Genomic DNA, 112,907 nt, shown 5'->3' on the forward strand with positions numbered 1-112,907 from the left:
AGGCAGGCACTGTGAGTTCGAGGCCAGCCTGGTCTACAGAACATTTCAGGACAGCCACAACTACACACAAGCCTTGTCTTAGACAAACTTAGTTCTCCTGCAAAGCAGCGCGGCTTTAACATCTCCAGCCACTGCTTCCACACTTTACTAGATTCAATTTCTTGGCATAGTTCCCCTGAAAAGCTGGCATAGAGATTTGACCATCATTTAGAGCATCTTAGAACCCTCACCTTCCATATTAAGTAGCTAAGGGTTTAAAAGGATTACCATAAACCACAAGTGAGGGGGGTGAGGCTCACTTGTAATCCTAGTATTTGGAAGGTGTTCAAGGCCAACCTCAGCTACAGATTTAGGTCAGCCTGGGCTACTTCAGAAAATCCCTTCCTTTTTCCCCAGTTCACCTAGTTGTAGAGCTAAGAACCAGAATTCACATCCCACATTTTTTGTTTGCTTTTCTTCTCTGGGTAGCTTTGGAGCCTATCCTGGCACTGGCTCTGTAGACCAGGCTGGCCTTGAACTCAGAGACCCTCCAGCTTCTGCCTCCTGATTAATGAGACTAAAAGCATGAGCCACCAACACCTGGCTACCTTTGTTTCTAGATAGCTCCCTAAGCACTGGGATTACACACATGTACCTAACCTGGAACCAGACTAAACTGACATGATGTCTTCCTATAAGTTTCTCAGTTGTTACCTTTTTTATCTTTTCCTTTTTTTTTTTTTTTTTTTTTGGTTTCTGAAAACAGGATTTCTCTGAGGCTTTGGAGCCTGTTCTGGAACTAGCTCTGTAGGCTGGGCTAGAATTCAGAGATCCAGCTGCCTCTGCCTCCCAAGTGCTGGGACTAAAGGTGTGCACCACCAGCACCTGGCTTTGGTTTGCTTTTTCAAGACAGGGTTTCTCTGTGTAATTTTGTAGACCAGGCTGGCTTCTGAGATCTGCCTTTGCTTCTGGACCGCTGGGATTAAAGATGTCACCACTATAGGGAGGCTTTTTAATTTTGAAATAATTAGACTTTATTTTCATTGTTATAGTCTCAGATCCCCTGGAACTGTAGTTACCATGGAGCTGCCATGTGTGCTAGGAATTGGACCTGGGTCCTCTGGAAGAGCACTTGGTGCTGTAACTGCTGAGCCATTTCTCCAGCCCTGAACATGACTTCTTCACTGGGCATATTAGGACAGTAAAGTTGTTTATACTACAGGTGACTTACATTTACCCACCCACCCTAACACAAATGCCCTGTGCATCAAGACATCACCTCATTCAGGTACTTTAGCTGACCACTCCAACCTTGAATGGCAGACTCATTTGGGCTGAAACAGGCTGGAGTTGCTTAGGGATTGGGGTGGGAACTTTGGTCTCAGTCAGGGAAGCCCTCTACTATGGGACATTTCCAGCCCTTTCACTTTGTTAATTTGCCCAGGATGATCTCAAACATACACTTTTGCCTCTTCCAGATTACAGGTACAAAACATAGCTGAGGACTTATTCCTGTTCATTGTAGCAAAATAAACATGAAAAGTTTATTTGCCAGGTGTGTCCTATAATCTCAGCGCCAGTGAGGTAGCAGAGTTGGACAGCTCAGCATTTAAGATTACTTGCTCTTCAGAAGACCTGGCTTCAATTCCCACACTGTAACTTACAGTTCTAGAGGATCTGACCACCTTCAGGATTTAAGGCAAGAAGATTCTAATGACACACCTCAGAAAAATTAAGGTTGGGCATGGTATTTAATCCCAGGAAAAGCAGATTGGCAAGACTTTGCTTCAAATTAATACTTTGAAAAGCCTTGAACTTTTCTCAGCACTCACATTGCACATCCCGTAGGATGTTAGTGTGAGAGCACCTATGTACTATCACTTTCACCCGGTATTTCAAAGGCTGCTCATTGAAGTCCACCTACACAGGATCATTTGTTATTAGGCAGAAGGCACAACTCAATTTATTCTACATGTACAAGTGTTCCTCTTTGCATGTTTTATCCATACACCAAGAGTGTGACTGCTGCCAGAAGACACCTGAATGGGGGTAATGTTTATTCCTCCTAACTGGAGTTACAGTAAACTTGTAGGTGCTGAGACTTGAACCTGTGTCCTCTGGAAGAACAACCCGTGGACATCTCCCACCCCTAAAGATAATCCTTACTGAACCTGGAAAGTAAAGTTTTACAAGGTCACAAAGTTGACATTTAGCAGTTTCCTTTTACAAAGCTGATATTGGTAAAGGTGTGTCATAAAAACAAGCTCTTGGAGCAAAAACTTTTTTAATGAATATATTTTACAAATATGCTGGAGAATCATGCAATGCTGCCTGCATTGGATGCAATCCTGGGCCACAAGTCTGCACATTCCTTTGCAACTGGACCTGTGATAGCAGAACCTGCACAGAAAAGACAGACAGGTTAGAGAGAAGGCTCCTTGTCCATGCTCCTACAGAGCCTTAGTTACCCAGCCAGAGACATACAAGATGGTTGGAACTTACTCTTACCTTTCATTTCGCCTTTATTGTTTACTATGACCCCTGCATTGTCTTCAAAATAAAGAAACACCCCATCTTTTCTTCGATACGACTTTCGTTGACGAATTACCACTGCTGGATGGACTAAGGAGGAAGAACAGGGCAGCAGTTACTACCTAAAGAAGCCCCAGCACCAGTGTAAAAAAACAAAAAACAAAACAGAAACAGGCAGCTATCCTTCTCCACAGAGGGATGTATCACTCAGCAGTAGGTTCCATCACCTATCGACAAAGAATCAATACAATCACCACCCCTAAATAGCCATCACCTTTGTGCAGAAGCCAAGTAATTCCAAAATATAAACTTAAGTACTGTTTGCTACACCTTTCCCTCTTATCTAGCAAGTTAGAACCACGGGCGGGTCCAGAAGTCATAGCTCAGTTGATGCCCAGTTGATTTGCTGGGCATCAAGGGCGATGTAATAGCATGTGTACTCTAACAGTACACCATACCAACAGATGTGTTGGGGGGTATATGCCTATAACTTAGCACTCCACGAATGAGGCCTTCACAATAGCCTGCTGAGAGCTTGTCCTATAAAGTACACATTTTGACCTACAACTATTAACTACATGCATAAAAACGTATTAAGAATCAGATTCTACATAGTACCCTGTTTACCAGGCAGCAAACCAAAGAGAAGCCATGACTAGTGTTTGTCTGACGTCTATTATCCCTGAACTTCCCAATTAATGCCCAGTATCTTGAGAGCACACACTGCTTTGAAATACTTTATTTTGGTTTTTCCAAGACAGGGTTTCTCTATGGTTTTGGAGCCTGTCCTGGGCCCTTGTAGACCAGGGTGGTCTCAAACTCACAAAGATCCACCTGCCTCTGCTCCCAAGTGCTGGAATTAAAGACTTTATGTTCTACTGGGGCAAGATTCCTCATCATCATACTATGATGGACAGAAATGACATGCCAGCCATTCTGTTATTTTACCACTGATGAGGTAGTTCCACTAAGTGTAAGCTTTGATTTTTGTCTAGGTTGTCCATTAACCACTCAGAGAAAAATGCCATTTTCATCTTAAAAAGTAGGCATTAAGGAGCTTTCCCAGTGTGTTTAATGGATTAAAACCCAGAACACAGCCCACAGAGCAGGTACTTTAGGAAACTGCACAACCACTTAAAATGTAGTCACCATGTGGTAATGTTCCATTAACACAGGGAAAATCAAGAATGGATCACTTTGGGTCCTTACTGAAGTCACACAGGATACAACAACAGGAACCAACACCATCTCTTCAAAGTCTAAATAAAAGTGGGGACAACCTCTCTTTCTGTGTAAGGGAATAGATTAATAAGGCTTTGCACACCAGGCCAAATGACCTAGTGTTTTGAGCTGTCCATGTAAGTCTTAAACTTAGACGCCTTTTGCCCTGCAGAACAGCTAGATTGAAATCTTCTGCCATCTAGTCTGGCTTCCACCTAAAGCTACCCAATTAAAACCAAGGACACTACAGGACTGAATTCCCAGAGATTCTGACTTCCTTTAAAACCAAAGATGGAGGTGGGGGGAAGAGAAGCAACCAATGTTGCCCGAGCCCCCAATTCTCATTAAAACTAAGGATGTCTCTCTCCACCAGTGGCAAAGACAACAGCACATCCAGCTGTTACCCTACCCACAAAGGGGCACTCACATGCTTTGCTCTTCTCTGACAGCTTCCTGAGCCACCAACAAGACCCTGAAGTGTTCTAAGAAGAGGACAAGCCTTTGCAGATACATCCCTGTCTAAAACTTAAGGAAGAGTCCTAAACACTAAGAGTATACTGGGTTTTGTGGAAACTGACAGCAAAGTGTTCGTGTAATACATAGCATCTCCACTCCACACTTGTACTATACCAAGGGACACTAGAACTTCCCTGGAGAAAAGAGCATGTTCCTTGGTGGCACATGCTATTAAACCCAGCACCTTGGAAACTGAGATGGGTGAACCTGAGTTGAAGGCCAGTCAGGTCTAGAGTGAAACTCTGCAGAGCTCTAAAGACAGACCACTTAAGGGAGAGGTTCTGAGGCTTGTTCTTTTAATCCATATACCTAAGGGGAACATGTTGGGGGTTGTTCTCCAGTACTCCTCTTTATTGCTATCACAAGAACATGCCTGTGGTGACAGAAGCCTTTAAGGCTGTGCTTGCTTCCACAACAAGACACAGATCAAATACACCCACTCAGTATTACCATAAGCATTTATAGCTAGGAACACGAGGGAGAGAGCTTTCTCACAAAACCAAGGTCTATTACTGGCTGATAAACATTGCCAGGTGAATGCTATTAGCAGAGCACACAGAAGAACCTGCTTAGGAAAACAAGATCTTACACAAAACAAACCCAGGCCCCTGGCTCTGCCTGTAGGCCCAATACTGAGGCTCAGCTCATGTTGGCAAAGTCAAAGCTTGCCTCAACAGCAAGAACAGAGGCAATGATCAACAGCTTCTCAATAGTCATGTAGATGTTTTGGCAGTCACAAAATTAATCTTTTCCAAAATATAAAGAACTTCAGCTATGCACCATGACATAAGATTTGCAGGAGACTGACCCTTTTTCCTTAGTTCTGGTTTGCCTTTCTTAACTGTGGCCATCACCATGTCACCCACACCAGCAGCAGGAAGTCTGTTCAGTCGTCCCTTGATGCCCTTCACAGAGATGATATACAAATTTTTGGCGCCTACAGAAAATAAAGCAGACACAAGCAATAATCAATCTTGTATGTAGAGATGGGGGTATTGCCAGTTTAGGGTCAGCCTGGTACACACAGCAAGCTAACTCTGCCCCCAAAAGGCAAAAACGAAAGCAACTTCATTTCTTAAATATTCCCCAGGAGCCTTCACACTCACCGAACACGCACGCAAGCAAGCTTTCACAAGTACCTTGTCACAGCACCGATTGAAGTAAACAACACTCGTTGCCACTTCACCCAAAAGTGGTGTTTTCACTCTGCCCCTTCTTGACGGCTCAGTGGGTCACTAGCAAAAGGCCCACTGAGTGCTTTTAAAAGGGGGATGGTGCCGGGCCCTGCCAAGGACCTCACCTGTATTGTCTGCACAGTTGATCACAGCTCCTACCGGAAGACCCAGGGAAATCCGGAATTTCGCTCCGGAGGACCCACCACGTCCTGCGGGGAGGGAAAAGTTTCAGATAAAGTGGCCACTGTGTAGAGGATTCCCAGGTGCCCTCACCGTGCCAAACTATAATACATTGTACAGGCTTTGTAGTAATAGCCTCTCCCCAGCTACCCCCATGTTACCATCCTCCCGTCGAGGCTAAGGGGACTGGAATCTCTATCCTCGCCTCGACTTTTACAAAAAATGATCGACCCCGGAAAGGCGGAGGGCCGCATTAAGTCACCCAAACGGGGAAGGAGGCCAACCTCACGGGCTCCGTGCGGTTCCACGCTCCGCTCCTGCCAGCTCAACGCCCCAACTCCGCCGCCCTCCTCTTTCGGGACTCTCGCAAAGCCCCCGCGGCGCCCATCCTCTCCCTCTCCGGCACGAGCACTGCAAAGCACCGCCGCCGCCCAGGGCCGAAGCCACAGGACGGGCCGGCCGTCCTGCGCGGCGGATGCCAGCGGATCCCCAAGCCTAAATCCTCACCTCGCTTCGACATCTTGGACGCCCGGAAAGAGCCAGAAAGGAAGTAAGCACAAGGGACACTGGGATATGAACCGGAGGCCCCGCCCAATGAGCAGTCACGTGACCGGACCTCTTCAACCCGCCCCTTTCCCCTACCCGGCGCAGCTGTATGACGTACAAATCCTGGGCCTCTTCGCGGCGCCAGGGAGTTGAAAGCTGTGGTTTAATTATGTAGCCACGAATGAGGTTGGGTCTCTTCCCAGCGGCCTCGGAAGTAATTGGAGACATAGACATATTGCTTTTTGTCTTTATTAATTTGCTCGACAGCTTCTTTTGAGCTTCGTTGCCAAGCACTTCTATAGATACAAGTAATTCAAAAATAATTCGTGCACTGGTCGTGGTAGATTCTCCAGTAATCCCAACATTCGGGAAGCTGAGGCAGGAGGATTTCCGCGGTTTCGACGTCGCCTTGAGCTACCCAATGAAATCCGTTCTCAGAACAAATAAGCACATAAGAAAACAATAAATGTTCTGTAGGGGTTCCCAAAGAACAGAGAGAGATGAGGGAAGAGCGAACTCAGAATGGTTTCATTAGGTTGTGGAGCAATGGCTGTGGAGCGCTTCAGATTACTCTTTGTGTTTAGTACCATTACATTCCATTGTTTTAATTTATTTATCTATTTATTGTTTTTCGAGACAAGATTTCTCTGTGCTATAGCTCTGTCTATCCTGGAACTCACTCTATAGACCAGGTAGGCCTTGAACTCACAGAGATCCGCCTGCTTCTGCCTCCTGAGTGCTGGGTTTAAAGCTGTGCGCCACCACTGCTCCGCACAATACTTTTTCTTAATGACAGTTCACACAGCTGAAGTCAGATAACCACTCAGTATCTCGTCTTCATTACTCTCAAAATTCCCCTACACAGCTATCAGTAAATGATTGGTTCTGTTGCTTCTTAAAGGTGTGCAGTTTCTAAATAAAGTTCAGATACAGTATAATTTATGTATATCTGTAGTATAATCAAAACATGCATGTTTTCAGGAGGTAGAGACAGGCAGGTCTCTGTGAGTTCGAGGCCAACCTGGTCTACAGTGGGAGTTCTAGGACAACCTCCAAAACAATACAGAGAAGCCCTATCTCGAAAAACAAACAAACAAACAAAGCATGTTTTAATTTTTAAAAATATTAATCGCCCCCTTTCCACTTCACTGCCTCAACCTCGCCCCGTTTTCCTGGCCTCATTCCTTCTGCTAATACATTCATTCAAATGTGTTGAATACTTACTTTAGGGCAGATTTTGTCTAGGTTTTACATCAGATTACATGAGGGAACAAAATAGAGCATTGTTCTTGCCTATATGGATTTTACTGTTTGCCAGGGTAGAGGTTGGCTGCAGGTATTAGATACTAGATAATAGAAATGACTTTGAAAATTGCAGCAGTTTATTAAGTGGGACAAAGTATTATGAAGAAAGAACAGTGAGGGGTCTGGAAGGTGGAAAGGAAGATTGTAATGGAAACGTTAATGCCTGATGGTGCAGGCTTGTAATTCCACACATTCAGAAACTATACAGGAGGATAAATTCAAGGCCACCTTGGGGAGTGTAGAAAAAAAAAACCTATCTAAAAATATAAAGTAGGAAAAAGGGCTGGAGGTGTATCCAAGTGGAGGAACACATGCCTAATAGGAGTGTCCAGTCCCTATCTAATCCTGGGGGAAAAAGGCTGGGGAAATGGGGAAATTTCTTTTTACTATGCATGTGAGTAAAATCATGGCCAGAAAGATAGCTCCATGAAAAAAGGTGCTTGCTGCATAAGTCAGACCGAGCTTGAGCACTAGAAGCCATGTAAAGGTAGAAGGAGAGAACTAATTCCATAAAGTTTTCCTCTGACCCCCACACACAGCATGGCAATGAGCTCACACACACAGTATTTATTCATAAACATCAATAATAAAGTTTAAAACATCAAATAGTCAGAGGTCATTTACAAGCCCTAAGGCAGGAATGTGCCTGATATATGTGACTGGCAAGGAAGCTGGGTGTGACTGAGTCAATGAAGTATGAGCAGCTGGAGCAAGAAGTAAATAAACAAATCATAGAGATGAATTATTTTTAAAGTGTAATTAAGTCCAGAATGGTGGAATGTCTGAAGTTCCAGAACTTGGGAGGCAATGGAAGGAGGAATGCAGGAGTTTGAGATCAGCTTGTGCTACCCTTCAATTCCCTGTCTCAAAAAATATAAAAAGAGAGCCTCTCGATGGTGATGCACGCCTTTAATCCCAGCACTTGGGAGGCAGAGGGAACCCTCTGTGAGTTCGAGGCCAGCCTGGTCTACAGAGTGAGTGCCAGGACAGCCAGGGCCACACAGAGAAACCCTGTAAAGAAGAAGAAGGGAGGAGGAGGAGCAAGGAAGGAAGGGGGAGAGCTAAAGATGTGACTCAATGGTTAAAGAGCATTTGCACCATTTGCAGAGGATCTGGCTCTGTTCCCAACACACACAACAGCTCACGACCATCTATGATTGTGGTTCCAATGGCTCTAACACTACACTCTCTTTTGGTTCTTTGGGCATCAGGCAAGTATGTAGTGCACATTCCCATATGCAGGCAAACACTCATATACACAGCAATCAAATTTAAAAGATGGAAAATGTGAAAAGAGTAATGGAAATTGATCATACAAATTTACTGAGAGAAACGGGAAACTGGGCCCTGATTCCAAGCCAAAATGAGGGCATGATCTACTAACGCCTGATCAGGGGAGCTTTGCTAAGGAACCGCCGTTGACGAGTGACAGCAGAACTGGTGAGGTTCTAGATTCATTTTGGAGATGAAACCAAAATATGTGGAATGTGAGAGAAAAGAGTCCAGATGCATCGGAGACCCCGCCATTGGGGAGATGGCAGTGCCATCAACCAACCTAGAGAAGACTATGAGAGAACTCTGTGTCACTGTCTCACTGCTGTTAGGAACAGTCCTTTTGGTGAGGGCTGCCGCCAGTGACAACTAGAAAAAAGTGATACATTATATTCTCTCTTTCCAGGCACCCAGATTTAATCACCGAGGTTTGTTGACTTGACTCTTCCTGAACTGTTTACCAGGCTTCCCAAAGTCTGCCTTTGATTCGGTGCTACTGCAGCAGCTTCTACGTGGTCTAACTTCAGCCCCCGTTGCTTGAATCTCCATGCTAGCCCCTCTAGTTCTCACAGAATAAAGTCTAAGGTTCTGTCTTAGTTACTGTGGATTGCTGTGAAGAGACACCATGACCCGGGCAACTTATAAAGGAAAGTGTTTAATTGGGGGCTTGCTTCCCTATCAGAGAGTGAACCCATGGCTGTCATGGCAGGGTACAAGATAGCAGGCAGGCATGAGGACCTCAAGTAGCTGAGAGCTGGCAACTGACAAGTGGGAGGTAGAGAACAAGAGACTAACTAGGTCTGGCATGAGCTTTTGAAACCTCCAAGCCCATCCTAGTGACACACCTCCTCTAACAAGGCCATACCTCCTAATCCTTCCCAAAACAGCTCCACCAACCAAACATTCAAATATAAAAGGCTATGGAGGACCATTCTCGAACCACCACAGTTCCTTACCATAGCCCTGCAATCTCTTTAGCATAATTGCTTGTCCCTAACTGACCTCCTCTTCTTCCATCTCTGTCTCTTACCTTCACATTCCAGCAACACCAAATGACCCAGGGTTCCTGCTTATACACCTTGTATTCATGTACTTTATTCCCACTATCCATCAAAGACAGGTCTTGAAGCTTAGTGTGGTGGTGCTTGCCTTTAATCCCTATACTTGGGAGGGAGAGGCAGGTGCATGTCTGTGAGTTCAAGGCCAGCCTGGTCCACAGAGAGATTTCAGAACATCCACAGCTAAGTAGAGAAATTCTGTCTCAAAAACAAAAACAAACAAAAGACCAGGTCTTGCATAATTTGCACCATAAATTGCCCATATAGCCTTGAAGTCACTATGTGACCAAGGCAGGATTTGAACTTATGACCTTCCTGCTTCAGATTTTACTTTTTTTTTTTTTTTTTTTTTTTTTTTTTTTTTTGGAGACAGGGTCTCACTATATAGGGATGGCCTTGGACAAGACATTGCCCAAGGTATTTTCTCCACAATAAGTTGAGGACCATCATGTTGGGAAAAGAGATCTTAGGAACTGAGCACAAGAGTGGCAGATGGAAAACGACTGCACCTTGCTCCCTCAGACTGGAGAAAACTTAAAAAGAAAAAGGAAAATCTAAAAAGGAGGCAGGAGTCCACCAGTATTCTTTTGGATAAGCCATTTTCTCTTTCTCCCATTCTCCTTCTGGCTCCCCTTCATCACCCTCTTTTTCTCCTTTATTCTCATCCCTTTCCTCCAATCCTTTTCCATCATTATCTTCTTCCTCTTCTCCTCCTTCCCTATCTGTACCAAAAACATTGCAAGGAATTTGCCTAAATATCACTTTTTTTTTTTTTTTTTTGGAAGCAGGGTCTTTCTGTGAAACTCTGACCGTGCAAACTATGATGGTGATGGCTGGCCTCGAACTCACAGTGATCTACTTGCCTCTACCCCAATGAGTACCTGGCTTAAATGTGTTAGCTACTGTTTTAGAGTTACCATTGCTGTAATGTAACAACATGACCAAAAGCAAATTGAGGAGGAAAGAGTTTATTTGGCTTACACTTCCAAGTCACTGTCCATCATTGGAGAAAATCAGAATAGCAACTGAAGCAGGGCAGGAACTGGAGATAGGAGCTGATGCAGAGGCCAGGAGGGGTAGTGCTCACTGGCTTGCTCAGCTTGCTTTCTCATAAAACGCAGACCTACCAGCCCAGGGATGGCACCACCCACAGTGGGCTGGGCCATCCCCAGTCACTAATTAAGAAAAAGCCTTACAGACTTGCCTATGGCTTGATGTTGTAAAGACATTTTCCTGGCACTTAATCTGTTGATCGGGCTGGCGCTCAAACTTTCAGAGATCTGCCCGATGAAAGCATTTTCATAATTGATGTTCCCTTTTTCTGATGATTTAGCTTGTGTCAAGTTGGCATAAAAGTATCAACTTGTTCACTGTCAAATGCCACCTTTGATGACCTCTCCTAACTCATCTGCACCTGCATATAATGCCCAGTGAACCAAGAAGTCCTCTGATGCATCATGCCACCTCTTCCTGCTGGCTTTATTCTGTGTTTGACCTGAATGTGTTGTCAAATCCTTTCCAGACTTTATTTCAGTGCACTTTGAAGATGGATCACCACTCTCATCTGGATGAAGTTCTTTGGAGAGAACCTTCTTTTCTTTTTTTAAATTTTCTTTTCTGGTTTTTCAAGGCCAGCCTGGTCTACAGAGTGAGTTACAGGACAGACAGAACTGGTACAGAAAGAAACCCTGTGTTTAAAAAAAAAAAAAAACCCAAAAACTATACTGAAGGAATGATGGGATAAAAAGTCTATACAAGCTGAAAGGTCAGACACACAGGTTGCTTTCAAACAGAATGGATACATCCATATAAAGCTATGAAAGAAAAACAAAAGGTACCCAACAGCCAAAATTGTTACACAGAGAGACCCTGTCTCCAAGAAGAAGAAGGAGGAGGAGGAGAAGAAGAAGTAGAAGAAGAAGAAAAAGACAGTTTATTCAGGAGCCAAACACAAGTGCCCATGGCCTGGGAACTCAGATTCAGTTTATGCTACATGCCATGTTTTCAATGGGTTCAGTAAGATAATAAGTCTATGAAGTTTTTATAGACATAGAACAAAGAAAAACCATTAATCAAGGTTGTTTTTTGTATGTTTATTTTGTTTTCCTGGGATTACAGGCATGTGCATTCATGCCTGGTCCTAACATACCTTTTAAAGGAATTGGTGAAAACACCAGATAGGCAAATGACATCAAAGTAGGAAACTTCTTGGATTGTCCTGGAATGTTTTCTGAGGACATTCTTGGCCTTTGATTGGTGGGGGTCTTTTCCTACATTCCATAAGGATTTACCTAATAGTCACAAGGATGTTAGGTCATTCACAGACATCCTCAATGAGAGGATAATCCTCTACTTAGAGGATAAGATAGCACAAGATAATTTGGCTCTGAGCCTGCGACATTCCAACTGTCCACAATCATTAATGCCTCCCCACCATGTCCTCCCCTCTGGTGAGAGGGTTTCTCTGTGTAGCTTTGTATGTCCTGGAACTCAATCTGTAGAATAGGCTGGTCTTGAACTCAGAGAGATTCACCTGCCTCTGCCTCCCAAGTGCTGGGATTAAAAGTGTGTAAAGGTGTGTACCACCATCACCCCATTGCTTATTTATTTCAGGACCTAGCTAGCCTGAAACTCTGTGTAGCCCACCCAGACTGGCCTCACAGAGATCTGCCAGCTCTGCCCCGAGATTGCTGGGATTAAAGTGCCAAGCCTTTTTTTTTTTTTTTTCCCAGATAGAGTCTCACGTATTCCAGATTGGCTTTGAACTCACTCTTGATCCTTCTGTCTCTGTCTTCCAAGTGCTGAGATTACAGATGTGAACCAGAATGCCCAACTCCTCAGCAATGTTATATTTGTCTGTTTGTTTAGTTTTAAGACTGTAACTTAATTACATTTCTCACTTCCATTCTTTCCCTGCAAACCCTCCCCTATAGCCCTATCTGCTCTCTTTCAAATCCGCTGTTTCTTTTTCCATTGTTATTGCATGTATAGGTATACTTGTATATATATTTCTAAATATTACCTGTCTCATCCATATAATATTATGGTATGCATGTTTTCATGCTTACCATTTGGAGCTGGACAACCAATTGATGTGCTTGTCCTTGAGGAGAGCCACCTCTCTTGCTTCTGGCTTTACTCAGCAGCCTGTCATTCTTTGTGTAGGGTTGAGACCTTGTGAGTTTTTTTCTGTCCAGTTTGGTAGATTCACTGATGTTGTCCTTGTCCAGCACACATTTGGGCGGGCATGCTGATAAGAGACAAAATCCTAAAGAAAATTCCCTGAGCCTCTGGCCTTACAGTCTTCAGTCCCCTCTTCTGCAATGTTCCCCGAGCCTTAGGTACAGAGGTTGCTTTGCAGATGTATCCATTAGGACTGGGCTCCACAATTCTGCATTTTGATTGGTGGTGTTTTCTGCAATGGTCTCCTTGATTGGGTGAAGACTACAGTTATCTGGGTAAAAGTCTGCTAGAGCACTGGCCTAGCATGTCCCAAAGCTCTGAGTTCAACCCGCAGCACAAGGTCTTGGGTTTCATCATCGAAGACCTGTTTTAGAAGTTCTCTCTGCATTTTGATTTTGGAGTACTTCTTACTTGGAGCACACATATCTTGCTCAATATTTTAAAGTGCATTTAAAGTGTGTGTGTAAGTCTGAGGACAACTTGTGAGAATTGATTTTTTCCTTTTATTTTGTGGATCTCAAGGATTGAAGTCATCAGGTTTGGTGGTAATGCCTTCCCCTGCTGCTGAGCCATCTCAGCCACCCCTAGTCCAGGTGAACCGTGTCTTTCTTGAGCGCAGGGATCACTTTGTATTCTTTGTGTTCTCCAATGTCCTTGCTTGGTGCGCTGGTTCACTGTGAGCCTTAGGATGATGCACTTCCTTGCCAACTTACAAGCTAAGTAGCTTCAGTTATAGGATTGCTCCATAATTGCACCCAGTGACTGAATGTTGTTGAAAAAAAGCACGTTTGTGTCACTCCACCCACCTCTAAAAGGTTTTGCCTAGCATTCCTACACCTCTGCCCAAGTATATTCACTTTTTCCCTTTCCAAAATGACCATCCCGTGGTTTCCCGCCTTGAACCTCCCATACTCTTTCAGTGTAGACCTGACTGTCCTTAAACTCACAGAGATCTGCCTGCCTCTGCCTCCCAAGTGCTGGGATTAAAGGCGGGAGCCACCTTGGCTCAGCAAACCCCTCCCACTCCTGCCTCTTCCTTCTCTCACCTGAAGAGCTTGCCGTTCCTTTCTGCAGAAAACAGTTGCAATGGTGTGATGGTAAACAGCAACAATAAGGGGATTTAATGGCACGTTTGCCAAACCCTGTGTTAGAAATACACACAGTGGGGGCCGAAGAGATGGCTCAGCAGTTAAGAGCACTCGCTGCTTTTCAAGAGTTCAATTCCCAGGACCCACAAGGCAGATCACAGCTACCTGCAACTCCTGGTCTAAGGGATCTGACATCTTCATGCAGGCAAAACACCAATACATGTGAAATAAAAGAAACAAATACAAATCGTTTTTAAAGAGAGAGACAGAGAATACACGTGGGTGCAGTGGTGGCCCACGCCTTCAACATCTGCCTTACATGTCCATCCAATGTCTCTGTTCTTATATAGTTAAGTGATAGAAAACTCACATGGCATGCTAACTCCTCAGCTTAACCCCCAGTGCCATCAAAAGTAAAAAAAAAAACATCGGGGACTGGAGAGATGGCTCAGCGGTTAAGTGCACTGGCTAATCTTCTAGAGGAATGGGTTCAATTCCCAGCACCCACATGGCAGTTCACAACTGTCTGTAACTCCAGTTCCAGAGGATCTGATACCCTCACACCAATACATGTAAAATAAAGTTGAACAAGTTATTAAAAAAATAAATGAAAATGTAAAAACAGCCTGGTGGTGGCGACATAAGCCTTTAGCTCCAGCACTCGGGAGGCAGAGGCAGAGGCAGAGGCAGGCGGATCTCTGTGAGTTCAAGACCAGCCTGGTCTATAAGAGCTAGTTCCAGGACAGCCTCCAAAGCTACAGAAGAACCCTGTCTCACTTCCCCTCCCACCACCAAAAAAAAAAAAAAAAACTGGAAAAAAAAAATCATTGAAACACACACACACACACACACACACACACACACACACACACACAGAGTTTCTCTGTGTGGCCTTGGCTGTACATTGAGCCTCTCTGTGACACCAGAATATGAAAGAGAGAGAGAGAGAAAGAGAGAGAGGGTTTCTCTGTGTAGTATTTGCTATATATTGAGCCTGTCTTGACCATGGCACCAGAATATGACTTTGGTAAGGATAGATTTGCTTTCTCTTCAATGAGACTTTCATTATTGCTGTTGTTGAGACAGTCTTGTCATATAGCCCAGACGGGACCTGGAATTGGAACTGGCCATCTTTTTCCTCAGCCTTAAAAGTACAGGGGTGACCCACCACATCTGGCTGAGATTTGCAAAACGATGGGTTTTTAAATTAATGTTTTTTACATTTATTGTGTGTGAGTGAGTGTTTAGGGGGTGTGGAGGTCAGAGAATAATTTGCAAGAGTTGATTTTCTTCTTCTATTACATGGGCTCTAGGGAATGAATTCAAATTATCAGGCTGAATAACAAGTAACTTTACTTAAACTATCTTGTTGCCCACAAAGACCATGGTGAGTGTGTGTGTGTGTGTGTGTGTGTGTGTGTGTGTGTGTGTGTTAGGCTCTAACCCACAGCCCACAGCCCAGAACCTTCAATATTCTAGGTTACTCTATCACTGAGTACATCCTTAGCACCAAAGAGAAATGCTTGACTTTTTATTTCCGTAAACATTTTATCCTTTCTGTCTTTGTGTCATGTAGCCCAGGTTGACCTTGAATTTGATATGTACTTGAGGCTGGCCTTTCTGATGCTCATGGTGCTGGAAATTACAGTATGTACTATCATACCTAGAGACCTTGAGTCTGATCCTGGTTTTTTCTTGTTACTGATCCAGCACAGGGCCTGGGGTCTGTCAGGCAAGCCCCCACCACCACTGAGCCACACCTCAGGGCTCATGTCGCAAAGTTGAATAGCCATTGTCTAGAATTCACTCACCTCTATATAACTGATGGCAGCTCCCTGTGTCCTTCTGTCCTAGGCCCTACTAACCACCCATTTCCCCTCCTACTTTTGTGGTTCTCTACATACTTTGTAACTGGAATCATGCAGTGTCCAAATTTCACTTAATTAATTAATTTATTGAGACAGGGTCTCTCTGTCCATAATCTGCATAATGTTCTTAAAATCCACCGTGTTAGCTGGGCAGTAGTGGCGCATGCCTTTAATCCCAGTACTTGGGAGGCAGAAGCAGGTGGATCTCACTGAGTGCAAGGCCAGCCTGGTCTATAGCTGGAGTTCCAGGCCAGTCAGGACTACACAAAGAAACCCTGTCTTGAAAAACAAAAGCAACCAAACAAAATTCACCACGTTGCATGTTATAGACCATCTTTCCTGAAGCTAAGTAATACTACATAGGATGTTTTTTCCAGGTCCCTTTGACTTCCCATAAATCTCCTCTGTATTAATCTCAATGATGATTTAAACTCCCTTCATTTAAACAGTACCATACATTTTCATTCATTTTATATGTAGACCAGGCTGGCTTGGAATTCAGAGATCCTTCTGTCTCTGCCCCGCAAAGTGCTGAGATTAAAGGCATGTGACTCCTGATACTTTAGTTCTTGAATTGTTCTTCCTGGCCTCCTAACCTCCCCCATCTTTAAGGACTGCCCAGAGGTCACTTCCTCTGCCTAGAATATCCATCCCACACAGATCACCAAAGGGTTCCCTTTTAAATGTCATTCCAGTCTTAACTGCTAGATCACTTGCCTGCCTTCCCACACAGCTGGGAAGGTATTACTTTAATGGCGAAGTGTGTACTGCCTCATGTACCCTGGATTTGAGTCTCATCACTCTATGTAAAGGACAGAAGAATAAAGTTCTTCAATGCCTATCCAACTTGAAGTAACCCTCTGGTATTTTCCTAAATATGTTGTTTTTAGTGCTTTTAGTATTATTTATTTATCGGCAGAGTTTATTAAGTGCTAAATCCATCCCAGGCACCACCACTAGCTGACACTGGTTTTTGTTTGTTTGTTTTGGTTGACTTCTAACTCACAGAGATCGGCCTGCCTCTGCCTCCTGAGTGCTGGGATTAAAGGCGTGTGCCACCAACTCCGGGCCTCTGTTGTTTTGTTTTTTGTTTTTAAGTGTTTTCCCTTATCATTTAGTTTTTCTTGAGAGGGGTTTCAAGAGAGACAAGATTTCTCTGTGTAGTTCTGGCTATATAGACCAGGCTGGCCTTGAACTCTAAGATATCTGCCTGCCTCTGCCTCCTGGGATTAAAGATGTGCCAGTGCCGCCACCGCCTTGGCAAGTATTTATGTTAATTCACCTGTGCACTTATTTCTAGTCTTGTCTCTAATACATTGTGAATTCAGAGAGAGCTAGGGCCATTTTTTCTTTCTTTTTTTTTTTTTTAAGTTGAAAGTTTGCTCTGTTTCTTGAGAGGGTGACATAGTGAATGCTCTAAGAATCAAAAGAGGGCATCATGACACTACTTTACAAACTACAAATGCCTCTCAGTGGGCATTCTGTTTGAGGTAGTATTTGTATTCTGGAGAGAGCTGGGGGAAAGTCTTCCAATACAGTATGCAAGAGAAAGATAAATGATTGGAGATGTGATAAAGTATTTATCCTAACAAAAGGAATTTGCATTCCAGGCCAGCTGAACATTGTACAATGTAACATTCTGGTTACATTGTAAAACACAGCTTTTTTAAAACATATAAAGTTTGCTGGGTGTTGGTGGTGCAAACCTTACCAGCACTTGGGAGGCAGAAGCAGGCAGATCTCTGTGAGTTTGAGGCCAGTCTGGTCTACAGAGATAGTTCCAGGACAGGCTCCAAAGCAATATAGAGAAACTCTGTCTGGAAACTCCCCCCAAACAAAAAAAAAGTTTGCAAGCTAAATTCATATTTTCAAATTGTCGGCATGATTTAGTTATTTTGTTGTTTAGTTTGAGATGTATGCCTTCTTAATGGTTAAATTCAATATTATTTAGCAAAAAGATGCTATTTTTAAAAGTATAAACAATTAAACAAGTCTCAAAATGAAAAGTACACAACTCATGTAAAAAGAATTTTCTAACCTTATACCAGCAGAGGGGGTATAGCTCAGTGGTAGAGCATTTGACTGCAGATCAAGAGGTCCCCGGTTCAAATCCGGGTGCCCCCTTACTGTGTGTATTTTTCATTGACAGATACATAATTGTTATTCCAAGTCAAAAATCCCCTCTACCCTCCGAATTTTCCCCACCAGAATGTTCCTGGTACCTCAGAGTCAGTTAGTAAGTAGTAGGATCCCCACTCTCCTGAGCACAACTCGTCTTTGTTCCACAGAGTACTAAGGTGTGAAGGCAATAATATTTTTACATAGTGTATATCCTGACCCAAAAGACTAAAGATGAATCCAGATACAGAATGTTTATACACTTGTTGGTTTTAAGACATGTTACAGCCAGGTGTGGTAGTACATGTCTGTTAAGCCCAGCACTTGACAGTTCGAGACACGAGGATCAGAGTTCAAGGGAGTTTAAGATTAGCCTTGGCCTATATATCAAATTCAGGCCAGCCTGGGCTACATGACGTTCTATGGGGGTGGGGGAAGATGCGGTCTAAAGATATAGATGAGAACTTTCTCACTGAGAAGTTGAGGCCTGATAACATGCAATTTCAAGGCCTGGTGCCTGGGGAGGGAGAAGGGCTGCCAGGTATTTCTGCGCTTTGCCCCGCAGCTCTCTACAGCCCAGCCCAGCATAGAACAGTAATGGGAACTGGGAGGCAAAAAATGCACGAGAGTATTCCCCTGGGGTCCTGGGATGACACAACCAGATTCCGTGTTTAAAATATCACAGCCGCACCCTGGCCCAGGCAGCACGCCTCACCCTGTCTCTTCTTTTTCCTTTTTTTGGGCAAAACCTAACCGAGGGGGCCGCCCTGGCTTCCCTCTTCACACTAGGATTTCTTCCAGCCCAGATACGGGAAGCCACGCACTCAGCAGATAGATACCTGTTCCCATTTGAGGATTTAAAACCTGATGGCTTTGTAGTAACACTCAGGCGTCCCTCCGTGCCTCACCTGGATGACATCCCCCCCCCCCCCCAAGAGCTAACTGGCAAGGCCTCTGTCCAGGTCTACACAATGGGAAACTGCAGATGTTTTAATAAGCCCTCCAGGTCATTCTGGAGCACGCACAAGTTTGAAAACCACGATATTAATTTATATTCTTTGGCTTTTAGATCTTACTCTGTACTGTAGAGAGCTGATAGGTGCATCTGCTGGTTTCATGTTATCGAAGAGTTTTGACTCGGTCCGCATCATCAAGCAATAGGGAAGCTTGAGAAGATAGAATGATAAAGAACGTAGAATGAAATAAAAAGGGAAATGAAAGCTTAGGTTTGAGAAAGGCTATGTCTGTGAGTTTCCCTTGCTCTGACATACCCTGACCCTCATAGGACACACACAGTAGTAGTGACCTTGGCTCTCGAACCCAAAGTGTGGAACCATCCAATCAAAACCCGCAAGGCTGCCGTGGGCAGAAATCAGCACTCTGGCGCCAGTCAAATTGAGGTGGCACAAACTTGTTTCTCATAGTTGACCATAACCACGTCGCATTCTTCCACTAGGAACAAGGCAAAATCGAAGGTTTTCTGCTCAGATTATAAAATGAGGGGGAAAAACCTTTACCTTTGGACCTATTTTAGTCAGGAATTGAATCAAGATCACATTTGAAACATGTACTTCTATTTTGTCATTAAGTTGAGGAAAATACTCCGAGGGGGCACCCGGATTTGAACCAGGGACCTCTTGATCTGCAGTCAAATGCTCTACCACTGAGCTATACCCCCACACCACCAAAGCGGTTGGAACCGATTCTTTTCAGTAGTAAGATATTGTCGCAGCTGCTACACCGGTAGAATAAGGGTAAGGGAAAAGAACGAAAGAGCAAGGGCTGGGGGTGGGCGCAAACTAAAAGCAGAGGATGCTTAAATCCCAGGAATGCTGCAGCTCAGAGGCGCAGGAAGGGTGAACACCCGGACGCGCTGAGTCCAAAGGGAAAGGGGGCAGGTACCAACGTAGGAGAGGACGTGGGCGGGAAGGGAACTAGCTGGGGCACTGGGCGGGGCAGGTGGGGTTCCCCTCCGGTTAACGCTGGGTACCCACTGGTATAAAGAAAGTCCCCGAGTCTGGAGAACCCGTCCCATCCCCACCCAGGTCGGGTGCTCGGGATCGGCTCTCTCGGGATATCGAGCTTTGCCGCAGTCGCCTACGTGTTGGAGACAGGGGCGGGGGAAGGGCCGTGGCCAGGGGCTACCGTCAGTCGGGGAGCCCAGTGCCTGGGGTACCCCGGGAGCTTAGGGGTCCAGCACCCACGTCCTGCAGCCCTCCCCGGAACCCGCCCCCACGCAGCCCCACGTCGCTCCGGTAGCGCGCCTGGTCGCGCGCGCCCCTTTCCGCGCCCGAGGCGCGTCCCCGCCCCAGCCTGTGCAGCCCCTCCTCCCCACTGTGTTTATTAGGGGAAGGAGGGCGGAGGCGGAGGCCAGTTCCCCAGTTCCAGTCGCCGTCGCCTGCACGTTTGCAGCCGCCGCCGCCTCCCAGCCAGCCGCTCACCCAAGGAAAAGGGAACGCGCGCGAGCTCGGGCGTCACCGCCCCAGTCTTTCCCCGGCACCATGAACCCTAACTGCGCCCGGTGCGGCAAGATCGTGTATCCCACGGAGAAGGTGAACTGTCTGGATAAGGTGAGCTCCGGCACCAGGCGCCGCGGGCTAGGCAGTCCCAGTGCAGCTCCCAATCGGGGGAGGAAAGAGGGACTGGGTCTTTGCGGGCTCTTCCCTGTGATCCCCTGAATAGGAAAGGAAGGCGGGAGGTGACTTGGGGTGCGGGGACAGACCCGAGTCTGGAACCCGGGAAATCCAAGGCGAGGCGGTGGGCAGATACCTCTGGAGAAGGATGGGCTCTGCCTCGGAACTGAGAAGGCTGGGAGGGCGGGAGGACACTGGGGAACCAGGATCGCCGGGTGTGTGCTGGAGGTTAGAGGTGCAGTCCCGCCCCCCCAGGGCCGGGAGTGAGAGAGAGGAGACGGCCGCTCCCTTTCCCCGCGGCGCCCAGCGCCAAGTAGGCGGAAGCGCGGGGCGCTGGGGGAGGGGGCGGCGGGGGCGGGGCGGAGGCAGGGGCCAAGCGCTACCCTCCAGGTTTAGGTTTAGGCAGCTGGTAGCCCAGCTTCCTGGCCTGGAAGCTATCGGGTCCGTCTTTGCCAATTGTGAAAGAGACTTAGGGCAGCACTGGAATCTCATTTTGAGACCCCCCCTTTGAAGGACCTGCTGGACTGCCCCCCCCCTCCTTGCTGGTTCCGTGGTTAGGGAACCCGCAGACCTCCGTAGCTTTCCTAATCCTTAATTCAAATCGCAAGCCACTCTGGGTGCTGGGCAGCCCAGCAGGAGCTGGGCGGGGTGGGGTGTTGGGGTGAAGAGGGTTGGAGGAGACGCTTCCCGGAGATCTGAAATTGTGCTCAGCCTGGAGACCAGCTTGGAGAACAAAGAGCTAACTTTTCAGAGCTGGTTTCATCAATGAGGGAGGGATTGGCCGACTTCTGGGGAAGCCAAGGAAAGGGAGAATTTTTTCTAGAGGAGGGAGTGTAGCCTTCTGGAAATTAGCTGTCCCCTAGGGGCTCTTCCACATCCCCGGCCCAGGCAGGACTCATTCATCTGGTTGTCGTTACACTTTTGTAAGGGGTACTGACGAGTGAATCTGGGTGTTTCCCGTACAGTTCGAGATGGGACCCTCTTGTGTTTCTGTGAACCTTTAGTAGCCTATGGCAACCTGTCCCTTCTCTGTTCCGCTCTGCAGGAAGCCTCTGTTTTGGCTCCTCATAGGTACATTGTATCTAGCTCCCCAAGCTGGATCCGAGTTTACCTATTTCCACCTTTATGTCTGAACAGGCGCCTGAAAGAGGGAATTTAGTTTTGTTGGAAATGGATACTTTGTTGGATACTTTGCCTCTCCTCTCTCGGCTAAGATTAGTTCATTCTTAGGTACCTTTGACCCCCGAGTCCAGGTCAGGAGGTGGGGACTTGAGGTTCTGAAACATTTGAACTTTTTTTTTTCTGGAGGAAAGGGACATGGGGAGGCTTGACTAGACAGGAGGCTAGGAGGAGTTTATGGAAGGTGCTGACTGCTCACTGTCCTAGCCCCTGGAGGGTCGGGCTTGAGCTTGATGCTCCCGGGTGGAGACCCCCTCCCGCCCAAAAAAGCCTCGAGAGGTTAACTGTCCTTCCATGAAGGTCTTTGCTGTTCCTGGCCAGGTGTTTTGACCCCTGCTTTTGCAGTTCCCTAGGCCATCAAGTGGCCTCCTCTTACGGTCTTGGGTAATGAATGGGGAGAGACAGTGAATGATGGAAGGATTGCTAACCTGGGAAATGACTTGGTTTTAGTTCCACATCTATGCCCATCAGCTTTATGAATGGTTTTGGGCTTCAGTATTCACCAGATGTGTATTGATGATGTCATTGCCTCAGAGGTGGACAGTGCAGGGAGAGTGGTCAAGGATGTTCTCTCTTTTCTGCCCAGCACTCCAACCGATCTCCTTGTAAAGACCTTCAGCGCTCTGTCACAGAGAAGGGGGCAGGGGTCCTATGTGATAATTCCTTCCCTAGCTAGAAGGTGTACAAGTTGGGATTGCCCTGGGAAGTGAGTGGGTGATTCCTTCCTGGTTTTACAACTCCCCCTAGTGGAAGTGGTCCTGGAGAAACACCTGCCTTTCCCTACCCCCCCACCCCCACTCAGGGACTGGAAAATCCTGCTATCCTGTCTCCTCTCCCTTCCATGCCCTACAGGCAGTAAGAACAGACAGTTAGAATTGGAGCCCTGGAGAATGCTGAGCAGAGACCTGGGTGTGGGGAAATTTCATTCCCATAGGCATGGTTGCTACCCAACTTCCCAATTCTGGTTGACAGCCAGGGAGAATCAAGGCAGACTGGCCTGGTTTACTACTGCAATCCCCTATGGCATGCAGCCTGCAGCAGGGCTAGGGCATAAGCTGTGTCCTTGATGTGCAGTCTTCTCTCCTCCCTGGGCCTTATCTCTCAAAGGCATCAGTGGGCAAACCTTGTCACCAATGAAGGCCACTTTGTCCCCAGCCCATAGTGCATGCTGGATAAACATGAAATGCTGCTGCTGATTGAAGGAAGGAGGTTGTGGTTTGTTTCCCTAGAGGGTTTCTGGGGTTGGAGCAGGAAGGAGAGCCCGGGTGACCTCATTCATTTCACAAATATTTATTGAGCACCTACCTTGTAGCTAGTGACCTGTACTGTGGAGACTCTGCCACATCTTTCTCACTTTCTTTCTCCCTCAGCTTCTAAAAACAGGCGGGGGCAGTCAGGAAGGCTAGGGGATTGGCTCTCCTGACAGTTGCTTTGGAATGTCCCATTAGAGAGGAGGGCCTCCTGTCCTAAATGGCTGTCTGAGTGTATCCCTCTTCCCTCAAAAGAACAAAGTCCACATGGCCATGAAAAACATTTCTGTTGTTGTTTGTTTTATTTTATGTGTATGGATGTTTGTCTGCACATATGTCTGTGCACCATGTGTATGCCTGGTGTCCAAAGAAGCCAGAGGAAGTGTTGGATTGGCTGGTACTAGAATTAGCAAAATATTGAGACCCAAGATAGCTCCTATAAGCTATGAGTCCTCTCAGCAAGTGTGTCCAACCTTTTGACATTGGGACATGACGTTGTCATCTCAAAGTTCTCTAAAGAGAAATCCAACCAAGTTGCTCAAATTGCAAAAACAAAACATTTCTTCTAATATTTTAAGTAAGCTTACCATTTTGTGTTGGGCCACATTCCCTGTGACCTTATCCACCCAGAGGATGCTAATAGACAGGGCAGCCTGTCTCCCTCCTTTTAGCTGAAGTTCTTATTTATTTATTTTTTTCCTCAAAGTCCTCCTACCTCAGCTTCCTAATGCTGGGATTACAGTCGTGTGTCACTATGAGTTGCAAAGGTTTTTGTTTGTTTGTTTGTTTGTTTGTTTTTTAAGACAGGGTCTCAAGTGACCCAGGCTATCCTTGAACTCCCAGTCCTCCTGTTGCGTCCACCCCCCAAGTGTTGGAATGATGTTCTGCCACCACACCCAACTCTTACAGTGAGTTTTGAACACAGAATTTTGTCTTTGTGCCTGCTAAGCAAGCCCTTTACCAACTGAGCTACCTTGCCAGTTCTGGCTGTTCAGGAAATCTGCTGGTGTATTTTCAAAGTCATATTTTTATTTACACTGACGCTTTTCCAAAAGTGGGCCCCACTCAGGCAGCATGTTGATGCACACCTTTAATCCCAGCATTTGGGAGGCAGAGGCAGGAGGATCTCTGAATTTGAGGCTTCCCAGGTCAGCCAGGGCTACCTAGTGAAACCCTGGATGGGGTGGGGAATGGGTCCCACCCTTCCTCATCCTGTCTGGACCTAGGATCCTGAGGGCTGTGGCTCTGGGAGCTTCAGGTTACTAGAAAGAAATTGTAAAAGAGCATCGGGTTTATAAACCAGAGGCCCTCAGTTAGGCTGATAGTCTGAGCCTGGATGGTGCTGGGTGCCAGTTTTGGCTCTAAAAGAGGGACAAAGCCTAGCTCTAGGCTACAGGAAGGGAGGAGTCTCATAGTCCAGCCCTGAGTCACTGTCACCCTAGGGAGCAGGTGACAGGCTACAGCTACATGGACCTGAATGAAACTCCTCTCCCCTCCCCTAGAGCCATGGAACCACAGGGTGTGGCTTCAGTGAGTGGGATCCTTGCTGGGTCATCCATCCCCACCTGCCTGTTTGTCTTTCTGTTGTCATTTTCTCACGTAGCATTTCAGACAGGGCGGGAAGGGTGGGTGTCCTCCGGTGCCTGGGGTCTGACTGAGCTGCCTCACGTGGCCAGTTTGGGCTGTGACTGGCGGCACCTTCTGACCTGCATGGCTCCAGGTGTGGTTTGGTTCCTTAGTCACAAATCCCAGGAGTCCATGCCTAAAGTCTGCCCTGGGCCTGGCAAACAGGGCCACTCTTACTGGGAACTAAGGCTCCTAGGAGCAGGTGAAGAAGGTAGGTCCTCTTGGAATAGTGTGCTGTTTTCTTCTTATAGCAGGCATTCTTTTCCCCATACCTGACAAGACACAGGATGAAGTCTCTCCGTCTGAAATTGGTTCACAAGCACTACTGAATGAGTTACCATTTCCTGTCTCCCTCAAGGAGGGGCCTTCTGGTTTTCCTACAGTCCCCAGGGGAGATAACAGTTGTAGCCCTACTTGACTCCCCTTGGTGAGTCACTCAGCAGATCCTGAACCCATTCTGGTTTCCATTACTCTACTCCTTAGCAGCCACCCCAAAAGGGCAGATGACCATTCTCCCTTGTCCCAGACTGATGTATCAAGTTGAGAACCCTGGGTCCCTTTGGATGATCTCTAGGGGTAAACTGGAAATGGGACCTAACTCTTGGGGACAGCCTATCCTGTGGGAACTCTAGGCCAGGTGCTAGTCTGTATTTTCGGTGCACTCTTCCTTCACTGGGCTTGGCTCGAGGGTGGGGAACTGGCCATCTGGTAGAGATCTTTTTCCTGATTCAGAATCTGTTAGGAGGCGACCTTGGAGGTCCCTAGCCCTAGGACAGTGTATCCCTGCTTACGTGTGTGAGAAAGTGGGTCATGGTCTGGATTCTGCAGAATGTTTTTCCTGGCAGGCCCCTGCGGGGGTGGGGGAGGCAGGGGCCCAGGCAGGGGCATACAGGCAGAGGCCGCAGACTGGCTGGTGACAGTGTTGGGGCAATCTGCCAATGCCTCCCAGTTAGGGGAATCTATAGGGAAAGGACCACCCTGTTTTGATGTTCCTGGTGGTTTTTTTTTTTTTTTTTTTTTTTTTTTATGTTGGGCTTATGTGACTCAACAGTAAGGTTTCTGAAAGTTACTGTGGGTGGGGGTGAAGGCAGTGACCTTAGGATGGACCCAGGTGGGGCCGGGGCCCAGCTCAGACCCACCCACCCTTTGCTTCTAGACTTACTGCTGGCTTTCTTCCCAAAAATTTTCCTGAGTCGCCTTGTTAACATTCCCTGTTAGATTCCCCCCTCCCTTTGGGTCTTCTTGATAGAAAAAATGTTCCATTAGAGGGCCATTGCCCCCAGAAATAGCCCTGGTGTCTGGTTGAAGTGTGCTGAGGTGTAGGGGTGGAGTCCCAGCAACTGAACTTCCTTTCTTCCGGCCCCTCCCCCAAGTGTGTCTGAAGTTTTTAGTTTGGGAAACACATTTTAAAAAGCACCTCTTTAGGGGAGTTCTTTGACAAATGGCTGGTGGGGAGTCAGTCCTACTGCTCAGGCACTTTCTGAGGTTTATCACTCTGGCCTCTGACAAATTCCTTTGGGTGTCAAAGTATCTCCATTGACAGCTGAGACAGGCAGCTACAAACAGCCAGATGCCCAGTCAGCCTAGATTCTGGGATGGAGTTGCTTCACTTGGTTTCTCCTTCCCTCCATCAACCACCCTGGGGTAGTCTTGATGGCCTCGTTTTAGAACCCTGGGTTTCCAGGGTTTGCTCCTCTGTCCCATGTACCCATGTTGGAACTCAGGTAAGGCTGTGTGAATGCCTCCAGTGTCCAGCAGCTGCACAGAAGCAGTAGGTAGGTGCCAGGTGCTTTCCTGGGCACAGGTGGTTTCTCATGAATCTCTAACAATCCTGGGAGGACAGGCGATATTGTATGCAGTGCGTACACAGGAAGTAGAATCAGATTCCCAGGTGCAGTATGGACAGGGTGAGGCCAAGGTCATCCAGCTCTCTGGGTGGGGTTGTGATGGGGACACACCTGGAGTCTAGCTGCAGGTCTTTGAAGCAAAGCTTTTTTCTGCCTCTGTGGGGTGTCTCCAACCCTCATCCAGGTGGGGGAGAGGTGGAAAGAATGTGGGTGTGGCTGGGGCACTTAGGGCTCCTCTAATGGGGTTCTTCAGGAGCTCAAGGGGGTCAGCTGATTAGAGGGAGGATAGGCATGCCTTAGGCTGGGCCTTTGTGCCACTGGCTGGGCTCTCTTCTACTGGCTTGGTGGCAGAGGACCTGCTCCTTCCCAGTGTGCTGCTTAGCAACGGAGTGCCGCTTTGCATAATCATGAGTCTCATCCAATTCTGGACTGAAGTGGTCTAGGGAAGTGGAGATGGCCCTTCTCGGGGCTGCTGTCTCCTTCATGACTGGGTTTCCCCCCTTTTACTCTCTAAGCTGATCTACTCACTGTCCTGTCAGCTGAATATTGCCTGGTGGGGACATGAGGAGGGGAGGGGGTGTCATTGGCTGCCAGAGCCTGTGACCTGGAATGCTCCTGTTCACCAGGTGGTGGTTTGGTTTTTGTTTTTGTTTTCCAAGACAGGGTTTCTCTGTGTTGCTTTGGAGCCTGTCCTGGAACTCACTCTGTAGACCAGGCTGGCTTTGAACTCACAGAGATCCTCCTTCCTGTCTCTACCTCCTGAGTGCTGGGATTAAAGGCGTGTGCTGACACCACTACCCAGCTTCCCTAGGTGTTCTTGTAGCCTTGGGTATGAGACCTGGGTGGAGAACTTGCATGCCTATGCTTAGGGAAGTCCTGCTTTCTAATCGTGTCCTCCCTCTGTCCCCATCCAGTACTGGCATAAAGCATGCTTCCACTGCGAGACCTGCAAGATGACGCTGAACATGAAGAACTACAAGGGCTATGAGAAGAAGCCCTACTGCAATGCGTGAGTCTCAGTGGGGACACGGGGTTTCGGGGCACCTGGCTTCCCTCCCAAGTTCTTTCCCCTCTGGTAGCCCAAGGTGACATTGTAAACACTTGCACACCCTACTTGGTAGATTGTGATCACATTGTCCCTTCATAGCAGAGTGCTCTTACTGTCCCCATTTTACAGATGAGAACACAGGCTTGGGGAGGGAGGGGGCTTCCTCAGGATCATGAGGCTGGTTCATAGAGCCTCTGGGTAGTAAAGCCAGTGGGTGACTTCCCCTGTGCCTGCTGCATGATATCCAGGCTTGGGAGTGTGATTCTTCCCTTGGCTTTCTCTCACTCGGTGGTTCTTTTCTCCATTGTCCCTTCTAGAATGTTCTAGAGATCTCATTTATTTCTCTCTTTTTTGAGAATACAAAAAAAAAAGACTTGTTCATTTATTTTATTTTATGTGTATGGATATTTTATCTACATGTATGTATGAGTACCACTTGTGTGCCTGGTATCCATGGAGACCAGACAAGGGCATCAGATCCCCTGGAACTGGAGTTATAGGTGGTTGTGAGCCTATATGTAGGTGCTGCAAACTGAACCCAGGTCCTCTGCAAAATCAGCTAGTGCTCTTAACCGCTAATCTGTCTCTTCAGCCACCTTTTCATATATTGAGAAGGAGGAGGGTGTGGCCTGGCATAGGCAGCTCCTTTTCTGCCTTGCAGGGAGACCAGAGACACTGTTTGCCCATTATTCTGAGAGTTTCTAGCTTGATTTCTGTTCCTTGTATAGAATCCTGTGTTGTGGCAAGCTCAATGCAGGGCTTGCGGGGAGAGAGACCATTGTCTCCCACCCTAGAGGGACACCATCCAGGTGAGTCACCTGCAGTTTCAGAGGGGACTCATGAATAGTGAGTGGAACCTCAGCATTAGGTCCAGAGCCGGTGCAGCCACTGACCTCAGGCCATTTGCAAGGTGGCAAGATCAGTAATCATTTATGTTTATGATCTGACTTGAGTCTAGGTATCTTTGCTTGTTTGTCTCATCTATCCCAGGCTAGTATAGCTTAAACTTCTGATCTTCTTGCCTTTGCCTCCAGATGTGTGGGTTTATAAACATGCTTCACTATGACCAGCTGGTCTCCTAATTTAATTCTTCTTAGCCCAAGTTTACTGGAAGGGAAATTGGAGACTTGTCTCTTTGAGGGCAGGCAATCATGCCCCCAACTCTTTGACCCAAGACCTTGGGGATTTGAACATTTTCCAAACGCTTGTTGCCAGCCCTCTGCTATGTGCCAACCTATCTCAGGTGCTGGGAACCTGATTTCTGATAAAGTCTCAAGCCCAAGAGGCGTCACGACCATTGTTCCTTCTAAAGGGCCAGCCCATGGTGGCTTTGAGTAGAGGAAGGCCCACAGCTTTTTTGGCCCCTTCTTTCTGATCTCTATGGCTCTTTGGCCTACCCAGCCCCCCCAGCCCTCCCAGCCCCAAGGGAAATGGGACATTCTTTGAATTCTTAAGGGCTCACACAAACCCTGACTCTCTGCCACTTCCTCCCTCCTTTGGGGAGTGGAGTGGGGTTCAGAAAAACTAGGGCACTTAACCCTTTGGGTGTGAGACTGCTTCAGGATGGTCTGCTAGCCTCCTTTGGGACATCTTCTGGGTGGGCCTCCACTTCCTGGCTGAAAGCCAGGATGACAGCTTTTTTCTTTCTTCTCCAGCCAGCTTACCTGCTACCCAGTGAGCTCTGGAATTTGAAGAGAATGTTTTCTATCAGAATTCCCTTAACCCTTGTGCCAGAGTTCTAGCTTAGTCTTTTTGGGGGAAGACAGGTAGCAAATAGGAGAGGGGAGAGCCTGAAGTCTTTGGGGTTCTGGGAGAAGCAGTCTTTCTTGCTTGGGGACTCACCAATTGTAGCCCCTTCCTGACATTTGGCTAGGGGAGCAGGTTGATGTCTCCCCTAACTTTAGCTCTATATGGGTGACCTTTGACTTCTGGCCCAGTGGGTGTTTGCTATGAAGGACCAGGACCTGCACTGGGTTGAGTGTATTGGCGTGAGTGTGTGTGTGTGTGTGTGTGTGTGTTTGTGTGTCTCAGCTGTGCTATATTTCATCCCAGCTGCATCAGCTTCTTGGCTGCTGCTCCCTGCTGGCTTTGTGTCTGTAGCCCTGTCTGCTGAGCTCCTTGTCCTCAGCCAATCTCATCTAGGTGGCCTCTGCACCTGCTTGGGTTTCCCCTGCCCTAGAACAGAATTCCTGCTGTGCGCTAGGCCCTGTGTCAAATGGTCACTTCATCCTCTCATTTCCAGCTGCCTCTGAGCCCATTTTTCAGTGACACTTAGGTCCTCAGCGCTTCTGGGGAGTAGTTCCCTCCCTCCTGCACTCCAGACTCCCTCTAGTCCTGGCTGTACTTATGGACCACAGGCTAGACCTCCTTTTTCAGAGTGCTGCTCCCCTCCACTGGACTAAGCCTGACTAGGGTGTCACACATAGTGCCAGGTAACATCTCCTGGAACTTTGCCAGGGCTCTAGGCCACCCAGGGAGTGTGGGGTGAGTCTGGTGTGCAGGGAATTTCTGTGTGCTCCCTGTTGCTGGCTAGTGTCTGAGCCTGGGAGCGGCTTAGGCTCTTGTAGACGACGAAATGAGAGAAGAAAGCCGAGTGTCCCTTCTGTCTTTCCAAAGTTCTAGAAAGCGACTGAACACTGAAAAGGGCTTCTGTTTCTCTCTCTTCGCAATGCACAAACACAGGCTAGCACGAAGCCAGCCTGCCTAGTATGGTGAGCTGCAGGCATGCAATTACACACTGTCCAGGAGTGGCCTCATACCCTCCCCTGGGAATCCGCTGGGCTCCCACTAAGATTCCTACAGATTCATTATGGTCAGCTCTTCACCAGGGGGTTGGGGATGGGGGGCAAGCCTACCTGGACAGCAGCCCAAGCATGCCTGCTCACCTATGCTTTCATGAAGATTCCAGGTGGGTGGAGTTGGCCTGCTTTGTTAGCTAGAGAAATATTTATGCCCTGGACTATTTGTTTTGCAAATTGGATTGCCATCATCGGAATCCTGCAAACCTGTTTCACTGGGTCCATGCAAACAGTCATAGATTAGAGGTCAGGGCTGGGGTTGGGGTGGTGATGGGGGCTAATTGCCTTGGGGACCTGCAGACAGGAGGCTTGCTGTAGGCTAGAGGAACCATCTGGGGAAGGAAGAGAGACCTCAGTAGAACTTTCCCATCAGAGTGACAGCAGATATATCTGGGTTCCTGATTCAGTTTTCCTGGACTGTGGGGTGAGGGGCTGAGTTGAGAAGACTGGAGATGTCCTTCCTGTTGGGGACTGTGACTCTACCCATTTCCAGGGTCTATACTGGGAGTAGGGTCCAGTCAGTCTATTCCAGCATCCTGATCCCAATCCCAGTGTTTGTGAAACAGTCTCAGGTAGCCAAGGCTGGCCTTAAGCTCACTATGAAGCCAAGGATGACCTTGAATTTTAAAAAGTTTGCATATGTGTGAAGGGAAGAGACAGGTATGTGTGTGCGGGCTGGGGTCACATGCCAACGCATTCATGTAGAGGTCAGTGGATGGCTTTCACGAGTGGGTTCTCTTTCCACTGTGGTTCCCGGAAGTTTGAGCTCATGTTGTCAGGCGCATAGTGTGCTGAGCTATCAGACTTCTGGTCCTCCTGCCTCCGCCTCCAAGTGCTGACAAAGTCTGGTTTATTCATGGCCAGAACTTGAAACTATGGTGCTATGTATGTATGTTAGCTGGCCCAGGCACTCTACACCTGAGCTACCTCTAGCCACAGGTTGGTTTCTTTTGAGATAGGTCTTGCTTTGTATGCAGATCTGGTTGGCCTTGCCACAGTCCTGTGGTGGGGGGCATTTGAGGCATCTCAGGCCATTCTCTGCTTCTTACTGGGAAAATTGAATCAAATGTGTTAGGAGCTGGGAGCAACATGGTGGTGAAGTATGTGTGTGTGTGTGTGTGTGTGTGTGTGTGTGGTGTGTGTGTGTGGTGCGTGTGTGTGTTGTGTGTGTTATATTTGGAGTGAAGGAGGCCAGCAAAAACCCCGAGCCAGAGTGTCAGATACAGCCATCAAGTACCTCACCTGCCTCCTTCACCCCATAACCCTGCATGTGGACATGTCAGAGCCTCAAGGATCTTAGGGGTCACTTTCTCTCTCAAAGCTCCATTTTTGTTGATAAGGAATTTGAGGCCCAATATTTCCATGCCTTATTTAGCTGGGCAAATTTTTCTCCTTAAATATTAACAATAGGGAAAAAGTGTGGACATTGTTTATAAAGTTGTTAGTGAATGAAAGCAAACAAACAAACAAAAAAGAATTAAAAGGATGCAACTTTTCATTTTGTCTGCAAAGCCTAAAGACTGGTAAGTTCTTTCTCCAGTCTACCCTTAATCTTTTGGATTGCTCATTTTTGTCCCTCTGGTCAAACAATGCCTCCTTGTTTTCTTCCTATCCCTAACACTTTAGTCCTGGAGGCCTGGAAGGGGGCTGGTAAGAATCAGGACTAATGGAGCCTGCCTCCCTCCTTTCCTCCCTCCCTCCTTTCCTCCCTCCCTCCTTTCCTCCCTCCCTCCTTCCGTGTGTGTGTGTGTGTGTGTGTGTGTGTGTGTGTGTGTGTGTGTGTGTGTGTGTTCGTTCCCAGCAGGGCCTTTGGGGAATCCAGAACTCTAACCAGAGGCCAGATGTTAGGGCTTTTTTCTTCTCCCCTTCCTTTTGCTAAAACCCAAAGGTTCCTTGTATTTTGCTGATGTATTTTTACTCTGCTTTGAACACAAAGCTGTGTTTTTGTTTTTGTTTTTTTGTTTTTTGTCTTTTTTTTAAAGAGGTCCCAGCCTGGAAGGAATGATGTTCCCTGAAGAAATGGGGAGCTAGGCGCTCAGAATCTGTGGCCTGTCCTTGTTGACCCTCTGGATACAAGTCCTGCTCACACTGTCCCCCACACTCCCTGTCATCTAGGATCAGCTTCACAGTGGGCTCCCACCACGGAACAGTATGTTAGGTCCTCAGGTGTGTAGCTCATTGCCTGAGATGGAGACCATGTCTCCTCATCCCTTAGGTCTTTGTCCTCTCAAGGGTTTTAGAGGTCAGACTGGGGAATGGGCTTGAAGGATGAAGCACTTCGTTTGGCTGTCACCCTGCCAGTTGAGCTTTTCACAGACCTCTGGGAGCTGCAGCGGGACTAGGGCCATCTGCCCTAACAGGTCTTCGTGCCCTTCAGCTGGCCAGGCAGATGTGGGACAGAGGACTGTATGCCACTCAAAGTCTCTATTCTTGACTCCAAGCCTCAGTTTCTCTGTATGCAAAATCGGGATCCAGGTGATGCCTGCCTCTTCCAGCCTTGTCGGGTATTTGGGGAGAGGCTGTACACCTGACAGATTGTGAAGGAGTTGGGAACTCTGAGCCTGTGGTGTCATAGTGTGTCACCCCCCTCCCAGCAGCAGCTGCCTAGCTCCCTGCCTACCTTCTGGCTACCACAGGCTTTTCCTGTTGTCGCCTGCCTTCCTGGACTGCAGGTAGCCTGTCCCTCCCCATCCAGCTTCCTGTCCTATTGGCCTATCTATGCCCCCACCCTCACCCCCTGCTTCCTGTTGGAGCTATCATAGGCAAAGACAGGTCTGTAGCGAGACCTCTGTGGAAGGCACCGCACTCTCTGGGAATGATTAATAAGGGGCTGGCCCAGGAAGGGACAAAGAGCAGCTGAGCTGTGGCCTGAGCTCATATCATCTCTCATTTTGTTTCTGTGGCCTGAAGGTCTGCCTGGCATGTGTGGTTTTGTGGTCTTAGCTGTTTCTGAGTCCACACTGGTGTGTTCCTTCCCCTCCCCCGCCCCACCCCCTAAATCTGAAGGTGAAAGGTGGCATCAACCTGGGGTCTAAGAGGGAGGAGAAAAGCAGAATTCGTAGCAATGTTCCTGGCGATCACTCGGAGTCCTCTTCAGAGACCACCGTGTTGGGGGAGGGGTGCGGCACCGGGACTCTGGTGTCCTGCCTTCTAGAAACAAACCTGAGCACAGCTGTCTACAAGAAACCAGCCCAGGCCCCTTGGGCTTCTTCTTGGTTAAGGATACTCTTGTAGTCTGCTTCCCCTGCCCCCATACCCCATAGACCTCCCTCCTTCCTCTCTCCCTTTCTCTGCTCTCCTGCCTGGAGCTGAGGATGAGGTTGCCATGGGAACCTGAAGCACATCAGCTAGCAGGAGAAGGGAAAGGCAGGGTTGTCTCACTCAGGGTTGGGGGCTGTGGGGAGGGGACCGGGCTGACCCATCAGGAGGGATGCAGTGGAGCCCTTCCTCTGCCTGGGGTTGGGTGTAGCAGGGCTCCACAGTGTCTGGAGCTCCTTAATCTACAAAAACTGATATAGGATTAAATTCCTCCCTCATCCCTAGCCCTCTGGAGTCCATATCTAGGCTCCCTCCCCCTGTTCTAGGGGGTGGAGAAGACCATGATGGTCACAAAGAGATGATGAAGTACCCCCAATCCCATCTGAAGTGAAGCATTTGGTGCATGTTGGAGGGGCGCCTGGGATCTTCTGATGGGGTATAGGGTGTAGCAGAGGGACAGGGTGAGTGGAGGAGGTTTGTGAATGGGGGGGGCATAGCTGTCAGCTCCGTGTTCAGGAAATGCTTGCCAATTTGGAGGACACACCTATATGTTACTCACACGCAGGCAGATGCTGTGTGTGTACTACAGGAGCTGCAGAACTAGAGAGAGGGTGTGGCTGTCTGCACGTGTCTGGTTATCCCTGGGCCAATGGAGATGCCTTTGTGCTTTTAAGTCTGTACATAAGGCCAGGGTTTGTGGATCAGCTTCTGTGGATGTGTGCTTGTTGAGTTCCTGCCTTCTGGAGAGTTCCGCTCTCCAGGCTGCCTCCACCCTGTCTAACACAATGCTGGCTGCTTATCAGACTTGACCCTTCACACCTGGCCAGAGCTGCCTGGATCCTGGATCCCCTACTTCTAGTGTGTACATCTTCACTGACCGATGCCTGGCTCACTCTGGTTTGTCTCCCACTTCCCTTCAGAGTGGGTCCGGTTTGTGTGGAGGATCCCTTCTGAAGTCTTACCTCCCAGGGTCTCAGTACCAACCAGTTCTCATAGACATCTTCTATTCCTTCTGTTCATTTCTTGTCTCTGGGAACAGAGTCCCGCTTGATCCTCCCTGGCCCCGAACAGGAGCAGGAATTTTTGGATGGGCTCCTGAGCTGTGGGTGGCCTGGCTGCAGGGCACTGGGCCAGACCTGGGGGTGGGACCTTGTCTTTGCCTGCCTTCATCCAAGGCCATTCCTGCTGCCAGCTGCAGGCACCTGTGTTTGCTTTTCCCATCTAGCTCCCCCCTTTTCCTGGGGGAGCTCTTTATGTGGCTAACTGTGATGACCAGAATCCAAATAGGCATCGCCTAGGCTTAGGACAGTGACATGAGCAAGGGGATGAAGATGGTCACCTAGAAACAGAGCCCATCACTGGGTCCCTTCTAGCCACACCTTCTTTGGTTGTCCTCGCTGCCCAAGGTAGCCCGGAGGGAGGGATATCACATGTTGGTACAGGTGGCTGGAGAATATGCTGGGTTTGGCTAAATCATACAAGCATGTGGTGGTAGTTCGTGACCTGCTGTGGACATGTCAACCATCCTGGGTGGGTCATACCTAGAAAAAAGCCATAAGGGGCCATCTGTCTCTTCTTACATGGTGCCTGGCTCCCTGTGAGTCAGGGGGTCTGTAATAGTCACAGCTGTGATAGATGCAGTCACCCAGAGCTAAACACAGCCAAGTCAAGACTTTTCAATACAATTCTTGCTTGGAGAAGCCCCTCACTGTCCCTGAGATTTCCAGCACTTAGACACAGACCGGGGCTGGTTTTCCTGAGGACCGGCCTGGCCTCGTGGTGACACAGGTGGTGGAAGAGTCCTCTTGTCCGAGCCGAGCCCCGACTTCAACACCTGCTGTGATGTTTGTTTACTCAAGTATTTGCTGTGCTTCAACCGCTGTTCTGGAAGCTTGTATAAATCAATAAACAAGCGATCAAAAACAACTGTTTTCTCCCCTCATGGTGAAGAGAGTGGCGATGTGAGGAATATATGAGCTCAGTGACTGCTGAGTGACAAAAGCTAGTACCAGCACAGTTTACCTCTCTGTCAATAAGGGCATTATCTTTCAGGTCCTCGCAGGCAGGGTTCTGGGCCACCTGCAGCAGCGTTTTCTAGGGGTCAGAATTTTGACTCTTTCTGAGTGTTTAGATTGTACTGTTCAGCCTCTCTAGCCTCTGCTGTGTCTATCAAAGGAAAACAGTGACGACACTACAAAAGTTTGGTAAACTAAGTCACAGGACAACACTAACTGCTGTTACCTGTCACTGGAAGGTGACTAGCCACCTGCCCTGTATTTGGACCTTGTTAGCCCCTTAACACCTTGTTGGACCCATACTTCTCCCTCTTTGGTTTTCAAGACAAAATTTCTCTGGGTATCCCCGGCTGACCTGTAACTAACTTCCTCTGTAGACCAGACTGGCCTCGAACTCGAGACCCACCTGCCTTTGCCTCCTGAGTGCTGGGATTAAAGGCGTGTGCCGCCACCGCCTGACTCACATATTCTCTTAGTTGACTACTTTTGACAGGGAACCTTCTGGTATCTGCTATTTATTTTTCTTTCAGCCTTGGGTCTTCTCTGCCCCTGTGTGCTTGGTTTTCATTGCTAGTTTCAGTTCTGATTCTGTGCCGTCTGCACAGCCGACTAGGTCCTCCCAGGTAGCCTGGCCCTGGGATCCTCTGGGAGACTCTGGGATTATCTGAAACAAGGGTAATCGGAAACCTTCAGAAGCCTCCCCGTGGCCCTGGACAGTTCTGCCAGGCAGCCCTCAGGCCTGCTGTGTCTTGCCTCCTCAGCTAGCCCAGGCTGTGCCTGGAGGTTCCTGACTCCCTTCAGCCCTGACAAGTGGGTTGGGGCTGTCTTAACAACAGAGAAGCCCAGGGTTCTCCTCCCTTCCCCAGAGTGATGCCCCATCTTCTTTCTGTCCGGCAGACACTACCCCAAGCAGTCCTTCACCATGGTGGCTGACACTCCGGAAAACCTCCGCCTCAAGCAACAGAGTGAGCTGCAGAGTCAGGTGAGGGGCGGGCGCTCTGGCTGGTGGAAGTGGATTGGGCAAGGGCACCTGTGGTCTCTGAGGGCTGAGATGCTGAAATCCCAGGCTGGTCTGTCTCCCCACGCCCACCTTTCCTCAGTTACCTCACACTTCCTGACTTGATGGGGAGGGGGAGAGATACTACTGCCTACCTATCTGAAGTTGGTTGGAGAGGGGTGGGCATCTGTTTGACCCTGCTGGAGCTCCTGGAACCTGCCTTCTCCAGGAAGCTGTCCTCTGCCTGCCACTGCATTCATACCTGGCACAGAAGGAAGCGCTTGGAGGCAGCCAGCAGCTTGCCAGTCTGGGTCTCGCAGCCTATCCTCTGTAACTAGGTCCTGAGACCTTTTGCTCCCCTTGGAGAGAGGGCAGTGTGAGGGGGGGGTCAGTCCTCCCGTCTCTTTAGCCTGACTTCCTGAGTGTCACAGGCAATGGCAGTAGAGGAGACACCCTCTGCCCTGCCTCGGAGAACACTGTCCTTCAGGGATACTGAGCCACGCCGAGCTAGGTGGTCTGAAGCCCTGAGCCCTTATTAACGCACTCTGCCTTGAACCAGCCTGGCCTGGCAAGGATTAAAAGATTAAATGAGAATACAAGTAGGGGAATTTACTGGGTTGGCGAGGTGCCCAGGGTAGTGCCAGCTGGGCCACAAGGACTCACTCGTCATCCATGAGAAGTGAGGCGTCCCTTGCAGGGCTGTTTCGAGTAGATTTGTGTTGTTGTTTGTGTGTTCTGGTTGTTGTTGTTTTGAGATGATAATGTCACATAGCCCTTTAAAAAATTGCCCTGGGGCTGGAAAGACAGCTCAGAACCCAAAGCATCACCACCTTTGTAACTCTGGCTCTCTGGAATCTGAAGCCTCTGGCCTCCACGGGCATCTTCGGTCACATGCTTAAAGCCACATGGAGACACATACACCTACATACAATCGAACATTAAAAAAAAAATCTTAGCTGGACATTGGTGGCACACTCTTAGTTGCAGAGGCAGGCGGATCTCCATGAGTTCGAGGCCAGCTTTGTCTACAAAGTGAGTTCCAGGACAGCCAGGGCTACACAGAGAAACACTGTCTTGGAAAAAAAAAAAAAAGCAAAAACAAACAAAAATATCTTAGGAGGGGGCTGGAGAGATGGCTCAGTGGTTACGAGCTCTGACTGCTCTTCCAGATGGACCTGGGGTTCAATTCTCAACACTCACATGGCCACTCACAATTGTTTGTAACTCCAGTTCCAGGGAACCCGACGCCCATGGCAAAACACTAATGCACATGAAATAAAAGTAAATAAATTAAAAAAAAAAATCTTAGAAGAGAAAAGAATGACATTGAACTTATCCTTCTATCTCTATCTCCCAAGTACCTGGATTGTAGGTTGCACCACACCTGGTGGCTTTACAGTTTTTATCTACTACCTGAAGGGAAGTAGTCTTTTCCCTCTTAAAAAAAAAAAAAAAAAAAAAAAAAAAAAAAAAAACACAAAATACCCTGGTGGTGGTGGTAGCAGCGAACGCCTTTAGTCCCAGCACTTGGGAGGCAGAAACAAACTGAGTTCAAAGCCAGCCTGGTCTCCAAAACTACAGAGAAACCCTGTCTCAAAAACAAAACAAAACAAAAACCCTACACAAATTAGTCCCTGCTGCTGCTGAGAACTGGTGAAACCTAATAAGCGATGTAGTAACTTCTCCTTTCTTGTCCTTGATGCAACGCCAGGGGTAGGGGGTAGGTGGAAGAGAGCTCCTTCCTGTCCTTGCATGGAAAGTGTGTCTCAGAGTTCCAGGCCACATTGAGCCAGGTTATAGGGTCTGAGCCCTGGTCTTTTCCCTCACGCACACAAGTGTGGTGCCTTGAGTATATGTAGCCTTCCAGTGTCTTGCACAGTACAGACAGCTGCTTGTCCCTTAGCCTCTCTAGGGGAAATGGCAGAGCTTAGACTCCCACTGCCTCTAGCAAGCAAGGACAGCTGTCAGAGAATCAGGTGCCTGATTTAGGCAACAGAACTTATTTTTCTTTCTATATCCTCTAAGGAGAAATTCAATACCCTTGCCCTTTCCAGCCCATGAGAATTCACCCTCAGTACCTTTGCTTCTGGAATCTGACCCCTATAGGGGTGGGGCCAATATCAGGAGCCTGCCAGCTCTGCCCTTCCTGACCTCTGCCTTTGTATGTGCACTAGGACTGGGGTTGCTGTTGGGAGGGCTGTTCTGCTCCCCACGCACAGATTTGGAGGTTCCTAGGTTGTCAGGGGCCTGATGGACTCCAGTAGGTGGGGTATGTAGGAACAGCTATCATTCTTTTTTTAGTTTTTCAAGACAGGGTTTCTCTGTAGCTTTGGAGCCTGTCCTAGAACTAGCTCTGTAGACCAGGTTGGACTCAAACTCACAAAGATCCACCTGCCTCTGCCTCCCGAGTGCTGGGACTAAAGGTGTGCACCACCAACACTCGGCCGGCCAGCCATCATTCTTTTATGTTTTTTGTAAAGGACAGGTCCTGCACACACATATATATGTCTGTATTCATCAGTCTTCACAACCATATTGTCAGAAAGGTAGGGAAGAGCCCCCGCTGGGGGAGGGGCTCCCTCTTTCGTTATGGGTTTTTTTTTTTTTTTTCCCCTCTTTTTTTGGAGCCAGGGTCTTAGTCTATGCTTAGCTACTCTGGAGTTCCCTATATAGTCCAGGCTGGAATTCTCCTGCCTCAGCCTCCTGGGTGCTGAGATTTTTAGGTGTGAGCTGCTGCTCCTAGCCTAAGAAGTGATCATTCCTTAGCCAGCCATTGGTGGCATACACCTTTAATCCCAGCACTCAGGAGGCAGAGGCAGAGGCAGGTGGATGGATTGATTATGTAGGAGGGGGTCTCTGAGGTTTGGGGAGGCCACGCTGATACATCTTTATTATCTAGCCACAGCCTCTTCTCCCTCTCTGATTGCCTACTGGGGAAATCTAACTCCTAGTCTCTCAATACCACTTGCCCAGGACTCCAAGGCAGGCAGACTTTGAGCTTAGCTGGTCAGGCTATAGGGCTATAAGGCTGACTGCCCATCGCACCAGTTTACAGGCAGCTAACCCGGGCTGGCCTCAGACTGAGCCTCCTAAAGTTTGGGATTACTGGTTATGTGCTTTGGAGGCTTGCTGGGCTGGGCTGCTGAATAGATGAGAGCCAGGTAGAGCTTTGAGGTGGTATCACACTGGAGGGTCTGTGTCAGTCAACAGGATGGGAGGTGAGGAGTTGACCTTCTGCACTGGGGACACAGCTCCACTCCTGGATCTGGGGACCTGGGGGATGATGCCGAAAGAGCCTGCCCCCCTTTGCAGTCTCTCCCACGTCCTACTTACCATCTGTGCTGTCTGAGGTTCCCCCCTTCATAGTTTTATTTTTTTTCCTCCCCTCCTCTGTGAGGAGTGAAATGGGTTTTCCTAGAAGCTGGGGGCAGGGCCTGGTATGAGGCTGGGAGGGACTGCACGGCTGGCCTGGTGATAGGCCTGTGGCTGCTGTGGGGGCAGGGCTACTTAGAGCTTTGTGCGGCTGGCTGGAAGGAAAGTGGGAGCCTTCTCCCCCTTCCCTGTCCCACCCCAGCAGGGAGGCGTGGGCTCCTTCCAGGGCTGGCTTCTTCCTGGCCGGGGCCATTTCAACTTTGTTTCCCCACTCCTGTATTGGTTCCCAAAGTGGCACTTCAGGTGTTTGGGACATCTGTGACCTCCCTACCTCAGAACTACCCAGAAATGACATTGTGAGTGGTTGCCCCCAGGTCCCCTTCTCCTTGCACCCCACCAAATGGGGGCAGCAGCTTTGGGATGGGGCTGGGGGGGCGAGTGTGCCTGGAGTACAGGCCTCCCCAGGCAGCAGAGCTGGAGCGCCTGGTTTTTCTTCCTTCATAGAGTGTTTCAGGAAATGCCCTTGAGGGGAGGGAAGTGTCCAGTGCCTTTCCACCACTCATCTTGGGGCAGGTTCTTATTTCGTCTTGGATCCCATGACCAGCACAACAGCTGCATGCACGGAAGAGTGTCACTCTTACTGCGCGTGGCAGCACTTACCTTGTAACCCTGAACACAAAGAACTAGGGAGAAGTTCTTACCCCCTCAGGTGGGAAAAAAAAGTCAGAGTAGTTCCTGTTTGTAATCCCTCAGTAGGGAGGCACAGACCAGAAGATTCCTGGAGCTCTGCCCTGATTGGTGAGCCCCAGGCCTATGAGAAACCCTGTCTCAAAGGAGGAGGGTGTATCCCTAAGGAAGCATCTCTGAGGTTATGCTGGGCACAGACACACACACACACACACACACACACACACACACACACACACACACACACGCACGCACGCACGCACGCACGCACACACGCATACATGTACATGTTATGCCTTTAATCCCAGCACTCGGGAGGCAGAGGCAGGTGGATCTCTGACTTCAAAACCAGCTTGGTCTACAAGAGCTAGTTCCAGGACAGCCTCCAAAGCCACAGAGAAAACCAAAGAAGAAAAAGAAAAAAGCTCTGTTAATAGTGGTGTGGAGGTGCACACTCAGGACTGGCAAGCCTAGGCAGTACACTGAGACCTTACCTCGTTTTTATCAGAGTCAGCAGCCTAAGGTTGAATCTTAGATTACTACCACTAGCTACAGCTTGGGGCTAGTTACTTAACCGCCTCCATGTGTAAAGTGGGGTCATCTCCCCCGGGTTGGCTGTGGGGATGTTAGTATGTATTAGGTGTTTGCCATTCTTGGCATGGTGCCAGGGCTGGATAAATGTTTCCTTTTGCTGTTCTCTATGAAGGGAGAGGAAATGGATGCAATGACTGTGACCCCCCCACCCCACCCCTAGCCCCAATCTTTCAGTAGCTAATCTCATCTGTGGGTCTGATGGAAATAAAATCCAGTTGATTTTTTTGTTAGAAGGGAATGGGTTACACAGTGTGGGCCCAACACCAAAATGAGGTCATTGCATTACAGAAAGTAATGTTTGTTTCTGTTTATTGAGACAGTCTCACTATATACCCCTGGCTGGCCTAGGACTTGCCCTAGAGCCCCTGAAACTCAGAGAGAACTGCTTGCCTCTGCCTGAGACAGCTCTTTTCTTTTTCTTTTCTTTTCTTTTTTTTTTTTTTTTTTTTTTTTTTTTTTTTTTTTTTTTTGAGAGACGATGTCTTGCTATGTAACTAGGATTACAGTGTGCTACTAGGCCTGGCTTCATATGCTAGACCATGACAGATGATGTATCTGTATTCAATTCATTTCTTACTTATCCAGCACATGCTGCTACATACCAGCTTTTAGCTGGTATAAATGAGAGGGTAATCAAACCTACCTAAGAAAGGTAGATCTTCATGGATACCGGCTGCCTGGCTGTCAATCCCTATGCTGCTGTGGGAATTTTCAGAGAGGGAGGCCCTGGCAGCACCCAGCAGGGATGGAGACATCTGGCCAAAGTTCAGGCTCCATTGTAGCCAAACTGACAGCTGGGTTGAGTGACCTGGCAGGCTCTGTCCCCACTGCTACCCTGCCATAGCTGGTGAGTCATCCAGACAAATGCAGGCATTCTTGCATGGGTGAAGGGAAAGTCTCAGCGAGGGTCTACTGACCACCCCCCGTTAGCAATAAAAAGCTCTCAGAACTTTCCTCACCTCTATTCTGTTAAAGACAAAAGATGCTTAGATAGGGTCATAGGCTCCAGATGAGCGGATCTTTAGAGACTAGCTAGCCAGCTTTCCTTCCTGCACCCCAGCCTCACCAGGGGACTTGGTGGGCTGGGGAGATGGCTCAGTAGTTAAGAACACTGGCTGCTTATCCAGAGGACCTGGGTTCAGTTCTCAGCACCCACATGGCAGCTCACAACTGTCTGTAACTCCAGTACCTGGAGACATGATACCATGGCAAAACACCAATACACATAAAGCAAAAGTAAATAACCTGTAGTTACCCTGTGTGGTACCCAGGCTTCCCTGCCGCCTCCTATCCTGCCTTCTCTGCCTCCCACACTAGGGTGAAATGGATGATCCTTCCAGTGAGGAGGAAAGGCAGTTCCTAAGCCTGGGAACCAGTTGATGTCATTGGGGTGTTGCCATGGTGATGGTTCCCTGGATTAGGGGCCTGACCCTTGCCGAGCAAGGAAACAGGCAGGAGGGGGCTTGGCATTGGCTCAGCACGTTGACAAAGCGCTTGCACAGTTGCCCTCACGTGGTGTGCGACTCAGCCCTTCTCCTTCAGTGCTGGCGCCACCGTTGATTTCCCATTTTACAGATGTGGAACCCGAGGCTTCAACAGTTAAGTCACTGGTCCAAGATTACAAAGCTGGTTGGAGATTGGGCCTATGAGTCCAAACTCCTGGTTCTGGGCCCATATTTAGTGATGTGAAGTCTCCTATCTTTTGACATGAAGGAGAGAGAATGTGATCTCACTGTATAAACTGGACTGGCCTCAAACTCATCATCTTCCTGCCTCTGCTTCTAGTCATAATATTACGTGCGTGCATCACCATGCCCAGCTTGTGCTCATGTGTGCATGCACGAACTCGAGCACACACACACTTGCTTGTATAAGCATATTTTGAAGTAGGGTCTCATATAGCCCAGAGTGGCTTCAAACTTGCTAACTTGCTTTGTTATATCTTTATTGTTATATCTACACACGCGCGCGCGCGCGCGCACACACACACACACACACACCCCAGATTGCCCTTGAAATCTTACTTCATCTACCTTGTGAGCTTAGTGATTATAGACATGTGTTACCTTCTCCGGCTTTTCTCATGTTCTAACTAATGTCTGTGATGGCTCCTTTTACAGGAATCAGCGGCATGGTAGGATCCTTGTGGGTTTCTGCTGTCTCAATTTTTCTTCTCTTTCTTGATGTCTCCTTTCTGGAGGACCTTCTCATAGTCATGTGCTGTTTCAGGCCTTCCCAGGAGGGTGGATGTTGGTATCCATCTAATGTCCCTCTGGGTGGCTGGGCCTAAACCTTTCTCCTGTAGCTTCAGGCATTTTTCACAAGCCTGTGTCAGCCCAGGTCCACATCCTTGTTTGAACCACCTGCATTCAAACTGCCAGATCTATTTGGTCTTGCTATGTAGCCAGAGCCTAATCTAGCCCGTTGAATGCTGGATTACAGGCCTGAGCTACCAAACCGGTTTAGGCCTTTCTTTTTATCTGCATCAAGGGATCACCTAAATGGTGATCCTGACAGTGCTCACAAGCTGTGAGTCCTCAGTGTGGTAGCTCAACATGTGACCACTGACTCCAGGCCTGGGAGCTGCCTGGCCTTCCTGGAAACTCCCAACATCCTGGCCCCTATGTCCTGGGCTGACCCTTTTCGAGATAGTGCAGCTACTGTAGAGGAAATCCAGGCAGCTGTTGAGGCATGGAACAGAAACTGAGGTAGAAAGTAGACATCCAAAGCCAAGGAGTAGTTCTCTACCCTGCAAATATTTCCCAGCCTCTGTTCTAGTTTCTAAAATCCCCGGGGAAGGACAAGCTGTTCCTCAGATTGCAGTTCATTTTGTGCCGGGGAAGTCCTTTCTCTAGTGCATCCCGAGTGCCTCTCGTTTTCCATAGAGTTCTTGAGAGGGGGCAGCAGTGGTGTGGTGGGTCTTTCCCCAAGGCTCCAACCACTGTCCCGAGGTTCTGCCTGTCCAGCCCTCCCCCATCCTATAATTATTGTTTCCAGCTTGGCAGGCTTCAGGAAGCCGTTCTGGCTTGTCAAAGACTCAGTGATGGGTTACTGCTCTCCTGGGCAGCGCCTTTGTCCTTTGGCACAGACCCTGTTCAGCTGGTTGCTTAAAAACTCCCCCGCGCTCTAGGTGGGTCCTGCCATGTTCTGGCTGGGATGCTGGCTACTGACTCCTCAGATTTGGCAAGGACTTCTTATAGCCGTAGGCAGGAGGAGTGTAGGAGTCTGGCATCCTGGCGCCTCAGGACATTTGCTGCTAAACCATGTGACCTCAGGCAGGAGAAGTGATCTTTTTTATTAAAAAAAGGAAGGGAGGGAGGAAGAGAGAGAGAAAAAAGGAAGAAATGTATTGGTGGACAGTGGTGGGGCACACCTTTAATCCCAGCTCTCCAGAGGCAGAGGCAGGCAGATCTATGTGAGTTTGAGGCCAGCCTGGTCTACATAGTGACTTCCAGGACAGCCAGGGCTACACAGAAACAAACAAACAAAAGGGTATTATTTTATGTGTATGGGTGTTTTGCCTGATATTGTGTAGCATGTGTGTGCCCCATACTCTCAGGGAGTAGAAGAGGGCCTTGGACACCCTGGAGCTGGAGTTACAGATGGTTGTGAGTTGCCACATGGGTGTTAGGAACTGGACTTGGGTCACATGTCACAGAGAGGCAGTCTGCTGCGGTATGGTTTATTGTTACTTTAGGGAAAGTAAATAACTCACAGCAGATGAATCTAACAACCTAGCTCTAAGTTGATGCCATGGATGCCTGGGTATCTACTCACAGACAGTGGGTAGAGTTGGCATCAGCAGGTTGCAAGTCCGGTGCACAGCAGGCTCCCCTGTCCATTGCTGGGGAAGGAAAGGACGGTGGGTGGGTGGAGGCTAGCTGCTCATGGCCTTAGTTATACTTAGGTTAACCAGGATGCCTGCCACTCAGTGGTCACCAAAGTCATAGCCAGGCAAAGGCATGGGATCCTGGTGGGAAACCCATTCATTAGAAAGGGTCATGACTGCTGTGCATTGCGGTACGTTGGAGAACACAGTCCGCTGAGCTGTCTGGAGCTCATCTCAGTAGACTTGGGCCACTGCTTCTGGGTGCTGCAGTCCTCTGATTCCCAGGGCTTTACTGGTTACACCCAGGTGCTAGCTTCAGGCTGGCCTTGAACTCACAGAGGTCTGCCTGCCTCTGCCTCCCAAGTTCTGGGATTAGAGGCATGCAGCACCATGCCCAGCTGATGCTATCTTCTGGTGTCAGCATGTTCTGATGTTAGGACTCTGAGCAGAAGTGTCTCCATCTTCATCTTTATTTTATTTATTTTGGGGTTTAAGTGTTCACTGCAGTTCTCTGGAAGAGCAGCTCGTACTCATAACTACTGAGGCATCGCTCTAGTCCCAAGGTGTTGCCTCTTCAATGGGCATTCAATGTGTGGCCTCCCCTCCGAACCTTCTATGTGATTATTAATGGGGTTAAGATTGCTCTGACACATTTCAGCTCAGGCTTCTGCTTAAATGGGGGTTTCTGGCCAGGGGCCTCAGGCCAGGCATGCCTATCCTCACCTTCCACCTGACCCCAGACTCTACTCTTCCCTCTTGGCCTCCAGGTGCGCTACAAGGAGGAGTTTGAGAAGAACAAGGGTAAAGGCTTCAGCGTGGTGGCAGACACACCTGAGCTGCAGAGAATCAAGAAGACCCAGGACCAGATCAGCAATGTGAGCTCCTGCCCCGTTATCCAAGCTACGCATGCACTCCTCTCTCATCCGATCCCTAGCAGCCCTGCCTGGGCTCCTCAGGAGAGCCTGCAGTGTGATAGTGGCTTGAATAGAGGGAAGGGAAAAGCTGAGGCTCCCAAGTGCCTTTTCTTTGTTCCCCCTCTTTGCTAGGCATTCTGCCCAAGTGGCATTTCCTTCTTAAAGAGACTGCCCTTTTAGAGTGTGTGTGTGTGTGTGTGTGTGTGTGTGTGTGTGTGTTGTGTTCCTGGGGATATTAAGTTACCTCCCACTCTCTAGAGCAGGCCGTCCTTATCCCCCTGGCATGGTGGAGGGGGACAGAGTGCAGATTAGATGCTTGTTTTATCGCCAGGGTCAAAGCTGGGGTTGGGGGGTTGAGCCTCCTGTCTGCCTCTGGGTGCTAACGCGTCAGTCATTTCCGCCCTCCCTCGCCAGCCTCCCACCTCAGCTTGCTCTTCCTTCCTGTGTGAAAACCCAGCTGGCGGGGCCTGCCGGCCCTGCACCCCCTCCAGGCCTTTTCAGGCCAGAGCTGGGGCTGGCCATCATTTCTGTTGGGTGTTAGGTATCTAGCTGTTAGGTGAGTGGGAAATGAAGTGACAGCCTCTGTGTGGTCCTTTAGAGCCGTTGGGGCTAGAGAACAAACCTCAGTTTCCTTCTTTGCACAGCCATAGACTAGCAGCTTGTGTGGCTCTGGGCTTGCAGGGGCCTGATTTGGAATATCTGGGAGTAGGGTGCTTCTGTGAGTGACATCACAGAACATGGGCACACGCCTGAGCATAGAGCATTAGAACATGCCCCGTTAGCTGCAACAAGACTCCTGTAAATGAAGGTTGAGGCAGGCACTGTCCTTGTGTCCGTAACAGTTGCCTGTGTCACTGTGGGCTGAGGGACTGGGGATGGAGTGGATAGGATAGGGTCTAGATTCAGATGACCCACCTAAGTCCCCACCCTCCAGGTTCCACATCCCTCACCACCCTGCCTGTCTCATAAGCTAGCTGGACTGTGCCACTGTGAGTTATAGTGGATGGTTATGTAGATTCCATAAACATAGGGCGGAGATGGAACCACCCTGCCTAGAGGAATAGCTTTCAAATTTTCTGCCCTCTGTCTAGAAGAAACATTTCTTTAGTGGTACATTTCTGCTCTTGGGAGGCTGAGGCAGGAGAGTCGTGGATTGAAAGCCACTCTGAAGGTTGAGGCAAAGATCAAGAGGTTGAAGCCATTCCTGGCTCTATAATGAGGGCCCGTGTGAAAAAAAGAAAACCTCTTAAAGGAGGACTAACGATGTAGTTTCTCAGTAGAGCATTCATCCAGCATGCACCGGGCTTAGAGAGCCCTCCTCAGCACCAAAAAGAGGAAAGAAGGGAGCCACTGTCATATGTACTTTGGACTTGGAGAGCTCAGATATTCTCTGTTCTTATTTCATAAAAAGCGCCAGGGACAGTCTGTCTAACCAAGCGGTTTTTGCAACCCAATCATTGAGCTGAAGTTTAAAATGAACAGTCTGAGGAAATGCACTGCTTCTCCTGGAATGGAGGGTGATCTTCAGAAGCTTCAAACCCCATCGGGCCCCCAGGAAACCTTATAGTTGCCCTCTTCCAGCCTGGGCCTGACTCACACACCCTACAGTTTCCTTTTTGGCTCAGACCACACAAAGGGTAAAAGGGTGTGTCAAAGAGTTCCCTAGATGGAGAGAAGGGAAGTGGTGTGGCCTTGGGTGGTTGGGAAACCATGGAATGGCTCACAGAGCTCCAATCATGTGCCTTTGTGTCTTGCGACACCACCAGTGTGCCACCCTCTGGGACGTCCATTCATTGATTTACCCTGTGAGTTTGGAGACTCACAGGAGACCAGTGTCACTTTCTGGAAGGTTTCCAGAATGTTCTAACACCCAGTCTGTTTCACCTGCCTTCCTGCAACCTGTCATTGAACATTGGATGCATTAATGCCTGAGGAGTTCTGGTAACAAAATCTGGCTGTGGCTAAGAAATCCACACTAGAGATAGCATCTTATCAGCCACCTTGGAGGCTGCAATTAGCTGATTGTCCTGGTTCTGAGCTGGGGGAAGTGCCTTGAACCTGACTTGGGCTTCCAGAGCAACCAGACAGAGCCTGAGCTGGGAGCTGTGAAGTGTGACTGAAAGTCTTTCCCCTGGTTTTCATGAATGTGATTAGTCTGTCTCTGTCAGAGTCCCCCCCCCCCCCCCCAGTCAGCTGGGCTATAGCTTGGTGGTAGAGTGCTTAGCATGCTCAAGGACCTGTGGGTTCAGTTTTCCCCCCACACACAAAGGGTCACTTGCGATCGTAGGGCATTTAGTGAACGTGGAGGCCCTCTGTTTCCCCAGCATTCCAGTTTAGCACCCCTGGACTGGAGCCTGAGATTCAGCATTGTAAACGCATCCCCTGGCTTACTGTGGTCCATACTGAGTGAAAGTTATCGCTTAAACTCAAAAGGTTTGGCCAGCCCCTCAGTCAGAGGTCTACAAACCTGGCTGTGTCCCAGAACTCTGAGGGAACTTTAAACCACAGGCAGAGCTATAGCTAAGCGGTGCCAGCCTCCAGCATAGCTCTAAGAAGGCTGCTGTTCAGAGCCACACTGTATTTTGGTTCCAAAATAGCATCCCTGTGTGTGGCCTGTCCTTCCCTAGATTAGCGCCTAATGACAGGTGGCCATTTCTGAAGGCCAGACTGTCCTATAGAAATGGAGCCTGGTTTCACCAGCCAGAGCAGTTGAAAACCAAGTGTCTGTTCTACTGGGATGGTGATGTTCGCTTGGAGATGTGTGGTTTGTCCTCGGCCCTGTGTAAGGCAAGATGGTGAGGGAGACACAGGCATGCTGGCTGGAATGGGGGCTCCTGTCTTTCCGTCTTTCCAGCTAGCTGCTGGGCGGCTGTGAGCCTCAGTTTACTCCTGTGAAGTAAGAGTAGTCATGTGACTGCAGTGGGGAAAAGCAGGTATGTGGTCAGTGATGAGCATTGTCAGTGGTGTCCGGAGGCAGAGCTAGGCTCTCTACACTGTGAGAACAGACATCAGTCTCATAACTCTGGTCTCCCTGGAGGTGTGCCTTGGCACTGTGCTGTGTGCTGTGTGTGCTCCAAATCGCTGAGGACTTTTTATTTATTTTTTAAAAACAATTTATTCTTATTCTTATTTTGTGTGCATTGGTGTTTTGCCTGTGTGAGGGTGTCAGATCTTAGAGTTACAGGTGTGAGTTGCCATGTGGGTGTTGGGAATTGAGTCCTCTGGAAGAGCAACCAGTGCACTGAACTGTTGAGCCATCTCTCCAGCCTTTGCTTTTATTTATTTTGTTGTTCTTGTTTTGTGTTTTTTGTTTTTTTTTTTTTTTTTGTTGTTTTGTTTTGTTTTGTTTTTGAAACTGTTTCTCTGTAGCTTTGGAGGCTGTCCTAGAACTCACTGAGTAAACCAGGCTGGCCTTGAACTCACAGAGATCCACCTGCCTCTGCCTCCTGAGTGCTGGGATTAAAGGTGTGCGCCACCACTGCCCGGCTCAGCACTTGTTTTTAATGAATGAGAAATGGCTTTTGCTGAGGCCTTTTGAGAGAGCATTGGTCTCTTGTTCACATGTCTATACCTCCAGCCCCAATTTTGTGTCCATTTTTCCCCTTGCAAACCGAACCATACTGTAACAGGTACAGTAAACAGCTCTGTTCTTACTGTGCAAATCAAGGACTAGAGGTGTCCAGCTGTAGTAGAACACTTGTCTTTCATGCATGCCATCTTGGGTCCCATCTTCAGTGCCACTTAAGAAGAAAGCCAGGCGGTGGTGGCACACGCCTTTAATTCCAGTACCTGGGAGGCAGACACGGGTGGGTCTCCGAGTTTCAGGCCAGCCTGCTCTACAGAGCCAGTTCCAGGGTAGCCAGGGCTACCCAGAGAAACCCTGTCTAAGGCAGGGTGGGACATGAATCTCTGATAGGAAGCCATATTACATGGTGTTTGAGAACTAAGGCTCTTAGGTTAGATTCTGTGGTAGCCTATTTAACCTACCTGTCTCTTCAGCCTTGGCTTCCCCATCTGTGAAATGGGGACAATAATGAAATGTTATTCTTGGGCTGGGTGAGAAGAGGAAAAGAATAATATGTTAGGGCATAAAGTAGGACTTCAGCCCCTGACCCTTCCCTTCCCCAAAAAGGGCAAGCTTACAAGAGCAAGCTGGTTATTCCATTTAAAGTTAGATGTTACTGGCTAAGCCATGACACAGCATCATGTGGGGACAGACGTGTGGCCAGTCACTTTTTTTCCACCGCAGTCAGGAAGCAGGTGCTTCAGAAAGCAGAACATCAGCCAGCCAGCCTTGAAGGGGACCCTACCTAGTCACACTAAAAGGCCTGCCCAATAAGGGTCCTTCAGTCCCAGTCACTGATCCCACATGCACAGAGACCTCATGGTACAGAGGCCTGGCTTCCTTCTACGGAGCCCTGGACCCTGCCTGTCCTCATTTGGACTCTTTGTCTGTGTTTGAGGTCAGCCTGGTTAATAGAGTGGGTTCCAGTACAGCCAGGGTTAAAAACAAAAGATCAGAACTTTGGGGAGTGCTTACTGCTCTTGCAGAGAACCTAATTTGGTTCTCAGCACCCACATGCTGACTCATAACCACCTGTAACTCCAGGTCCAGGGGATCCAATGCCTTCTTCTCACCTCTGAAGGCACCAAGTATGTGGTGCACAGATATACATGCAAGTAAAACACATGAAATAACAATAAGATCTGAGTCACGTGTGAGTCACAATCGGTTATTGCTTTGCCTGTTTGCTTAAGTGACTACTAGGTGGGCCAGGAGTAATCACACAGCTTCCCTATTTGGCAGGGGAGGAAGTGGAGGGCAGTAGCCAGCCTGTACAGGGCCTCACTTTCAGCCATTATGCCCCATGTTTCCCCTTCCTGTTTGCATGTCTAGGTCCTCCCCAGGAGAGGGTGATCCGATGGTTACCTCCCATTTTGAGGGGACAGAAGAAGGTAGAATGGCAACAAGGCAATTAATCACTGTCCTCACTTGTTCTCAGGCGAAGGCCTGTCTGTCTGTCTACCTGGGACTTTGTCCTCTGTCCCAGTGAAAGTTTGAGCATAGAAGTCTCCAAGCCTTTCTTCCCATCCTGAGTTACTAGTATGTGTTGTGGAGGTCAGAGGACAACTTGAAAGCCAACTCCCCTGCTTGTAGTTTAGGGTGACTGTTGTCAGTGGTAGGGACTTAACATGTGGGTCGCTTTTACGGCCTTGGTGTGAAGAGCTGTGCATATGTTAAGGCTATCAATATTTTTTTGTTTGTTTTGCTTTTTCAAGACAGGCTTTCCCTGTGTAGCTCCAGCTGTCCTAGCTATGTAGATCAGGCTGGCCTAAACTCAGATCTACATGTCACTACCTCCCAAGGGCTGCTATTAAAGGCATATACCATGCCTGATGCAGAGTATGGGGCTTTGTTTATACTATACTAGACCAAGCATTATGTCACCTCAACCATAGATACATAGCCAGGCTGGCATGGATTTCATGGCTGTTATCTCATTGCATTGTTGTAATTCATAGCATACACACCCACATTCAATGGTCCATTTTACGGAGGGTTAACTAATCCAGGAAGCAGGTGAACATCTAATGAGTTCAAGGGCAGCCTGGTCTGTGTGGTAAGACCTTGTCTCCAAAAGAAAGAAAGAAAGAAAGAAAGGAAGGAAGGAAGGAAGGAAGGAAGAGAAAGAAAGAAAGGAAAGTTACTTAGGCAGCTGGTACTCTTTCTGTAGTTCTCCAGGAGTCTCACGGGTGTGTGTGTGTGTGTGTGTGTGTGTATAGGGGCTCACAGTGTTGCTCAGGCTGGCCTTGAGTTCCCAGCTCCTCCCTGCTGCCTCAGTGGCTAGGATGATAGGCACTTGACTGGTTGGCTTGTAATGGAGCCATTCACCTGCCCTTTCCTTCTGCACTGAAGATCAAATACCACGAGGAGTTTGAGAAGAGCCGCATGGGGCCTAGTGGAGGTGAAGGTGTGGAACCAGAGCGCCGAGAACCCCAGGACAGCGGCAGCTACCGGAGGCCACCGGAGCAGCAACAGCCACAGCCTCACCACATCCCAGCTAGTGCCCCAGGTAAGTGCTAGCCTGGGAGCTGGGGTGGGCAAGAGGGGCCCCTGAGGTCAGGAGCATGGGACAATGAGAAGGGGCTGCGCACACAGGCATCCATACATGTAGGACTGTTCCCCAGGATCGCATTCCCATCCCTGCTAAGGGTGTGGGTGGACCCATCAGGAAAAGGGAAAAGTAGATCCCAGTATGAGGAGCATGAAGGTCCAAGACACACCTAGCTGTAAGCCTTTGTGGGGGGTTGCTGAGCAAGGCTGGAGTGGGGTTGAAAATTCATGTCTTTGGCTTAGGTGCAATGGGGCAATGGACTTGGCAAGGCACTTTCTGAGTCCTGTCTCTTCCATCTTCCAGTTTACCAGCAGCCTCAACAACAGCAGCTGACTCAGTCCTATGGTGGCTACAAGGAGCCCGCAGCCCCTGTCTCCATACAGCAGCGTAGTGCCCCAGGTGGCGGCGGGGTGAGTATCTGTCCAGAATGGAGACTGGATGAGAGAGGTCACAGCTATATGCTCCTGTGTATGGGCACACACGGGCACACACACGGGATAAAGGCTAAGGATATATATAGCTCAGTGGTAGAGCACTTGCCTAATATGCATGGGACTTTGGGGTTCTGTTCCCTGTACTGTGTCCCTTTCCCTTAGAAAGCTTAGAAAGCAATTATGTGGTACTAGCTTTTGTGTGGGCAGGAGGTAGTCTTATGCTGCCTGCCATCTTGAGCCAGGCCTATGGTAGGATTCATGCATTTTATTTTTTTGTGGGCAAGAAAATGAGCAACAATAAGAAGCTTGACAGTTCTTGGTGTTGAACATGCTGGCCTTGATGTTCTAGGATACATCCCACTAGGGTGCGCTAGGCTGATCTCCATGCTGGGTGCTGGGATTAAAGGTATGCACCCTGGATGGCATATCACATTTTAAAACCCCTATCTTGGTGTTGAACCTATGGGACTTTAAGGCTGACCTGTACAAGATACTCTATGGCAGAGTCCATAGAGTGTCTTCTGGTTCATTGTCACTTAGCGGAACACTTACTTGCCTGGCACAGGTGATGGTCTGGGTATGGGAGAGCCTATATCCAATACCCAGACTGACTATTGACTGTGCTTCCCAGAAACGGTACCGCGCAGTGTATGACTACAGTGCTGCCGACGAGGACGAGGTCTCCTTCCAGGACGGGGACACCATCGTCAATGTGCAGCAGATCGATGATGGCTGGATGTATGGGACCGTGGAGCGCACTGGCGACACAGGGATGCTGCCAGCCAACTACGTGGAGGCCATCTGAGCCCCGTGCTGTCCCACCCTCTTCTTCAGTGCATTCCATGGCATCACATCTGTCCTGGGGCCTGACCCGTCCACCCTTCAGTGTCTCTCTGTCTTCTAAGATCCGCCACTGCTTCATCCCTGCCCCTCCTCCAGCTTCTTTTGCCACCCCACGCCTTGTTCTGCCACTGCCCCGGCTCCTTCCTCTGGCAGGTTTTCCCTTGGACCAACCGACTGATTTTTCTCTCTGGATGGAACAGGCTGGGCACTCTGGGGAGGGCAGGGCTGTTCTGGGGAGGCTGGGCTCACAGGGCTGGGCTGAAATAGGAGACCCATTAAAGAGATTGGATAGGCAGGGCATAGTGGCACATACCTTTAAACCCAGCACGTGGGAGCCAGAGACAAACAGATCTCTGAATTCAAGGCTGGCCTGGTCTACATCTTGAGTTCCAGGACAGCCAGATGAGACCCTGTCTTAGGGAAGGGAGGGTTGGTTAGCCCCCCAACTTCACTTCCTGCCTTAGCCCCTCAGAACACCTGGCCTAGCTCCCCTGATACTCTGTATCCTAGGGTGAGCCCCATACTCCTTATGCCTCCAGGTGGTGTTCCACCCATTCCCAGAGGGTAGGTATTGAAGCCTCAGTTATGTCGGGACCAATGTGATGAGTCTACCTTTCTGCTAGTCCTCCCTCCTGACCCAGTACGCGTTCCTTCACACGCTGAGCGTGCCGTCCTGCCCACGCAAACCTAGGATGGCCAGAGAGCTCCTCAGGAGGCACAGCTTGGGTCAAGTTCTTGCCTTAGTTTTAGGGGCAGCAGCGGGAAGGAGGGAACAGGGTGTTCTCCCCAGGCCTATTTCTCCCATCCCCCAGCTCCAGGGACTCTCTTTATCTCCCTGGCTGGGACCTGCTGTGAAGGCTAAAGCAAGGGATGCCTTTGCAACTTGAGTTAACTGGGTTGTTCCTTCCTGCTCCCCTGGGAAGAGGTCTTTATGTCTCCTATGGCCTTCCTTCCACAAGGCTGGATGGGGCTTGGGGCTTACAAAGCCAGAGAATGAAAACAGTCTCCTGGACGCACAGGAGGGAGGCTCCATCCTTTTGCTCACTCACTGGGGAGGTGGGAGAAGGCTTTCCTCTCCTTGTGTCTGAGTCTACAGAGTAGGGTAAGACCAAGTCACCCACACCGTACCAACTCCCTTGGGGCTTTCCTGTCCCTTGGAGCGGGAGAGTTCCAAAGCTGGCGGCACCATCTCTGGACTGGTGCTAAACTCAGGTTCCTCCTTTGTACCTGGGGCCTGGGACAGTCCTCACTCAGCTTCATTCATCTCTGAGTTCTCTTGTCGCCTCTCCTGGGTCCCCCGACTCTCATCTTCACTCAGAGTCTCTTATCAGGTCTCTTAGCACACAGACCCTGTTGCAGGTGCGATTTGAACCTGAAGGCATTGGTCAGGTCACTGATGCAAGGGTCAAGACAACCTGTGAGGGCTTGCTAGATTAGTAAGGAGCTACCCTCCTGCCTGGCCAATCCCCTTTCCTGTGTGCAGCTTGGGGAGGCTGTGGGTGTATACCAGGAGCCCCTGGGAAGGTGCCAGTCTACTCCATTTCCCTTTGATCTCAAAGCACAAGGAGGTTCTGGGGACCAGAGGTCAGGGACTCTCGCTCTTGGAGGGCCTGTGCTTGGGAGGTGCCACAGCCTGATTCCAGTCAGCTGAATTTCCCTTCCCAACATTGCTCTTCTACCCCCCTAGAAATGGGGGAGACGCTCACACCCACAGAGGGAAGAGGATCTGTCTATTGGTGCTGAGGGCCCCAGCTGGAGTCCATATTCTTTTCCAGAAGCATCCACCCCTAGAAGAGCACAGGATCCCCAAGCCCACGGTCTCTTCCTTCGTAAAGGTCTTTCAGCCAATCAAAACCCAGGGGGGAAAAAGGCACCTTGGCTAGACTGTGAACTTAACTTTTGTGGGTCAATCCTGCAATGCCAGAAGTCCCACGGTGAGGGATGTGAATTCTCCCCACACTGCTTCCTGTTTTCCCGCCCTCATGTCCCTCCAGGGAGCGTTTTATTTGTTAATAGCTGGACACAAGACAAAAGTACCACCCCACAAAGCCTGTATTTAAAAGGAAACAGAAGTGACCCGTGAAATTCGCCTCTGTCCGACATTCCATCTGTGTGTGTGTGTGTCTGTGTGTCTGTGTGTGTGAACTGCCCACTCATCTTTTATATGGAGTTGTCATCTTTCTTTGGTCTGTTTGGTCCCCTCCCTCCCGGCCTTGCACTCGGGATCAGTTCTTTCTGGCCTGTTATGATTCTGAACATTGACTTGAACCACAAAGTGAATCTTTATCCTGGTGACGCAAATAAAAGTCTAATTTTTACCTGAGGGCTGAGCTTCCTCTTTAGCTTTGAAGTAACTTCTATGTGTGTCCTGTCTGCCAGAGGATGTTGATCTATTACCCATGGAGAGCCCAGTTACCCCTCAAAGAGAGGATTGACCTAGAAACCAAAGCATAACTGCCTGTTCATCATGCTCCAACACCGGCTTCCTCGAGGACATACCCCGGCCTTCCAATGGCTTCCACTGGGGACAATTCTGCCAGCACACAAGGCTGGCGTTCCGAGTTCTGAGGCCCCTCACACTGAACCCCCTCTTCCACTGAACACCTTCCTCCTTCCTAGTCAGGGTGCTCAGGGACAGCCAGGCATCTCATTCAAGTTCCTGGTCTCTGGCTACTCAAGTGTTCAAGTCAGCCAGTGAATTCAGCCCAGGCATTTGAATTGTAAAATGGTAGCAACTAGGACAGTCTACAGTGCTACAGATAAACCCTCCATAGGGTGGCCTGGTTTTTCGATTTTTGTTGTCGTTTTTTAAATATTTTAAGGCAACCTTCCCACTTTTCTCTCCCATCTTCTCCCATCCAGCTTGATTGCAGGCACTACGGTCAGACTTTTTGTTTGGTGGGTCTGGGAAGGGACCTGTGGTAGGTGAGATAGCACTCCTGGACCCTGGCTCCCCTCGCTGGCCTGGCAGTATCGTGCTGGCCTAGCGTTTCGCTGTGGTAGCAACTAGCCCTAACCACCCACTGAATGCCACCTGGCCTAGCTCTGAAGAGCTAGCACATAGCCTTATCCATCCTTTGACTGACCAGATACATTTTGTCTCGCTATGTGAACTTTGTTTGGAACTTTCCCAGGAAGAAAAAAGACCTATGCAAAACTTGGTTCTGAAAACTGTGGTACCTATAAATTGAAACTTTGTACATGGCATAGTTTTTTTTTGGAAGCCTCATTCAAGTTATTCTCAGCATATGGCTAAAGTGTAAATACAGAGAAAAATAAAAATGCCCTGGGCATAGGGAAGGTACTTCAGTTCCCTGAAGCTGGGGTCCCCTGCAGCTGCAAAGGCTATAAAGTTCTTAAAATACCTCTGAGCTTTTTTGCAATTGACCGACCCTCTTGAACCCACACTCTCCACCTCCCGACATCCTCCACACTCATGGTCTTCAGCTACCTGACCAGAGGCTTTGTGGAAAGGGGCATTTCCCACTGGGGATACATGTGAAAGTATTCTCTGGCCCCAGGGGAGCAGCTGCTGAGAGGCAAAGAGCCAAAAGTAATCCAGAGAATGGCAAGGCTGAATGCCGCAGACAGGAGAAAGGGAGTGCTCTGGGCGGGGCTCTTCCCACACTGTCCCCACAGCAGCTGACAGTGTATAGTTCCCAACAGCAGCAGAAGAGCCTGCCCACCTGGTGACACGCCTGTCTTCCTTGCTGTAGGTCCCTTCCCGGAAGGTCACTTGTCACCTGCTGGGCTGCCTGCTCAAGGAAGGCTCCTCTTCTGGGAGTGGCCTAAGTTCCTGGACTGTTTGGGGTGAGGCTAAGGACATTAGACCTCAGAGGTGGCCTATAGGATTTTTCTTTTAATAAGGAACAGTTGGTGCGTGCACACACACAGCAGAAATCAAAGTATATCACTGAGGGGTCGTGGGGTTTTTTTTTAACACTTTTTCATTTATTGTATGTGCAAGTGTGTATATGTGTTTACACGTCAGGGCATGTGTGACATCACAGGACAATTTACAGGAGTCATTTCTGTCTTGCCACCATGTGGGGCCCAGGGATTGAACTCAGGTCGTCAGATTTTGTGCAAGGCACCTGTACTGTCTGAGCCTATTGTTGGTTCTGATATCACTGACTTTTAATAAGACATCCAGCTTTTCTCCCTCAGAAGAAACAACTTGACAGCTGACTATAATCTCAACACTCAGGAGGTCAAGAGGTAGAGGCAGGAGAATCTATGCAAGGCCAGCCTGGGCTACATGAAATTTTCTCAAAACAAAACAATAAAAAAAATAAATAAATTTGCATTTCTAGACACTTGCTATCCAGGAGTGGGTGTATGAGTTTCTCAGTGTCTTTTCTAAGGATGACCCTAAGCTAAACTCTCTGAAGAGACAAAGTGAGTATGAGTAACAACAGAACAGAAAAGGTGGAGGGGAGACCTCATGTAACACAAATGAGTCAGGCTCTGGGATCTCTCAGACCAACAAGGCAAGCCAGGGTGAGGTGGACTCAAAAAGTGTGGATTTGGTGGGGGAGAGTATCCCAGCACTCTGGTGGATCTACAAAGCCAGTTCCAGGACAGCCAAGGACTTTTACACAGAGAAACCCTGTCTCAAAAAACCGAGAGGGGGGCGGGAAGGGAGGGAGGGAAGGAATGTGGATTTAGAAGAAAGGGAGCCTTGCTTTGAGTTCCACCCCCTGTTGACAAGCTGTAAGGAAAGTAAGCTCATGACCACCTCTGAGCCCAGGTATAACAGACTTCAGACAGGTTGAAATTACCCCACGTGTGCAATGCTTGGCACAGTGTAAAGCTTGTGTCCACACCAGAGATGCCCTCTGAGACCACATGAGACCTTCGACTGTGCTCTCCTTTCAACTAGCCAATGGCCCACACAACTGGTAACGATTAGTCTGAGATAAATTGCCAGAGAGGAAAAAGAAAGCAGGCAGAAGAATCCGTCCCTAAGGGGTCTGTAGAGATTCTCCACTCACACATGCTCATACTGGAGCAGCCCACTCAGTGCAGAAACTGTATCTAAATACAGATAGTGGTTCCACACACAGGGGCGGGACTGGCTTCCTGGGAAGAAATTGAACCTCTCTGGTTTTGCTTGGTCTAGCTGTTCCCTGTTTACCCAACGTGGGCTTTGTGATTGGCTGACTGTGATGATGGAGGTGGAGAGTAGGCTGCTGATGGAGTTACAGCATCCCTTAGCCTCAGGTCCCTGAGAGGGCGAGGGAACAGGAAGGGGGAGGGAATAGGAGCCATTTCTCTGCGCTGACCGACCTCCACGCTTGCAGCTCTCATTTCCCCGGAATCCAGGCGACTCCCCTGCTTAGTATTTCACCATGCTGGATATTTTCATCCTCATGTTCTTTGCCATCATAGGCCTGGTGGTTCTGTCCTACATTATCTATCTGCTCTAGCGGCCTGGAGCTGCAGGGGCTGCGAGGGGAAGAAGGATGGAGCTGAAGCACCAAGCATCCTCCTTGCTGACGCACCGGTGGATTTTTGCTTCTGGTCATTATTCGGGTATTGATTCAAAAACAAAAATGAAAAGAGAGCTTTTTTTTTTTTTTTTTTTTGTATCTGTTTCTCAGACACTGACGTAGCATTTCTTGGATCAATTTGAAAAGAACAAGAAAGGCAAGGTTCCTTTGGGAACCAATTTAAAATGTGATTTCTTAAAATTAAAAATAAACTTCACAATGCACTGGGTTTTAGGTAGGATGGGAGGGGAGGTATGTATGTGGTAGAGAGAGGGCCTATCATTTCCTAATTTCCTCTTCCAAGTAGATGCAAAACCAAGTTGTACATTTTCTACTGGCAATGACTACAGTACATTCTTATGTGTGGGGCAGGGTGGTTTCCAAATCTGCCGGCATAACTGCATTCATTAACTGACTAGTGTGAGTTAATTCATTCCCACTTGAGAAACAGTAGCAAATGAAATTTACTTGGGGTAAGGTCTGGGGGAGGGGCCCACTTTCCCCAGGTATGGAATTTGGTGTGGAGGAGTGGGGAGGGCTCTCAGATAGTTCCTGACCGGTACTGGCAGTCGGCTGAGCACTTTGTTTCTGGGTTTCCCACAGCTCCGGTGTTCCGTCCAGAAGGAGGGCTCTGCCCAATAGCAGGAGTCCTGAGGTCCAACTGACTTCTTCCAATGTGTCGGGATGTGGCTAACCCTTGGCAAGCAGGGACTCTGTGAGGACATCAGGAGTTCAAGGATACCACTGGCAGCTGCTGCATGTGTTTAAGTTGTAGACAGGCTGTATTGGAAATGTGGAAGGTTGAATTGTAGAAACCGCAAAGTCACAGCGGAGAACTGCCAAGGTATTCATATGGGCAGCCTTTTCTTAGGTTTACATGCAACTGTAGACAATGCCAAACTTTTCTTTCCTTTCTGTTTCACAAGCAGGCGTTCCCTTGTAAACTCAGGGGCGAATTCTGTCTGTCTGTGTCTGTCTTATCAGTGTCTTTATTGTGCAGTCTGAGGTTATGTGGTTTCCCTTGATTGCTGGCCTCCCCACCCCCCAAAAACCTGTCATTTGCATTTTTTAAGATTTCCCATTTCTTTCCTCCTCGTCCCATTTGTCCCCAGCTTCTATCTGATGAGATACATGGCTGTGAAGTCCTTATTCTTTGTGACTACCTATAAAGCATTGAAACAAAATGTCTATATTAATTTAGCAAAATAAACTTTACCCCTAAGGGAGGGGCTTTAAAACTTTTTTTGTTGTTGTTGTTAAATTTTCCTTTTGTTTAAAAAACAAAATGAAATTGTTTTCATATTTACTTGTCTAGTTAGGGTTGAAAAAAACCCCACGTTTTAGAATACAGAGATACAGAGTGGATTTGGCCTCAGATCTGTGGTGACTATTATTCCCTTGGAGACTCCATCATAATTGTTCTACATTGATTTTCTTTTCTAGCTTGAAAATAAACAAGGAAAAAGAATAAAAGTTTCTTGTAATAATATTTTGTTCAATTTCGTATTTATTTATTTATTTGTTTGTTTTCGAGACAGGATTTCTCTGTAGCTTTGAAGTCTATACTGAAACTTGATCTGTAGACCAGGCTAGCTCCCAACTCATAGCTGGAGTGATGGCTCAGTGGTTAAGAATATGCCTTCCAGAGGACTGGGGTCCAATTCCCAGCACCCACATGGGAGCTCACAACTGCCTTTAACTCTAAGATCTGAAACTCTCACACAGATATACATGCAGGCAAAACACCAATGCACATAATGCTGGGTGGTGGTGGTGTACACCTTTGATCCCAGTTTTCTGGAGGTGGGCGGATCTCTGTGAGTTCCAGGCCAGCCTGGTGTACAGAGTGAGTTATAAGATAGCTAACAGCTAGAGTTATTACACAGAGAAACTCTGTCTCAAAATGAATAAATAAAACGAGAGAGATTGAAGTTTCTGTAATTTGTGTTACATGTTTGCATTTTAAATGACTTCCTGAACTAGCCTGTGTGTGGTGGTGAACCTGTAACCCCCAGGTAAGACAGGAAGACTGCTCAAGCAGCAAAGGAAGAACTCACCTCTTCCCATTATTTACTTATTTGTATTTGTTTTGTTTCTTGAGACAGGGTTTCTCTGTGTAGCTTTGGAGACTGTCCTGGAACTCTGTAGACCAGGCTGGCCTTGAACTCACAGAGATTCTTCTGCCTCTGCCTCCTGAGCACTGGGATCAAAGATGTGTGCCACCACCGCCTGGCTTCCCATTCTTTATTTTGCAGTGCTCAGGACTGAACCTCATCCATTCTAGTCAAGTACCACTCTACCAACTCCAGCCCAAGATCCTCATGTCTTACAAATAATGATAAAATGCAGACGAGAAATGATGTCTTGGAAAGATCATAAATAAATGGCCTTCCATATGACACTTAAACTTTGGGGCTTTAGTTTATTCCTACTGGAAAAGATTTCCTATCCCTTCCCATGCTAAAATTCTAAAACTCACAGCCAGGCCTGGTGCTGCATGGCCGCAGCACTCAGGAGGTAGAGGCAGGCAGACCTCTGAGTTGAGGGCAGCCTGGTCTACAGGGTGAGTTCCAGGACAGCCAGGGCTGTTACACAGAGAAACCCTGTCTCAAAAAACAAACAAACAAAAAACAAATATAAAACTCTTGGCTACATAATTCTTTGAAAATGACATCATTAAGCGTAGAATCCCTAGACAATTTTAATAATTTACCACACTTCCCCAAAGGGCTTTGTTCCAGGCAGGGTCTTGCTATGGAGCCCAGCTGGCCTCAAACTCAATCTTCCTGCCTCAGTTCCTGGATGCTGAAATTACAAGGTCCACCTTAACACAATACTTTATAATGAAAATTCAACTGCAAGATAAATTTGAGGAGAAAATGTGTTTATTTACTGAAGATATTATTTCAGATAATTTGTCTGTGGTATTAGCACATTAACAAACACAATACTATGTGACAAGTAATCCACAGATTCATTAATGTAATAAGCATGGCCCTGACATTCAGGGGCACCTTGACATTCCCCTCTCAAGTATTTCTCTGACTTTAGCATAATCTTATTATTTCAAACTCCAAGTCCTTCTTTCCTCTGTTCTCTTTCCTTATCTATTTTTTTTCTTGAGATGTAGCCCAGGCTGGCTTCAAACTTGAAATCGTAACAACCTCCACTCCCAAGAGCTAGGATTACAGGCCTGAACCACCATGCCTGGCCCAAACTACAATTTTCTACTAACATAGCAGTTCTGCACCCTTACCTAAGCAAGTATCAAGAGTAGAAGGACTCCAAAGTACAGAGTTAATTATGGTGGTTAAATCTTTATGGTGTAGGCTTTAATCAAGTTAATTCTGAGGTTTTATGAAGCCACAGTTCTTCAGTTTGTACCCATATAGAACTGAAACATCGGGCAGAGGCCGATCTCAGTTATACATTAATTACATAAGCCTCTAGACATGGCACAACATAAGAACAAAAAGATTACCCTCTATTTTTTTCATTTTATCTTGTATGTTGCACATCTGAGTGTATGTCTATGCACCATGATGCTGCAGAAGCCAGGGAGGTCAGAAGAGGGTATAAGGTTCCCTGGAGTTGGAGTACAGGTGATTGTAGCCACCATGTGGGTGCTGGGAATTGTAGGTCTTAAGTTTGTTCTTGATTTGAAATATTCTCGATTTTCCTTTTCTCAGAGCACACTTGTTATTCATTGTTTTGTATCAAACCTAAATCTTCTCTTTAGACTAAAAGGGGAATTGTAGTGAGATATTCACTTTGTCCACACCAAGGCACAGACCACGCCCATTAGCGGGTGGGGACAGGGGCGGATGTTGGGGGGGGAGACTAAGTCTGAGGAGGGGGCTCAGAGAGCTCTCTTGCTTACAGCTTGGGAATAGGAGAATATCTGGAGGCATCCTTGGGACCAGGAACCTGCTGGTGTGTTCATCTGTCTATGTTTTAAGTTATTTCTCCCTGAATAAACATCTATTTGGACTATTTGTTTCTCTTGATTCTTATTAAACCTCAATAGGGAACTGACTGAATCTGGGTCTTCTGCAACATCAGTAAATGCCCTTAACCATGGGACCATTTCTGTAGCCTTTTAAAGAATGATATTTATACAATACAACATCATAGTTAAAAAAATATTTTGAGTGAGTGTGTGTGTGTGTGTGTGTGTGTGTGTGTGTGTGTGTGTGTGTGTGTACATGGCCTATATATGGGAGTCTGTTCTGTCCTTATATCATGTGGCCAGAGTATCAAACAGGCTTTCAGGTGTGACAGACAGGCACCTTTACCACTGTGATGTCTCATCAATCAGCTCCACAGTTTTAAGAAATAAACTTTGGTCAGACATGGTGATGCACACCTTTAATCCCAGCTCTCAGGAAGCAGAGGCAAGTGGATGTCTGTGAGTTTGAGGCCAGCCTGGTCTACAAAGCAAGTTACAGGATACAGAAACCCTATCTCAAACTCTGGCACCGCCCCCCCCCCAAAAAAAAGAAATACTTTGGAGAATTGTTACTTTGTGTCTACATACTCATGCAGTAATACACTCAGGTCAGGAATAACAGTAGGTTTCTGTTGTTTTGCTTTGTTTTTGTTCTTTGTTTTCTAAGACAAGGGTGATGGGGATGTCCTTCTGTATGCTGTGAATCTATCTCTCTTATTAGTTGATGAATAAAGCTGTTTCAGCCAATGGACAGGCAGAATTTAGCCAGGTGGGACATCCAAACAGGGATATAGAAAGGTAGTAGGTGGAGTCAGGGAGATGCTATGTATTTGCCCAGGAAGCAAAAGACCCTGGCATCACTGGTAAGCCAAGAACACGTAGAGATTCACAGATTAATAGAAATGGGTTACTAATTAAGAGAGAGCTATCCAATAAGAAGCCTGAGCCATTGGCCAAACAGTTTATAATTAATATAAGCCTCAGTGTGTTTATTTGGGGCTAAATGGCTGCGGGACCAGGTGGGACAGTAAGTCAACACAAGGACTTACTAAATATCCCAGGCTGGCCTCATCCTCCTGTTTCAACCTCTCCCTCCAGTGCTAGTATTGTTTTGTTTTGATAAATGTACTTATCTTTAAACTTCTTTTATTTTTATCTTACCTATATGGGTGTTCTGCCTGCATGTGTGTCTGTGCAACACATATGTGCCTAGTGCCTGTGAAGCAGAGGTCAAAAGATAATGTTGGATCGCCTAGAAATGTAGTTACAGACAATTGTGAGGTATTAGGAAGTGAACTCTGTCCTCTGCAAGAGCAGCATTGCTTTTAATTGCTGAACCATATCTCCAGCCTTGATAAATTTATTTTGCTCAACCTAGTGGCACACACCTTTAATCCCAGCACTTGGGATGGTCTGAGTTTGAGGCCTTATCTCAAAAACCAAACCCAAACAACATTTTATTTATTTAGTTTTTGAGACAAGGTCTCTCTGTGCAACTCTGGCTGTCCTGGAACTCACCAGGCTGGCCTCGAACTCCCAGAGATTCCCTGTCTCTGCCTCCTGAGAGCTGAGACTAAAAGTATGCACCATCACCACCCAGATAACATTTTATTTATTTATTTATTTGTTTAATAGTCTCCAAGCTCTTGCCTTTTGAATAGTTAGGAAAAGTAATTTTTTCTTTTTAAATTCCACCTGGCCTGGAATCCATTTATATATACCTTAGGCTGGCCTTGAACTTGTAGCAATCCTCTTGCCTTAGTTTCCCAAGTACTGGGATTATAAACACGAACTATTACTGTGTCTAGCTGGAGAATGTTTTATTTCATATTTAAACTACATGTATATTGGCATTCTCAAGCACAATAAAACACTGAAATTTTTAAAAATTTAATCTTATTTTATATGCATTAGTGTGAAGGTGTCAGATCCCCTAAAACTGGAGTTACAGACAGTTGTGAGCTGCCATATGGGTGCTGGGAACTGAACCCAGTGCTCTTAACCACTGAGCCATCTCTTTTGCCCCCACCACTAAAATTTTTATTTGTACTATAAAGTTTTGTATACATTTTACAGATCTCTGTTACAGTGTCCAGGAAAATGGAAGTCATATTTGACTCATGCTAATGCAATAAAATGTTTATAAATAACTGTAAACTATGCTGGAAAAGTTAAGATTACATAATCCTAAGAATCATTTCATTAATATTTTTTATGGAGGTCTAGGAAAGTAATATAATTTATTTTAGGAAAAAGGATCCATTTTGAGAAAGTTAAATAGAGGAGTGAAATGCTGCAAAGCCAGACACCTTCAATGTGTTTTTCTGATTGTGCAAACTCAGACTGCAAGTTTTTCATCTTGAAATGAAGTTGAAAAAAGATCTATTAAATTTCAGAAAAAATACCTTGCTTTTTAAAAATGGCTTAAATTTAGCATTATTCAAAAATTTCAATCCTTTAACATATTTAAATTTAAAATTATAAATAATAACATTTTCCCTTAGAAACTTTCGTGTAGCTGAGGTGGAAACTGTCTATTACATGCATTATTAAACCTGTGTTTTGTTAGGTCTAGAGCTATTAACTCCTCTTAATTTTAGTATTTTTTAAAAACAAGGTTTTATTGTGTAGTCTTGGCTAGTATGGAACTTGGTATGTAGAACAGGCTGGCCTAAAACTCATAAAGTTAAAGCTTGTACCACCATTCTCAGATAAAAACACCTAAGGATCACTTGGCTATATTGGGCAATGTCCTGGGTTGTATCTGCCCAGGGAGGGAGGAGACAAAACAGATACTGAAACCTTGTAGTTTCAGGAAATTGCTAGTAACACACAATATTTAATTGTTTATTTAGAGATTTGGAACTAGTGTTAAACTGATAATTAGAACATCTTTATTTTAGAAGCAATTGAAATGATGCTTGGAGTTGTCTCTGAATTGGAGAGAACAGTGTACAATGTTGTTCTACTTACAGATTACTGCTCAGTTTATGAGTAGGTGCTAGTAAATGAAGTTATTAATCTTTGGACACTACACTATTAAGAATATGATAGATACACTACACTGTCTGCAACACTAATTTAGACAATTCCCTGGGCCTGCACTCCAGCTTAGTAGTAGTGTGTGTTCGCCATGCTTGCGACCCTGAACTCCATCCTCAACACCTGAACAAACAGAGGCACAGGCCTGAGATAAGGTTACTGGCACAGTGCTTGCCTAGCATGTGCAAGGTGCTAGCCTCAGTTCCCATCCCCAGTGTTTGAAAACAGAGGGCTGTGTATGCAGTTCTGACTAGCCTGGAACTTGATATGTACAACAGGCTGGCTTCAAATTCGCAGCAATCTTCCTCCCCTGCCCCTACCTCCCAAGTATGGGGATTATAGGCATACAACTAGCTTTAACAATTCAGTTTTTAAAATCACTGTAGAATTTAACTGATAGCTTAGCCAGGCTGGTGGCACAAGCCTTTAGTTTCAGTACTCTGGAGGCAGAGGTGGATCTGTGGGAGTCAGAGGCCAGTCTAGTCCGCATAGTTCCCAGTCAGCCAGGACTACATAATAAGACCCTGTCTAAGAAAGAATTACATTTCAAGAAAGTTAATGACTAGAATAATGACAAACTCTGAACATATTTAAAATATTTTCAGTATAAGCTTTATTAAAATGAGTAAAAGTTTAACAAATATAATATTGGGCATCAAAAGCGTTTAGCACAACACAATGCTTTTGAGATAGCAGTGCACACTGCTAGTGGAGTGTTAATAAGGCTTGCAGTAATCACAGAGGCTGTCAAAGGCATACACAAATATGCAATCATATGATTGAGTACTATTTACATAAGGATGCTGGCCTTGCCAATAATCCCATAAACAGGGTAGTGTTTATTTCTTAGTCATAAAATAGTTCTGCCATTACACCTTCTCCTGGACACCTCATGCAGGCTCTGCTCTCCAAAGGTGAGCAGTTACCTTAGCAGTAAAGGCCCGCAAGTACAGTCAATCCAAGACAAGAAACTTCTAAGCAGCTGCTGGTGAGCAGTGCTCAACTTGGCCTCTGGAACTTTCAGGAACTGCCACTTACTGACTGAGGGGACAGAGGGCGTCATCCACAAGTGTGAGGGAAATATATGGCTTTACACTGTTGAAACAGTCACCACAAGATATAAACTTAAGTTTCTAAAATAAGTAGTAACATGTTGTGTCTTCAGAAACAACAATAACGAGTAAGTAATGTAGTGATGTAAAAGGAAAATGGATCTTATAAACCAATGCCATAGGAGGCCTAGGGTTTCACTGCAAAAAGGAAAAGACATCCCAGGGGGTCCTGGGTCTCTAGTGATCATGGAGACTGATCTGGTTTGGAGGCAGGAGAAAATGTTTGTCTGGTGGAAAATTTGCACAGTGTTTTTGTGATTATTCTAGTTAGTTCTAGTGTTTCAATCTACTCATTTTCAAATGTTCCATTTTCTTTTTTTGTGGTTAATCAGACTGCCTGTTACTTAAACCTCTGAACAAGTGCTTCCTTCAATTTAATGTCCCTCTTTACAACTCAAAATCACTATATTTTTGATGACAAATGTACTCCACAAAAATCAACTGGATCACTAAATTGTGAAACCGGCAGATTTGTTTCCAAATTTATTTTATCTATTAATAATTAAATGAAAAACTTGTCAATTTACTATTCAGAGATAGAAAAAAAGGAGCCTGGCAGTGGTGACATAGCCTTTAATCCCAGCACTCAGGAGGCAGAGGCAGACAGATCTCTGAGTTTGAGGTAAGCCTGGTCTACAAATTGAGTTCCAGGATAGGCAGGGCTACACAAAGAAACCATGTCTTGAAAAACAAAAAGCAAAACAAACAAACAAAAAAAGAAAGGAGAAAAAAGTACTATCTACTGAAGTCATAGGCTAAATTTCTTTTTCTTTTCTTCCTTTTTTTGTTTTGTTTTGTTTTGGTTTTTGGAGACAGGGTTTCTCTGTAGCTTTGGAGGCTGTCCTGGAACTCACTCTGTAGACCAGGTTGGCCTCGAATTCACAGAGATCCACCTGCCTCTGCATCCTGAGTGCCACAACCACCTGGCTTAGGCTAATTTTTTTTTTCAGATCCAAATTCTGGATAAGGGAGGATAATAATCAAGATTAACAAAATTATGTGAATTTGAAAGAATTTACAGCATCGAGTTGTGCTAGCAAAAGTGCAAAGAGTCTCAAATCCAATAAAAGAGACTTTAAATTATCTGGGATTATAGTTCAGCAGCAGAATGTTTATCTAGTAAGTGTGAGGCTCCAAGTTCAATTTCAAGTACAGAAAATAAATTGTTTTAACTAAAACATGGAACTTTGATAAAACTTCTAAAAATAACTTTTGTGGAGACTTACGTAATTCAAGGAATTAAAGCAAACTTCACAATGACACATTTCTCTCTCTAAGAAAATGAAATTATCTTTTAGAAAAAGATTCATATTTACTCTATGTGTATGGTGTTTAGCCTGGATGGATATGTACCATGTACATGCCTGCACAACAAGAAGAAGGCATGGGGTCCCCTGGAACTGGAGTTTCAGATGGTTTTAAGTTGCTATATTGGTGTTGGGGACTGAACCCAAATTCTCTGTAAGAGCAGCCAGTTACTCTTAGCCCCATAAAATGAAATTATCTGTTTATCAAAATTTTTAGAGCTGGACGTGGTGGCACAAGCCTTTAATCCCAGCACTCAGAAGGAAGATGCACGTGGATCTCTGTGAGTTTGAGGCCCCCTGATCTACAAAGTAAGTTTCAAGACAGTTAGGGGTATGTGGAGAAATTGAGTCAAAAATGAAAATAGAAAATAAAAGTTAATAAGTATAATCATTAGAATACTATTCATACTAACATTTGATTTTTTTCTTTTTAAGATTATGTCAACTTGAAATCACTAGTGTTTTGAGAAGTAAAAATAGTAATCTTTCCAAGGTGGTTATTGGAATATCAGAGGCAGGAAAAATGAAATGCTCTGAGGTGTTCCTTTGCATTCTGGTACTTGTTGTTACTATAGGCTGCCCAGGCTAATTGTTACAGACCAATTCTTCAACTGAGTAGAAGAAAATGAATGAGGTTCATAAAAGCAAGAGTGTTTTTTCCAAATCTTCAAATAAACTCTGGAGGAAAAAAATCTTCCAATAGAGGAATTATAATTGGATAACAAAAAGGTATTACCACATTTTTTTTTTAAATTTCACAATCTTCACTGCTCCTCAGTTCTATCAAATTTTCAGAGCCTGTTTGTTAAAATTTATGAACTTTCTTTACACCCTGCCGCTGAAGGTAATTTCTTTATTCCCTAGTGTTCTGAGAAATCCTGTGGGAAGGTGATAGTGGGCTAGGATACAGCTTAGTGGTGAAGTGCTTGCTCAGCATGTGCAAAGCCCTGCATTTGACTGGAGGGGAGGGGCTGGAGAAGAGGAAAACAAGAGCTCTAGAGGCCCCTGCACTAGAGCTCCTCTCTTAGCAAGTGGAGGTGAAGGTAGGTGGCAGGCCTACTGAATGGGTCTAGAGTTCCCTGGGATCCTAGACACTTTCTCTCGCCTGCCCTGTCTCCTCTCTCTTTGGCTACTCCAACCATGTGTGCTTTTAATTCCCATCATTAAACCCCACTTTCTGGGACAGGGAAGAAAGTCTTACCAAGAAGGGGAGTTACATGTTCTGGCAGCAGAAGAGCTATGTATTTTCTTCTGCTTGCAATTCTCTGCTCTAATTCTCAGGGAATTTACAAGATGATTCCATTATCTGAAGACTATAGCTCACATACACACACCTTCCTCTATTTGTAGATCTTTTGTATGATTGCCTTGCAGGAAATATATGTATGAAAATATACATATATGTGTATCTACACATATTTATTTTGGATTTTTTCTGTTAGTTCATCCAAAATTATAAGATTTATTTTGTAAGCATATGCTATGAAGGTGGTAAAGAATGTGACTTACATAATGCACATTCTAAAACACAGTATTACAAATCCTCACAAAACATTTGGGCCATAATTTTCAGCCTAAGCAAAGTGAACAGATAGCACTAGTTAATGAAAGTGAATCTGTTCTTAGTAAAGCAGAATTAGCTCTTGCTTCAAAGAGCCACACAAATAGGTTGAGTTGGCTGCAGATCTTGCACAGTTAACATTCTGTTTTAGTTTGATGTTGAGTTTACCAAGACCTGGAGAGCTGTTTCCCAAAAAAGTAGCAACACATTCTTGGGTTTGCAAGTTATTTTACATTAATCAAGGTGAAGCAATTACAGCTAAAATCCTGTGCAGCTAGAGTTTCTGGATAATTAGATTATCAAAAGTCCAACAGGTGCTACCCTTGGATGTGAAAAAGCATCACTATCCTAAGTGCTAGTCTGGTGACATATTCTTTAAGTGACAAGCTTCTTGACTTAGGAAGAGGAGGCATTCATGGTCAAATATAGCACCTCCTTATGGAAGTTTGCCTGAGCATGCAGAAGATGGAACAAATTCAGGAAGCCTCTGTCATCATCATCTCGCTCTCCTGTAACACATACACAGGAACAGACAGCAGGGAGAAGTTAAACATTTTAACACATGGCTTAGGAATGTAAGATGTTGTGTTTCTAATAATATTTAAAAAGAAGAATTTTTGCTGATGATCTTTACTAAGCCAGGTATTAACCATTAAAGTCATGAAATTAGACACCAGATAGAAAATGAGAAAGGGCACTGGTCTAAGCTTTAGTATTGTTTAATTTATGGCCTTAAGCAAGTCTGATTAATTTCTGTTTACTTTTTCTCACCTATAAAACAGGGCTAATTAGGAACTGGAAAAATGGCTTATTGGTTAAAATCACCAGCCAGGGCCTTTTTGCAGAGGACCCTAGTTTGATTTTGAGCATCCACATGGTGGCTCACAATCATCTGAAACTCCAGTTCCAAGGGATCCAACACCCTCTTCTGACCTCTGCAAGGTTATCAGGCATGCACATGGTGCATAGACATACATGCAGGCAAAATAAAATAACAGCAAAAGCCAGATGGTGGTAGTGGTGAACATCTTTAATACCAGCACCTGGGAGGCAGAAGCAGGTGGATCTCTGTGAGTTCCAAACAAAGCTTTTGTAAACTAAATTAGTATTTGTTAAAACCTATATAAGGCCCAGTGTGGTAGCACATGCCCTTAGTCTCAGCATTTGAAAGACAGAAGCAATTGGTTATCTGTGAGTTCAAGGCTAGTCTGGTCTACATAGAAAATCCCAGGTCAGCCAGGACTACAGAACTACAGAGAGAGAGGGGGGGGAAGGGAGGGAGGAAGGGAGGGAGAGAGGGAGGGAGAGGGAAAGAGAGAGAGGGAGAGAGAGAGAGAGAGAGAGAGAGAGAGAGAGAGAGAGACTGTTTCAAAATACCAAACTCCCGAACAGGGTTTCACTGTGTAGCCCTTCAGATCCCCTGCTCAGCCTCAAGTACTGGGATTGTAGGTATGCACCACCAAGCCCAGTTGGTTGTCTGAGGCTAAGACCTGAAGGCACTATCACTCAATCCTATGTACTGTCTACACTCTTACTTACCAGACATAATAGGCTGCAGCATTTCCATGGTGACACAGGCAAAGGCATTTGCCACACTCTGCAAGAAGCTCTTTCTCTCTGCTGCAGCGCTGAAGACCTTGCAGACTTTTTGCATCATTCTAACTGTCCAGTCCATGCAGTACAGCTCTTTCTCACACACCTAATTCAGATACACAAAACACTACTATCAGTCTTCATGTGAAGCAAGCTATAAAGCTTAAAGTGGCAATGACAATGACAGCTTATGATTTAGCAGTTTATTACATAGGGCAGGTTTATGATGTAGCATAGTTTATTGCATAAGATATCCCCATTGAGTCTGCAAATGGGAAATGCTCAGTAAATGAATAAAATGGAGTGTGATGGCACATTCTTGTAATCCCAACACTCAAATTCAAGGTCACCTTTGCCTACATAATGAGTTTGGGGCCAGCCTGGGCTATATATGACTCAGAAACCAAAAACAAATAAATAAAATATGTATTTTAATACTTATTTTTATATATAATATCTTCTGTAAACCTCAGTTTCTGATAGGCTGTGTGTGTGTGTGTGTGTGTGTGTGTGTGTGTGTGTGTGAGAGTGAGAGAGAGAGAGAGAGAGAGAGAGAGAGAGAGAGAGAGAGAGAATGACCAACTGACCAAGTCTGATTTGGGGCATTGTAAGCACCGGGGAAGCAGCTCTATTGCTCAATCAAATGAATGCTAAATAACTTGAGAGAGAAAAACTTAGTTTTTACTTACCAAAGCCAAAAAGACTATGAGTCTTGCTAGCTCAATGGCCCGTCCGTTCACAGCTTTACTAGCCATGAAAGTGAAGCAGATGTTGTTCCCACTTAGGATTAGGAGGCGTGCATTATTTTCCAGAAGCCACTCCCTGGGAACCACTTTTATTAGAGGAAGAACAGTGATTGAATGAGAAATTACACAACTGCTGTAGTAAACATCTTTAAACACATTCAATATTATATTACTTTATTGGAAATGTAATTAGTGCCAAGGGAAATACTCATAATGTTTTAGGTTGTTCTTTCTTTTCTTTTTGAACAGGGTTTCTCTGTGTATTCCTGGCTGTCCTGGAACTCACTCTATAGACCAAGCCAGTGTGCCTCTGCCTCATGAGTGTTGGATTAAAGTTTTGTGCCACTGTGTCTGGAATATTTTAGTTTTTCAATTACAGTATTCAACCAGAGACAGGGTCACCCCCTTGTCATTGTGCATTACCACTGTGCTGATAGCTTAGTCAAAGCAGTTCTTCTACACATCCTTCAGCAGGTAAAGTGACATCATATGTAAGGATAAAGCCCTTGTAAACTTCAGAGCAACTGTTTAATCCCCCTCCCGTGCAGCAGAGGCCTTTCTTTTTATATAATCTAGAAGGGTATGCATGTTTGAGAACTTGTAAAATGAGAGTAAGCAAACTCATTAAACTATGTGTGACCTAATAATGTTACATATTTATAAAAGTGGGAACCCAATGGCTATTGATGGATGCTTCAGAAGTGGGGGCCATTGTTTTCAGTTGTGTACCCACTGGTGAGTCCCTCGGGCTCCAAGGGGTACACACCTATGGTCATGTGGACAGCCATGGTTAAGCTTAGTGGGTCACAAGACAAAACAAAAAGATATGACAGAGAGAAAGTCTTACAGGGATGAGAAGGGGAGTTTATGAGAGTTGGAGTTAAGAGAGAGTGAAGAGAAAGAGTAATCAGAATACATTATATAAATGCATGAAATTGCCAAAGAACAAATTTAATTTAAAACATTGGAAATTGAGATAAACATATTCTTACACCACATGCATTTACATATTCTACATGTAAACACACACACAAACAAAACACAAAACTAAAATGTTTTGGAGCAGTAAGTAACAAAATATACTTAAAACTACATATTGATCAATTAGTGATTTCTAATACACTCTTTAATTGTTACCTAGAGAATTGTCTATAATAACTTTATAGTTGTATTCTAATAATACATTTCTATTATTCCATATTAGTAAATATGTATTTTACCTGATAGTTCATCTACAAGGCTGATAACATCATCTGCTGTCCACTCTTTGGTACCTGTGTCATACAGTAACTTAATGGCATTAGCCAAACCTTTCAGACTAGATTCATCTGTGGGTCCTTCCACCATTTCCTGCCAAATTACCTGCCCTGGATTGAAGCAAAAAGTAGGCTATGACAGAATAGATAGTTTCTTCAAGGATTTGTTAGAATGAAAAGGATTACACAATCCCATTACTTATATAAGCTACATTCATCATTAAAATGTCAAAATTGGTATCATTATAAATCTGAGTTTCTCATTGACTATGATGGAACACAGCAACAATATCTAAACCAAGTAACTAAAGGAGTTTGAACATGAAGGAGTTGCTTTTGTGACTCTCCCTGAGGAGCTTGTACCCATGGTCGGTGTTCCTTTCAACAATTCTTTGTAAAGCCCACACCCATGTTGTCATGTTACTTCCTTCTGAGAAAGAGTTCTCTTAAGTCTCTGCTTAAGCCTATATTAACATATATTCTTCACTTAATTTTTTGTTACTGGGGCTTATAGAGGTTTTGTTTTATATTACTGTATGAGTATGAATGATTGCCTATGTATATCTATGTAACATGTGCATGCCGGCATCAGCAGAAGTCAGAAGAGGATGTTGGATCTCATGGGATGGAAGTTACAGAGGGTTGTGAGCTGCCATGTGGGTGCTGGGAACCAAACCTAGGTCTTCTGGAAGAGCAGCCAGTGTTCTTAATCACTGAACCATCTCTCCAGCCCTTTATATTAACAATCTTTATTAAGCTCCAACTCTGTTTCATAAAAAAAGGACAGTGCTTTTATCTATTTATTATTTGTTTTATCTTTTTCAAGTGTGAGTGTGCATGCATGTGGAGGCCAGGGTGTCACTCCTTAGGAATCATGCACTTTTTTATTTTAGTTTTATTTTTGAGACAGAGTCTTTTTCTTTTTTCTTTTCAAGACAGGGTTTCTCTGTGTAACAGCCCTATCTGTCCTGGAACTCGTTCTGTAGACAAGGCTGGCCTCAAACTCAGAGATCTGCTTGCCTCTGCCTACCAAGTGCTGGGATTAAAGGTGTGTACCACCAATCGTTGAGACAGAGTCTTTCAATTGGGATCTGGGGCTTGCTTATCAGGCTAAGATGGCTGGGAGCACTAGGGAAATGCCCATTGATGCATCCTCAGTGCTGGGATTACAAGCACAAACCACCACACCCAGCTTTCACATGGATACTGGGGATCAAAGTCAACTCTTCGTGTTTGCACAGCAAGCACCTACTGAACTATCTCCCCGTCTCAAAGAATAGTGCTTTTAATTCAAAGATGATACTACCCTGTAATACAGACTGGAATATAAATTGCTATAATTTTATTAAAGTCAAGTAAAATCGATTAGATCTTCTATAAAGAAGCTTGCTTCCATTAGCATCTTTCAAAAATTTGTATCACAACAGAGCAGCTTAGTCACTTTCTATTTGTTATCTATCCCCAATCTTTGTGGCTTATACACAACAACATTTTAATATCAAAATAGAAGTCCTGGCTGCTAGCCAATTTGAGTTAAAACTGGTTATCTACTGATAAAAGTAGAATAAGGAAATTTAAGATAATTTTAACATTAATCTAAATACATCTAGGCAAAAAAAAAGTTTTTCAAAAGTCAGATTATGCATCTGAAAACCTAAAACTAAATAGTCATTTGGGTTGCTGTTTTGTTGCTTAGCATTAGTCTAGTCCCCTCCATCTGGAAACATAACCTTGAGTTATATTAATGTTTAAGATGCAAAAGCAGCACTTTTAGAGGAATAAGAAATGACAGGAGTTGGGGGTGATGGCCCTTGCCTTTAATCCCAGCACTTGGGAAGCAGAGGCAGGCAAATCTGTGAGTTTGAGACCAGTCTGGTCTTTAGAACAAATTACAGGATAGCCAAGACTACGGAGAAACTCTGTCTCAAAAAACAAAAAACAAACAAACCCCCCCCTAAAAAAAAAAAAAAAAAAAACTGACTCAGAGCTAAACAGTTTTTGTCTTGAAACACCTGGCTGAGACAGAGTCTTATTGTTCAGCCAATAGGTATGACCTCCAGAGATTCATGCTTGAATGCCCATAGGGAGTGGCACTATTAAGAGGTGTGGCCTTGTTGGAGGAAGTGTGTCACTGTGGGGGCAGGCTTTAAAGTCTTATATACTGAAGCTGTGCCTGTGTGGGACACAGTTCACTTCCTCTGCCTGAGGATCAAGATGTAGGATTCTTAGCTCCTTCTCCAGTACTGTGCCTGCCTGCATGCCACCTACCATGATGATAATGGTCTAAACCTCTGAAACTATAAGTGAGCCCAAATTAAATGCCGTGGTCATAGTGTCTCTTCATAGCAATAGAGCCCTAACTAAGACACTTACTATGTATCTCTGGCTGGTATGGAACTCTATCTATTGGAATATGGTTCAAGAATGGAGTCATGTGAGGAGAATTCTGAGTGCTTGTGAGAAAACTCCAAGAAAACAAGCAAGTATCTCAGTTTCTTCAAAACCATGAAATTGTTCTTGAAATATGTTTTCATGCTCTTCCCGGGTATAGATGACAGGAGTGGGTTTATTTTAGATTATTCATTACAATTGGCAATTGTTATTTGTTTATATGCCTCTATGGAAAAACATGTTTTTGCTGTGTGGCTTGCCCTTGTGACTGAACACTTGATTCATATGCCTTTTCTTAACCCTCAGAGTTATACTGTCTGATGCTCTGAGTAAAGTTGGATATTGCCTGAGACTTTAGTCTGCCTCATTTTTAGGCTCTATTCTTCCAGGTCCCGCTGCCTCTAGAGTGGTAAAAAGATGTAGAATAGCCTGGCCTTGAACTCACAGAAACCTACTGCCTCTACCTCCTGAGTGCTGGGATTAAAAGTGTGCATCAGCCAGTAAATATTTTTAAAAAGCCTTCCTAAAGCAAAAGTAATTAACCAGGTATATAACACATATCACCAAAAAACAAAAAACAAACAAACAAAAAAAAACCCAAAAAACAAAACAAAACAAAACAAAAAAAAAACTGGTGCTTACCATCTTGAGGAGATGTTGGTCCAAAGATAATATAGAGCAATCTTGCCTGATTTACCATTGGCCATGGTTTTAATATTCTAGTCAACCAAAATGCAGAATCACTTCGTTGTGTCCAGTGATCAAGTAGGACATTCCTACAGAACAGTCTAATCCTTAACTCTAGTTTTCGGGCACTTCCTATGAAGAAAAAGTTGTAAATCATTTTCCTAGAAAGGTTAAGTTGCATACTGGATAGTGATCAGAGCCAGGTATTAACAGCTGCACTTAAAAGAGCAATGAACTGAATATATAAACAGGAAGTAACTAAGAAGGAAAAGATGCCCTAACTTTACAGTTTGACTATCTTATTTGCTTACTTTCCTTATTTAGCTTCGGTAATGGATAATGGGTAGGAAGAACAATATGCCCAAGTCAAACTGAAATAGTGGACAATAAGTCTGATAATTTTTGAGACAGATTCTCTCTCTGTATCCCTGGCTATCCTGAAACTCAGTATATAGACTAGCCTGGCCTCAAACTCACAGAGCTTCATTGACATATACATTTGAACTTTACCTCTTCTTAACATCTCATATCTATACAATACTATCTTTGAACTGAAGGTCTTTACCTGGTTTGTTACAGACAACAGTCTGCATCTTACGGGAGAGATTAGTCAATTCACATAAGAAGTTATAAACACGGTGGCATTCGAGTTCATCCCAACCTGCTGTTAAAGTCTAAGGAAAACAAAGAAACATTGCATAAGTTCAGATACACATAGGAAGGGTAAGCCTCTACTTCCTAATGAAAATAGGCTGTTTATAGTATATGATGTAGGTGATGGGCAATTTTTACTTTCAATTCACAAGACATTTATATATTTACAACCTAGAAATTCTCCAAAATCTATATTGCTTCTTTTTGGTTAGGAAGGAAGTTTTTATTTATTTATTTTTTTTATTTTTTCAAGACAGGGTCTCTCTGTGTAGCCCTGGATGTCCTAGAACTCATTATGTAGCCCAGGATGACCTGGAAATCAGATATCTGCCCACCTCTCCCAAGTTTGTATGCCAATCAACACCCAGAAAAATTTTAAGTTTTTATAAATTTATTTTAAGTTTTAGGTTAAGCCACATGTTGAAGGTACTTGTAGAAGCTAGACGAGTTGGGGTTACAGGCAATTGTGAGCTGCCCTGATATGGTGCTAGGACCAAACTTTGGTGTTCTATATATAGACTTCTCAGTTTGGATCTCTTTCACTACTGTCCAATGAGTGGCCTCAAACCATAGATCTGCCTGCAGCAAGTCTGAGTAATGGGATTCTAGTCCTGGCTTTGTGACTCAGTTTTTAAACTTAAATCAAATCAAATCAAACTAAACTAAATCAACTATTAATTTATTTTTGTGTATGTATGTGCGTGAGAGTGTATGTGACCACAGAGGCCACATACACAGGGATGTCAGGTGTCCTCCTCTACATGCTCCTACATGCTTTCACCAAACTTAGAACTTATAGTTTTTGGCTATGGTAGAAGCCAGTAAGCCCTATGGATGGAATTACAGGTCACCATGGCAATGGAAGCTTTTTACTCAGGTGCTAGGCATTTGAACTTAGGTCTTCACACTTACACATCCAGTATTCTTACCTACTGGCATCTTTAGGCCTCTATGGCTTGACTTTACATTAGCCTGTCTAAGACTTTTATACCTGTAATTTCGGTATTATTTACAAATGATCTCTCTCTCTCTCTCTCTCTCTCTCTCTCTCTCTCTCTCTCTCTCTTATTTTTCCGAGACAGGGTTTCTCGGTGTAACAGTCCTGGCTGTCCTGGAACTTGCAAACTCACTGAGATCTGCCTGCCTCTGCCTCTTGAGTGCTGGGATTAAAGGTGTGTACCACCACTGCCTGGCTGATGATGATCTCATTTTAATGTGATAATTGATTATAACTTGCTTGTTTTTTAATAAGTGAAAAAAAGGCAAAAGTTAATAACTATCTTGAAATATAAAAATGTACAAACATATAAAAAGGAGATTTAAGTAGCATACAATTATATAAATTCATTAATCATGTACTTTATTCATTTATATTTGAGACAAGGTCTCACTATGTAACCTTGACTGGCCTAGAAATCATTAGGTAGACCAGGCTGGCCTGTCTACCGTGTGTGTGTGTGTGTGTGTGTGTGTGTGTGTGTGTGTGTGTGTGTGTACCATGTGTGTGCCTGATCCCCAAGAAGGTCAGAAGAGGGCTGTAGGACCTTCTACAACTGGAGATTGGATGGTTGTGAGCTACCATATATATGCTGGGAATTGACTCCTGGTCCTCTGGAAGAGCAGCCAGTGCCCACAACTGTTGAGCATCTCTCCAGACATACGCATATTTTAAAAAAATAATCTTCAATCCCAGCACCCCACAATTTAAATTTATTGCTTCTAAAATGAGAGAAATTGCTAAGCAGTGATTATTTCTGGTAAGAGGAAATCAGTACATGGGAGACAGGCCTGGGAGGGAGACTTTTTACTTCATACATTTTGTCCCTTTTGAATTTTACATGAATGCATATCTTAATACTTAATCCAAAGACAGAAAGTATAAAATAAATGAAAAAAAGTAAAAAGTCTGTTTTGAAAGAGTGTTAGTAGGAAGTCCTAGAATCTGGGTGTGTAGGAGCCTGTAGCTGGCAGCCTGGGATACAGCAAAAGATTCTTTGTGCAAGTCTGAGAGATGAGTTAAGAGCCTAAGATGGCTATAAGTTGTCAATCAGATAATTCATGAAGGCTGTTTAGAACAGTGTCTGGCACATGGTATAAGGCTTAATAAATGACACTTTTCATTTTTATCTGTTTATAAGAGAGTAGTAAATATTCTTGAAATAATAAATTGATTTCTAAAGCACTTGGGAGGCAGAGGCAACAAATCTCTGTGAGTCTGAGGCCATCTTGGTTTACATAATGAGTTCCAAGACAGCCAGGGCTACATAGTAAGACTCTCACTCAAAAAATGAAAATAAAGACACACATACCACCTTTAGTCTCTTAAGTTGGCTAGGAGCTTGGGTTGCAGCTCAGAGATAGGTTGCTTACCTAGTATGCCTAAGGACCTAGATTCAATTCCCAGGTCACAAGAAATAAATAAATAAATAAATAATGTAAGTACATATAGAGTAAATAAATGTTAAGCATTTCTCACCAATTAGAAAACCAAACATACTCTTAACAAATTTTTACGTTATTTTGCTTTAAGATTACTAGAGCTAGCCAGGCATTGGTGGTGCTTGCCTTTAGTCCCAGCACTTGGGAGGCAGAGGCAGGCTGATTTCTGTGAGTTTTAGGCCAGCCTGGTCTACACAGCGAGTTCCAGGCAGTCTCCAAAGCAATACAGAGACACCCTGCCTCAAAAAACAAACAAACAAAAACAAAACAAAAGATTACTAGAGCTTCTTTTAATGTACACAGAGATTCTATACTCTACTTGTTAACAGTTAAAAATCATTCTTTCATTAAACAATGTACCTGTAAAAACATGCCATAACATGGTAATCCTAAACATTGCAAAGGAGCAGAACAGCTGCTGAATTTAAAACAGGAAACCTGTAAAGAGAGCAACTATTAGTGGATCTATACAATAGCTTGACACTCAGGATAACTGGAGATATCTTATTTTTGTTGTTGTTGCTTTGTTTGTTTTGTTTTTTGAGACAGGGCTGGCCTGGAACTCAAAGATCCACCTGCCTCTACCTCCCTCTGCTCAGATTAAAGGTGTGCACTACCAAACCTGACTACTGGAGACATCTTGAGACAGGGTCTAGTTTTCATTAAAGAAAGAAGCTTTGAGCTGGGCGTTGGTGATGCATGCCTTTAGTCCCAGCACTCAGGAGGCAGAGGCAGGTGGATCTCTGTGAGTTCGAGGCCAGCCTGGTCTACAGAGTGAGTGCCAGGACAACCTCGAAAACAATACAGAGAAACCCTGTCATAAAAAAAAAAAAAAAAAGAAAGAAAGAAAGAAAGAAAGAAAGCAGCTTTGCAATAGAGACCATTACAGAAAACTTTAACAGATAACAGATCAAAATGCAGAGGAACAAGTGATGCCCAGTCCCAACTGATACATCTCCAACACAACTCTCTACCAAAGGCTCAGAGATCATCTAGGGAGAAGGGATGGAAAGACTGTGAGGGGAATAGGAAGTCTGCTGTGAGAACGTGTTTCCTAGAAGTATCAGGGAAGCTACATGAATTAAGTCTCATCAGCATGGCTGCCTAAATAACCTGAACAAGGAAAAGACTAATAGATACGCTGACATGAAAGGGAGAAATCTCTTGGGGACCCAAATCTAGACAAAAAAAGAAAAAAAATGCAATTAAGGAATGCTGAGAACAGGAGAAATCATCTTCCCCAGGGAAGACTATTATGATCACCCAACAAGAAGTGGTCAGCCTTGAAGTAATTTGCATACAAATAACAGTATATGGACTGAACAGGCTGTATTTATATATTTACGAGTGTGCTTGTTTTGTGTGTGTGTGTATATGTGTGTGCGTGCGTGTACAATAAAAGAAAAAGAAGGCATGAGGTAAAGAAAGGGTATATATGAGGGATGAAAAAGGGGCAAATGACATGAATATATTTTAGTATTAAAAATTGTTAATAAAAATTAGTGTTAGGCATGGTGGGCACAACCTTGATCCTGGCTTTTGTGAGGCAGAGGCAGGAAGAATCCCCAACATCCATGTAAAAACAGCTGAGTGTGGTAATGTGAGCCTGTGACCCAAGTGCTGGGGATGAGTTTGGAGAGGGACAGGTGGATCTCCAGGGGTTTCAGGTCTGCCAGACTAGCTGAAACAGCAAGTTGGAGCTCCAGGTTCAGTAAGAGATGTGTCCAAAACACAAATTGGAGCCACACCTTTAATCCCAGTATTCAGGATGCAGAGGCAGTCTGACCTCCATGAGTTTGAGGCTAGCCTGGTCTACATTGAGAGTTCCAAGCTCCCCAAGGCTATGTATTAAGACCTTGTCTCAGAAATCAAAAACCCAAAACAGAAACAAAAAAGTTCCCCTCCCAAAACAAAACCAAAAATCCCCGAAAAAACAAAAAGTGGAGAGACTGAAGGGATGGCTCACCAAATTAGAGCACTGGCTACTCTTGTAGAGGACCTGTTATTCAGAACCCAGAACCCACATAGTGATTCAACCATCCATAAGCTCCAGTTCTAGGCGAATCTATGCCTTCTGACTTCTTCACTCACCAGGCATGTGCACATATGCGCTCATATATGCGCTCAAATATTCATGTGCATAAAAACTTCAAACACACTCACAGAGAGCCACCTGACTCCAGGGTGCACCACCACCACCAGTCTCTAAGGCCTCACTTTAAACAGCTTTGGAGGCTGTGAGACAGAGGGCTCAGCAGGTAAAGTGCTTGTCTCATAAACATGAGGACAGAATTCAATTCTAAAGCCCATGTGAAGAATATTGCCAACTGGGCGGTGGTGGTACACGCCTTAAATCCCAGGACTTGGCAGGCAGAGGCAGGAGGATCTCTGAATTTGAGGTCAGCCTGGTCTACAAAGCAAGTTCTAGGACAGCTAGAGCTGCTACACAGAGAAAGCCTGTCTCAAAAAACAAACAGAAGGAGGAGGAGGTGTGCACCATGATATACATACCCTGCCACTAACAAAAATAAATAAAATGAATATTACAATATGACCACTAACTGCCCTATTACTTTTGTACAGTATAAAATATATTGTGATTTATTTTGTTTTTTTGAGAAAGAGATTCTTTGTGTAGTCCTGGCTGTCTTGGAACTTGCTCTGTAGACCAGACTGGTCTTGAACTCAGATATCTGCCTGCCTAAATACTGGAATGAAAGGCGTGAGCCATCACTGCACAGTTTTATTTTTAATTATCTGTATGTGTAGGTATGTTCCTGTTCCTGCAGAGGCCAAAGGTGTTTTATCACTTGCAGGTGGAATTACGGAAGATTGTGAATTACCCCACTAAGGTACTGGGAACCAAAGTTGAGTCCTCTGCAAGAGTAGTATGCACTCTTAACAACTGAGCCATCTCTCCATATGTGTTTCCTAGGTGTATGTAACCATGATAAACTTTAATTTATAAACCTGACATTTGTTTTTGGCTTCTGTGGGCACTCATAAATAGAAAAACACACATACATATAGTTAAAAAATAAATCCTGCTTTTAAAAGATAGGTTTGGGGCTGGAGAGATGACTCAGTTAAGAGCTCTTGCTTTTCTTGCAGAGGATCCAGGTTTGACTCCCAGCATCGACACGGTGACTCACAATTGCCTGTAGATCCAGTTTCAGGGGATATGATACCTTATTTTGGCTTCTAGGCAACACATGATGTATAACATTCATACATACAGAAATTTTAAAAGAAAGGCGTATAAAGAATATATTACATTAGTGATAAGTTATCTTTCCTGGAAATCAAGAACGTGAACTAATTCTGGTATACGATCTTACTTCTGAGAGGATCTTGTGAATGTACTTTAGTCTGTCCTTGGTGGGAAGCAGCAAGGTACATCTTTTAAATAGTAGACCTGAGAAAGAAAAGGGACATAATAAAAAAAATGACAACAATGAAATTAATTAAACTTATCAACAGCATAGTGTAGCAGGCTGTTTCAGACCGCCAGCCCCAAATCATGACATGGAGACTTATTAGTTATGAATGCTTGGTCTTATCTTATGCTTGTCCCACTAGCTCTTTTGTTTGTGTGTTTTTTGTTCAAGGCAGGCTTTCTCTGTAGGTTTGAGAGACAGGCTTTCTCGGTAGGTTTTAGAGACAGGGTTTCTCTGTAGGTTTTAGAGACAGGGTTTCTCTGTAGGTTTTAGAGACAGGGTTTCTCTGTAGGTTTGAGAGACAGGGTTTCTCTGTAGATTTGAGAGCATGTCCTGGAACTCTCTTTGGATACCAGGCTGGCCTCAAATTCACAGAGATCCACCTGCCTCCGCCTCCTGAGTGCTGGGATTGGAGACGTGCACCACCACCACTTGGCCTCCCACTAGCTCTAATAACTTATTTTAACCTGTTTCTCTTCATCTGTATTTTGCCTCAGGGCTTTTTACCTTTCTTTCATTCTGTGTGCCCTATTTTCCTGCTTCTTCCATGTCTGTCTGTCTGGCTGGCAGTGGCCTGCCTGTCCATGGGCACCTCCCTCTTTTTCTTCTTTTGTGTTCTCTTTCTCCCCTAGATTCTTCTTCCTACTTATTCTCCATGCCTGCCATGCCCGCCTATCCCTTTACCGCTTATCCATTGGCCATTCTGCTTTTTATTACACCAGTCAGGTGCCTTAGGTAGGCAAGGTAAAACAGTAACATATCTTTACATAGTTAAACAAATACAGCATAAACAAATGTAACACACCTTTACATAGTTAAAGTAACATCCCACAACATAAACAAATGTAACACATCTTTACAGAGTTAAAGTAATATTGCACAACAGCAAAGATTATTTTTTAAATGTCATTAAGTATTTAAAATTTCAGGGGTTAGAAGTCAAGTTTGCTCACATAAATTATACAGATTGGATTAGATACCTATCTTTCTCCAAAGACTTATACTTTTTTCTTGAAACAGAGTTTCTCTATAACCTTACCTGTCCTGGAACTACTATGTAGAGTAGGTTAGACTTGAACTCATAGAGATTTGCCTGCCTTTGCAGCCCAGTACTGGGATTAAAGGTATGCACCACCACACTTGGCTTTACTTAATTTGTATGTGTATGAGTGCTTCACCTGCATGTGTTATGTGCTCAGAGCACTGAATCACTTTGAAACCAGAGTTACAGACAGTTCTGAACCACCATGTGGGTTCTGGGAACCTAACCCCAGTCCTCTGCAAGGAAAGCAAGTACTCCTAGCCACTGAACTATCTCTCCTCTCTAAGATATTTTACAAGGTTTGTATGTTAATAATGTGTAGGAGTCTATGTCATGACACTGAAAAAAAGAGAAATCCTTCCAATTTTTTAGTAAGACAATATTTGAAATATAATGACAATAAGTGTATGATTTATTTCCCCTAAGTATTCTGTTTCCCTAAAATGGCATTACACTGTTAGCATTCCTGTAAGGACAAACGGCATTCTCTAAAAATGATATGTGTGGTAGGGAAAGATACATTTGAATATCACCACCTTCTCCAGTTTTTACTCTTTATATAATATAATCATCATTTCTCTACATTTACTCTTTATATAATGAAATGGTTATATAATCCAGAAGATCTATAGAAATCAAGTTTATTTTTAGAAGTCCCTATGTTTGGATAACACAGGACCGGAATTGAATTTTAAACATAATCCCTCCTTATTTTTGCTTATAGACAGTTATTTTCAGTGTTTGGCTTTAGTCTGAGTTCTTTTCCTTTCATGTTTTGGCATTGTGTCTCATGTTATATCATAGCTGAGGCTGTAAGCTATAATTGCATACTGGTTGCCTTTTCTACTGCAAATCTCCTATTTTTAAGGGTTGCAGTTTACCATAAAACCCTTGTATTTAGCTGACTTTTTTTCTAAACACAGGTACTCTTTTTCAGAGACCAATTTCTTTTATGTTCTCCCAGTAAAATAATGTCAGATGCAGTATTCTTTTTACATTGGCCATCTGCTCTGTTCAGGAGAGAATGCAAATTAAATTTATAATCTCCCAAGTTAAGATTCTGAAAAATGTTATTTTAGTATCTAAAAACAGGAACAGATCAGATAGGAAAGAAAACATGGGAAAATGCTGAATATGTCAAACACTTACCAAAAGAACCAATCATAAAGCAGGTATCTAAAAAAAAAAAAAACTGAACGGGAAATTAAAGCTAATATATTAATCAAACCTGTTTTGGAGATTAGGTGTTAAGATCAATGCTTATATTTTTTAATTATTGAATTACCCATATAATTACAGTTTTTTTATTTTTTGGTTTTTTTTTTTTTTTTTTTTTTTTTTTGAAACAGAGTTTCTCTGTATTGCTTTGGATCCTGTCCTGGAACTAGCTCTGTAGACCAGGCTGGCCTCCAACTCACAGAGATCCACCTGCCTCTGCCTCCCAAGTGCTGGGACTAAAGGCGTACACCACCAAGGCCCAGCACCCGCTTTGTTTTGTTTTGTTGCTTGTTTGTTTTTTTAATGTGGTGCTGAAGATGGAACCTAGGGCCTTGTTTATTTATTTGTTTGATACCATCTCAGGTAGCCCTGGCAGTCAGAAGAGGGTGGTAGATCCCCTGGAACTGGAGTTACAGTTGTGAACTGCCATGTGGGTGCTGGACACTGAACCCAGGTCCCCCAGAAGAACAGCCAGTGCTCTTAACCTCTGAGCCATTTCTCTCTCCAGCCCCATACTATTTTACTATTTTCTTTCCTTCTTTCTTTGTGTGTGTGTGTGTATGTGTGTGTGTGCTGTTGGAGACTGAATTTAGGTTCTCATCTCATGCATGCTAAGGCATGCTCTGCCACTGAGTTTTTCTAAATTGCTCAGATTGGCTTTGAACTCTATAGTACAAACAGACCTTGAATTCACAATCCTCTTGCACTAGCCTCCCAGTTAGCTGTTATTATAGGCCTATACCACAAGCCACTATTGAAGAATTTATATATTACTTTTTTAGAACTATGTATTCTTGTGTTTCTAAAAGGCAAGATTCACTCAACTGACTATCATATCTTTATTTTAATCCCAACAACATCCTGATATTTTCTTTTATTGCCATGTTTTAGTTAATTATATTTTAGTTTCATAGTTAAATTGCTATCATTAGTCAAACTAAAATTAGAATTTTATTTCAGCATTCTAGGAAAAATGAAAGCAATGAATGAAGTAAAAGATTCAAATTATTTCATATCAAGGGAGGAAAATGATGTAGTATTTCCTTTGATAAGGTCAATTATAGTTAAATGACTTATTAGTAAATATGTGGAATATTTAAAAAAGAAAATCACAAATTCTGATAAGAGAATAGAGAACGTCCAGTAGTGTATCTAAATTTATAATTTTTTGTTTTGTTTTGTTTTTAAGATAGGATTTTCTGTGTAACCCTGGCTGTCCTGGAACTCACTCTGTAGACCAGGCTGGCCTCAAACTCAGAGAACCACCTGCCTCTGCCTCCCAAGTGCTGGGATCAAAGTCAGGCACCACCACTTTTATACTTTAAGGACTAGATTATGGCTGACAGTGAATATAAAGACAGAATAAAATTTAGCTGGGTGTGGTGGTGCACACCTTTAATCCCAGTACTTAAGAGGCAGAGACAAGTAGATCTGTTAGTTCCAGGCCACCCTGATCTACAGAATGAGTTCCAGGATAGCCAGGGCTGCTACATAGAGAACCATGTCTCAAAAAACCAGCCAACCAACCAAGCAAACAAAAAACTCTAAGTCACAAGCAACAGAGGCAAAACACATGGAAAACACATCAATTCCCTAAGGAGGTATTTCAGCTACACAACTGCATAGGTTATACTATATCTATGCAAAATTACAAGGACAGGCACTTATATGAAAGATTATTTCTTTCTTCTATTTTCCCCTCCTGCCCTCCCTCCCCCCCCCCTTTTTTTTGGTGGTTTTTTTGAGACTAGGTTTCTCTGTGTACAGTTCTGTCTGTACACCAGGCTGCCTCGAACTCACAGAGACCCATCCACCTTCCCCTGGCTTCTGAGTGCTGGGATTAAAAGCATGCACCACCAACCACTACCTGGCTTTTGCTCCCTCTTCTGAGTACTGGAATTATAGGCAAGTGCCCAAAACACCCAGTTTATTTGGTGCTAAGGATGAAACTCAGGAATTTATGAATGCTGGTCAAGCGCTCAACTAACTGAGCAACATTCTCCATCTTATGAAGGTTTTCTGATGTAGAGTCTCACACCTTTGTTCAGGCTGACCTAGAACTCAGGGATTCAGTATGAGGTACAGGCTGGGCTCACACTATGATCCTCTGGTTTTGGTTTTCCAATGTGAGGATTACAAGTGTTAGCCACTGTATTCACTTTTCATCTTTATACAGGACTACTGTTAAGGTCTCTACAATGAAAATAAAAATGCTATAAAAAAAGGAAAATTTCCAGGAAATATTCTCCAATCATTACCTTTACAGAATTATATAACAAAATATGTTATAAGTACTTTTTTGTTGCAGTTTGCGTTTCACAAATTACCTAGAGCTCTGTAGTACTCCAGTAGGCAACTCTCTTCTTTTGTGCCAGACAGATCAAGGTCATGAAAATTCTGTATTAAAAGTCTTCTACTTCCAGATGAGGTTGAGATATAATTAATTATGTGCTGGCTGACTGTTTTGGACACCATGCTTAACATGCCAATATCCTTCACTATGAAAAAAATAAATACATTTAAAACAAAACCAAAAAAAAGAAATAAATATATAACATATGAGTACAAATTATTTAAATCACTGTTAGTGTACTCTATTAACTTATGTTAACTCACTGATAATACAAATGGCTTAAATACAAAAGCATCACCATTAGTATAGTTTATTAACTTACAAATCAACTCATTAATCATAAACCTAGTGCCAGTTGTGTTGGCTCACAGCTGTAATTTCAGCACTTGGGAGGCTGAGGGAGGCAAATTGCCAGATGTTTGAAGTCAGCCCCGAGCTGTTCAGTAAGTTCCACGATAGCCTGGGCTATGAGTGAAAGCATCAAAAATACAAAAACAATAAACAAACCTAGCACTCAAAAAAAATCTTAATATTGTCTTAAATCTAGTTATCAATAGAAGCATGGTGGAAAATAATAAGCTACTATATTATTACTATTGAGATAACAGAGGTGGTAGTAGTTTTTTTTTTTTTTTTTTTTAATGTTTTTTCTTGAAGCAGGGTCTCTCTCTGTATGGCCCTGGCTATCCTAAAACTTTCCCTGTAGACCAGGCCTGCCTCTGCCTTTAAGTGCTTCATTTAAAGGTGTGTGCCATTACCTGATGGGTTTTTTGTTTTGTTTTGTTTTTGAGGCTGGATCATTCTACCCAGTTTTGTCTGTTCTGAAGCTTGCTATGTAGACCTAGTGGCCTGGCACTCAAAGAGATATTCCTGCTTCTGCCTTCCAAGTGCTGGGATTTAAGGCATGTTACCACCATGCCCAGCAAGGCTTTTGTTTTTTGACAGGATCTTGTTATGTAGCCCAGGTTAGCCTGGTATCTTGCCTTAGCATCCTTGGTGCTGAAACTACAGGTGTCCTGCCTACAATGTCTTTACAAAATTTGAACATTATTGTGGGCAGTCCTCATGGTACTGCCAAGCCGGCTGCTTCCTGCAGTCTCCTAAATAAACTTTCCTGTTGAAAAAAAAAGAGACACAGAGAGGACAGAAACAGAGAAGAGGGAGCAATAATTGAACTTTACTTTTAATTTTAGCTAAAAGAGAAGTGGTTGGTAGAGTCTTAGAAAATAAACTCAATATGAATGTTATCAACAATCCTGAATGATAGTTATATAACTGAAATAAAGAGGACAAACTAATACGTGGGGAAAGTATAATATTCTATTATCTTTGTAACATACTTCTAGCCCCCAAACCTCACCTGACAAATATCTTAAAATTATGTGGAATATTTCCAATGGTAAGACTTTAAAGTTTCCAAGCGTAGATAAGAGTTGAGGATCTGAATCAAGGGTGTTGCAAAAATAGCTGGATTGATGGTTAGTACGTTTACATTTCTGGTTGGGTATCAAAGTGAAACTGGTATTTATTTTAGATGCCATCTTTTCTTATCCCATGGATTTATATCCTGGTTAGAAAAATAAAGCATAAGACACAAAGAAAAAAATTAAGGCAATGAAGATGTTTCTTTTTCATTTAGGAGTCACACTTTCTGTTCTTTTATCCCCCTCTTTGTGTTACTGATCAAGTGCAGGGCCTCAGGCATGCCAGACAAACACTCTACCAAGTGAGGTTCAGCCCCAGACTAAGGTGCACACTTTGATACACTTTGATGGGCAATACCTGCCTTTCCACAATACAAAATATTCACTATGATGTGTAATTATGGTACACCACTGCCTGGCTACTTTTATAATTTTTTTTCAGTTTATCAAGACAGGGTTTCTCTGTATTGTTTTGGAGCCTGTCCTGGAACTTGCTCTGTAGACTAGGCTGGCCTTGAACTCACAGAGATCCACCTGCCTCTTTCTCCTGAGTGCTGGGATTAAAGGCGTGTACCACCAATGCCTGGATTACTTTTATAATTTTTACAAACTAGAAAATATTAAAGTATTAATGAAGCTTTAAATATTTGAATGGATAATTTTAAGTTTCATTAAAAGAAACATTTTAATTTTAGAGCAATTTGAATGTACCAACTCTAACAGATTAAAACTGGCAGTAATACTATTACAAATTATGTGCTGAATAATAAACAAATAAGCAGGCACATTGAAGTTTTGGAAATTTCTATTCAGATCAATTATTTTTTTAAGGAGATTTGGGATTAGAGTTTAACTATGTGGTTTAGGCTGGTCTCAAACTTGATACATTCCTGTTTCAGTCTTCCAAGTACTGGGATAAAAGGCATGTTACCACTGCATCTTGCTTAAAATTAAAGTTATAAGGTTACATAGGCAGTAAATAATACATTTCCCTCTTTTCCAGTTTTCATTAATAGCAGTTATAGATAAATCTGAGGAAAGGCCTATACAATTAGACTTTACAATCATATATATATATATAAAAAATACATGTTTGCATGTATCCTTGCAGGCCAGAAGAGGGCACCAGATCTCATTATGGAAGGTTGTGAGCCATCATGTGGTTTCTGGAATTGAACTCAGGACCTCTGGAAGAGCAATCAGTGCTCTTAACCTCTGAGCCATCTCTTCAGCGCCTATAATCATTTCTTAAAGGGAGTTTGTTAAATATGACATTAAAAATTACTGATTATTTGCTTACATTAAACAATAACACTTTAAAGGCAAAATAATAATCACACAGTGACTTTGTATTATTCCACTATTCTAGTTAGAAAACCACACATTTTGTTTTGTATATGTGTGTACAATTCCAATTTAAGTTCTCTGAAGGAGCCTGAAGCATTCCACCACAGAGTTACCATATAGCTGAGCAAAAAAAATATAGTTTTTCTTTTCTATAAAAAGTAACTAAAAACTACACTTACATTTACTATCTTGTACTGTTAAATCTCAGTTTAATCAAGTCAAAATTAGTTACACATTTGAAAGCATGACAACGTTACTTCTCAATTAAAAACATAATCTGAACCTCCATTAAGACTATAATAGTAAAGCTGGCAATGGTGGCACACTCCCTTAATCCCAGCACTTGGGAGATAGGGGCAAAGGAGTACCTGTGAATTTGAGCTGGGCCTGGTCTACAGAGCCAGTTCCAGGACAGTCAGAGCTATGAGGAGCAATTCAGTCTTGAACAACAGAGCAATAACAACAACAACAAAAATATGGACTATAACTGTGTTTTGCTTCAGCATTCAGTGAAATTTTAAATTAGTAATTATAAATAATGAAGTTATATGTCAAATGCTTACAAAATATAACTAAATGAAAGAATTCATTTAGTGTTTATATTATTGTGAAAGTAATAATACATTTTATTTATTTATTTATTCTGTTTGTTTGTTTTTTGGAGACAGGATTTCTCTGTATTGCTTTGGAGCCTGTTCTGGAACTAGCTATGCAGACCAGGCTGGACTCGAACTCACAGAAATCTTTCTGCCTCTGCTTCCTGAGTGCTGGGATTAAAGGACTGTACCACCAACACACCAGGCCCAAGTATTTCTTTTTAAAGGTAGGTATTTGTACAATATTGTAATCTTGTTTCAATGTAATTATATGCTAATACATGCTTTTCTACAATAATATGTATTTTAGTATCTTCATATAATTCCAAGTGGAAGAATTTTGACTGAATTAATCAGTAAGGCTGTTTTTAATTTTAACTTTTTTTGTTTTGTTTTTCGAGACAGGGCTTCTCTAGGTAGCCCTACCTTATACTGAATTTGCCCTGTCGCCCAGGCTGCCCTCAAACTCACACTCTGTCTGCTTCTGCCTCCCCAGTGCCACCCACCACTGTCCACCTTAATTTTAAAGCATATTCACTATAATAAAGTATAAATTTGACCTAGGTTCTGATTTGTGCCTCTTCTTCCAGGAACTTCTACAGAGTAAAGCTAGGGTGGGGTTGTGGACCCTTCAAAGACTCATTGACCATCTCCTCCCAGGAGTCTTCATCGTCCACTAAGGGGTTAGACATAAGTGTATGCATAATTTTTCATTTAAATCTCTGAAGGACTAAAGTAACTGGCCTTACTTATTTCAAAACTTATGTCCGGACCAGGCATTGGTGGCACGCCTTTAATCCCCAGCACTAGGGAGACAGAGGCAGGCAGATCTCTTAGTTCGAGGCCAGCCTGGTGACAGCCAGGGCTAGAGAAACCCTGTCTCAAAAACCAAAAAAATCTTTGTCTCTTATTTTCCTCACTCAGATCTATTTTAGAGGTGGAGGAGGGCAGGTTTTTGTGAAACTATTTCTCTCAGCCTTCTAGGGCATGAAGCTCACAAGCTTCATTCAGCCTTCGGAAAAGCTGGGTGACAGGCCAGCTCGTCCCACCCACTAAGGGTGGGAGGGTCTAGGGCCTGATCCTCGTCTCTGCCCCCACATTCCCTTCCGAGTGGGGGAGACCCAGCAAAATGTCGGGATTTGTTTTAAAGTTCCGATGTCAGCCCTCATCGTCTCTGAAGACGTCCTCTAGGGGACCCCAGAAGAAACTGGCCAATATGAAAATCAAACAGGAGGTGCTGGAGAGCGCGGAATTATTTCCACAAGAAAGTACTGGGGAAGAGAAAACACTTTTTACCACAGATTTCGACAGTTTTCCGGCTACAGTGTCACAGGAGAGTGAGATTTAGTCGTCCTGACTCTGCATCCTCAGACTCCACAGTACTTAAACAAACCTCCTCAGGCTTTTCCCGCCAGAGGACGGGGGAGGATCCCGCTCGGCTCCGCTCCGCTCCGCTCGGCTCCGCCCGGCTCCGCCCCGCTCCACAGCTGCCTCCTCAGCTCTCGGGCGCCCCCCGCGCCTCAAGTATATTTTAGAATTCTCCCAGGAGCCCCAGCGGGAGGAAGCCCCGCCCACTCATGAATACCGAGAAGCTTGGACTCCTGCCCGCCCCTCGCGAACACTCAGGCCCTCCCAGGAGCCCCCGCGGGAGGAGGCTCCGCCCCCTGGCGGATAGCGGGGAGCCGGGGCTCTCCTGCCTTCCGCTCCTGAGAGCCGGAGCCCTCCCGGGAACAGAGGCCGCGCCGCCACGAACGCTGACGAGCGCCCTCCTCCTGTCAGTCAGACCGAGGCCCTGGGAGGAGCGAAGGTGTAAAGGAAGAGCTCACCCTTGGGAGAGCCACGTGCCCGCCGCTCCACTTCGTTCTCCCCATGACAGGGCTTCTCTGTGGAGCCCTGGCTGTCCTGGCATCCGCGCTGTCGACCAGGCTGGCCTCGAACTCAGAGACGCGCCTGCTTCTGCCTCTCAAGGCTTGTGCCACCACTGCCCGGCCTCCACTTCTAATTTACACTAGGTTTTAAGGCAGTTTTCGGTTCTTCTGTCCCCCAGTCAACAGGATATGTCACAAGAGCTTTTATCAAAGCTTTGTTGGATATCAAAGCTTTGTGTGATGGCACAGTCCTATAATTCCTACACAGGGAAGATGGAGACAGAAGGCCTAAACCAGTCTGAGCTACCTGAGAGCTTGTTTCCACCCTTCTGCCTCCCCCCAAAAAACAACGTTAAGTTCTTATTTATTTCAGATCCTAGTGTTCTCTCTCTCTCTCTCTCTCTCTCTCTCTCTCTCTCTCTCTCTCTCCTTTCCTTCCTTTCTTTTTGAGACAAAGTCTCCTTAGGTAGCCTAGGCTACACTGACTCTAGCCATTTAGAGCACTGGGAATATAGGCATGCACCAACATGTGAGGGCTGATTCAGTGTCTGTGGAAGCTTGCAGCTGTCTAGGAGGTCTTAAAGAACCAACAAAGAATGATACATATGTTTACTAAAACTAGTTTATTAAAAAACTATCCAAGTAAATAGAATGAACAAAGTAGCTACAAATGGCACCCCAAGGGTTACGGAGGAAATGGCAACATAGACGGAAGTGTTGGAGGGGGCCTAGTGTAGAAGGACTGTAAGGACCCTTTGAGGAGGGTGATACTTAATTTGAGAATTTAATGGAGAAGTCACCAGTTAGGGGACAGCTGAAGGAAGAGAGTACTATTGAAAAGATTTGGGGATGTTCAGTTTCATATTAAAGCAACAAAAGTATTTAATGTGTAAACAACACACACACACACACACACACACACACACACACACACACACACACACTGTGACTTAAAGGTTCAGTTAAAACTCAGGATTAAAGTTGGTGTAGTGGCAGTGCACATGTATAATCCTAGCCCTGAGGAGGCAGAGACAGTTCAAGGCCATGCTGTCATATCATTCGAGCAAACATTTATCCATGATTTTTTTATTCTCTCTTTCTCCCCCCCTCCCCCCCCAGGCAGGGTTTTTCTGTTATGATAGTTTGAGTACAATTGGCCCCCATAAACCCAAAAGGAGCGGCACTATAAGGAGGTGTGGCCTTGGAGTGGGTGTGGTCTTGTTGGAGGAAGTGTGTCAATGACTGTGGAGGTTGTCTTTGAGAGCTCATATATGCTCAAGCTACCACCCAGTGTCTCAACATGTAGCAGCTATTTCTCCAGTACCATATCCATCTGCATGCTGCTGTGTTCCACCATGATGATAATGGACTGCACCTCTAAACTGTAATCGAATCAACCCACTTACATTTTTTACTTTTATAAGCGTTGCCATGGTCATGGTGTCTCTTCACAGCAATAGAAACCGTAACTAAGATACCTGTGTAACAGCCTTGTCGGTCCTGGAACTTGCTCTGTAGACCAGTCTGGCCTCAAACTCAGAGGCAGAGATCCACCTGCCTCTGCCTCCCAAGTGCTGGGAGTGCCCACTTCTCTTTCTGTCATTCCGGTTCTTGGGATCAAACACAGGTTATCAGGCTTGGCAGCAAGTGCATTAGCAGCTGAGTCATCTTGCCAGACTCATTTGTCAATTCTGACTTTGCATTATCTTGAAGCCAATTATTTTTCTCTTGTCTGATACTACACAGTGAATATAAAGATCATGAATAGTAAAAAAAAAATTCAGTTTTTATCCAAAGTGCTATGGGACCTAGCTAAAGTTTTAAGTAGAGCCAGGTGTGGTGGTGCATATCTTGGTTACAGCAGTCAGGAGGCAGAGGCAGGTGGATCTCTGTGAGTTTGAGGGCAGACAGCCTATGTAGAGAGATCCCGTCTCAAACAACAACAATAATAAAGTTTTAAGTAGAAAAATGACGTTATAATGATGCAAACATAAAAAGTGGGTTTTTTTGATAAATCTAAAATGAAAATATTGCACATAAAAATAGGATTACTTTGGCTTTTATGTGTACAGTGATTGAAGGGGTAGGCTGGAGAGATGACTCCGTTGGTGATTAAGGGCTCATAATGCTTTTGTGGAGATCCAGGTATGGTTCTTAGTTCCCATGTTAAGCAGCTCACATGTGCATGTAACTCCAGCTCTAAGTGATCTGACACCCTCTTCTGACCTCTATAGGAACTACCACCCCACAGACACATGATTTAAAAACCCTCCAATCTGCTAGAATATTGTTGCCCCAGAGAGAGGTATTGGCGATGTATTTGTGCATAGAAGTAACCAAATTTTCTGATGGTCTGGATATGGAGGCAGGGAAAAGATGAAGACAGAGATGAATTCCATACAAGTCAGTAGAAATTAAATATGTTTGCTGACATGTGCAAGGAAGCTTTTCTAATGCAGACTTTGTTGTTGTTTTTAGGGACAAATGGTTAGTTAGTTTATAGTCCCAGAGGGACAGAGGGCAGGGTAGACATGGCAGCGGACATGGAAAGCAGGTACAAGAAGCTGGATCATCACACTGCGTCCACACTCAGGAAACAGACCTATTCATATTTGGAGACAGGGGCTCTCTGTGTAGCCCAGGCTAGCTTCCAGCTTGTGATTCTTCTGCCTCAGCCTAAGTGCTGAGATCACATGTGTACATCACCTTGTCTAACTTAATGTTGAAGACTTGCCTTCAACCCAGACCTTGAGGCTGGAGGGCACACTATTCTGGACCGCACCTTCTGTGGGAAGTGTGTCACTGTGGGGGTGAGCTCTGGGGTCTTTTTCTCAAGCTTCGCCCAGTGTTTTACAGTCAGTCAGCTTCCTGTTGCCAGCAAGATGCGGCAGTCTCAGCTTCAGCACCACCTCTCCGTGCTCTCCACCATGATGGCCTGCACCTCTGAGCAGTAAGCGAGCCGCCACAATGAAATGTTCCCTTTATAAGAGTTTCGGCGGTCATGGTGTCTCTTCACAGCAATTGTAACGCTAAGACATGATGGGGGTGATTTAGTTATGTCTCAAAATCTTCAAGAATCCAAATGTAAGTTGACTTTCTGCCATGCCATGCGTGTGAGAGGTCTGCTACAATTATTTCATTTAACAAAATAAGCATCTATTATTTTATTGTGACAATCTCGACTATCACCTCTTTGCTCTCGGCTACTGTTGTGTGTCAAAATCATTCCTTTGTGCTGAATTCTATCGTGAGGATAAATTATTCAAGAACAGCTGTTTTCATGCTGCATAATGCAGACACTTGAGAGGCAGGGACACCACATGTTTCTTTGATTAAAACTACAAAGAGGCCAGGAGAGTGTTTGGTGATAGAGTGTGCTCAGTGTATGTGAGGCTCTGGGTTCCGAGTCCAGCATCAACAACCAAACAACCAGCACACGGGTTTCCCCATGCAAACATCACGTAAGAAGGACCTGGGGTGATACTTAGTAAAGCACTTACCTTGCAAACACAAGGCCCTCAGTTTGATTCCTCAGAACCCATATAAAAAAGCTGGCATGTGGTGTGTGCTTGTAAGCCATGAACTGAGGAAGTAGAGAAAAGTAGATGCCTAGAGCTCTCTAGCTAGCCATCCTAGTCTATTTGGCAAGTTCCAAGCTGTGAGAGACCTTCTCCTCCCCATCACCCCTCAAAAAATGGATAATGTCAGAGGAAGAATATCATGGTATAATAAGGATAGGGGAAAACAGATAGTCTGAATAGATGTTTATTCAGGGAGAAATAACTTACAACAGAGACAGATGAATGCCAGCAGGCTCCTGTCCCAAGGATGCCTCTGGATGCTCTGTCTCCATCCAGCAAGCAGGAGAGCACTCCCAGGTCCCCTCTTCAGACCTAGTTCCCCCAGGTCACATCAGCACCTGTTCCCACTCCCAATGGGCGTGGTCAGTGCAACAGGTGCGGACTGAGTGAATGTCTCACTACAGAAGAATGCCTAAGGCTGCCCTCTAGCCTGCACACAAATTTGAATGGTACACAGATACACAAGCAGTCAAAACACCTGTGCTGTGGTGAATATATGTCACCATGGTTGGCTTAATAGACAAACAGACTGGCCAAGAACTCAACAGGATGAAGTTAGGCAGGAAAGCCAAACTGAGAACACTGGGAGGAAGAAGGGCAGAGTCAGAGGGTCGCCGGCCAGACACAGAAGGAACAGAAGGTGAATGTGCCAAGCTAGTACCACCACATGGCTGAGTGTAAATAAGGAAAGAGTTCCTAACAAGCCTGAGCTATTAGCGGAACATTTATCATTTATATTAAGTGTCGGCCCATTATTTGGGAGCAGGCAGTCAGGACAGGAAACTTTGCCTACATACAGCACCCAAACGTTCTGCAAGAATTTCCACATAAAACCTGAGAAAATGTAACGAAAAGGTTCTTAAATGGAGCCGAGTGACTTCCTAGTCTTGTGTCTCTTATACCTGCTGTGGTACAGAGATTCATCTCCTGGCAACTGCCAGCACACCGTGAGCTAAGTAAGGTACAGAGTGAGTTCCAGGACAACCAGAGATGTTATACACAGAAAACAAAGCAAACAAACAAAAAAAGAAAATCAGGTTTGATGGAGGAAGACCCCCCCCTGAAATCCTGACACAAAGAAATAAACAAGACACATGATGTATATTTTATCTGCTCAGACACATAACAAAAAAAATCTTTGGCTGATTTGTATACAATACACAGTCTATATTTATATTAGTACAGATATGTATGTTGCCTTTAAAAGCTTATCATTTTCAGAATAAGGGGACCAGACACCAATAAAACCCAATGGACCAGGTGACCCAGCATCCAAAACAGCTTGAAGGCAGCTAACCAAAATGATCCAGACTCACAGAATACTCCAACCAAGATTCAAGGATCTCTTTCTGAAAAGAAAAAGGGAGATATAAAAATTATGAGATTAGAGTAGATTATTGAATCTACTTTAGTCCATAAAAGAATTATTAATTTAAATATTTTACATTGGTATGGATTTTGGCTAATTGATACAAATTTAAAGTTAGTTTTGTTATAGTGTATATACATTTCTACTCTTGTTTTAGGTATTGTATTTATACAGCTCATTTAAAAATGCAATGTATAGTTAAGAAACACGTTAATAGTGATCTACAATAGTTAAACTTATAGTCATGTTAGGTATATTTTCAAAGCCATACACAGATATATTTAGACAAATGGTCTTCAAAAACTTCAAAGACCTACAGAATATGGCAATTAATGTTTAATAACCTAAAGCTTTTTCTGACAGTGAAGATGATGGCCATAGAAGAAACTCTGTATGGAGTTTATTTTCTTTCTTTTTCTTTTCCTTGCCTTTCTTTTCTTTCTTTCTTTCTTTTTTTTTCCCGGTGTTTTGAGACAGGGTTTGAAGCAGAGTGGCCAATGACTGACCAGGACAAAGTTAGGTGGGAAAGCCAAACTGATGATGCTGGGATGAGGAAGAGCAGAGTCAGAGGAGCTGCTGACTGTGACGGAAAATTAATTACTACAAGGTATAAATTAGGCTTATGGCAAGAAGGGAGGACTAGAGAGAACAGGAACTCCAGCCAGTAGATAACTCCCTGACTGCAGAGATAAAGAAGAAAGCCGAAGCCCACCACCAGCTGTCTCAACATCCTCCCTGCCCCATTATCTTGAGAACAAGGCCACTGAGCTTGCCAGTTACGAGAGAGAGAGAGAGAGAGAGAGAGAGAGAGAGAGAGAGAGAGAGAGAGAGAGAAACCTCCCTACAGGTGTGTTAATCAATCTTGCCTAAACGGATGACAGTTAATATTCGTTGTGAAATCTCTGTAACCTTGGAAACCTTGTGAACTGAGACTAGTGGTCTCAAGCCCCTCTTTCCCTTTTCCCTTTTAAAAATGCTTTGCAATTGTAAGCAGGCACTTACTCTTCCAATAGAGTGAGGTCCCAGCCTGTTTGGTTCTTAGCAATGAAAACTTTCTGCTTTTGCAGTTGGGAGTCACTTCCTTGGAGATTGAGGGGTTTCCTGGTAGGCACAACACTGACCAGATGCAGAGAGAGTAGGAGATGCATGTGCCCTGCTAATAAAGGTACTGCCATGTGGCAGAGTGTAAATAAGGAAAATGGGTTAGCTTAAAATGTAAGAGTTAGTTAGTAATAAGCCTGAGCTACTGGCCAAGCATTTATAATTAATATAAGCCTCAGTGTGTTTGAGATTGGCTGTGGGACAAAAAAACTCTGCCTACTTACCTGTAAACATAAAGTAAGTTAAAAGTTTGTTTCAATTTTTTTCCTGTTTAAACAATGCTGACAGGAACTATGTATTGCATGTTCCTTTTAGTTTTTTTTTTTCCCCCCCTACAGGGTATCATGAACTCTAGACTGACAGAGGGTAGCCTTGAACTTCTGATCCTTTTGCTTCCACTTCCCAATCGACGTGATTACGGCCTTTTCCACCATCTCCAAGTAGGATACATTTCAAAAAGTTATTTATTTATTTGTCTTGTTTTTTTCCAAGACAGGGTTTCTCTGTGTAGCCTTGGCTGTTCCAGAACTAGATCAGACTGGCTTCAGCCTCACAGAGATCCACCTTCCTCCGCCACCGAGTACTGGAATCAAAGGTGTGCACCACTACCACCCAGCTTAATTTCATTTTTAATAGTTTATTGTTTAAGTCTGGTGTGGTAGCTCATGTTTTTAATTCCAGTATTTGGGAGGCAGTTTTCTTTGAGTTTAAGGCCAACCTGGTCTAATCACCCATTTCCAGGACATCCAGAGCTACATGGAGACTCTGACTCAATAAATAAACAACAAAAAGAGTGTATCATTTAGTGTCTCCAAAATGATGCATCACACAATTCTTTATTTGCTATTGTACCTGAAGACCCAAGTCTGATCCCTGGAACCCAGACTGTAGCAGTGACTCCTGCAAACTTTTCCCTGACTTCTGCATTTGTGGAAAGGCATTTGGTATTCACCTATGCATGCACTCACTCACAAACACATGCATAAGAAGTAAGTAAACTTTTTAAAAGTATATCATTGATGCCTACTATTAAAAAACAAGACAGGGCTAAAGGAGTAGGTTGGTGGTAATACTCTGGACGAGCATGTGAGAGGCTCTAGGTTCAATCTTCAGCAACACACATGTAAATACTTGCACACACATGCATGAGCATACACACACCAAACATAGAAAAAGAAGAAAAAAAATCCCAAAAAACCTCCAAACAAACAAACAAAATCAACAAAAACAAACAAAAAACATGTCTAGAATGTGGAGAAATTAGACCTCCTTGTATTATTTTTGACAGTGTAAAAAAAGTACAATTGATAGAATAATATAATAATTAAAAAAAAGAAATAGAAAATTACCATGTACGTCTGTTATGTGACAAAATTTTTCCTGGGCAGACTCAGAACACACACCCACTCACCCCAGATAGGGAACCCACGAAAGACCAAAGTACAGGTACAGCCAGGCGGTTGTGGTGCTTTCCTTTAATTCCAGCACTTGGGAGACAGAGGCAGATGGATCTTTGTGAGTTCAAGCTTGGTATACAGATATCTTTCCAGGGCACATCCAAGGCTACACAAGAAATCCTGACTCGGGGAAAAAAAGAAAAGAAAAATCAACCAATCAACCAACCATAACAACAACAACACCAAGAAAAATTGGACACAGTGGCACTCATCGATAGTCTGAGCATTCAGGAGGTAAAGCCCAGAGGGTCAGAAGTTCAAAGACAGCCTGGGCTATTTATCCAGTTTGGGGCCAGCTTACCTTAAAACAAAACAAAACATCAATCAACAAAAGCACCCAGGGCTGCAGAGAAGGCTCCATGGTTAAGAGCATTTCTGCTTTTCCCAAGGACCTGCTTTTGGTTCCCAGAACCTGCACCTGATGGCCCATATGTCCTATAACTCCAGCCCCATGGGATGCAATGCCGTTTCTAGCCTCCCTGAGCAACTGCACATACATGGCAGATACTCAGACATCAGACATATAAATAAAAGTTAAAAAAATAACCTTTACCTAGAAACTTGAAATAACATAACTAAGCATTCACAAATGATCTATGTAGGGCAGTTGGAAAAATACATAGAGAGTCCCTGACATACTTTGATTTTACTTAAGTTTTTTTTTTTTTAAACTTTAAGATGTATGAATGTAGTAAGCACTCAGGGGGAACCATATTGTTTTGAATTTTGATGTTTCTCTCCCTCTGGCCACTGAGGTGTGTAAGATGCTGTCTCGTGAAAGCAGACAAGGAACTACAGCTTCCACTCAGCTGCAGTACTGTGAGGGCAGCAGCTGGTGCTGCATGGTTAAGCTGTGATGTCTGGCAGACTAAGCATATTATATGCACTTTCTGTGCGCATGCTTGTTTATGTGTGTGTACACAGGTGTGCTGAGGACTCTTCTTTGGGCTGCCAGCTCGCAAAAAAACCAAAAAACTTAATTATGAAAGCTTGGCCTTGGTTTAGGCTTGTTTCAAACTAGCTCTTATAACTGAAATTAACCCATTTCTGTTAGTGTATGTGCTGCCACATGGCTTGTGGCTTGTCCTGCATACCCTGCTTTCTCTCAGTCTCCTCTGGCATCTCTCTCTTGCCTAATTCATCTCCCCTTCTTTTCTCTCTGTCTGGAAGTCCCGCCTAACCTCTTCCTGCGTAGCTATTGGCCATTCAGCTCTTTATTAAACCAAACAGATGGTGCCTTGGCGAAGAAATATCTTCACACTGTAAAAAAGATTAGTCTACAACATCTGTGTGTTCTTGTCCTTAGATCATTCCTCAGGTGCCATCTACCTTGTTTTATGAAACAGGTCTCCCACTGGCTTATAACTCAGCAAGCAGGTTAGGCTGTCTGGCCAGAGATCCCCAGAGATCTACCTATCCCTGCATCCTTGGTACTGGGATTCATAGTGTGCACCACAGAGCCAGGTGTGGTGGGATTTAACTCAGGGTCTCATGCTTGCATGGCAAGCATCTTACTCACGGAGCCATCTTCTCAGCCCTTAAAATCAACTTTTGAACTTATATTTTACTTTCTTTTTTTTAAAAAATTATTTTTTATGTGTATAAGTGTTTTGTATGCATGTATGCTTATATACCACCTGCATGCCTGGTGCCCACCTGGGCCAAGGATGATGCTGGATCCCTTGGGGGTGGAGTTATGGACAGCTGTGAGGTGCCTTGTGAGTGTGGGGAATTGAACCAAGGTCTTTTGGAAGAGCAGCCAGTGCACCAAGCCCCTGAGCCATCTCTCCAGTCCCGCAGTTATAGTTCGGTTTGCAGGAGGTTTAGTAATATGTAACACCATCATAGTCAATAATAACAATAGTAAAAATATAAGCATATATAAGCTAAGAGTGTGTGGAACCTGGGACTATTGCATACAGAGCCTTAGAGTATAGAGTAGTGACTAGATTTCATCCCTAAGTAGGTTTCGGTATAAAAATGGCTTTATAGGAAGCCTGGGGAGGTGTTTCAGTGGTTAAGAGCATTGGATGCTCTTCCAGAGGACCTAAGTTCAATTCCTAGCAACCACATGGTAGGTGACTACCATCTATCACGGGATCTGATGCTCTCTCTGGCATGCAGGTATACATGCAAACAGAGCACTCATACTAAAGGGGAAATGGTCTTATGGTTAGAAAGAAAGACCATTTTTTCAGATGAGATCATCAAATTCCAAGGAGGTCTTTCCCAGTGCTTAGAGCCAGTTTGAGTAGTGACATGTGGGGCACATTAAATTTGGATAGAAAATGGCATTTTAAAAAGACAGCTATAAAATAATATGTACAATATTATACTGCATACTGTACATATTATTTTATAGTTGTAATGTGCTGATAATCCTCTTACTTGGGAAACGGGGGTGGGCATCTCTGTGAGTTCTAGGCCAGCCTGTTCTACAGAGCTAGTTTCATGACAGCCAGGGTTGTCTCAGAAAATCAGCAAAAAAGAAAAACAAATATTAAGAGAGGTTATGTTTTTCTATGTTTCATGTCTGAGTTTTCTAAACTTACTCCCAAGCCCACAGTGTTTTATCTATTAGGAAAAATATTTAAAGTATGTTCTGTTGTACATTACCACAAATGGAAGAGATAGGGAAGGGTAGGAAAGTATTTTGAAATAGTTTTAAATAAATGTCATAGTAAACTGCAATAAATGAAAGTATTAAAATATACAGGCCAATGACAGCTGTCTGGGAATTCACGGGGCAGTGGGGACAAATAGCACAGCAGTGAGTGGGCACTGGGTGTCATCTGCTTTCCCAAGCCTTTCCCTGACTTCCTTCCAAAGAGCACCCTTCCCAACTCACATTTTTAGAAAAGTAATGGGAATTCAGTAACTCCATTCAGAAACTCCATTCATACATGTGTGCATACATTAATCCATTCATTGTATATCTTAACACTATGGTGGGAATCCAGGAAGGGCCATTTGGTGCTGTGGGCACATAAGTAGTTCAACCACTTGGGAAGACAGTTTGGCCTTCTTTCCTTCATTCTTTCATTCTTCCTTTCTCTCCCCCTGCCCCTCATGCTTTGAGACAGTCTTCTTATGCAGCCCAGGTTGGCCTCAAACCCACATTCCCCTGCTTTGGCCTCCTGGGGAAATGGAAAAGTAATTTTTTAAAAAGAAGAAAAAGGCCAGGCAATGGTGGTGCACACCTTTAATCCCAACTCTTGGGAGGCAGAGGCTGGTGTATCTCTGTGAGTTCAAGGCCAACCTGGTCTACAGAGAGAGTTCCAGGATAGTCATCACACACACACACACACACACACACACACACACACACACACACACAGGAAATGAAGAAGAAGGAGAAGAAGAAGGAGGAGGAGGAGGAGGAGGAGGAGGAGAAGAAACAGCAGCAGCATAAGGGCGTTTCAGAAATTGCTGTTGGTTTTGAGGTTTTGAGTCTCACAATGTAGCCCAGGCTAGCAGGCAACTCCTGATCCTCTTTCCTCTATTTCCTAAATGCTGGAGTCACAGGCTGTACCACGAGACTCAGCTTCATAAATCTTTCAAAGATAATTTAAAGCCATGTGTGGTATTGCCTCCCTGTGATTCCATTGCTTGAGAAGCGAGGCTGGAGGATTACTGTGAGTTTAAGGCCAGCTTGGACTATATAACCCTATGTTAAAACAACAACAACATAGAAATTAAACTGTTTTCTTCTGTTCTTGTGAATTATTAAATAAAAAAAATTTTTTGAATCAACTTGGCAGGATAGTCACTGCAAGACACCAGACAATTATGAAAACTACTCCAATATGTGAAAAACTGTTGCAATATTAATTTCCAGATGGGCAAAGTTCAGGCTTGACTCATTTGATACGAATTATAAACTAGAAACTCTTAAAGATGGAAAACCCAGAAAATGATAATTCTCATGAACTGGCTGAAACGGAAAGTAAATAAACCACAGTATCAGAGGGACTGTGGTTACAGACTATAGCTTGGGAACTATAGTGGCATCGTGTCCAGCAGGTGGCAGAAGAGAGCTGTATAAGAAATAATATTCTCCTAGGGGGTGGAATCAAAAAGGCAGAAAACTGGCAGCCTCTAAGTTGACTAGGACACACAGCATCCTCAGTTTATGGAGAAACAGCCGCAGAGAGAGATTGCCTGGCTTGGGTTCTGTTTGTTTTAGTTTTAGTTGTTTTTTGATATTAGGTCTTAATGGGAAGCCCTGGGTAGCCTGCAAGTCATCTATATACCGTTGCTTTTGTTTGTTTTTGAGACAACATCTCTCACTGGCTGGAACTTGCCAATGAATCCGGTCTGTCTTCACCTCCTTGGTCCTGGAAAGAGCCCAGGGCCTTGAGCATGCTAGATAAGTATGCTACTAGGGGGCCTTTTAATTTCTGTTGGGTTTTAGTTTATTTTAAAAGTGTGTGTGTGTGTGTGTGTGTGTGTGTGTGTTCGCAGGGGCCCGAGAAGACCAAAAGAGGGAGTCAGGTCCCCTGGAGCTGGAATTACAAGCCTTGTGAGTCACCCTGTGTGGGTGCTGGGATCCAAACTCCAGTCCTCGTCAGAGGGCAGCAAGTACTCATGACTGTTGAGGCTTCGCTCATGTTTTGTCTGGTTGGTTTTGTTTTTGAAAATGTATACAGAATGTTACTCTATAGCCAGGTTTGCTCTGAACTCCAATGGTCCTTTCATCTCAGCCTCCTGATGGTTTTCTCTTTTTGAGACTTGTCTTCAAATTATACTTCTTAAATTAATTAATTAATTATTTTTCCTTTTGAGACAGGGTCTCACTATGTAGCTCTGGCTGTCCTGGAACTCATTATGTAGACCAGGCTGGCCTTAGACTCACAGATATTTACGTGCCTGCTTCTGCCTCCTGTGTGCTAGGATTAGAGGTGTACACCAGCAGCACCCTGCATAAATTATACTTCTTTTTTAACCTGAAATTAAGATTTACCTAGTATTCTGCATGTCTGTTTGTTCAATTTATCAACCACTAATCTATAGGACACAACAGGAGGAGTAGGGCCCAGTAGTTGCCCATGTCCCTAAAGCTGTGTAACGAATGTATCTGTTTCAGCTTGTTTTGGTGTCTTTGTTACTGGACTGTAATCTCCCTGGCTGTGAGGTCAGTTATGGAAAGGGTTTTTTGCTTTGTTTTTGTTGGGAAAGAACTCAGGGCTTTGGCTGTGTTCCTCAAAGTACCACTAAGCTGTCCCAAAGCCCAAAGATCTCAATTTGAGACTCGTTGTGACTATGTGGGTCAGCCAAATATCCCCGTGAGCTCCCAAGATAACAGGCCCTGCTCACTGTCTGTAGTATAAAACCCTATGCAGAGAGACTTGGTACTTTAGCCTAGAAATGTCTTCCTTGTTAAAGATGACAGGCAATTTTATGTGGCTGTGATTTATGCATTGTTGAAAAACAAAAAAAAAAACAAACAAAAAACAAAAAAAAAAACAAAACAAAAAACAAAAAAACAAAAAAACAAAAAAAAACAAAACAAAAAAAAAAAAAAAAAAAAAAAAAAAAAAACAGAGGAAGCAAATGGGCTGAAGGCAGCCAGAGGACAGAGTTTGTAGGTGTTTGGGAGCCTTCATGAGGCTGACAGGAAGCTGACGGAGGATGGGTTCTCCATTAGCCAGGGGATCATGCAAAGAAGAGTTAGTTTAGTATGTACAGAGCTCTCTGCTCGTAGTACTGACAGTGTCTTTTCTGGCTGTTGTGTTCACATAGGAACTCGGCAGGACTGAATCATTGGGTGAAGTTTGTAACTCCACTCCTGGGAGATCAACACCCTCTTTCAGGCCCCCTAAGGCACCACGGACATACATAGTGAGTAGTGCACAGACTTAAAGGCAGGCAAACCACACATAAAATAAATAACAAAAAATTGGCAACAGGCCAGGCATGGTGGCATTCACCTTTAACTCTAATACTTGGGAGGCAGAAGTAGGCAGGTCTCTGTGAGTTCAAGGCCAGCCTGGGCTACATAGTGAAACCCTGCCTCAAAAAAGAACAAAACAAAAACAAAAACATAAAATGAAACAAAAATAGCAACAGCAGTATAGCATGTGTACTGAACAATAAAGGAAAATATATGTGCAAAAGCTGGTTGTGGTGTTGTAAGCCTGTAATCTCTGCATTTCAGGCAGGAATGGGGAGAGGGTGAGGTAACCAGACAGGAGTTCCAGGCCAGCCTGGGCTACACAGCTTTGTCCCAGAGAAAGAGCAACTTTCAAAACAGCAATAAAATGAACAGGAACAAGTTAGTGGCCAGCCAAGAAAGCAAACACCAGCACATCTGGGAAGTCACGAGAGACTGTATCACCAGCTGCATCTCCTCTCTTCACCCCGGAGACCATGGTTGTCTGTGGTTTTATATTAACTGTTTTTATAGTGGGAAAGTATATTCAACATAAAACTCATCATTTTAACTGCTTTTAAGTGTTCAGCCCTGTGGCAACTTTTAAAATATTATCCCCTGACCATTTGGACATCATAGCACACAAATCTTTGTGAGTAAGCCCATGTGCACACTCACAATACACTGTAATAATAATGATAATAACCCAGACCTACTATGACTATTCCTAGCTGTCTCTTTTTGTTTGCTTTTTAAAGATTTTTTTTTTCAGACATAGGGTTTTCCTGTGTAGTTTGGAGCCTGTCCTGGAACTAGCTCTTGTAGACCAGGCTGGCCTCGAACTCACAGAGATCCACCTGCCTCTGCCTCCCAAGTGCTGGAACCAAAGGCATGTGCCACCACCACCTGGTTGAAAGATCTTTTTTTTATGAGTATGTGTATGCATCTATATTAGTGTGTATCATATCTGTGTAAGTGAGTTGAGGATCAGAAAAAGGGTGTTGGATCCTTTGAAGTTACAGGTGGTTTCAAGCTGCCTGATGTGGGGTGCTGAGAATTGAACTTAGGTCCTTTGGAAAAACAGCAAGTTCTCTTAACCATAGAACCTTCCCTCCAGCCCTTAAGCTCTTCTTTAATACTTTTTTTTTTGAAACAAGATTTGGAGCCTGGCCTGGAACTCGCTCTCTAAATCAGGCTGGCCTTGAACTCATAGAGATCTGTCCTCCTCTGCCTTCCAAATTCTGGTATCAAAGGCGTACACCCCACTGCCTGGCTTGTTTTTTTGTTTTTGTTTGTTTTTTGTTTGTTTTGTTTTTTGTTTTTTGAGACAGGTTTTCTCCCTGACTGTCCTGGAACTCACTCTGTAGATCAGGCTGGCCTCGAACTCTGCTTCCAGAGTGCTGGAACTAAAGGTGCTCATCATCACTGCCTGACTAAATACTATTTTTTTCTTTTTTTAAGATAAATCCTTGCTAGATTTGAGCCTTTACCCTTCTGTTTTCTGTGTAACAAACTTTTTCTGTGATGACTTTTTATTTGTTCCCTTCCTTCTCCCTACCTTCCTCCTTGAGTGTGTGTGTGTGTGTGTGTGTGTGTGTGTGTGTGTGTGTGTGTTTATGTGTGTGTGTGAGAGAGAGAAATCAAACTAGGGTTCCTTGGGCACTATCTATCTTGGAGGGTTTTTGTTTGTTTGTTTGGCATTGGGGGCCTCACACTGACCTAGGGATCTCTCATTAGGTCAAGATAGCTCCCTAGAGAACCCGGGACCTGCCTTGCCTGTCTCTGCCTCCCCAGTGACCACCATTCCTAGCTTTTTCTGTGGGTGCTTAGAACTGAACTCAGGTCTTTATGTCTGAGCAGCTAGTACATTGCCAACTGAGCATCTACTCTGCAGTTTCTTAGTGGTGTGTTTTGAGGGACAGACGCTCGCTAAGGTTAATGCGGTAGGGCATCTTAGTCCTGTAATACTGACATTTGCGGGAATATCTCTGGTGTGTGTAGGAGTGACTCCTGTGCATCACAAGGAGCTTAGAGCATCCACAGTCTCTCTACTCAATACAAAAGCACACCTTGGGCCAATCTCTAACAAGCCAAACTGCCTCCAGATATTGGCAGACATCCTTTGGAGGTAGGAATCAAATTGCCCCTGATTGAGACAACCAGCCGGTTGGTAATTTTCTGCCTCCCTTCCTCCAAGGTCATGAAAGTATTCTCTTCTAAAATCCTCACAGGCTGGAGCGATGGCTCAGTGGCCCACAGTACACACCTCTCTTCCAGAGGACCCAGGTTTGGTTCCTAGTGCTCACAACCACCTGTGACTCCAGGGGATGCAACACCCTCCTCTGGTCTCATTGGACACCCACATACAGGTGGCATACACACTACACATGGACACACACACATACTTATAAATAAAAATGGATCTTTAAAATCCTCCTGGTTATTCCTTTCACCTTTGAGTCTCTTGGAATAGGATGATGAAAAGCAGGGCACAATTTCATTTTCCCGTGCAAAAAACGCCCCCTATCTGCCCAGCTCATCTGCAAGATTCCTCAAGTGGCCGAGGAGCACTTTGTGTCATTGCTGTTTTTCTGTCCTTGTTCCAGTGTCACCCTGCTTTAAGCTCCCCGTTGCCTCTGAAAAGGCTGGATCTGGAAGGGAAGCTTTAAAAAAATCTACTTTTAATCTTGGCTATTCCTGGCTTTTATATCTATTACGCTTTTTAAAATAAGCTTCTCAAATTCTTCACAATTTTTTTTCTTTTACTGAGAATGCATTGAGAGAGATGACATTTTTACAAATGTGAGTCTTTATGTCTTTATGTATGTAAATGTACCATAAACATCTATTTATTTTAGCATTTGTAGGTAGGTTTTTTTTTTGTTTGTTTGAATGCTCATTGGTGTTTTGCCTGCTTGTATGTCTGTGTGAGGGTGTGAGATCCTTTGGAATAGAGTTACAGACAGGAGCTGGGGGCTGGGAACTGAACCTGAGTCCTCTGGAAGAGGCAGTTAAGCCATCTTTTCAGCCCCTTTGTAGTTTTTTGTTTTTTTTTTTTTAAAGACAAGTGTTTCTCTGTGTAGCTCTGGCTGTCCTGAACTCAAACTATAGACCAGGCTCTAACTCACAGAGATCCTCCTGTCTCTGTTGGGATTTAAGGTGCGCACCATCACTGTTAGAATAAAGCTCTAGGGGAAACTTGGCGGATTCCATGGTTGGCGAGGGTGATCGAGGCGGAGGGACAAACATGCCAGGCAGACAGAGCTGAGTGAGAAGTTTTATTAGAAAGGGAAGCAGGTGGGAGAGAAAAGAGGTAGAGAGAGAGACAGGAGAGAAGAGAGAGACAAGCAAAGTCCTGCCTAGCCCTAGAGGAACAGCAAGAGAGAGGGAAAAGAGCCTACGTGGGCAGGGCACTGAGGTAGTGTGTGGGATCTGTCTTTTAAAGGGGTCCTTCGCACTTGCGTGCAGACTAGTAGACATAGAACCCTGGGCTGACCAAGATACTGCCTGAGTGCACTCTGCCGGGTGACAGGGGCAGGCCAGCGTAATGCCTGAATCCTTACAACCACCACCTGGCTATGATGTTGTTGTTCTTCTATATTCTGTCCCTTAAGTATGACACATACACTGTGAATTTTAGCATCTGACACTGATATCTGATGGAGAATTATGTAATGCTAGTTAGAGAAAAATCCTCAAGGGCAGTTGAGGTCTGCAATGTTCCCTCAGTTAAAAAAAAAAAAAAAATTTTTTTTTTTTTTTCTGTTCTTGTTTTCTCTTACGGTTTAAACTTCAATTTTGAAATTCTCTTAAATGGCCCTGTTGTTTATTTTCCTTGTGAACATTTCTGGTAAACAGAGCAGTTTAATGATTATCAAAGGAACGTTTTTAAGGACAGCATGATCATATTGGATGATCTCCACTTGTAGCCTGTCTAGTTTTGAAGTACACAATGGAAACATTTGGAACGTCTGACTCAAGGCCTTTGTTAAACACCAAGCTTATTTTCTGTGAATGTACTGCCTATTGCAGACCGAGTCAGGCAAGCGCAGGACCGCACAGAGAAGGAAGGGGAGGGGAAGAATGGGGAGAGGAAAGGAGGGGACAGGAGGGGACCGGAGAGAGACTCCATTACTCTTCTTCCAGTCTTACCCTAAAAGGGCCTCCTTTCGCTCCTTTGCTGGGAAAACTCTTCTTCCCAAAGGAAACAAGAGAGCGCGGCTCCCCTTGCCTCACGTGACTCTGGGTCTCTGTGTGGTCGATAGAGAACTTCTTTTCTCCTTTTCTCCTACCTCTCAGCCTCCCTTCTCACATCTCTTCTCTCCCACCTACTCCACAAATGCACCACTGCTCAGAAGAGGGTGGGGCTTTGCTGTCTTGCTGGACATGGCCTACTGGACACCCACAGGCTTCTCAACCAAAGCATCCTGGAGTTATATCTCCCCAGTGCCCTATCCTGTAGTATCCACTTCCCCATTCTGTTTCTGTTCAAGCCAGACCTGGGAATCATGCTGTCAGTCTGTCTGTCTGTTTTAAAACAGGATCTCATTCTGTAGTCTGCTCTGGCCTTGAACTAGTGAAATCTGTTTGCTTCAGCTCAAAAGTGATGAGATGACATGGATGAACTACCATGCATATCAGCTTAGATGCCTCTGAGGCTAGTCAATACTTCTCTCACGCATGTATTTATATATGTACACATATACATGCATATGCACGTATATGCACATATATATTTATATATATGTACACATATATGTATGTTTATATAGGTGAGGATCTGTGTGCATTAGTTACTTTTCTATTGCTGTGTTAAAACACCATGACCAAGGCAACTTACAAAGGCAAGGATTTAGGCTTGTAGTTTCTGGAGTGGAAGCATGCTGGCTGGACCTGGAAGCTGAGGGCTCACATCTTGAGCCCCAAACAGGAGGCAGAGTGAACTGGGAATGGCACAAGGATTTGAAACCTTAAGCCTTCCTCTGCCATTGCCCCTGTGACATACTTCCTGCAGCAAGGCAACACTTCCTAAATCTACCCAAATAATGTCATCAATTGGGACCCAAGTATCCAAATGCCTGAGACAATGGGGACATCTCATTAAACCACCACACTGTGTATATGCATACACACACACACATTTACTGTGTGTGCAATAAACTTATATGAATACACACACACATCCATTCTCTATTTATTACAAATGCCATTGCCTCAGTCCATCCTTTTTTGCCTAGGCTACTATACTGTGTTGATGGAGTTTCCTTGTCCCACCAGGTCCCACCGCCCTTTAGCCCCAAATAAGCACACAGACGCTGTATTAATTATAAAACTGTTGGCCAATGGCTAGGGCTTCTTATTGGCTAGCTCTGTCTTAATTATTTATCCATTTCTATAAATCTATATATTCCCATGTGGTCTTGCTTACTGGAGAATGCCAGGACCTGGCACTCCCTTGGCCGCTACAAGGCATCTCCTCGTGGTCTCTCTCTGCCTACTTTTCCCAGAATTCTCCTCACCTCCTAGTCCAGCCTATCTTCCTGCCTCTATTGGCCAAACAGTGTTTTATTCATCAACCAATAAGAGAAACATATATACAGAAGGACATCCCCCATCAATACTGTCACTGACTGTACTGTCACTGACTCCTTACCTTCCTATAATTCTCCTTTTATCCACCTTCCATGCTGCCCCCAGGAGACCTGCACGGCATTCTAGGGAATGCAAATCTGACACTTTTTTCCTTGAGCAGGGGAAAGCATTACTATTCTTCAGTACAGGGTGCCATTTTCCTCCACCCCCCATCTTGGCACACTGCTCTCCTGTACCCAGCCACACCTTCCCTGTGTTCTGGACAGTGAATTGGTCACAGTTCTCAGAGCCTCAGGCTTGTGAGTACTAATCCTATTTGTTGGGAATGGCACTCACTTTTCAGCCAACTCTTCCCTTTTGGTCTTTTCAGCCTCAGGACAAACGTCACCTCCTCTTGAATTCCTGCTCTTGCATCCTCTCCCTTTCCAGGGCTGAACTTGGGCATGTCTCTGAGCAACTCTGTCTTGGAGCATATTTGTTAGTAGGGTGGAGCTCAGTGTACTGATAATGGCTGTGAGCCTGTGAGGGCGAGAGCCCACTTCCTGCTCTCTTTGGATCTTTGGTACCTAACTCATCTCTCTCCTTTTAAGACAGGTCTCATGTAGCTCAGGCTAGGCACTAACTCATTGTGTAGCCAAGGATAACCTTGACTCTCTAATCCTCTTGCCTCTCTCTCTCAAGTGTTGGGATTTTGAGCCACCATGCCCAGTTCATGCAGTGCTGGGGGGTTGAACCCACGACTTCATGCATGCTAGACAAGCACTCTACCAAATGAATGATAGCTCTAGCCTGTGGGCTTCTCTTAATTGGTTCTTTGATCTCAAGTTCTTCTACTGACAAACTGTGATCTTGCATGATCCACTTCACTTTCTTGTATTTTAATAAAAACAATATGTCCTTAATGAAGATAATATAAAATAAATGTAGCAACGCTTTGTAG

At 44.9% G+C, this 112,907-nt stretch overlaps 3 protein-coding genes, 1 long non-coding RNA gene and 3 other non-coding genes across 7 annotated transcripts; 3 read left to right on the plus strand and 4 right to left on the minus strand.

Annotated features, from left to right (window-relative positions):
* Positions 1 to 2,230: 2,230 nt before the first annotated feature.
* Positions 2,231 to 6,210, minus strand: Rpl23 (ribosomal protein L23). The gene is made up of 5 exons (XM_051175535.1): positions 6,111 to 6,210; positions 5,549 to 5,632; positions 5,057 to 5,185; positions 2,488 to 2,601; positions 2,231 to 2,379 (listed from the first exon to the last, which is right to left on the minus strand). The coding sequence occupies exons 1-5, from the start codon at positions 6,121 to 6,123 to the stop codon at positions 2,297 to 2,299; spliced, it is 423 nt and encodes a 140-aa protein (XP_051031492.1). The 5' UTR covers positions 6,124 to 6,210; the 3' UTR covers positions 2,231 to 2,296.
* Positions 5,387 to 5,518, minus strand: LOC127221974 (small nucleolar RNA SNORA21). Its single transcript, XR_007834516.1, has one exon. It is a non-coding gene; the product is annotated as a small nucleolar RNA SNORA21 (small nucleolar RNA).
* An 11,765-nt stretch (positions 6,211 to 17,975) lies between the features above and the next one.
* On the plus strand, positions 17,976 to 18,047 carry Trnac-gca (transfer RNA cysteine (anticodon GCA)). Its single transcript has one exon. It is a non-coding gene; the product is annotated as a tRNA-Cys (tRNA).
* Positions 18,048 to 19,647: 1,600 nt separating this feature from the next.
* Positions 19,648 to 19,719, minus strand: Trnac-gca (transfer RNA cysteine (anticodon GCA)). The gene has a single exon. It is a non-coding gene; the product is annotated as a tRNA-Cys (tRNA).
* Positions 19,720 to 20,377: 658 nt separating this feature from the next.
* Positions 20,378 to 55,804, plus strand: Lasp1 (LIM and SH3 protein 1). The gene is made up of 7 exons (XM_051175473.1): positions 20,378 to 20,611; positions 27,491 to 27,585; positions 36,593 to 36,677; positions 45,942 to 46,049; positions 52,006 to 52,162; positions 52,508 to 52,614; positions 53,270 to 55,804. The coding sequence occupies exons 1-7, from the start codon at positions 20,543 to 20,545 to the stop codon at positions 53,441 to 53,443; spliced, it is 795 nt and encodes a 264-aa protein (XP_051031430.1). The 5' UTR covers positions 20,378 to 20,542; the 3' UTR covers positions 53,444 to 55,804.
* A 2,802-nt stretch (positions 55,805 to 58,606) lies between these two features.
* LOC127215144 (uncharacterized) lies at positions 58,607 to 60,215 on the plus strand. The gene is made up of 2 exons (XR_007833923.1): positions 58,607 to 59,016; positions 59,577 to 60,215. It is a non-coding gene; the product is annotated as an uncharacterized LOC127215144 (long non-coding RNA).
* A 9,985-nt stretch (positions 60,216 to 70,200) lies between these two features.
* On the minus strand, positions 70,201 to 89,322 carry Fbxo47 (F-box protein 47). The gene is made up of 10 exons (XM_051175553.1): positions 89,121 to 89,322; positions 87,735 to 87,905; positions 83,049 to 83,125; positions 80,071 to 80,148; positions 77,183 to 77,291; positions 76,573 to 76,749; positions 73,504 to 73,650; positions 72,227 to 72,369; positions 71,484 to 71,643; positions 70,201 to 70,453 (listed from the first exon to the last, which is right to left on the minus strand). The coding sequence occupies exons 1-10, from the start codon at positions 89,299 to 89,301 to the stop codon at positions 70,341 to 70,343; spliced, it is 1,356 nt and encodes a 451-aa protein (XP_051031510.1). The 5' UTR covers positions 89,302 to 89,322; the 3' UTR covers positions 70,201 to 70,340.
* Positions 89,323 to 112,907: the final 23,585 nt, after the last annotated feature.

This window comes from Phodopus roborovskii, unplaced genomic scaffold (genome assembly GCF_943737965.1).
Source record: "Phodopus roborovskii unplaced genomic scaffold, PHOROB, whole genome shotgun sequence".
Taxonomy (NCBI): domain Eukaryota; kingdom Metazoa; phylum Chordata; class Mammalia; order Rodentia; family Cricetidae; genus Phodopus; species Phodopus roborovskii.

What these genes read in the sequence shown, in the direction of transcription:
- Rpl23 (XM_051175535.1), bottom strand. An exon ending in CAACTGTGCAGACAATACAG is followed by an intron (nt 5,186 to 5,548) that starts GTGAGGTCCTTG and finishes TATTTTCTGTAG; the next exon opens with GCGCCAAAAATTTGTATATC. An exon ending in ACCAGAACTAAGGAAAAAGG is followed by an intron (nt 2,602 to 5,056) that starts GTCAGTCTCCTG and finishes CTTCCTCCTTAG; the next exon opens with TCCATCCAGCAGTGGTAATT.
- Lasp1 (XM_051175473.1), top strand. Translation starts at nt 20,543, where the DNA reads ATGAACCCTAACTGCGCCCGGTGCGGCAAGATCGTGTATCCCACGGAG. An exon ending in AAGAAGCCCTACTGCAATGC is followed by an intron (nt 27,586 to 36,592) that starts GTGAGTCTCAGT and finishes TCTGTCCGGCAG; the next exon opens with ACACTACCCCAAGCAGTCCT. An exon ending in CATCCCAGCTAGTGCCCCAG is followed by an intron (nt 52,163 to 52,507) that starts GTAAGTGCTAGC and finishes TCCATCTTCCAG; the next exon opens with TTTACCAGCAGCCTCAACAA.
- Fbxo47 (XM_051175553.1), bottom strand. Translation starts at nt 89,301, where the DNA reads ATGGCATCTAAAATAAATACCAGTTTCACTTTGATACCCAACCAGAAA. An exon ending in GGAGTACTACAGAGCTCTAG is followed by an intron (nt 83,126 to 87,734) that starts GTAATTTGTGAA and finishes TTTCTTTCTCAG; the next exon opens with GTCTACTATTTAAAAGATGT. An exon ending in TCATAGTCTTTTTGGCTTTG is followed by an intron (nt 71,644 to 72,226) that starts GTAAGTAAAAAC and finishes TATCTGAATTAG; the next exon opens with GTGTGTGAGAAAGAGCTGTA.